The 125756-nt window shown below is 40.7% G+C and overlaps 4 protein-coding genes across 14 annotated transcripts; 1 reads left to right on the top strand and 3 right to left on the bottom strand.

Annotated features, from left to right (window-relative positions):
* The first annotated feature begins 2991 nt into the window (after positions 1-2991).
* abhd8b (abhydrolase domain containing 8b) lies at positions 2992-6615 on the top strand. Its single transcript, XM_068319047.1, has 4 exons — positions 2992-3788; positions 3927-4097; positions 4483-4699; positions 5491-6615. The coding sequence occupies exons 1-4, from the start codon at positions 2992-2994 to the stop codon at positions 5743-5745; spliced, it is 1440 nt and encodes a 479-aa protein (XP_068175148.1). The 3' UTR covers positions 5746-6615.
* A 1843-nt stretch (positions 6616-8458) lies between these two features.
* Positions 8459-23046, bottom strand: ptprc (protein tyrosine phosphatase receptor type C). Of its 7 annotated transcripts, XM_068319044.1 has the most exons (31): positions 22978-22996; positions 22755-22849; positions 19743-19775; positions 18642-18782; positions 18358-18390; positions 17986-18249; positions 17649-17885; positions 17439-17552; positions 17011-17145; positions 16748-16915; positions 16265-16411; positions 15697-15905; positions 15544-15604; positions 15299-15407; positions 15111-15148; positions 14771-14880; positions 14534-14624; positions 14254-14330; positions 14117-14153; positions 13938-14035; positions 13484-13609; positions 13117-13274; positions 12514-12649; positions 12102-12248; positions 11832-11922; positions 11564-11694; positions 11203-11337; positions 10980-11090; positions 10744-10904; positions 9854-9989; positions 8459-8865 (listed from the first exon to the last, which is right to left on the bottom strand). In XM_068319044.1, exons 2-31 carry the CDS (start codon positions 22816-22818, stop codon positions 8599-8601), a joined length of 3765 nt encoding a protein of 1254 aa, XP_068175145.1. In that variant the 5' UTR covers positions 22819-22849; positions 22978-22996; the 3' UTR covers positions 8459-8598. The 7 variants fall into 7 exon arrangements, 3 of the variants coding, with proteins under 3 accessions (XP_068175145.1, XP_068175144.1, XP_068175146.1); XM_068319043.1 differs by having other exon boundaries at positions 22755-23046; XM_068319045.1 differs by having other exon boundaries at positions 19761-19775; positions 22755-23046.
* Positions 23047-43371: 20325 nt separating this feature from the next.
* On the bottom strand, positions 43372-103482 carry nek7 (NIMA-related kinase 7). The gene is made up of 10 exons (XM_068320166.1): positions 103167-103482; positions 78499-78586; positions 72608-72748; positions 71876-71938; positions 66820-66930; positions 63527-63635; positions 62401-62508; positions 56164-56258; positions 48057-48170; positions 43372-45497 (listed from the first exon to the last, which is right to left on the bottom strand). The coding sequence occupies exons 2-10, from the start codon at positions 78556-78558 to the stop codon at positions 45387-45389; spliced, it is 912 nt and encodes a 303-aa protein (XP_068176267.1). The 5' UTR covers positions 78559-78586; positions 103167-103482; the 3' UTR covers positions 43372-45386.
* A 5817-nt stretch (positions 103483-109299) lies between these two features.
* Positions 109300-123813, bottom strand: lhx9 (LIM homeobox 9). Of its 5 annotated transcripts, XM_068320303.1 has the most exons (6): positions 123082-123813; positions 119568-119806; positions 118457-118659; positions 117132-117490; positions 113551-113753; positions 112585-112935 (listed from the first exon to the last, which is right to left on the bottom strand). In XM_068320303.1, the coding sequence occupies exons 2-6, from the start codon at positions 119745-119747 to the stop codon at positions 112681-112683; spliced, it is 1200 nt and encodes a 399-aa protein (XP_068176404.1). In that variant the 5' UTR covers positions 119748-119806; positions 123082-123813; the 3' UTR covers positions 112585-112680. The 5 variants fall into 5 exon arrangements, with proteins under 5 accessions (XP_068176406.1, XP_068176407.1, XP_068176404.1 ...); XM_068320305.1 differs by lacking the exons at positions 112585-112935; positions 123082-123813 and adding an exon at positions 109300-110356 and having other exon boundaries at positions 119568-120229; XM_068320306.1 differs by lacking the exons at positions 112585-112935; positions 123082-123813 and adding an exon at positions 110772-112578 and having other exon boundaries at positions 119568-120230.
* Positions 123814-125756: the final 1943 nt, after the last annotated feature.

Below are 125756 nucleotides of genomic sequence, written 5' to 3'. Positions count from 1 at the left end.
GTCTCGTAAGAAAATCACAACAATTTGATCATATCTCGAGAGGAATTTTCATATAAAGGTAACATCTATTTACTTTTTTAAATTTGTCTTGCTGTTATTTATGATGCTTTTTAGTGTTAACACACAAGAAAATGATTGATCCCTGTAAATATCTTAACAGTTGTCGTAACTGATCAGGCTGCTGAATGTTTTGAAATTAAATAAATGTCATTAGGAACAGATTAGACTACAGAGGGGAAAGTTTCGCTTGACGACCTATTCATTTAGGTTTACTGTAAAGTCTGTTATGATCAGTGAACACAACAGCAGGTAAAACACGAGTTAAACCAACATCAGAAACAAATTCATTTCAGTACGGAATCAGCAGTAAATGTTCCGTGTATGAAAAAAAAATCTTATATTTTATTTTGTCGTCGCTCAAACTGATCAAATGATGGGACATGTCAACAAGCTTGTCTCTGGTCCCACAGGCCAGCCGTCCAATTTAAAAACGGAATCTAAGTTATTGATGTCTGAATAACTTTCATACGGCTCTGAACTCTTTAAAACGACACGTTGCTTCTAATAAATTAATTGGAAATGTTGTTTAATTGGTTTATGTCATTAAAAGTTATTTCTCATTCACTCCATGCTGATGTCCATATTTCATCATACCAAGCGCTATTGAAATAAATCATGAAATTCAATAAGTGATTGGATCAGGATTCATTGTTCGGTGACGTATTTTATCAGGAGAGGTTCGGGTTTTAATCCCCATCACAGTCTCTGCTCTTTTCTTGTCGTGGTCCCGCTTTGATTGTGTCTGACCTGCGTGGATTGTTATATAACAGCCTCCTGGAGTGTCTGCAACAATAGAGGCCACTTATAGCAGTGACTACAAGAGGAATCCACACCACCCTGTGCATCTTCATGCTCTAAAATGTCCAAATGGAGGACGTTAAGGACAAGGAGGCAGAGTTGTAAAACAAGGCACCAGAATTTCATTGACGTACTTTCTCTGCATGAGATCTGGTTTGATTTGAACCATCACATTAAACAGTCCTGGGACCGTTGGGTGATTGTTTCAGTCTTGGAATCGGCTTCATAATTGTGGTGCATATAGTGGAAAAGCAGCCCTCACTGCATTCATTATTTGCTCAATATCATGGTGATTACCTTTGGGTGCTTCTGGTGACTGACAGAGGAACCAGTGGTGGCACTGATGAAATTCTGAAGTTCTTTTCATTTTCCTAAGGGTCTGGTGAGAACAGCAGCAGTGATATCAGGATGTATAAATAGAACTGAAATAGCTCAGGTAACATCCTGTCTGAGGCGTCCCCAGTGCATCACCACATACTTTTCCTAATGCTGAGGCCTAACCACCACCATCAACATGAGATAACAGTTGTGCTTTACAGTAAACTGAAATAATTACGATATAGAAGTGACACTGAATCTGATTCTAAATACCCTACCTTGATTATAAAGCTGTCCTACAGCCTCAGAGACAGGTGAAAACATTTCATTACTATTCTTGATCATCTTTTTCTCTGTCAGAAAAAGGTAGGACATGTGAATTGCTTTACTCCAGAGAAGTTAATTACATATCTACACTTTTGTGATGGCACTTTCTTACAAATACACACTTAGAAAAAGAATGGCACCAAACGGACAATGGACAAAAACAATAGCATCTCACAGCTCACACCTGGAGCCAAGATTATATGTGCTTTTTGATGCTGGAATGGTATAAGGGGTAATTAAATTGCCCTTGGTGATATAAAAATGGCCTGCTCAGCCTTCTCCAGTCAGATCACACACACAGCAAATCACTAGTGTTCAGGTAAAGCATGTGGAAGTGTAAGCCAAAGGGCATTAGAATACCCAGCAGCACAGGAATGCTGCACCTCATTGGGTCTTTGTCACCAGATGAGCAGCAGTAACCATTGGGTCGGAAGTGCTGCTTAGAAAATGATGCAAAAAAAAACTCAACAGAGAGCAAAACTGCTGCCGTACAGCGACTCGGTGTTAGTCCAGGGACTAGATGGACAGATTGTGTTGTGTAATCCCCTTTAGCTGGGAGGGGAGCAACAGGAAAGTAGGATCATGTCACCAACAGAGAGACATGTAAACCTTACTTGGCTGCGGTCACCAAGGTTGGTAATCAACTAAAACCTCACAACATAAACTGTAGCTGTCGTGCATTTGAAACCAATGTAACTCATTCATTCTCCTCTGATGGTAAGTTGTTGACAGATTAACAAAATCAGCAGGAGAAATCATTTGGTTTCAGGCGGTCGTAAAGTAAATATTTTCTTTACCTTTTGTTGTTAACATTTACCATTGCTACACATTATCAGTGTCTGAATTCCATGGATTATATTTTGCTGAATCTTGGTATGTCAAAGTGTTTGTTATTATACCAAGACAATAATCTAACTCCTTTATTCTTTCATATCACATATGAAGTATAGTAACTCAACCACACGTCATACATGTGCCATTTTAGAGCTGCTAGTTGTTCTGTTGTTTTGACTGGAGGTATGGCTGGTTGTGCTGCAGCAGAGTGATCACATGGTGGGCAGCTTTAACCCAGGGAGCTATTACCGTACCCGTCTATTAATACCCCCAAAGTCTGTGCTTGAAGGAAGACGTTGCTCAATAAAGTCTGACAGAAAATCCCAAGGGTTTGAGTTTGATGCTTGTAAATGCACAATATCATGTTTACCTGCATGCAGTAGTGGGCTGAACTGTCCGTTCGACATACAGATTTAAAGTCGCTTTGAAGTTAAAATAAGAATTGAATGTCATGTTTCTTAAAAATGATAAAGTAATCCAGGGATGGAGGCTCATAACTCATGTTCATATAAGTTATTATTTTTTAGGAACACAAAAACCTACATCTTTGTTAGCAAACTGGATATAAAATCTCACCAGTTTACTTATAGAGGAATTAAAATGAAGATATAATGTCTTAACAAGTACGAATGTATTCCCTGCAGACTGGCGGCCATGCTGACCACCTTTATGGAGGGTCTCCTGTGCTGCCTGTGCTCAAGGTCTACAAACATCGTGGTTCCTGTGGAGACATCAGAATCAGCCGATGGCTACGAGTTTGTGGAGGTGAAGCCGGGTCGTGTCCTGCGGGTTCGACATATCATTCCTGACCGGCCCATGGTGGAGGAACCCACCGGGGTGGGCGGGAGTGTCAGCTGCAAACGAAAGATCACCGTGTATCGTAATGGACAGCTTTTTATTGAGAACTTGGGCGAAAGGGCGAGTGCTGAGCTGAAAAGCTGCCAAAATGGGAACACAGAACCAAACAGTACTGTGGAGGTTGAAATGACAGACTGTGGAAACTCCTCACCGCCCGTCAGCCTACCTGAGACCAAGTCAGAGTATCCTACAGCTGGAAAAGATGGGACACGTGAAAGAGGAGCAGGAGGAGATGCTGCTGCGGCTCCTCAAGCCGATCAGGTGCAGCAAGCCAGGAAGCACAAGTGGAAACCAAAGCGCACTGTGGTGATCGACTGCGAGAGGAAGATATCAGCCTGTAAAGGGACGCATCCAGACGTGGCGCTTTTCTTCATCCACGGAGTGGGAGGCTCGCTGGATATCTGGGGAAGCCAGTTGGATTTCTTTTCCAAGCAGGGCTATGAGGTGATCGCTGCAGACCTGGCAGGTCACGGTTCCAGCTCCGCGCCACAGATCGCTGCTGCGTACACGTTTTACGCCTTGGCTGAGGATATGAGACTCATCTTTAAGAGATACGCACGCAAGAGGAACATCCTCATTGGACATTCTTATGGGTAAATTTAAGATCAATTATAGCATCTCAGTTGTCAATATAGTAAAATAGTTCTCTAATAAATGGCCAATTTCCACTCTAAAACACATTCCTGTTTTGAGCATGCCTTGCAGTACGTCGTCTGCTCTGTCTTGTCCAGCGTGTCGTTCTGTACCTTCCTGGCCCACGAATACCCGGAACAGATCCACAAGATGGTGATGATCAACGGAGGGGGTCCCACGGCTCTGGAGCCCAGCCTCTGCTCCATCTTCAACCTGCCTACCTGTGTGCTGCACTGCCTCTCCCCGCTGCTGACATGGAGCTTTCTCAAGTAAGGCGGGTGGCGACACAACGATAGCATAAACGAAACATAACACTGAAACAGATATTATATATCATGTATGCTTTAATTTATTGCACTACATTATTTTGTCTTATGTATAAATGTATGGGGTACCACAGGGCTGAGTGCTTGGTTCCTTCATTTTTTTTACTGTGCCTGCTTTTATTGTGCCGCATAAAATATAAAATTAAACTTGAACCAGACAAATCCATTGCTTCAAAAGACTAACCAGCTGTCTGACCTGTGGAAAACGAAATGGAAGAAGGTTGACACGCTGTGGCGACCCCCAACAGGACAAAAAGAAAGGAAGTTTTAAAAGCATTTTGAAGCCATTTGTCATTCAGGTATATCTGCCCTGATTTGCCCCATACAGGGCTGGATTTGCCCACCAGAGCTCCAAGGAGAAGCAGCTGCTCAAAGACAGCAATGCCTTCAACGTTTCGTCCTTCGTACTCCGCGCCATGATGAGCGGGCAGTACTGGCCTGAGGGGGACGAGGTCTACCATGCTGAGCTCACAGTGCCCATCCTGTTGGTTCACGGCATGCACGACAGGTTTGTCCCCATTGAAGAAGACCAGCGAATGGCAGAGGTAAGTGGGCTTCTTCGATCTCCCCTGTGTTTGTTGTGGACAACTTTAACAAAGTTGTATTCAGGTGCAGCAGGCAGCCGTTTTCTGCAAAAAAGCTGTGATGATTCTGTTGTTCACTGTGTTGCTTGACACCAAACAAAAAAACAGATAAAGTTAGAGGCAGTGTGGTGAACACAGTGGAGCATTTAGCTGCTCAAAAAACAGACGTTGTCCCTCAGGAGCTTTTGAGCTAAAAGAGGAGCAAGCAATCAAACAATCTCTCTTTCTTTGTGATGCTGAGGTAGAAATAGCAAATATTTGCTCACAAGTTCCCTCGTCTGACAATATAAAAGAGTAATTTGTAAGTTTTGTGTAAGTTTTGTAAGTTTTTGTGTTAGCAGTTTTGTAGTCACTAATTGTCCCCCAAGAAATCTAAATTTTTGATGCCATTGAAATTCCATTAGTTACAAAGATGACGTTTCAAATACTTCTATTAACTTGTATTTTTGGGAGTTATAAATAAAGGATCAGCTCCACTCTGAATTATTCATAAAACAAAATTTCAAAGAAAAGCCAACAATTCCACGTTTACCTTTTCACTGCTTGACATTTGATTGTGTGGCGGTTAATTGTCAAGACATTTGCTCCATTTTTGAAGACTAATTGCAAATTTTAACAAGACAAGATTGATAGTATTGAATATCAAATTTCTTTCATTATTCAACCAAAATTTCTTGTTTTTAAGTACGTTGGTCATAATTCAGAAATTTCTATCGCTATGTAATTTCTATAATCTTTTTCCAACTTGTTAGATCCTCCTAATGGCGTTCTTGAAGGTCCTGGAGGACGGTAGTCACATGGTGATGATGGAGTGTCCTGAGGCAGTCAACACACTCCTGCATGAGTTCTTCCTCTGGGAACCAGCCACCCCTCCGCAGCCAAAGAAAGAGTCCAAAACACGTCCAGAGACCGCCAAAGCCAGACCCGACAAGACCACTGCTGCGTCTGAGCCTTACAAGGTCCGACCTGCGACCGCTAACCAGTCAGCAAGGACGAGAAATGACTGAATGTGAAAACTGATTGTTCCAGCAGTTGTCGGTGTTATCATGGGTGGCCACGATCTTTGTGAGTCCTGATAACATGAGTGTGTTTGGCTGTTGGGCCTGGAATGAGGAGTCAGTTTACTGGAAATAGACAAGGTAATGGTTTGGCAAATAGAGAAATGGTTTTAAAAAAGTTTTGCTGTTATATTGGTGATTGTGATGAAGAACAGATGACATCATGCTCCACTATCAATGCTGCAAGTCTATTCTTCAGCTTACAGCTCCAGTTTCTCAACATATGGCAGGAAAAATAAAGCTGTGCCTTGAAGTGGTGGAAATGTCGATGCCAGGCTGATGTAGAGCCACGATTCTGTTGGACAAATCAAAATGTGTGGCCTGCCATACTGACTGCTCAATATGGGAGAGGATAATACATGATTGCCTAGTCTGATTTTTTTGTCATTCCTAAAATGTGATCATGAAAGTTGCAATGGCGACTCATGTACCCTGCTTGTTGCCCGTAGCCAGCTGGGACAGGCTCCAGCATGAGCAGCTGAAGACGAGACGATTGCAATCATCTCGTCTTCAAGACGATGAATGAATTAATGAATGAATTAATGAGTGAATGAATTAATGAGTGAGTGAATTACTCTTCAGATTTCCATAAATAAAGCAGCACCAGAGATGAAACATTCTCAAAACTCTCCAGGGTCATCTATTGGTCATCAAAACTTGACACAGTAGTGTGAAATGTCTATATTTGTTTGTGTTGGGGGAAATTTTGTATCGAGATTATTTCATTGCAGTTGCTTAAATAACAGGTGCAGGCAAATAGAAGGTAGCTTTTGCTTTAGAACTGGATATTTACCATGAGGGCCATTCTGTGTTTTTTTTGTAAGTCCTTATGAGGAGAAACAGTTTTTTATTTTTTCACAGAATTCATAGAATATCATAGAATTAGCCTCACGCTATTGCTGTTTGTTGTGTTCAACTGCAAACAAATGTTTTTGCATAAATTTGCATTTACTCAAGTGAGTCCTGCTCAATCCAGTAATACTGGAAGCGAAGAAAAAGTGCAAAAAAACAGTCAACAGAAATATGTTTTAATATCATCTCAATATATTCCTTTTTACACTGTAGCCCTGTACTGCAGCATTTTTGATGACTAAAAAAAAGTATTTCATGCAGCTTTAGAAAGCTATTGCTTTACTGGTTCCTGAGGTTCCCTTGAAAAAGCAGTTTCTTTGCAGCTTTTTAATACAAAACATTTCAGAAATGCATTTTACAATTTTGGCCCCATGATGCATTGGAGATGCAGCCAGGATGTACCCTGCCTCTTGCCCGTAGCAGCTGGGATAGGGTCCAGCGTAAACTGGGATAAGCGGGTAAGCATCTGAAGACGAGACAATTACGGTCATCTCATCTTCAACAAGATGAATGTATGAATTTATTTTTGATTTGTACCCGTCTGTGCTTAGAATGTTTACATGAATGTTCTTACGTTATTATAAGGTATTTATTTGTTTTTAAACCTATGCTATTTTGCAATGTGTTTTTATTTTATTTTATTTATTTTTTACCCAGAGAAACAATGTTAAATTTACTAGTATTTGTACAAAACATGTTTTTACTCATTGTTATGCATATTGTTAAGTTTGATGTTTAGACAATTTAACATCACTCATATGTGGTAAAAATGAAGTCCACAGTCTAGACAGTGAGTATTAAGCTATTAATACTCACTTGAATAAAGACCACAACCAAAATGTGTCTCTTTACATTAGATGACATGTTTAAATGACATATTTATAGACACATGTCTACTGCAGCAGTAGACATGTGTCTATAAATATGAAAAGAATTTCTTTTCCAAAGATAACCCTTTCATAGAGTGTACTTTTTTCTGTAAAAGAAGTTTAAAGATGCAACAGAAACTGTAAGACAGTGGTCACTGAGTCCTTTAAAGATGCAGTTATGATCAGAGAAACAGTCTGCATTGAGACTCATTAATTGTTGGTTCATTCGATCGTCTTGAATGAGTGGAAATTGTTCATCTTACATCTTGTGTGTCTTAATTTATTTACTGTTTGTGACTGCCTTTAACCAGAATCCCATAAACTGTTGATTTAAAATGTTCAGAAGTCAATTATACTTGCTTTTCAGCAGCTTGACATCTGTTTTTCTGCGTTACTGTATATGTATTTATTTAGAAAGGATGGGTTTCCTGATCTTGAACGCTGCTTTTCAGAGACTGCTTCCCTGATATTCATTTATTGCTCCGCAAAAATACCTGGAATTATTAAGTAATTTGGTGCTGAAGGGAACTCTAGTGGTGGCTGTTTAGGAGTTCACACCACTGATAAAAACTTACATTTATTTCATGTTTATTTTAGTGAAATGTCACCGTGTCGCATAAATTTGGAAATTAATGACTAAATTATTTAGACTACAGTATACATAAATGTAGAATAGCGCATCTATTAATTTAGTGAGAAAGTTAATATATAAACTATGTATAAAGGGTTATGAAACAACATTGTGTTGTATTAAAATTACAATTAAGTTCATAGACATCTCTTACTGTACAGTCAATCAAACGAGCTTAAGTTTGATAACAGCATTTAGTAAACTTTGATAACAGTGGTAAAATATTTAAATAGAAGTATTTTATTATTTCCTTAGTTATTTTCATAGTTTTCATTTTGGAAATGGACTTAAAAAATTTTTAAAATCTTTTTTTAAATAAACAAATCGAAACTGTTTTATAACTTTAAAATGTTCATACATTCAGGAAGTATTTTAAAAGAACGCATTTAGCTGAAGCATTTCTCTTCCAAATTAAAACACCCATCCATCCATCCACCACCACCACCACCCTCAGTCCTCCGCAGTGGGACCAGTGCTGTCCTCTGGTGATGTAGTCTCAGAGTCTTCTTCTGGCTCCTTATTTTCTGCCTTCCCTCCAGCTTCACGGGGAGCTGCCTCCTGCTGGTCGTTGCTGGTAGTGCTAGCTGGCTGGTCTGCTACTGCGGTTTCATCGACAATGTGGAGCGAGTCTTCTGCAGAAGCAGGCACTGCTTTCACTTCCCCATTCTGCAGAGGGTAGACGCCCTCCAGTGCATCATACAAGAACTGGTATTGCTCCTGATGGAGGAACAACACAGAGGAACAACACTTAAAATGATGAATTAGGTTGAATGCGCCATAGAGCAGACAAACACAACTGTTGTACACTAACACACTGTATAAATATCTGATCTTCATCAACTATCTGAATGGTAGAGGTTTCCTATAGCAGTGTTGGTGATGGAAGTACCTTAGCACACAATTTTAAATTATATGTCTGTGAAAATGACAACAGCAGACATAGAAGCACATGCTTGATAGTACGTGCAGAAAACATGACCGCTATGACTGATTGAGAATTATGTTTATGCTACTGGGTGTTAATGTTCTGAATTCCTAGGGTGCAATTTGTCAAAAAAACTGAGGGCTGAGGGGGGGTTACACATGAAAAAACAAGCAATGAAAGAGCCTAACTCCTTTTTAGGTTAGTGGTAGGTCCTATGATTGTATATTCAGAACAGTTGAACATTCATATTTAACACAAACTTAAAAAGGCACGAAACATTTAATTTTCTGTTCCAGGCGCGATGTGGAAGATGAAGATAATGAAGCTGCCCTAATTAAGCTTCTGAACCATGGATAAAGGCCGATCATGAAAACATGGCAAGAGGATTTAGCGTAATGCAAACGGTCTGTAAAACGTAACATTAACACCTCATATATTAAAATTTCACACGTCGTGTCAAAATAACTATAAATAATAAAATAATAAAAATAATAAAAATTCAAGAACAAGTGAATAGTTTACTCTGGTGTCGGACTTCATGTGGCCTTTTTGGCTCACCTGTTGGCCCGTTATTAGCAGCGTTTTGGGAAACAATACAACTTTGTCACAGCTTTCATGTTATTTCATATTTCTTTAATTATTGATGGGTTGTCTCCCAGTACGAGACAAATGATGTACAGGAATGGGTGTACTGGGATAGCTGGTGCTCAGGGATGTAAAAAACGGAGCGGGGGGGTTGATCCCCCCCAACAAATCACACCCTGCAGATTCCTTTCTTACCAGGCTGGAGATCATGCCATGTCTCTCCTTGCGTAGAGTTTTGGCCACTTGGAAGACATCCACCAGCTTCTCAGTGTCGGCGCTGTCCAGCAGGTTCCACAGAGCACAGAAAACCCCCGAACGGGACGAGCCGTCACTGAGGAAGTGGAGAACACACAAATAAAATGGATACGGTTACACAAATTCACTTTTGCCATAAAAACAACATATCCTAGTATGTAAAGTTTATTTCTACTGACTTTTGAGTTTCTGCATTACAAATAGAAGAATTTAATAGCAGCTTCATTTTGGTTTTCTTTTTATTTCCATCAAAAAAAAAAAAAAAGAACCACACGGTTCACATGGTTCCATTCCACCTTTTTTAAACTAGTACCGGTATATTATTCTTTCATATACTGTACATGTGATCTCTGGAGAGCAGCTCATAAATGTTTTTCTTAACATTCACATTTTATACCTTTGTCAAACTCAGGCAAGACATTTTCAATTTCCTTTCCATTGGCTCTTCAGACCAGTCCTGGTGTAATATATACATGCTTGAGAAATATGGGCCCAATAATGTTTAAACTAACAGATTATTGGAAGTGTCCTCAGGGTCCTATGCTCTCCTGTTCACTTTTTTCTGGAGGCACATCACACTCGTATTGGATTTGAGTTTTATAAACACAACTCGAGTAGAAACAGCAGATCCTGTGGGAATGGGACACTTTGTCATGTTCCAATTATGAGACAAATAAATCAGGAGAATCCATCAGGAAGCATAGAAATAACATCAGACGATTTTTCCTTGCCTGAGATTCAGCCTTTGACTTTTCCTTGTGAAATAAATGGAAGCACTGTGGTCATATGCAACACGACCCCCATGAGACATTTTCGGTGGGTTGCCTTACTTGCAGTGGACCACGACGGACTCGCCGCTCCATGATTTGCCGCTTCCAAAGCTGTGCTTGATGACCTTAATCATGTCTGTCAGATCTTGAGGTTTCTCTGGGACCTCCCTGTTCTCCCACTTCAAGAACTGGAAGTGCGTTACTGGCCGACTCTCTTTCCTCTGTTGAGGTAAATATACTTGTGAGGTTGAAATGAGGGGGGGGGGTTGATACAGAATGGGTTACTATTGTCTTACCTTTACATGACGGATCAGCATGTTGCGTCTGATGAAGGTCGGGGTGGTATCCGTGCTCGACACCTCCACCTGAAAGTCCTCCAGGGTCTTCTCATCCCAGTAGACAGACCCCTGGGAAAACACGGCAAAGGTAAGTGTGTTTAAAAAATATCACATACAGAGAACACATATCAGGGATCTTCTATGCACACACAACTACATACACACTCCGTATTTAAGATACCTTATCCTCCTCCTTGTAATCGGAGAGCATGACGATAGCAGATGGTCTCTTCTGGTACACCATCGACCAGAAATCAGCCACAGTGTCTGGAAGTGGAGTCTGTGCTGTGATGAAGGTGCACGGGCCCCAGTAACCCTGTGTGGGCAGGAAAACACATCCTTGTATTGTTGTACACAGTCCAAACAAATTGAATGAGATGAATGTAATTACACTTGTGTTGCATAAAAGATGTGCATTCATTCAGAGTTAATGAGACGACGACTACTACAACAGGAGAAACACAGTTCATCGTGTTTCATTTACAATAAACGCTGTCCCTGTTCTGGTTTCCGGGGGGGGGGGGGTCAGTAAAATAACATACATTTATGTATGAAGCATTGATGTACTTGGTGGGCTCCTCATCCTCCTCATCCGATGACTCTTCCTCACCCTCCTCATTGCTGTCACGACTGTGTCCTTCACCCATCTTCAGCATCACTCGGTTGTAGTCATCTGAGGATGAAAATTGCTTACATGTACTCGGACATAGATGAATATGCACAGTGTGCATGCTGCACACACCCTGATATGCTATGGTTCGAGACTTTAGGGTAAAGTGCGACCTGACCCTATGTTGAGCTGCTACTCACATGGAACGACTGACGGAGTGCGATTCTTTTTCTCGTTTTCTTCTCTGGTTCCAGTTTTGCAAGTCCTCCAGTTTTTAAAGGTGGGGAGTCTCTGAATGGAAATATCGATAGATGATATATGTATAAGATCATTTATATCGACATTAAGATCTGTCACAAAATTGTTACGATTTCTATAGTAATCTCCTTTAATATTTGTGGGTTTCTTTGCCACATATTGCACGCTGCAGTCATTTTATTATAAACAGAGACATAATGTTCTGTGCGTACCTCAAACTCATCCTCTAATAAGGTGGGTTCATTGCCAGAGTTCTCTCTGAGCATGTTCAATGTACTGTGGAGCTCCGGCAAAGCGATCTCGGTCTCTCCAAACTGATTGTGCTCCAGCAGCGCCTGGTGAATCAGGATGTACTGGGACTGTGTGAAGAAAAACGTTTCCACGCTAAGAAACTCATAAAATAGAGTTTGGGAATGCAACAAAAAATTTCAATGAAGCCATAAATCCATACCAGAGTCATTCATGAGAGCACAGCTTGTGTAAACTGAACTGCATCAAAACTGATGACTACAGAGAATAAAACTTTAGGTCTAATCTCTTGTGATGAGTCGACATTGAGTGATCATCTCACACTGGGTTTCTATACGTACATTCTGTTGAGTCGGATCTAAATGAATATTTTACCTCCACTTGAACCATGAGAGATCTCTGTCTGCGGAGTCTGACCACGTAGCCGTAGATGTCGACTTTGCCCTCTGCCTCCAGACCCTCCATCATGGCATCGATGCCAATGTAGGTCCCTGTTCGGCCGACTCCGGCGCTACGTCAGATCATAACACTATGTCAGTACAGACGTCAGGTGATGTGAGGGAGTCGCTTCATACCCACTGATATCATTTGATCTGTTTTTATTTATCCTTTTATTAATTATAGACACCATAAAAAATTTGAGTTGGTATGATATTCATGTGTGTTTATGGTGCACGGTTAAACCAATTCAACAGTGTATGTCTACGTCCATCAGTGATAAACAAATTGTGTTGTAGGGGGTGATATTTAGAGTAGAATTAAGATTATGATAGTTCAAACTTTGTAGTCATTACAATGCGTAGGTATTCAGTATGGAATCAGTACAAAATATGCAGTACATGTTTAGTCTGCAGTGCACTAAATACTCAGGAAATTAGCAGGCAATGTATTTTTAGGTTTTGCATGCCTGGATGAAGACTGGAAAAAGGTATGGAAACAATGCGAAATCAGTTTTTTTGTGTGAATGGATGTAATAACCTGCAGTGAATGACGATGGGGCCACTGAAGAAATTCTTGAACGCATTGACGCGCCGCCTCAGTTTCAGGAGGAGATGTGCCTCCTCTGGGATGCCATGATCTGGCCAGCTCATGAACTGGATGTGGGTCACCTCCCGCTCCGAGTTCTTCTCCCTCTTCTGTAGACACACATAAAAAACAAAACAAAAACCCCCCCAACAAAACACATACACAGAGTAGTATCAGTGGCAAAGTAAAACAATGAAAAATTTTCCACCAGTTTCATCGTACAGTAATGAAATAGCTATTTACTAAAATAGAAGAGTTGGAGGTTAAAAACCAAGACTCTGTGGATGCCATATACTGTATTATCATATTTTATTCTCACATTATTCAGACTGAGATGGCGAATGGTGTAATCCGGACAGTGGTCCTCTGAGGTCAGCTTCACTATAAACTCCTCAAAGTTCTTTGTATCTTTGACCTCTTCCGGCCAGTACTGCACACACTTGACCTGTGACACAACAGAGATTTGAGAAAGAGCAACCGGCAAATTCTGCAAATGGGCAACAAAGCAGCAGCATTAGACTAAGCACAGTATCCCAAATGCTAGATATGCATATGATACATGTGATAATCGACCTGCTAACCCACCAGGAAGAGTGAGGGCTAGGAGAAAATATATTTTATGGAGACAATACGAAGATCCAAGTGTGTGATTAATGGTCTGGTTGATATCTGATACTGTGCAGTATTTATATGAGTGGCTATGATGCAGATGTTTTACTGTTAATGTCTCTTTATCAGTGTCACCATCAAAAAGTTCAAGCTGCTGTTCTCACCCTGTTTCCCTCTTCAAGGCGTGTTACCATGACGATGATAGAAGACTGTTGCTCCCAGATCATCCTCCAGAAGTCACTCACCGTCTCTTCTTTAGGCCCTACAACACACACCATATAGTACATACACTGTACAAACACCCACACACACCTAGTGGTAACCACACAGAAAATTAGCTTACCTTGAGTTGCAATGTACTTCTTGGATTCCTTATAACCCTGTAGCAGGAAATGAAATTCTGTTCACCAAGATGTGTCAGAAAAAGTTCACATGTTGGTTTATTCTGATAGCTGCAGTACAAACAAGCGTTTTGCATACGTCAATGAAGCTGGCATTGATGTAGTCGCATCCTGTGTCTCCATTTCCAGTTGTCAGCAGCACGCGGTTATAATCAACTGGCTCAAGACAGAAGAAGTAATAAGATACAAGTGTAATAGACATAGAAATTAAAAATCTCACGTTGATTTGAAAGTGATTTGAATTTTGAATTCAGACACTCCTGTTCAAAAAGTATTTTATAAACTCAGCGGAAGAAAATGGATGGATGGATGATAAAAAAATTGAGTAAAATCCACTCAGCGTTGTTGGACAGACTCACATGGCAGGATGTCCATGTAGCGGTTCTTGGGGGCGTTGCAGGGCTTTTTGGCTTCTTTCATGCTGTACCTGAAGAATATTTTTGGGATGCTCTGAAAACAGAAGAAAAAATGTAAATGGAAAAGACCAATAAAGAGAAATTGTTTTGAGACCACAATACGCACATCCAACCTACTTGGTCCAACTTCAAAAAGAACTACACCAAAGGAACATTCCTGAAAAAAGATATTAAAATGACCTGAAACTCATCCAAGAAAAGTCGTCCTTCATCAGCGAGCTTCCTCTTGTATGTTTCCAGCAGGACTTCTGCTGCAATCGGCTCAAGAGTCAACAGGTTGTTTTCGTTGGCTGCAACAGCAAACAGAACGATTCAGTAGGAGAGCAGAGGGAATATTTGTATTGGAGTTGTTGAGTGATTTCTCCTCAGATATGCCTCATGATAGGAAACAAAAGGAATAGATCCTGTGAATCTGACTGTCACTCATCGGAAATCAGTAGCTGCTACATGTGAATGAATTACTTAAATGTTCTTATTGATAGCGAACCCAGGAAAAAACTTAAAATCTAATTCTACTCACTTGTTCCTGGAATCAGCATCATATGTTCATTCATGCCACTGCAAGAAAAGATCATTTTGGCTTCAAATCACGTGAAATTTATGTTGAGAAAAATAAAATCATAAAGTATGTTTGCACATACTAAAACAATCACACAAATAAAGCAATTGAGTCAAAATGAGGATGAAAATATGTTGAATGATCTTTACTGGGTCATTCTGCGCTTTAGGACGTAAATCCTGTAGGTGACGAACAGCAGAGCCACACATGTGAGGATGATGAGGAAGACCAGAACCCCAATCAGAGCTTTATCGTTGTCTGTAAAATCACAGAGAAATTATTTCAAAGTTGCAGCCTTCCCATTAACCATCACATGCAGAGAAATGAGCGTGTGTGTGTGTGTGTGTGTGTGTGTGTGTGTGTGTGTGTGTGTGTGTGTGTGTGCTGTACGTACATGAAGTGGTAGCGTTTGTCATCGTGGCCATGCTTAGACGCTTCCCATTAAAAGTTTTCACCTGGAAAAACAGAATATCGGTTTGCATTTGTGTGAAGATGCTAAATAAAATCAGAATAATCTTGTGAGACCAAAAATTAGGAGGATACGTACAGTCACAGTGTAGGATGTTGAATAACTCAGATCGTCGAATTCAAAATGACATGATGTGTTGTTTTTTTTGCTAATTTCAGCACCATCATAGGAAAGATGGGCGATGTACAGCTGCTTAGGTCCGTTGAAATTCCTGATAGGCTCACAATAGACCTTAATCACATTATTACCCAGATGAGTCACCTTCAGCTCTGGAGGTTTATCCGGTTCTGCAACAGATCGAAAAGAAGAACCAGTGTCATCAGCGAACAGAGTCACAGGGATGATGTTGTGCGGTCTAACACTAATTTGTGTGTCCTTGCGTTGGTTGTGCTTGTCGTGAATTTTGATACAAACTGGCCGAGGCAAAAATTTATGATTTTTAATTTCTATCTAAATTCATTCATTCATTCATTCATTCATTCATTCATTCATTCATTCATTCATTCATTCATTCATTTCTCTTCTTGACTGCTTAGTCCGCTTTTGTAAGTCACGGTGGTTGCTGGAGCAACAGGCCATAAAATATTAGAAAGGTGTTATTAGTTGAGATTAATTACTGACTTATTAGTCCATTTGTGACATTTACCTCCAGCATCAGTCTTCAGACGCACAGTACCCAACCTGCCGACATCCTGGTTGTTGTAGGTTGGTTGGACTTTACAGGTATAATCGGTGAAGGACTTCAGACCAGAGACACAACACAAGCCTCCCTCCGGCCATCGGGTAGCTCTACCTGTAATATAGATTCAGCTTTTGTTATTGCTGACAATTAGGCACCAGCATAAAATGTTTGAATGAATCAATGACAGAGACGAAAGTTTGAACATTTTATGGCATCGTGATTTAGTCAAGATACCATCAAGTGTTTAGTGAAAACGTCTCTTTGAAATAGATTCAGCTCAGTGTTGATGGCACAGAAAATGTTTAATCTGATCTTTACATAACAATAATGTGAATCTGCTTCCCCAATATTATTTCTTTATAATGTCATGTCACATCTTCACCCAAGTCAGGGTATTCACATTCCTAAAGTGAATCAAATAGATTTAATCCCTGTCATTTTACTTACCGTCATTTGTATTTTTGTGGTCAGAGGAACACATGCAGTTATAAGAAAGATTATGAAGGTTGGAAAGCATGTCTCCACAGTTCTCACTGACGGTCCTCCAACTAAAACAAAAGGAGTTTTCTGTTGTGTTTGTCTTCTTGGTTTGAACGGTCTGCCTTATTTCAGGATCTGTCGGAACACAGAATAGATATAGAACATTGATGTTAATCTTTTATACACACACATATTATCAATGCAAAAATGACAAATGAACATCGACATACTGCAGTCAATCTTGACGTTGACCGCAGTCATGTTTGTGATGCTTTTGTTTTTGTAGACAACGTCACCGATACAGCTGTAGTCTATAAAGGGCTCCAACATGGAAACGTCCTTTGGTTTGCTGAGATTTCCTTTCTCTGAGGAGACATAAAGATGATAATATGTCCTCAACAAGTAAAACTCATTACATTACATTACATTTTTGTTTTGAGATAAGATTCAAATTCAAAAAGAAAACTTCATTAAATCTGTGCCTTTATTTCCTCTTCAACCAAAACACAATTCAGATCTGTCCACTTTACTTTATAACTGATTTTCATTATTTCTGATTTCTTATATTTCTTACGAAGGTGTGCATTTAATCATTCAAAATTTATCTGACCATTACATAAAACAATTCTTAATGTTCATGATTAATCTCTCCACCTACCCCAACAAGTGTAGGTGACGTTGAGATCTGCACAATTTTTGGGTAAGTTTGGTTCTATTTTTGCAGGAATTTTAGTTTGAGGGTTCTGCGCTATGTCTTCTGGACGTAAAAATTCTGCAGACAAAAGTGAACAGCATGTAGGTTAAACATAATGATGTACTGTTTACAACAGATGCTGGTCAAAATACAGGGGAAATCTGCTAAACGTACCAACATCGATGTGTCTGGTAATTGTAAAGGAAGAATTCACACAGGCTTCTGAAGTGAAGGTTAGATTTAAATTGGTGCAAATGTCATTGTATTCAGGTTTGATGCAAAATATTTTTCTGTCTTTACTGCATGGTTGAGCCTTAATATAGTTAGTTGTTAATGAAGAGCTGATGTCCCAGTCGCTGCGGTAACAAACAAGACCATCTGAGCACTTGCTTTCTGTAATCTCATCTTCTCCTGAAACAGACAAATGATGCACAAAAATTTTACAAAGTCTGATTTTTGAAGTGGACTGAAACTTAGATGCAATAAAGTTGGTTGAATTATTTTTACTCACTAAGTTGTCTTGTTTGGAGTTTATTCATGGTGGCACTGCAATCTACTATTTTGCCAGAATTGGTAATAATCTCCACTTGATGATAATATTCTGTACAGGGCTGTAGGTGTTTAATTTCTTTTGTTGCGGTCGGTCCTGAGATGACACCTGATTCCGATCGCACAAGTTGTCCATCCTTCTGAATATATATGGTGTAATTTCCAGGGATAGATCTTGTAATGGTGATCGAAAAACCAAACGTAATGGGTTCGACACGATAAGAGCCTGCATACAAATCAACAAGATTATGAAACATCAGAGTGAATTCAAATCATTAGAGAAAATCCAGAGAGAAAGATTAAAAATGGACCCACTGGTGGTCTGACTACTCACACTCTGAAGTTGGGGGGGGTGCTTTTGTGGTGGCTGCAAAATGCATTTAAAGAAATTAGAAAAGGATATTTAATGGTGATAACCTTAATCTTATTATAGTCTCACACAACTAGGACAACTGGGTAAGTGTCAGATTTTGGTAGAAGGTTACTCAGTGTCTGTAAGATGTAGAACATGCTGCAGGTCATCCTTGAGGAGTAATACTTCCCTGCCTAACCCTGACACTTTCAGGATATCATACTGAAAACAACACTTAATAATACCAAGGAGGATCAATACGTTACCAGATGAGACAGATGGTTTGGGAGAGGAGGTTATGGTGGTGGTTGGTGTGGTGAGTGTAGGTTTGAGGCCGGTTATCGAAGGCGAGACAGAAGTTTCTGTCTTAGTGGGTGAAGGTAGAGAAGTGATGGACTGACTGGTCGCTGGAAGAAAAGTGTAATTTGCTTTGGTGTGTGGACGCAAGAGGCCTGAAACATCTGCCGTCCAGGCAAAGAGACATCCGTCCATACAGTACTCATCACCACAAAGCTCGATCCTACATCACTAATAGATGTGGGGTCATCACTGCTGCATTGATGGCAGCTAAGATCAGAAAGTGACTGTAGCTTCACTTTAGAACAAAATCTTAAAAAGGCTGCCCGATGATTTACAGCTAGCTTCATTTTGTCAAAAGCAAATTTGAATAAAGGTATAAAATATTTTTTAATTGAATGCCAAACAATATTCATTACATTGACACAGTTCATATACTGTATATATGTGTGTATATACACACACACACACACACACACACACACACACACACACACACACACACACACACACACACACACACACACACACACACACACATATATTTATATATTAAATGGAAGAAATACATGTTATGCAGCTACTTATTGTTCAATTTAAAAGCAAGCAAATCAGAAATGACAGGTCTTGACTTTATGCACTGAACGTTTAATGTGAATTAAAACTATCTACAGTACATCTATGCACACTATATAACACAAGTAATCTACAGTGCTCAGAAATTTTCTGAAATGAGCAATAACACAAATAGTTTCACACTTTTATGTGTGTAACTGTGAACTAACTTTTCTACTCTGACGGGTCGTCAGCAAGCAACAAGTAGTTTACCTTCAGAGGCCCATGTCAAGCAAACTTCACATGCTCTACGTCAGTCAAACTAAGGATCTACTCATTTCAGGAAATTTTGTAGACATTTGTTCCATTAAGTTCACGAGGAGACGGGACAGCTTAAAGAAAGGGCGAGCTAGTGGGAGGCTGAGGTGAAACTATCACACCTCCAGTGGCATACAAAGAGTAAAAGCAATTTAACATTTATGTTCTGTCTTTTAGATCATTTGTGTGTTGCTCACTTGTTGTGTTCTGCTTACTTGTTGGCGTTTGACCTGGAATTTAAAAATAAGACAAAAAAAATGTAAGTCAAAGCAGCTTGTTGTGAAAATCACACTGTATATAATAATTAGCAACAACAAAAAGTCATTAACAAAAGCATATGAAGTTATATTGAAGTGTCCAACGTCATTTGACTGATAAAATCCTTCCTGCACGGTCGAGGCCTTATCGGGTCAGAAGGAGGAAAACGTGGCTTTTAATCTTAAAGTCACTGAGAAACAGCGCTGTACAACCTGGTTGCTATGGCAATTGAGCAAAGAGCCACATTTGCTATTCCAGCAGGCAACCGCTACTTCCTGCCCTGCACGAGAAGCGAACACCTCGCCATAGTTCACAACACAAGTTTTAGCTTGGGCTAATCGCTAACGTGTACGGGACGGGTTCTCCATCATTATATCTGTGTTCTTAGTCAGTGGAAATAACATACAGTTTTATATTATATATGATTCTTTATGTTGTACTCATCCAACGTAAGAATAATTTGACCAAATTCTAGATTTCAACATGACTTCTGTTAGCATATTACGGCATGGAATAAAATACTTGCAAACATGTCTTAGCAGTTTTTCCATTGTTTCTTTATAACTATGGCAATAAGAGAAATGAGGGTGGGGGTGGGGGGTGCATTCATGTCAAACAACAGGTCTCAGGATGTGGTTTAGCACATTCTCGTTACACTACATCGAGCAGCGATGCATGTTCTCATGCTCCTTGCAGTGGCGTTACACTTCTTCATCGTCAGAAGACACGACTTGATTTATTTCAGGTAATAAAAAAAAAACCCAAACAAACTGAAAGCTATCGCTCCCTACTGAGGATAAAAGCTTATAAAAAAATCCTATTTTCATCATAATTTAACTCATTCCAAGCACATTTTTTAGGTTTTAAGTTGTTAAAATGTACAGGTGAAGCTTTTCCTTTCGGTTCACAAATGTATAGAAGAGATTTGAAGGTGCAGCATCAGCAGTAGTTATAACAGTGACAACCAGAGGTCAAACTCATGTGTCTGAACCACTTTTAGGTCCAGTAAAATGTGTTGGTCTTTATTTCTACCCATGCTTACTATCATCTTGTACTTTTCCCACCTGCTCCTTCATGATGAGCCCACCATTGAAAGCTTTAATTGTGGTGTATTTTTAACATTTTTTTGACCTCACTTCTTCAATTTAAACACTTCCTGTGCTTCCCCTTTTTCATGACTTCTCATGTCGTATACTTTTGCTCCGTCTCTCTCGGCTCACAAGCTGAGCTATGTCAGGAAATGAAGGCAACACGGAATGGAACACGGAAGTAATCCACTCTAAAGTGTTAACTGCTGAAGGCACCATGGAAATCTGCATCCTCATGTACAGCTGCTCTAACACAGATGGTGAAACTGAGTGAAAGAGGGGCACAGATGAGCTCCGGCCTTTAGGACTGATCTGACTGATGAGGAGAAAACTAGTAATGCATGTTCCAACGATGTAGAATGTACGCAAATATTCATAAGTAAAAATAACAAACAAGATTCTCTCTCTTTGTTGGATCCAAAAAATATTATGAATAAAACAAGATTTTAAAGTCACTGCTTCTTAATCAGAACCAATTACAGACATGGGATATTCTTAAAGAATAAACTGGATTATAATATAGATAATTATTACTGATGTATTTAGATCTGGGGATTGGTGGAATTGTTTTCTGAATTTTATTTGTTTCTTATAAATTTTTATAAATTTTCTTGACAGTGAAATGGAAGATGTCAACAGAAAGGTACGATGAAAGCAATTTGATTCAATTTGTAAAAAATTATTTCAAACGTAGCCTAAATACTATCAAATACATTCTGATAAATATATTATTTTTGATGAAGATGCTCCATTGCTGGGAAAGTAAAATCCTATGAGTGATTCACCTGAAAGACCCTCTGTTAGAACCAAATGACAAACTCTGGCCCCGACTGACATTTAAGACGAGACAGTCGAGTAAACAGACTTTAGAAATTATTTAGGCTTGTGAGTTCAGATGCCTCAGCTGACAACAGCAGAAATTATTCAGTGTGCTGAACTGTAGCAGAACTCTGAGTGATGCAAGAGGCGGTAAGGTGGTCCGACTTCTGACGCGCATGCATGCAGCATGCAAACACTCAGATGTGCATCACACACACAGCCATTTGGGCCCGAGTGAAGCTCTATCAGGGACACACCCCGAACATTGTCTCACACACACACACACACACACACACACACACATACACACACACACACACACACACACACACACACACACACACACACACACACACACACACACACACACACACACTTATCATCATACAGACAATATCAAAGCAGAACAGGAAACATGATTGCAAAAATTCCCATAGCTTTGTATGAAATAAAGGAACACGTTTAAAAGAGACTTCTTATTAAAAGCAGTCTTTGATTGAGCGTAACTTTATTCTTTTGCCAAAGGGGCTCACAAACCTGTCAGCTTTTTTTACATTCTCACATCACAAGTGTGCGCTGTATTGTCTTGTGTTCTTAGGTTTATAAAAGTTTAAGAAACATGAAGTAGCACAGAAACACAGGCACACAACTCAAAGACACGTATACTGTACTGGAGCCTTGTCATCTCTGCCCTCAGTTGTTGTTTTTTTTTACTTTAAATTATTACATTTTGGATGTTGATGTTTTTCAGTTTTTAAAAAAAAAAAAAAAAAGAAAAGGAAAAATTGTCAAGCGCCCTGACAGATTAATGTCTCCATCTCAGGCATGGAAAGCATTTCACCTTTCTCTCATAAACACGATCACATAAGCAACAAAAATATGCTAAAACTTCAAACACGGCTAAGTTGAGAGTTTATTATAAGACATTTCACGCCTCGCTGTCCTGGAAGACCTTCAGATGACAAACACAAGGACACAACTTCATAACAGAACATTTCCTTTCTATACTGTCTCTTCCCTGAGAGTTGGCACTCGGTTACTTACAGTTGGTTAAGCTGATGATTCCAGCCCAGAGCAGAAGAAGCTTCAGGCCACAGGGACTTGCCATTTCCACAAGTTAGGGTGTGTTCAGCCACACACTGTCCAACACAGTCCCGACGTGAACCAACAGGCAGAAAAACACAATCCAAATAGAAACTGTATCTCCAATTCTTAACTTAATCCTAAATAAAAAAGTATGTGATAATGTCTTATTTAAGCTACACACATTTTCTGTCTTATCGGTCGACGCAGCTTCCTGGACTTGTTCCCCAAACACTAAAACCTCGTCTGTGGTTTCAAGTCAAGCAAGATGGGTGATGTCACACCAACAGAGCCAGCCTGTACCTTAATATTGGTGACAGGAAGCTTCAATTCAGCTATGACACCAAGAACAAGATGTCTTCTCAGATCTGATCTTTATCTGTCGTCACTGTGTTCGAACATTTCATTTAAAAAATGTGTTTTCTTAATTTTCGTGGTTTATCTCCATAATAATTAGAGAAAATGAAAGAAAATAATGACATGAACACACATGGAGACTTCCAGGTAATGGCCTTCTGTCTAGTAGGCCTCTGTTGAATGTTTGAAATCAGATTAGGACTGCATATAATCTGCTGATGTCTGTTAGAGCTCCTCTGATCTCATCGTGTCTTCCCTGCTCAAAAGCTTTCGGGCACTTGTCGCACAATCACAAACGTATGAGGGTGCTCCATCGAAATGCAAAGGAAAAACCATGCAGCTTTTTCCCTTTTCCAACTTTGTTTGTTGTATTTCTTCTCCAGCCTAAAGAGACAACATGTGGCCGTTGGCTCCAGAAGTGAATTTCTTCATTTCTGCTGTCCTTTCTGTGTGATATACAGGATGTTAGATCTCTTCAAAGTTATTAATCTTACACGGCGTTTGATCATCGCTCTCTGACTAGGAGTCCAAAAATGCTTTAACTGCTGTTTACGTACACAAGAAAATGGGGAATAAAAGAGGAAGGAGAGGAGTGGAGGCTCTCTGGGGAGACGGAGACTCACATGCTGGATGGATCTGAATCTGGATGAAACACTCACAGTATTTCATGCAGTTAAATAAACATAATACGAGCAACAAAGCTGGCCCGTTTTTGGGGAGCTGTTCGAGCTTCATCCACTTTATTACAGCAATAGCATTGAGTAAAAACATCCGAGTCTATATGGTAAAATATATTGTAGTCTATCTACAAAGACACACCACAGAAACACACATCTACATCACGCAGTAATTGGTGAAAATCTCAAATTTGCAGGATGTAGATGGGATTACTTGTTCGTATACCAGTGAAACACACAGCATTTGGTTGTTTCCACTTTAAGTTTAAGTTCTTGTAATCAGGAAGTGGTTCTTAAGCAAGCAGCATCAACTTAATGCAATCAAAACGAAACCTTTTTTTTTTTTTTTTGGCTGGGCTGCAAAAACCACATTCCTGAACCATAGACAGTCAAGCTAAAAGTACACCTTCCTCAGTATTGAGATGATACCAGAAGTTATTTAGGGTTAGTTGAAAAGACGAGGAGCGGAAATGGGAGGATGCAACATGCAACACCTTCAGGTGGTTCTGTTTGGCTGCACCTGGCCTTAAAAACTAGGTTGACCTCAAAAAGTTGAAAGAATTAAAATAAATTCCACAAAAACAAAATAAATATAAGCATACAGCAGATTGAGAAATTCCCTTGTGACTGATAGGGAATAAATATTTTATTTAATGTTTTTGTTAACATGACATTTTTGTCATTATCAATGTAAAATCAATGACTGTCCTTCTTAACTGCACAATAACAACAACAACAACAACATGTTTTCATTTGGTCTGAATGGCGTGAACTGAAATGACACACTGTCACACACCATTTGAGCTTTTCCTGGTTTTCCATACAAAAAACAGAATGAAAACAGAAGTCACATGACTCAGGCAGCAGTCATATTAACTGAGGGCGGTCACACTATTTGGGTTCTGTTGGTGGAACAAAGAGGCAGGGGGGTATCCTCGTGGACTTTTAGCTGCTGCATGATGGGAATGAAAATAATTGGTGCATTGACAGTAAAAGTGTCTGGTTTGAGTTTATGTCAGCGTTGGAGTGGGGGGCTTAGATAAGAAACTGTGTCAAATGTTCCCCAATTTCCTCTTTGGTTTCAACAAACTTGGATTCTTGCTCAAAGGGTTTATCTTACTTCCTCAATCGTCTCCTTTACTAGTCTCCTTTCCTTCTCTTTCATGTCCTTATCCCTCATCTCATCGCTCCATCATTTAAAACGCCTGGCAGTGGCAGTGAGGAGAGGAGCCCACTGAGTGGTATTTAAAGTTGATGCTGTTAGTTCCACATTTCAGAATGTCACATCTGTTACCACCGTTAGGTGTGGTGATCTCTATATTTTTGCAGTAAATGAGGATGTGTGCAGTTTTTTTCTCCAAATCATGCATCTATCTACGTGTGATGTGTGGGTTAAGAGTTTCATGTATTATCGTTTTTTTAAAATAAATCCTTTTCAATGATTGTTTAAACACGTTAAAAAGGATGACAGCCATGATGCAAGTGTAGACAAAATACTTATAATTCAGGCTTTTATGACGGAACTTTTGATTTAACAAATCTAAGACAAAGAAAATGTCATAAAAATATTCATTTAATAGGGTCAGAATGAAATCTTGTTTGAGGTTGCATGATATGTTGATAATAGCTTCATCAGAATATCTGTCACTGAGCCAAAAACACACAAAACATTTAATAGGCTTTTTAATTAAATAATTAAATAATTTTCATATTATCAGTCTTCCTTCTTACAAAGGGAAAAATAATAGTAAAAAAAATATTTTAAGATATTTACAAAGAAATTAAATACTGAAAAAGGTAAATGAATAATAAGACTGAACCAATGATCAACCATTGAACAGTTTAAAATATACAGGTCATCTTTAGTTACACCTTTAGTTAGAGGAAGTTCTTAAATAAATACATGACAATCAAAAGTATTCGTTGTGATATACATCTAGAAAAACAAATATCACAGACTGGTGAACTCTGCTGTATCAGGATTTAAGTTGAGCTCAAAGAAGAGTTGAGTCATAACAATGATTTCTATGCTTCCTCTTTTTCCTTCCTGTCTTTACGTGCTGTAGCCCGATTTATTTATACATCCTTCTTTTAGACATGAAACCATACCCCTGGGAAAAGTCCAAGAAAAATGTTTTATCTTTCATCCAATTCTCAAATCTCCTGGGTGAACTAGAAGGCCTCATGTTTAACCAACAACCTCCACCTTCATTAACGTGTGGTTCTGTGCCGTGATACCACCGGCAGCCACTGGAGGGCAGTGTGGCTTCAAGTTACACACCACAGCTGCTGCTCTCATCATACAGCTCTGCCCTTGTTTTGTTTTTTGGGAATAGCCAAGTGGCTGAATGCATCTTATGAACACACAAACACGTGTACACACACAAACACACACACATGTGCTCAGTGTTGCAATTTGGACTTCTCTTGGTTCCTCTCCGCCAGTGACTGACAGGTTCTTAACGAGAGAAGCCTAGAGCGTTTGCCCTCCAGGCCTGCACATCAACCCTCAACATACAATGCACGCACACACCCACTCCTATATTTATACACACACACACACACACACACACACACACACACACACACACACACACACACACCATCATCATCATCATCATCATCATCAACACACACATATACTCTCTCTCTCTCTCTCTCTGTGCTGACATTTTCTGCCCCGTTTCTTAGATTCCATCAATTTGTCCATTGCTGGGGGACGTGTTCGACAGTCACTAAGAGACGGTTTAGGTTTAGCATTATCATTATGTTTCCACGAGACAGTCTCATCCGACACAGACGGAATGTCAGCTGCGCCGTTGTTAACTAAGGTTCAATACAAACACATTACAGCGCCCCGCATAATAGCTCCAAAGGCTATCTGAAGTGCATGTGCATGGATGTGTGTGTTGCTGAGTTGTCATTGTGAGGGCCACAATGGTGAGATGGCATAGCTGGGAGGTGAAGATGGAAACCCAGAGCAGCACGCGCACTCCTCCCTCCACCCCTTAGTGATTCATTCCTCCTCTCACCTCTGTTCACTCTCCTTTTTTTTATGTGAGGGAGAGAGAGCCCAATTAAAATACTATGTGGATGGATACGATGAAGAAAGACATACCTCCTCCATGACATTCTCTCTACCCCCCATGCAGTGACAGATCTGGTGCATTCAGAGAGGTGAAAATAAATGCTGTGGCCCCCTCCATCGCACTGCCATTATATACAGTACATATATCTATATCTATATCTGTATCTACACACACACACATATATGTATAACATATATATATATAGATATGAGAATCGATTGTGAATTTACCTTCCATACATGTACTGACTTTTTGTACGTGGCTTTGAGACTGATTCTCATATGGAAAACAAATACCTTATGCAGCAGGAGGTGAGAGATGCGGAGGATGCTTCCGTTTTTCTTTTTACATTTCACACTCACACACACACACACACACACACACACACACACACACACACATAGACAGATTCATGTCTTCCATGTATATCTTTCTCTCCCATCCCTCTTCTCTTCCTCCGCTCTTGCTTGTTTTCCTCTCTTCATGACCCAACATCCAGCCTTCCCAGGGGATCCAACTTTATGCTGCCAGACTAGGCCTGTATAGCACATGCACACACACACACACACACACACACACACACACACACACACACACACACACACACACACACACACACGGCTCTGTCTCTCTGCGGACACATGAACTGCCAGTCAATCCAGCAGCAGCAGATCAGTACAGACCTCACTGCTTCTCTATTGTGGGGGTCAGAAGCTGGGTGCGTGTGTGTGTGTGTGTGTTTTTGTGTACACGTGTGTGTGTGTGTGTGTGTGTGTGTGTGTGTGTGTGTGTGTGTGTGTGTGTGTGTGTGTGTGTGTGTGTGTGTGTGTGTGTGTGTGTACAAAGACACACGTAAGGTCAAGGGGCTGGAAGAGTGGGAGGTCTCCCCTATTCAGGCCCACTGAATACTGTATGCCAAAGATATTTACCTGCTTCAATAATACAACAGAACCCTCAGGAGTTTGTGTTTGTGTGCGTGTGTGTGTGTGTGTGTGTGTGTGTGTGTGTGTGTGTGTGTGTGTGTGTGTGTGTGTGTGTCAATCCCCAGCAGAAGGTGAATAAACTCAGCAGCTCGCCTGTAATCTCAAGTTGGCAACAACACAAGCATAAAAACATTCCTATTAAACATTTCCCTCCTGTGAAGACGCACCGAGGGGACGTGGTTCAGTGAGAAAGTCCAGAAAGACAGCAGTACCGCTGCTCTCTCTCTCTCACTCACACACACACACACACACACACACACACACACACACACACACACACACACCCAGCTCTGGTTTTTGAGTTTCCATTTAGAAATCTGGACGGCAGTTCACTGACCCAGCACTAACAAGGCATCTCGGCCGGCCTTCGAGGAGCAGCGCCTCTTATCTAGCGACCACACAGCGCCGGCTATCTCCTGACCGGGTTTGACCACTTGTTTAAACTGATTAGCCAATCACCCAGTCAAGTTCCCGTAAGCAGAGATACACTGATGAACACGCAGTACTTTTTTTTTTTTTTTTTTGCCTCTGAATCGGATTTTTGACTAATTACCAAACGCAAGGTATGTTTCTCTGCCTCCTTAAAAGTAGATCCCTGTTCTCCGGCGTGAGACGAGAGGACTGAAGGAACACTCGCATCCTGAGAGGCCAACAACAGCTCAGTCTCTCCACGTATATCTGTCCGAACGGATTGGACAAATGGTCAGCGGTGGAGCGATGGCAGAGTGGACATGTGATGGCCCGAGTGTCAGAGGCTGGAGATTCACCCGTTTAATGAGAATCTATGACCAGGACTGATAAAGGGCCTGACTGAGAGGCTATGACAAGTCCTAATGCTCACATGTATAAATGATGTGGGTGGGTGGTGCAGGGGAGGTGTCCTGGTAGGATGTGCGGCCCTGTGGAATCAATCTTCAGAGGGCATGGATAGCGTTTAAGAGCAGGCTTGACGAATGTAAAAATGGAGGCCAGAAATCCACGCTGTGACAATTTGGAATATTTTTCATGCAGAAACAAAACAAGAAATTTGAAATCACTCCTGAACGTGTCTGTTAGCTTTCATTAGTACATCAACAGGACAGACGGAGAAACACGTCAGGTCCAGCCAAGATGTTTAATCTGATTTCTTTACAGTTAAAAATGTTCCCCCAATAAAACCAAAACAGTAAAAAAAAAAGATAACCTGCAAGGCTATCCCTCAGTGAAGAACAGTTTTAAAAACCAGGAAGTGAAGGAACTTCCCACATTTCCATTCATTCTGCTACGCTAAGCTAACCAGCTTCTATTCAACGGATAGTTATCAATCTGCTCATGAAACATTTAATCTTAAACGTATTTATAATAATACAGGAACATTTTTAAAAAAAAAGTAGATTACAGTTTTATTTTGATTTAAACTGACATAAGTGGCACATTTGTAGTCCCCTGTGAGACGGCTATTCAAAGGACTACACGTCTGAAACAACAATCAAAAAACACACACACACACACACACACACACACACACACAGCCTTTGTTATGTTGAGCGTTTGTCTCTGTGCGGCTCCAGCAGAGAGGGGTTAAAATCCGATTGAGGCGATATCACTGGAGAATAACACATTCAACATGCCGTCTGACTGTGTGTGCAGCTGTGTGCTTGTGTTTGCGGGTGTATGTGTGTTTGTGTGTGAGCAACATGGAGCCCTGGGACTTCCTCCCTCTCTCCGTCTGCAGCCCTCAGTTGGAATAGAATTGAGTAGTCTGAATCCTCCATGGTAAATGTTCACAAAGTCAATACCAACTGTTAAGTCTTCCCTGCATTGGGGTTAAGGGCATTACCATTTCTGAGACTTCAGGAAAACACACACACACACACACACACACACACACACACACACACAAACAAAGGCTCACACACAGACTGTAAAGCGTAACTCTCCAGCTGCCCCATGAGATGATAAAATATTTTTGAGTCTTTTGCAAAATGCTTACTATACATTCCCTTTTACTCTAACATATTCATTGAAGACTTCTTTTCATTATTTTTTTTTTTTTTTTGCCCGCTAATCTCTGAACAATGATCCTCTGAAGCGTGTGGTGTTGTCTTAAAGTGACATCAGCGCCTGAGGGACTGCACTGTCACTGATCTGACAAGAATCAAATTCAGTTCGGTTGAAGAATGTTTAAGCAAAAAAAAAAAAAAAGACACACAAACAAATAAAAAAAGATTTGCATTGATAACTGTTTGGAGTATATATTAATAAACCAGAGTTATGGCTTAATTCAGAAAACTGGGATAAAACTGAAAACCTTTCACTCGTCCAAAAGTTCTTCCTGAGGAATAAAAGCTTGTAATCCGTCATTGATTGTTTTAATGAAGTGTTTTAGTGGTAGTTATTGACCAAAATTAATATTAAATTCATTGAGAAGACAATACCACTACATGTACTTTTATTTCTAAGAAAAAGACACAACATTCTAAAGAAGCAGGGCAGGACAGGTTGAGCTTTATTCAAAGGGGTACACTTTGCATTATTTGGGGACTATTTTCAGCAGTGGATAAACACACATTTGGCTTTTAGTTATTTCCTGGTGTTTGTTGGATCAACTTTTTAAAAAAAAAACAAAAAACAAAGGGCTGATGTTAATTGCAACGGGAGAAGATGTTTTTTTTTCCTCTGGCCCTCATCTTAAGAACTAAACATATTGAAACTAGACTTATTCTTTCATTCTAACTGTTCCATAAAGTTCCAGTGAGAATCATGGAAACACACAAACATATCTCCAATTAGCTTGAGCGCTCCAATAAGTGAAAACCGCAAGCATGAAAGGACCTTTTGCATTTTTCTTGCAAAATATCCAGTTGCTCTTAATCTCAGGTTGTGGCGAGGCCAGTAAAGTGTGTGTTAGTCCTCACACGGCGCTCCTGTGCGGAAACCACCATAACTAAGTTTGGGCAAATTTGCTCCTCAGCGAGGCAGCCGGCTTCACTAGCCGCGCAGCCGCTAATGCGTCCTGCCGGTCATTAAGAGTGGGCCGGTGCGACCCTTTTATCACAGCGAGTCTCTCATTTGAAGAGCGAGCCATAAAACCCCAGGCTCTGTCACTCAGTGTCATTTAAACCAGGACGGATAGCAACTATCTCTGGCCTTTTCTTTCCCACCTTCCTCCCCGCTTGTGTTCTTTCCTGGTCGCTTCATGAATAATGAATGAGGATATATGCAGGCTGGTGCTCAGATATTAATGGGGCTGAAAAACAGAAGGAGAACCATTCTTTGTGCTGCCAGCCATTACTTAACTACCCTGCCAAAGCTGCCCCTGCTCCGCTACCCCTTTACCGTTTCCTTCCCTTTCCTTCTGCTGCCGGTGGAACTGATATTAGGCTCTCTCACGGCTGTCACAGCGAGGGCAAAGGTCAGCGCCGTGACTTTGGAATGAGAAATGCTAACTTTCAAATTATAAAAAAAATAATAAAAAAATGGGGAGTTTGAACATAAAGCGGACTTCGCCGATGGATATCGTATGTCTGTTGGAACAGCTATCATTCAAGGGCACGGTTTGCAGCGTCCACCTTTATTTGCCCCCTGTGCCATCTTTCCTCCAGCCCTTCTATGATGTGATGACTCGCCAGATAAGCCGCTGGCCAAACTGTGGCAGTCAAGGATGAGAGGTACACACTGGAGTCCCATCCTCATGTTTCACGTTAAACGTTTTCTGGTTAATATAACAATAATGAACAAATGTAGTCGTACGCTTCTGTCGCAAAAAGGCTGAATTATTTTGCATTTGATCGGAGGGCTCTGTTGAGATTGACCAACAAAAGCTTGCTGACATTGTACATGTGGCACGAGGAGGCTGGCAGTCAGAAAAGTGTCGCCCCAGGCTGGCAGAGATGCTGTCCAGCCTTGGATGACTCACCCAGCCAGGCCGGAGGGCAGAGATAATGGGCAGAGGCTTCTAACCCTTTATTTGTGCCACAATGTCGCCACATTCAGCGCTGATTCTGTCAAATGAACTGCGACCTGTCCGCTGACGGACAGGCGTGGTCGGCAGGACGCTCCTAACATCTGACCCCCCAGAGCTTCAGCATCTCTTTTGTCTCCTGCGGACCGCCTCTTGTCCTTCACTCGTCTCCTCCGAGCTTTTTCATGAAAGCTTTCCTTGTTATTGGTCAGCTGATGGAAGCTCCAACAACCTCAACGACATTCAAGCAACATCAGCCTTTTTTTCATAATAGTTTGCATGGGAAAATTTACTGCTGAACCCTAAATTAAACAATATTCCTCCTAAAGCCTTCATGTGACCCCAATACAGACAGACGTGAGCGTAACGGTTCAGCGGAGTCACAGAACTTCTCTCTGAAACAGTCCAAACAGAAAATGTAATAAATGATGTGCAGGACAGGCTTACAAAATTTTAAAACATCGGTCAGTGGATCCAATTACTCCATCTGTCATTCCGTTAACATTTCATCAATATATTCATATATTCTCCGAGTCGTGACTTTTTTTCTTCATGCACGGGCTATGCACAATTTTAAGTTTGCACAACTTGTTAATGGGACTTGCAAGTTGGCAGTGCTGTTTTGCTGTCCATGTACTCCAAAGGCTCAAATAAAGTATATTTCTACCATGAAGCAAGGTTTTGATCTTAGAAGTGAAGCAGAGTGTCAGTGAAATACCGCTAAAAAGGAGTATAGTTCAAAAAGTTGAAAATTTAACTTTTTGTGCTCGCTTGGGTGAGCGTTTCAGCTAATTACGCACAAATCCCTCACGCTTACAGCTCCAATCCACCGGCACTGCTGTCTCAGCCGAGGACAAAGAAAACAAAGGAGACTGACAAACAAACAGTGAGTGAAAAAAATATATAAAAGAGAGGAAGCTTTCTTTCCATATAGCAGCTGAGCTGAGGCGACAGTGGCGTTTAATCAGTTGGTTTTTCCAGCGCTGTCAGCGTGAGCAGCCTCGGTAGAGCAGCCCTCTGATCAGCGCTGGGAGAGGAGCTCCCCACCGAGCTGTTGCCGCCCCTGAACCACAGGTCAGTCCTTGGTGAGTAGGTTTCATTCTGCTGTCGCCTTCATAGCACCATCTCCTTCTCTCATTAAGATGCTACGTGTGTCTACGCCGGCGCATATGCATTTATTTGGGCTTGTGTTTGTTTCTGCGTGTGTGTGTCTATGTGTGTGTGTGTGTGTGTGTAGAGTAAATGCACCCCAGGACTAGCCTAAAGGAGATGTGGATTCCCGGCCTCCGCTGAGATCCGGCAGCACAACCAGGATTTATACCAGTGGGGGGTGTGGGTGTATATGTGTGTGTGTGTGTGTGTCTGTGTGTGTCTGTGTGTGTGTGTTTGTGTGTGTGCGCCTTACGGAAAGAGATGCAAGATGCATCAAGTGACTCTGCGCCTCAGGGTCAGACACACACACACACACACACACACACACACAGATGCAGATACGGAGCCGGTGCTGCGGCGGGGTAAACAAGATCAGACTGTTAGATCTCATCAGCCTCATCACAGGCTTTATTATGCCGGTTTGGGAGTATACTGTAAGCTAATCAGGAATCCAGGAGTCACACGGGGGGACGCGGCTTAAAGGTTAGGTGTACAGAGATGGGAAAAGTTGCTCTGCCTCGCCGTTCTTAACTTTTCTTACCGTCTTCTTACCCTTTTTTTGTGCTCGGTGAGGCCCTTTCGCCGCCAAGGCGCAGGAAGACGTGCAGTCTGAAAGGTCGCGACCTCTCACCCACGTTAGAACGGAATACTCCAAATGATCCTCAGAAGATTTTAGAGGTGTGGATTGACTCATTCTGATTGACTGGCGATGGAGCAGGGATTTTGAATGGAAGTCAGGATTCCTGTTTGTCGCTATACTATGCTAATATTGGCCTTTAAACAAATTCACCAAACACTTCCAGCCTCATGTTTGTTCACTTGCATAAATGCATATAATTCTTATTCTGTGCCAAACATCTACTCTGACTTACACAACAATGCGACAGAGCAATGCTATAAAGTTCACAGCGTCTATTAATTTTGAGGCATCTGAATAACATCTCAGTATTTATTAGACCTGGCAGCACTCTTGATAAATAATGAATTAAAAAAAAAAGTCCCATCTCACTTCACTTCACGAACATGACTTTCTAAACATGGCTGTCTCTAACTTTCTCTGATGAAAACGTCACTCCATTCCACCTTTTCTAAACCAGGCTGTGACAGGAGATGAGCACAATTTTAATTTGGCTTTCTGTCCATTTGTGTTGACAACTCCTGAGCGACAGCGCATTTAACAAGCACACGGAACAAATAAACAGCAGCACATCCACTGTGGGTTTCCTACCATCACACGCAGGAATGTGGAAGATGAGCAAGTTTGAGAACAAGCAGCAAACAAGCAGGCAGACCGGTGAGAAAAGGCTGGTGACGGGTGGAAGAGTTATCTGTTCTGGTGACGTGAAGGAGCTGAGACGGGTTTTAATTACCGCAAGTCATGAAAACACAGTGAACTAACTCAGTGAAGGGAAATCTAGAGGTAAGACTTCTTGGACTTGATGTTTTGTACGTTGTACCTCGAGAGGAAGATGTGCTTCTTTTGACTCATTTGAGAGCTGGATTGATGTACAGAAAAATATTGTGATATCAGAAGTTTTCAAAGCTGTGTAGTTATTAGAGAATCTGTTATTGTCTATTATTAACTTCCTAAAGTCTAATCTGGTCTGGCCACCCCAGATATGAAAGGAATTCCTAAAAAGCATCAGTATTGGGTGGCACAGAGTGTGAACATAGCCCACGTCAAGTTGTTCGTCAAGATCATTATTTCAAGACTCCAATCTCACCCAGATATTTGTTATATCAGTCATCCCATCATTATAAATGGTGGTCCACACCCCAGCGGAGGGGGTTTCAGGGTTACCCCAGGCGCTGATTGCAATTACAGGTACAGAAACCAGGAAATCCCAGGAACATCTACCAATTTCTCCAATGTGGCTCTCGGTCCCAGGATGGAGAAGCAAGCCATGATTTGTTTGTCTGAATTGTTACCTTCTCCCTACAAGAGAAGGGATCCAAGCTGATTAAGTCTCCTGCAGAAAGGGAACAGCATTTGATAAAAGCCACGTCAGCGTTTCGTTCACAGCTGACAGGGCTTGAATTTCAGGGCTTGACATGCCTTTTATTGACTGGGCCTCTTCATGGACAATTGAATCAGTTCTTATGCAAAGCAATTGTGATCATTTGAGCTGATAATACTTTGGTACTTTTGAATGCAGACCTTTCGGTTCTTAAGGGTTGTATTTAATCTCTTGTATTGAGATTGCATTGAAATTTACAAAATGCACGGTTCATCGTTGAAGATAAAAAGTTTTTCCCTGCTCCTCACCTCGAGACGAACATCGTCAGCAGACATTAATGATTCAATTTGCATCAAAGAAAGCAAATATGCTTTTCTCTGCAAAGATGCACCTGTGGCCAATGAACATCAGATTCGATTTGCACCTGTGTGCAAAGAACTCTTTCGTGTATTGAGCTCATCGTAAGTGTGTTTATGTGGGCTGTCATTGTAGGAATGTGTTTGCGTTCAAACCTAAGCAGATCCTCCACTTCTCACCTCTGATGCTGGAGGCTCCAGCAGGGCTGCCTGTCGTTTAAGACTCCTAAACAAGGAGCGTGTCGAGAGTTGAAGGGTCCTGCTGCTTTGGTTGTCTCCTGTGAGATGTCAGAGAATACACAACACAACAGAGCTACAGAGAAAACATGAAGACAGAAGAGGATGGGAAGGAAGAGATAAGGAAGAAGGAGACACCCCAGAAGAGGAAAGGACAGTAGAGAGTGAAATGGATGGAGGCCTGACGGAAACCACTGAGGAGAAAACAGGAAAGAAGATGGTGTAAAGACCGGATTATAAATCACAGAAACAGATGAAACATCAGGACTACAAATGACAAAAATTTAAAAATGTAGGATAAGCAATAGCTGGAGTTACTTAGCTGGTACTTCAAACTTCTCAGAACCATAAATTAATTTGACTTTTCTCGGTTAAATTACTTTAACACCAGTACAAATATAGTTTCCAGTATCCAAGCCTAATAGTGAGATACACACTTTTAGCGTTTGTCATCAAAATCACCAAAAAGTACCTAAAAATGCAGAATTAAGAAAACTGAAGAAGATACTTGAGATTCAAATCTTCTTCACATCCACTGCAAATGATTTGTGATGTTTTTTTGAGTAGACGCGTGAAGAACTTCATGTATAGAGTTATAGATGCACGGGAAGACAAGGGTAACCCTATTTATACCCTTTAAGTGGGAGCACAAACAGGACAGAAATGATAGGACGACAAGATGACAAGGAAGAAGACAAGCAGGAGGACACAAGAACAGAAAAAGGGGTGAGTAAAAATAAAGAGGAACACTCAAGACAGAAACAGAACAAAAATATGTTCAGTAAAAAAGAAGAGAATTCCTAAAAGATTAAAAAAGGGAACGAGGACCAAAAAATGAAACAAGTAAAAGGAGAAATTTGGAGAGAACAGAAAAGATAAAACTATAATGGACTTAAAATGAATGAGGAGAAAAACAGGAGCAAACAGGGTGGAGGACAAGAAGAACATGACAGGACAGAAAAAGATGGAGGAGGAAGCGACAGGAAACAAGTGATGATGTTGGTGAAGGAAGATAGAACACAAACCTCAAAAGGACAAAAGAAAATAAGACAGGAGGACATGACAGAAAAAAAGACGCAAGACAGAGGAGAACAAAATGAGAGGAATCCAGCAGAACACGAGACACAAAATAAACTAAATATAATCAGCACCTCCTGAACCTGACAGCAACAAGAACACAAGACATCCTGGAACAGGTAGTAACATAATACAACCACAACCAGGAGCACAAGCTCCTGTCAGCGATGAACGAGCCCACCTGTCTCACCGGGCCTGGATCCCACCAAAGACCGTAAAACAAGCCATCCTCATCCAAATGTAGTTCAAACTGCAGGAGACGATTCCAAACACCATCATCTCAGCTGGAGGTCACATCTTTCAAGCCACATTTGTTACCATATGGCAGCTAAATAAAGATCGCCGTCTGCAAAGGAACGATGTTGATCCACACTATACTCCCTGATTGACATAAAGAGACACACGTGTGATGGAGAACATCGTGATTTACAGGTTAGTTCCTGAGACACAATAGAGAAAAGTCTGGATCCACTCCTGAATGGTACGGATTCTCGTCTGAGAGCACGCCGTGTGATTCCAAAGTTTGTGGAAACTGTTTCAGTTCTTTTCATATAATTTGAAATGTTGGAAGAAAAAAAAAAAAGAAACAAAAGCTAAAATCGAGTGAATTCCTCCCTGGAGCCATTAAATTTTACAAAAATTTGTTTTCTAATTTTCTGAGTAATCCTGCTGACGAACAAAGAAAGCAACAAAACAACGGACACGGGTAAAAAAAAAACATGACCTCTTTGGCACAGCCAGTGACCCGCCAGATGGCAACGCAACCGCATAGCCTCCCGCTCTGATTCCTATGAAAAGTGCTTTTGTTTTATGTGTGTGTGTGTGTGTGTGTGTGTGTGTGCGTGTGTGTGTGTGAGTGTGTGTGTGTGTATTTCTGCAAAAAAAAAATTTTGGTGAGCCTATTCTCTCACTCACACACACACTGCTCACCTGGAGGTGGTGGGTGGGAGTGGGAGGATGGGGTCTGTGTTTAGCTGTGGGCCCTGCAGACAGGGCGATCAAAGGCTCCTCAGTCTTTGTCTGCTAACGTTGAATAGACAATAGTAAAGAGGGCCCGCTTTGATTCCAACTCACTTTTATTGATCACAGAGGAGCAGGGATTGAAATATGAGAGACAACCCTGAACTTGATTCTTCTTTAGCTATTGATTATATCCAGAACAGACGGCATTTCACGATGATCCAAGTTTTTATTTTATCTTCTTTTTTTTCCCTTTTTTTTTTGAAGCATGAAAAAGTGTGTCTGGCTTCTCGCCCGCCTTTCAGGTGCAGCTAGCGATACACTCACTGCCGTTATTCTACCAGACGATGTCTCATCTTTAGCCTCCTTTTTTTAAGCTTCTTTTTTAAGATGACGTCCAAAAGTTATCTAGGATACGCAGACAGGAGCCCCAGCTCCCTGTGAGCTCTTACATCCACCCCCACCCCCACTTGGCATAATTTAAAGAGTGGCTTCAGGAGGACATCTTGCCTCTATAATTTCAGAGGAGGTGCAGTCGATGCACTCTGGGGGGCAGGGGTTTGGATGCAGGAGGTGGAGGGGTTGGCTGCGGCACAGAGAGGACCGTGGGAACGAGAAAACACAGCATGGCCAGGTACAACAACACCCCCCTCCTTTTCTTTCACAAAACACACACACACACACCTACATAATGCTTTTATCCCCTGTGTAAAGGGTCTCAACTCATCTCACTGCAGCTCTGTTTAAATCACTCTGGAGATTCAAACTGCGTGGCCTAAATTTTAAGTCAGCAATCACTTTATTGTCCTGAGTTTTACTGTTATGAGGTGAGATGTAGAACCGCCTGCGAGCTATAGCTGTGCGCAAAGTGTGCGATGGTTTAAATTTAACTTGACTGGTCATAAAAGCCAAGTCTCTTGTCATACCGAGGTAATTATAGAGAAACTGCATAGCTCATGTAACTGAAGGTTATATAACCTCAGTAAAAAGTACTATTGATCGATTTAGGATGCAAACTTTTGCTTTTCTAAAATCCATTTTTTCATAGCATCTTTTATTTTAAAGAATCAATGCCCCGAACTTGTTCCACAGTACTTGCTTTGCTGAGCAGCACAGATAGCTCCTTCAATGTGTAGCTGGTGAGTCCCTTCATCTTTAAATGTGACTCTTTAGGGCCTGTTTAAGTTGAGATGACAGATGTGGTTATTTGGGGACAGCTCATTGGCAAGTTTATGGCCAGAGTGCTTATTTTACTAGAGTTGAGCACATGTGCTCGTGACAGTGAGGGAAATCCTTTCGGAAGTCTGGCATACGGTTGAAATATAGGAGACTTAAGAGGCCATAAACCCCCAAATGTTTATCACCCAAAGAACTTTTGATGATAAAGTTTGACTGAAACGGTGCTCCGGTTTAAAATAAACTTTTTTTCCAGCACGTTGTTGACTGCATTGAGTGATTTAATTCTCACTTGAATCTTCATCTGATCAAATAATTTGCTTTAAGCAAATGAAATGCTTGAGCACAGGATTCACGTGTTGACGATGTTGAAGTTGTAAATTGATGTCTTGAGGTGTTTAAAGGCTGTTTTTTGACAGTTGAGTATCATTAATGATGTATTTAGACTTCTATTTATATGTAGTTGTTAATGTTTACATCATCGTACTTGTGTACCAGTGAGGACACACTGGTAATGCTTGGACAACATGTCCCTCCCTGTGCGCACAAATACTGTACTTTCTATGTTCACAGGCAGCAATTTGGTCAAAAAGGAGAGGTGGGGAGGACGCAAAAACAAGCAGTGTGTGTGTGTGTGTGTGTGTGTGCGTGCGTGTGTGTGTGTGTGTGTGTGTCGGGCTGTCTACATCTGACACACCCCCGGCCACCTGTAAAGTGTCTCTGGGGATCAGGTTTCTTTTGAACACGTTTAAGACAGTATTTGTCTCCAACAGTTTACAGTCTGTTAAAGCGTCGGTTCCGGAAGGCTGTACTGATGCTTCCAAGTTGAGTTTTGTGGGTTGGTGTTTTATAAACCTCCTGTAGGGCTGCTGGACGGACGAGGAAGAAGAAGTCCGTGCCTTTCAAGAGCCCCTGATGGTTTTAGTGCGCCACTTGGCTTTTTATTTTGGCTCGGCGCACCGCAGGCCGCTTGTATTTTACTGCGCTCCCCCTGCGCCACTCCCGGCGGTTGCGCATTGAGGACACGCAGAGCAACAACCACTCATTGCATCACCACGCACACGCTCGTTGCGTGCGGTGTTTGTTGTGTGCGCGCTTTCCATCAACATATGTTTGCGCGTCAGGAGCGCCGCTGACGAGCGACGCCAGTTGCGGCCCGCTGGGCGCAGCTTCCAGCTGATGAATGACTGCAGGAAACGTCTTTCTTTACCCGAACGCTTTTCCCTGGAGAGCAGCTGCTGACAAATATTGTAACCTGGAAAACCAAGCGGGCCTACAAGACAAACGCTTCATTCTAAATATGAGCTTAACCTGTTTTAAGTTGCTCAAGTTCAGACAATGGAGGCTTTCAAATGATGGAACAGGACCGCGCTGCTGTTCGGAGAGCGTCCCTGGTGGTTCGGGATTCTTCTCTCCACAGTAAACTAATATGTTTGAAGCTCAGGGTGCCATTGCCAAACGCGCCACAAGCTATTTCAAATGTAGAGAAATAAAAAAATAAGTAGATCCTGATATTTCAGGTTTCTAAAAACAAAAAACAAAACATGAAAACAAAAATCCACTGTCCTCTGGATTGGCCCCATTTTTTTCCCTGCCTCAGAATGTTCACGGATCACCTGGGACAAATGAGGAGCTGAGAGATTATGATGTCTTTTTTTTTTTTTTTGGTACATTCTATTTCTTAACTAAAACATACACGTATTTAAAAATCATCTTTCAACTCAAACCCTATTTAAAGAATGAGAGTTTTTTTTTTTTCCTGGTCTCTGCAGATTCTCAGACAGGAACTTCCAGCTGCAGAAATATTTGAACATAACAGAATATCACCTAGTTCGCCAAATTATCTCCTTTATACATCATGTTTCATCTTTGAGTTTATTGCATTGATGTATTTTTTTTAAAATAGACCAGAAGGAAAAAAACTGGATGAATCTGAAAATGTTTTTTTTCTATCAGATCTCTCACTGAGGTGTGTTTAAATACAGCTAAATAATTCTAGAATTCGTTTAACAAAGCTCTTGTTAATAATGACATGGACTCACCAGTAACACCAAACTGCAGTGAAGACTTTCCACCACAAGATGGACTTAGGGATGCATGGATTTGGATGTATGGCAAATGGAGGGGGGGGGGAACTGAGTGATCCCAAAATTAAAAAAAATGTTTTTCATCATTAAACCCAAAATGTAGACCCAGTTTCTAGCAATGTATAAATATCTCTATACTCTGAAGCGGAGCAGACCGTGAAGGTGGGGCCACAGCAAAACAACTTGAGTATTAATTCCAGATATTTACTTTTGTTTGTTTTCACTGTGTTCAGGGCTCCATGGGAGCAATTTTGCCGTGATGAAACTGAACAGCGGTCCCTGTGGAGTTCATTATACGGGCCGATCCAGGCCCACCCCCACTGCTCCTTGTCCAAGAGGGATTTGGAGGACCCAGAGGGATGGGATGGTTTGTTGGGTTGAGGGGAGCGAACCTAGAGAACGGAGGGAGGATGTGGCGGGAGGGGCTACACAGGGGAAGCAAGGAGGAAAGAGCCCATAAACACTCAGCTAATGACCTCAAACACCAACAACACAGCAGAAATTAATGAAACGCCGCAAATGGAGACGTTCACTCCTGCAGCAAATAGAAGAAAGTTTTCTTTCTCAAAGAGAACAGCTTTCTGGTGCTTTAACGTTAAAAAAAAAAGTTCTTTGTGTTTTTCAGTAAATGCCAGGCTGTGATTCTGGTCCATGCAGGAAGGCGTCTGTAGATCTACTCCAAGTTCAAGCCATTCAAGCTAACAGCAAACTTTAAGTACAGGAGGCCCATCACCAAAACTGTGGATTGCCTCTTGTATTGGGGTTAAAAAGTGTTTTTAGATGAAGTCACATCATCATATCCGATGGCGAAGGTTTCCTCTTTCTCTCCTTGTCATCACTTGTTTATTCCAGGCGCAGATGAAGGTGAAGATGTCAGCTGGATGTTCGTAACCATGGCGATTGAGACGTCAGCAACTCCGTATCATGAACCATGCAAAGAAGATAATCACGTTGCATTAAATTAGTTATCATTTGGATCAAAGTTTCCAGAAAACTGTTTTGTTTTGGGGTTTTTTGACCTCACCAGAAGAATCAGTTTTGCTTCGCACAGAGGAGTTTTCCTGTATTTTGAACTGCATGTGGTGGAGACATTACTTCATCCCGCATAATGTAGGTGCTGTTTTTGTTCTTCCACAGATTTTTTACGGGCATGGGAAGCACTGAAACTGGAGGTTAGGGTTCTGGGAAAATCTTTAACTGAGTAGATGTCATTTCCTGCATCCTGGTGCCTTTTATCAGGTGATTTGATATTTTATCTGGTATCAGCTTTTGTCAGAGGAGGCAGTTTGGCATCAAATCGCATTTTTAAAGACACACAAGTGGATTTGTTTATACACACATACTGTAGCAGTGGCACCGAGAAACTCTCCACATAAAAAGGTACCCATATTACAACCATCTGCCTTCCTACATGAAAGGAAATAGTCTTAAATTCATACGTGGCATAGGTTTGAGGAGCGCCTGTCATTAAAATCAATCGATGCTAACCAGTTAGCTTTGTAGCACAGCTCTGATAACTGTTATTGACTAAACATGCATATTAATAAAGACATAAGGTAAATAGCTGGAGATGAAGAGATGAACGGCAAAACTGAACAGTTATGCCAACTAAATAAAAAATTATTTTACATTTAACTAAAGCATGTTCCAAAAAAAATAAGACGAGATGTGAAACCTTCATATCTGTTCAAGGCTCCAAACACTCACACTAATGTAAAATCAATTTGAAAACTTTATTGCGTTTAGTTAGCATACAGGGAGTTTTGGGAAGAGGGATTTAATCTGACATGAAATGTTCATAAAACAACCAAACAATAAATATTAATCCAATATTTATAGAAGCCCCTGAACTCTTCAATGCCGACTCGACACAGGAGAGCACTGTCACGTTATATAAAGACAGGAAATGCTCCCCCTGCCAAGAAATGGCCCAAATCCTTAAAGTGACTAAGCACTGTGTCTTCTAAACAACCCCCTAGTGGAAAAAACAAAAAAACAAAAACAAAACCTGGATCTCAGATTCTGCAGATAAAAAGGAAAACATCACAACTACAGCACAGATATGTTCTAAGGCAACGCAACCTCACTCCTTACAAGTTCCCAACTAACAAGGTGACACAAAAACAAGCGTCACGTAATTCTAACGGAAGACAAGACATTAAAAAGCGTGGCGGTACAACAGCCATTCAATGCCTGGTCCTTTCTCTTATGACCATCTAAATCTGTTTTTAAAATTTGGCTGTTAAAGTTTCTTGAAATCTTTAAAGTGTTCTGTGTAGCATCAAAACTGAAGCTTTCCTTGATGACGATGGCTGATGAACAGCATTGAAGGTGGACATGATGGTGGAAGAGTAAGGTCACGTGACAGAACAACAACCAAAAAAAGCACACAAAAAAGACAATGTGTACAGCTGAAAACGGAAACTGAAAACACTGCATTTGCAAGTCTTAGACAGGTAAGTATGAACACACACATCAAAATACTCTGTTGAGAACAACAAAATAACTTACATTTTCTTGAACCTATAAGATTTGATGTCGTATAAGACACATTAACATTGTTTATTCAAAAAAAAAAAAAAAAAGCACATGAGCAAAAGGGCATGTCGAACAATGAAAGCAAATAGCAAGAGACCTTTTGATATCCTGAAGAGAATTCATGAAATGAAGAATTAAAGGCACAGCAATACATGTGTTATAATGAGCAGTATGTAAACCAGTGGTGGTCAGTTCTGGTCCTGTGTGACCCACTGGTGTAAACCTATTCACTGTAAAGCAAATGACAACAAATACATATACATACACCACCATTTCTTTCGTCCAAACGAATAAATGAACATTAAACCCCTCGGTGCACCAGACAGATACAGTAGGAGCGTCTTCACTTTGTACAGTAAACCAGAATGACTCCTATCTGTGCTCGTTTTCAGTACAATTTTTTGTTAAAAATCTCATAAACAGGTATGTTAACACACATACGGTGTGTGTTTATATAGGTAAACTTGTGTATGTGACTTGTCCCTTAAAGTACGTACTGATTACCTTGTGATTTACAGCCACACCAGGTGAGGATCTGCTGTGTCTTTAAACATTCGTGTTACTTATCGCGACGACACTGCAAACTCACACAGCAACACCAGCAAACATCACAACAAAATTGTCCACATGAATGAAGGCATCCACTTGACCGCCATGAGAACTTTGCGTGGTTTTTTTTCTTCATTGTGATTTTAAAAACACAAAAATTCTCACAACGCACATTAGCGCTACGCGGCTATGTCGAGTCAAGTCGGAAAATGTTTTTTTGGTGTCAGATAAACAACAGAGACAAAACCGCCTCGGTTCAGCTTCTACGACTCCTTCTAGGCTGTCAAAAAGAGACACTCTGAAGTTTTCAAACAAAATACATAGGTGTCAAAATGACTTACATTCAAAGTGTTTGGGAGACATCTGCCCATGTTCTGCCCCCAGCATCTCTAGTCTACCGTTTAAATGATCCTTTCTTTCCTAAAACATTCATTTACATGATCACCCTGCCGGCCTTCCAGTACCAGGATAAAAAGTGCAACACAACAACGCTTCAACCATCAATAATACTCTATGACATCTTTTGGTTATGCTGCCAGTGAGTGACACTCTCTTCACTCCTGTATTACTATTGTTCGTTGTACTGTTGTAACTTTTCATGGTAGTTTTTGTTCACTGATCAACAGCCTTACGAGATCCGCAAAGCCTATAAATCTCATTCTTTTAGGACGCTGAGACAAACTGTTTTACGTTAAACTTGCAGTGCGGAATTTCTGTTTGAGATTAAATAAATACTGTTCACTTTATCCTAAAACGCAATATTCTTAATTACTATAATGTATTTTACTGTATTGTTACAGCTGCTCCTCTGTTCAGATCCAGAGAATCGAGATTCGCTGACGGAGGTGAAACAAAATTTATCACAATTCAGAACATCGGTATGAGATACTTAACTGGTGGTGATAAGCGTCATTGGAATACAGTGAATTTAGTTTTCTTGACAAGCGCCTGAACGGAATGAATGTTCATTTCTGTGTTTAGGACAGCACTGCAGGTTTAACGTTGTCTTTGGAGAAATTTTAGGTGTATCTGCGTTAAGCAGCATCTGCTCACAGCAGAAAAGTGACTTCACTGGATGAAAATTCAGAGGACAAGCATTTTTAAGTCATACAAACACATCAGTGAGTTACAACAATGATTTTCAGTACTGTAGTATGACTGAAGTTAAGGTACGGGGAAGTCCATCTCACAAAAATTTATAATCACTATCATCTTTATGTTGGAGCTAAAAAAAAAAGAAGACGTTTTGTTGTAAGTCATTGTCATCACCTTGAGAATGCAAATGTGTTACTTGAACGACTTTATCACAAGGAGCTAAACTCTGGAGTTGGTTATTGTATGAGAGCTGATAGATGTGCATGAAGAGCAAGACATGGGGTGTGGAGGAGTTCTGCAAGCTAAGGTGTGTGTGCGTGTGTGTGTGTATGTGTGTGTGTGTGTGTGTGTCTCTGGGCTTAGCTGCCCTGCGTCATGCTCTGCATGTGTTTGGCAATGTCGTACACGTAGGTAATGTCCGGCCTCTTCTCCGGGTCAGGATTGATGCACATGTCTACCAGGTTCCTCAGCTGGTGAGAAGGACAGGACAGGGGGGAGTTGGTTGAGAGGTAGACAGAGAAATAACGGTCATTGATAATGTATTGATACCAGATGTGAACGCACCCCAACTGACAGATCTGTTTGTCATTAATGAGCTCCTTACTCAACAATAATAACCAAGTAAATGACTTGAAACAAAGACTGGCTCGGCTGGGTTAGCTTAATAATCGCTTATTGATCTGCCGGATCCACTTTTACCCCCCGTCCCCCGACAAACCACGGACAAACATAAACAAAACACACACGTTGATGCCACTGGTTTGCCATCCGGAGACGGCGCTCGCATTTGAAGACGAGCCAAGCTGCTGATTGGCGCACAGACTAGCTCGCAGGCGGAACAGTCAACGCCATCATTAAAAAAAAAAAAAAAACGAATAAAAGATGGAGAGGAAAGAAAAAATATCTACGTAAGGTCGCTATGGTAACAGCCTGCTGACTTCCTGGCCGCTGTTGCGTGGCATGGGCTTGGACGAGTTCTCGTCAGCCACTGTGTTTGTATGTGTTTGAGTGTGTGTGTGTGTGTGTGTGTGTGTGTGTGTGTGTGTGTGCGTGCATGTGTGTGTGTGTGTGTCTCTCTCTCTGAGTGAGAAAGTGAGAAAGATGCAAATTCAGACAGGCTGAGAATTAGTCCCACAGAATGGAGATGGAGCGAGAAAGAGAAGAGATGCAGATATGTAAAATATTCATGCGCTTCTTTGCATGGCGAGCAGGGTGGGGGGAGTGTGGGGGGAGGTGTCAGGTGGAGAGAGGGGGGGGTGGGAGTTAGTGGAGGGAGGCGTGGGGAAGAAGCATAGACGGAGATGGTTAAATGACACAACAAAGATGAGCAGCTGACAGTTTGCTGCCGATCCTTCAGGAGCATTGTTTACATCCCGACAGCCGCTGCAGGCACCCCCCTCATCTCCATCTCTCCATCGCCCTGTCTCTCGCTCTATCATTCCCTCTCTCTTTCGCTTTGTCTCCCTTTCTCCCGGATGCGGGTGACATGTGGAGCGACTCGGCTCGGGGTGGTTTATGTGTGTGGAGAGGGAGCTCGTGTAACAAAATATACACTTGCACGATTGCCGCTCATGAAAATCACACGCAGACACTACAGAAGCTCACAACGCATCACAATTAGCCCTCATCCACCTAACGAAGCAAAGACTCCCGCAGAATGAAAAGCTGTTTCTCTCCTCTCTCTCTCTATCCCACCAAAGAGATGGAAATTAAGACAAAAATCTGATAAAACTAGATAGAATATATAGATTGAGTACTTTTTAGCTTCACGGCCAAAGCTGACCATTACATTTACAGGTTTTATATTCACACAAATATATTCTATAAAATGTGTTTGCTTTGCATTTTTATAGAACAACCTCAAAAGCACATTGAAATATAGTATGTAAACACATTAACTGTGATCTGAAGTATTTGAAGTCCATTAATAGGATGATTTCATCATGATTTCCTAGTTGACATTAAAAAAAATGCTAAACATCTTATATTTCTGGTTATCCAGTGTGAGAGAAGAAGAAGAAATCAACTTTATTAAGTGGTGAGTGGTGTTTATTTCAGATTTATATAAATCTAAATGGAATATCTTGGACAAGAGAAAAAAAACCCCAGTATATATATGAAGGCTAGAAAATGAACATTTCAGTTTTTTCTGACATGTCCTAGACTGAACAACTTGTCAGCGAGTATATACGTCTATTAATTAGTACGTTCATTAAAGCAGAACACATAGGAACGGTCGACTCCGTCTTTTAACTGTCAAACTTTCTGCTCTGCAGGGAACTTTTTTTCGACTATCAAACAAATGCAATTAGTGACAAAAAGTTAACATGTCCCATGTTCTTTTTTATGGACCTGATCGGGCTAACATGCGTGTAAGTCAGAGTTTGCGTGTACATTTAACTTGATATATTTAAGAGAAAAGAGACATAAATGCTAGAAAAAAATGCCACCCACAAAAGACGGCATGCAAACACAAAACCGTTCACATTCATACCCATGTCATCGGCAATCAGCAACAAGGCGATCTTTTACCACAGCCTGACTAAATTACATTTTTGTACACGGGTAAGTCTATGCAGAATTACAGCAGATGACTTAGCATTTCTATAAGGAAACATGACACTCCAGCCCATTTAGTTTCACCCCACTTTGCAGCACGGCCAGATGCTTTTGATATGTGCATTTAATTTTCAAACGGTTAAAAATCATAGCCAGTCTTTTGATCACAGAGCAAAATCATACTGTACATTAGCTCAGACAGTTGGGTGGATTTCACTTACATGTATTTAAAAAAAAAAAAAAAAGTACTTCAATGGTCAACACAAGTCAAAATCAGCAAAACTGGCACAGAGAATGAAAAACGGGTCATGGCTGCTTAAAACAATAGTTCCCTTAAAAGACAAGAAGAACTTTCTTTCAAGTGTCAGGGTGTTTTTCCAGGAGCCAAGACTATCAGGAGTCCTTTAAAACACCGAGTAGGTCCATACCAGCTTCCCATAGCAGTAAAACGTTACTGGCACAGGACTTACCTCCTCTGAGTAGTGATCTGAGGGAAGAGGGGGGTAGTCACACTGTTCTATCTTCTTACAAAGGGAGTAAAGGTTCATCTTATCCCCATAGAATGGACTCTGAAGGGCTGCCATCTGAAATACAGATATGAGGAAACGAGAGTAAATTTAGAGAGGAAGAGGTAAAAAGATGAGAGAAAAGGATGTGAGAGGGCAAAGAAATACCTTGAAACACAACTTCGACAGATGCTGCTGTGTGTTAAAAATAGACCCTGCACAGTTAACTGCTGTCGAGGTAAAATGATCCACCACAAAATTAAAACCACTGGTGGTTGAGGTGATCTCGTAACAATGCAATGCTCTGCTGAGGGACGCCGGGTCCAAGGTATTCCTGGCAGACCAGAGCCCCATCTTACATCAACGGGACAAATGCAGTCTGCTGCAGGTCTGACGACCGTGACAAAGAGTTCAAATCACTGCAAATCTCAACAACATCCCAATCTGTTCAAGCATCTGCAGATGGATCTGAATCAGACGGAGACGGAGATCCCACCCCACAACCCACAGAACCCGAAGGATCTTCTGATTGTCATCCTGGCGCCAGACACCGCAGGACACTCTTGATGTGTTTTAGAAGCACGGAGGAGTCCCACACAACTCAAGGCAGGTGGTTTTAATGCTGTGGCTGATCGGCGTATATGATTTATTGATTAAAGGAAGGAGTGGTTGGCAGTGAGAATAAATAAATACAGACAATTTGATAAGTCTTAAGTTTTGCGTAAATATCAAATGCTGAAACGTATTTATAATGTTTATAGCGGAATGAGCGATGGGCCAAAAATCAAGGAATGAAAACAACAACAAAAAAATCCATAAAAGACTCTCTCATGTGGTTTCCCTTAGTTTGCTTTCTGCAGCACGGTTTTGAAAACTTAGTGATGAGAATGAGACAAAATATAAAGCTGAGAACAGAATAACAGAAAGTGAGGAGATGAGGAGCGTCGGGATGTTGGACGAGAACATTTTTCAGTTTATTGCAAGAGCAAGAAAACGGCATCCTGTGGGAATAAAACGCAAGCAAGCAGAGCGGAAGTAAGGTAGAATGAAAGAATAGAAAAGGTGTATGTGGAGGGAAGTGGGCCTTCTTAAGAATAGAGTAAATACTGGGCCATTTTTTGTGCTTTCAGAACCAAAACTACTGTAGGCTTGTGTTGGGCCTACATGGTAGACATAATAATAAATAAACATAATTGGAACAGCTGTCAGAATTAATGATGATGAGCTGCTGGAAGATGTTGGAGCTTTATTCCTTTACCCACGTAGGAGTTGCGTTGCAGTAAGCATATAACTTACATGATGTATAACTAGCATGGTTCTCTGGCAGAAAAGGGTCTCATCTTTAAAAAAAAAAGAGTGTTTCACAGTCAAATATGAATATGTATGTAAGTTTATAGGTGAAACCCAGAGACGGGAGGAGAGGACATTTTGAAACAACTTCAAATCTTGATGCAGAAGAAGTTGTGACCTCTTCTCACGTTGTTGTTTCAGGACTGAAGCCTTTCCATTTTTAATAAAACCCTGACAAGTTTTAAACTGTGAATGTGGAAAGTGAGAAGAAATAAAACAAAAGGTGATGAGTTGGAACAAACACATCTTTTTTATTAAGTTAATCTTAGCGCGTGCATACATGGTGCTGCTCATCATTATTTTGATTGTCTGTCAGGCACCCCTACATTATAATCAGAGAACAAACACTATGCTATTAACAGTCTGTTAATTGGTGGATGAAACAAAACTATTAGAATGCCTCTACATAGGGATCCAAATGGAATGGTTACAGACAGGAAAAAAGCAGGTTGCTGTGAATGAGCCACTGTCTATAATATTAGACATAATTCCAGCAAAAAAATGTGTTTAAACACACCCACAAATGAAATAAAAGCAGCAAACTGGACAATATTTACAGATAGTTTTTACAGCATCCAAAAACTAAACTCATAGTGAAATTCATGTAAGCTGCAACGTCTAAAAAGACTGAAAATTGCCTCATATTGTTATGCGGAGCAACAAAAGCAACCCTGTAAGGTTACCTAAACCCACCAAGCACATCACCAATGAGTAAACGGCTACCTCACTGCCATTTTTACAGAAAGATATTTCAAATACTGATGGCCCAAAGAGAAATGTTCTCATTCCCCCATTGGTCAGATTTTGACAGATTCCCTGTCACAGCTTCCAGTGGGGAGTCAAGATGACAGCAGCAGAAACTCAGCAGGTGATCTCTCCTCTGGACATCATTTACCATCACGCATTAATCCACACTCTTAATCAAACATCCATATTAATAGAGTATATCCTCACTAAAACAAATGTGAAGGCAAAGTAAAGAGGATCTCCCTCTCTCCGTCGCTCCTCGGACACCTTTCTCCTCTGCGCCAACAATTACTGAAACTGGCGCAGCAGGAGGTTGACAGCGATGAGACGTGTGAGGAAACGTGTATCCCTGTGTGTGTCGGCGAGAAAACACTTCCATTAGCAACAAAGTCTCATATCTATAACCTAAGATTTCAGATTTCATTTTGCGGTGATTAAGAGAGAAAAATCGACAGTAGCACGCGCAGATGCGCATAAAGCACAAGTACATCCTGGAAAATTTAGAAACAGATTTAACAAGGCAGGCACTTGCAGAGGAATGTCGGACGTGGCTATGTTATGAAATACATACAAGTTGGCGATTCTTCCATGTAAAGATATTCACTCTTTAAAGCATCACTTGCACAGGTCAATAGGTCATACCTGAGATGTGACGCCAAATATCCACCATCAGTCAAAGGTTGTATATCTTTAGATATTAACTTTTACTTTACAAAATAAACCATTTTCCAACTAACAAACTCAGGGTTCAACAAGCAAAGAAAAAAAAAAAAACAGAGGCCAGTGTCAGGCTGACTCTGTGCTTTTCTTTCAGAAGGGTGTGAATTGGTCTGGACTGCCTATGTGTGAAGAAAAACTGCTGACTACTTGCAGTAAAACTTTACTTTGAAGGGGCCATTTGGGAAAACACTCCTAACTGCTTTATAACAAGAAATATGTACAAAAAAATATGTACACCACATAGTAACAGCCATTGTGGATGTGGGTGGGCTCCCTGAAAATATTCATTTCTCAGAAAATGGGAGGGGAAAAAATGAGACTAAGACAAAAACCTGCAAAGAAAAAGAAGGAAATCATCCAGCTCCAGTCACCGGGAGGCAAAGGGTTAAATAAGACCCCGTCGTATTTTCATGCATCTTCTGCTTTTGACAGATGAAAAATGTCAACTGTCCTGTTTGTATTTGGGAGTTTTTGCACTATTCATCTGCTTCATTAGTGCCTGCTGCTCCTCGCCCCTGACAGCTGCCGGCCCCCTGCTCTCAGCCCACACAAACACACACACACACAAACACACACTCCTTTTTTCAAACTGTGTCGTCGCAATGGTTTAGATGATTGACTCACTCTCTGACCTCTCAGGCCCTGGCGTGCACGTGTGTATGTGTGTGTGCATGTGTGTGCACATGCATGCATGTATGTGTGTGTTTCTGTATGGTTCATTGATATTCGAGAGACATACAATGCACACGCATGCCTGCTGTCTGTCTAAGGGGTATGAGTTGCTTATGACAGAACACACACACACACACACACACACACACACATACACACACACACTCCTTTGTTCCTCGGCTCTTCTTCAGCTGGCCAGGCTGTGCTCTCCCCTGCCCTAGCATGTAAAGCCAGCTTCCCTGTCTGTGTAAAAGGTCTGGATGGGACCTTCCAGCTTAATTAACACTGATCCTGATCTCTCTCTCTCCAGCTTCTCCTCCCTGTACGCCAATTAAAAGGAGCTGCGAGAGGCTCCCGTCTTCACCCTTCACCTCCCCCCCCCATCATCCCTGGAGCCCTTACAGCCTGGGACTGAAGGGCTTCTCGCAGGTTCTCACTTACTCATTTATAAACACATTTACAATTACAGGCTCATAATTCATCAAAATAAATACCTAAAAGTTAACACGTATTCCACATGCATGTCACTCTGACACACACACACACACACACACACACACACACACACACACACACACACACGCACACAAACACACACAGAAAGTACCAGTGAGGAAAGTATGACTTTTTTATGTCATCGTTGGTCCTTTAATGTAGTTTTATGATGATATATTAATCAAGGTAATAAGACACAGTGTAGGGACAATCATTAAAAATAAACCTACACTCGGTGGATTCATCTCTTCTATATTTTAACAAAAAAGATGGAAAGAAGAAAGATAAGAAGCAGGAGAATGGACAGATGAGTTAGAAGTGCCAGACTGTTCTGATGAGTTGATCTTTTGAAGGAAGTTGATAAAAAGACGTGTCCTTAAGTCCACATCTCGCTGCAACTCAACAAAGTTTTAGGCTTTCAATTGGGGTATTTCAAATAAACCACTGAGCGCGTCGCATCAGTAAATATAGTGTTTACCATCAAACTGGTGACTTTGTTTAGCACAAAAAAAAAAAAAAGCTAAAGCTAACCTGGTTAAATATAAAGGTAACAGATGTAGGAGTGGTCATGTTCTCCATCTCTCGGCAAGAAAGTGCATTTCCCAAAGCGTCAATCTATAACTTAAAGGTTTGAGAACAAGGCTAATTTCAGCTGATTGAGGGTTATGCTTCCAAAGGTTAGAAAGGTTTAAGCCAAAGACCAAGTTTGTGCAAGGCATGCAGGAAGGCTCCACACAGGTTAAATATTAAGAAGTGGTTTGAGAACGACTGAAAATATGAAGTACTGTACAGAGGTATTTAAATACATTGCTAGATTTGGCACCAACTAATACTGGCACTGATCAAACATGCATCAAACACAACAAAACTGTATAAAATAGGGTTACCAAGGCTTTCCACACTTAGTAGACTTTGTCTGCAAAAACAAAAACAAAAAAAATAGACTTAGCCACAGGGCTAACTCATCACATGCAAACACCAGCTGCCGAGAACCCAGAATTTTTGGGCCTCATAAAACCAACAGCAAAACAAGCTGGGAGGGAGCGGAATAAAGCGGGAGGCATGAGACATGGGCACAGTCAGAGGTATGGGCGGCTGAGCTCCTACAGGAAGGAGACACATTCCAGTAAACCTTTTCAAGATATTCCCCCACTCTGCTAAACTTTTTACAAAACATAGCAACCGCAAAACATCCGTGCAGGCTGGAGACGTACAGCGTGTGTTAAATGCATCTCTTTTACGCAGAGCGAACTGGGCAAGAGGGAGAGAGTTTCTGGTGCCAAATATGAGGTGGTTCTGAGAGCAGCAGGAGAGAGCGCAAGGAGACCACAGTTTCATTGACTGGCTTGTGACCAAACCCCCTCCTGTCCTCCCCCCTCCTGGTCGGCCTGAGAAGCCAACCTCAGCGAACAGCCATGTGGCAGAGGTTTGGGTGAGGGGGACACAGGGCGGGGGTCAGGTGATGTAATGAGGTTGGACACGTGGAGAGACGGATCAAAGAGAATGGAAGATAAAGATAGACGCGGATACAATGACCAGGTATTGACTGGCGGACCCTTCGGACCCGAACGCAACCCCCAGGCATAACAAAATGTGGAGCTGTTTCACACATAAAACACCAAAATCCCTGGGATATACTCACACACACACACACACACACACACACACACACACACACACACACACACACACACACACACACACACACACACACACACACACACACACACACACACACACACACACACAAACAAACATATACCAGCACCATCCTCCTGTATGTTCACAACGCAATCAATGAGAACCAGGGGGATCAGGATGGATTTCTATGCGAATTCCTTTTGCCTGAAGGTTAAGTGAGGAAAGAGGGGAAAGCATGCGGAGGGGAACACAGCCGAGGAGAGGAGGAGAAGAATGGAGGAAAGTTTTCAGAGAAAGAGATGAGTTTCCTGATATTGAATGCACAGTAGAGCCCCTCCTACCAAGAAGAGTGGAAAGCCAGCGTCTGGTCTTCAAAGAGAATATGCATGGCGTGGTGAGAAGCGCTCTGGTAACTATCAGGCTGTAAAATCTTTATCTCCACAGGATCCTTACGTGGCTCACCTTGGCCTGATGGCTGGATGGAGTCCTGCCACTGCTCTTCTTACTACAGACGTTCTTTCTGAATGAAAACTTCCATCTTTCCCTTCATGGAAACAATCTATAACCCTTCTCTTGCTATTTGTTATGTTCAACTTTTACTTCTTCCCTCTGTTCTTCTGCTCCGTCTAACCTTCTGTCTCCTCTTTCCTTTTATTCTCTCTGAAGAGCTCTACGGCCTTCTCTAGATTCCTATATTGTTCCTATATAGATTCCTAGATGTTTTCACCCTACAACTTTATTCCTCACCTCCTGGCCTCCTAGGGGAGCAACAAGTCTCACTCACACTATTTTTTTTTTCAGTCTTCCTCTCTGGCTCTCGCCCTTTCCTCTCCTCATCACTGGTCTCATCTTGCTTTCTCAGCGTTTAGTCCAGGCTGCAACCCCTGGCTGCTCGCCTAAGGGTGCAAGTCATAAAAGATCAATGGACTGCGCTCCATCTGAAACGAAGAAACAATCAATGCTCTGGCTGGTCATGCGCCAGCCACCATGACAATTTCAACATGAGTGGTTTATTTGACAAAATTTGGAAAGGTGCAGAAGTTACTCCAATGATGGAATCTTCAAACACAAACACGCTGAAACAAAAACAGATTTTTGGCGGGAAAGTATTGAGGGTGTCAGTGGGATCTGTTTAATATTATCCCTCTTTCCTGGCGCTTCCTGTTTGCAAATCCATGATGCCATCAAACAAAAATGGCTCCTCAAAAATCTCTGACATAGTGTTTAAATGTATACATAAGGGTGTAAAAATAAGTTTAAACAAACGTAAATTTAGAGAAATAAAAAAACAAAAACAAATTCAACCTGTCAAAATTAAACAACAAAAATGCGCTTATTTGAAATGGGCCATTCTGGCAGGGCAACACAACCATGACACCTGCAGAAACTACGCTACAGGAGTAATACAAACGAGAGCAATCTGGTTTTTATTAACAGTGAAAGAAGCATCCTCCATCTACAAAAAAAAAAAAACCACACATATAAAAGTACAAAAACAGAATGTGACCTACAGCATCCACCGCTTTTAGCCAACCACAGCCGAGCGCTACCGCAGTGCATTGTGGGGATCTAATTAGCATGAAGGACTGTGGTCTCTGAGCAACCATGACCTGCAAGCTGAGCTAAAACTTCTTCCTCGCGCGTTCTCCACCTCTATGCCTGAGGCGCTGCAGAGAAGGTGTAGTCACTGGTGCGTTGAAATGCAGCCCAAGTGATCAGCAACTCAGGGGAGTTGAGAGAACGAGGGGAGGGGGCATGTGGGTGTTTTCTTGGCCGACAGTGTGTCTCTCAAAATGTGTATGTGTGTGTGTGTGCATTCAGTGCATGTAGAGGTTGGCAAGATGAAACGTCAGATTGACTGCTATCATCCACGTCTATCATTGTTGTGTTCCTCGCTCCTTCCTCTTTGTTCCCTCCTCCAGGGCTTGTTTCCACTCCGTGTGGTCCGCAGCAGAGCCCTGTGGTGTGTTGATCCTGACTAATCAAACTAGTCAGTGTCACTCGGCCGTCTTATCTCAAACACATGGTCATGTCAGATCCCTTCACCGCCCGGCTTTTCAGCGTTCAGAAGGTTCTCAGGCTGTGGAGTTTCGACTAAAAGAGTCTTCAGGTCTCAGCTCAGCCGGGCAAAAGCTCAAGAAGGAAGCAACAGGAAGTGAAGCCACGCAACACATTCGAATATATCACCGCTACAAATGTGGGCGTTTTCTATATTTTGCACAGTGATAGTTTGGAGCAAAGTTGGATGTTAATACAGCATAACTGTGTGTAAAAAGAGCAGGTGTGGTTTACATTTATTTATTTTATCCAAGCACTATACGCTGATAACATGTGTGGATTTGGGGACGTTAGCTTGTTAATGTGAGCGTCTGAGACAATGTGTTCTCATGTCACTCCTCCAGTTGAATGTGAGGTGACAGTGTGTGCACACATTCCCATAGTTTACCTCGTACAGCAGGCATCCTAGCGACCAGATGTCAGATTTGAAGTTGTATCCGTTTTCATGTATTCTCTCTGGTGACATGTAGTAAGGAGTACCCACTGGAACAGAGGGGGAGAGTGGGGAGAGAGAAAGAGGAAAGGGAGGGAGGGAGCAAGGACAGAATGAGATAAACAGAGTTAGAGAAGGAGAACAGGACAAAGAGAGTGAGCTTCAACATTTTGCATTTAGAAACCCAATTCTCCCCGCTTCATCAACAGGTCAAAAAATGTTTCACATTTAAGAGTTGGGATACTCACCATCTTTAAATCAAGGGAGATTTTAAAGTGCATTGACTTTGTAAAGCTTGAATTAAAAAGGGTTACTTATCATCATGCACATCCACCCAATCTATGCAATTGTACAAGTGCCACAAAGCTTCACTTGCAGCAGACGTACACGCACAAAATACACATGAATCAGTTTTGATTACTGGGACTCTGTAATGATCTGAAACAGTAGTCAGAGAATATGCCCAGGGAGCAGCACTGGAGCCTTAAACGTTGGCCCATTTCTGGTTCTGGTTTGGAAACTCAAGAATCCCAAACTGCCATTGCGACTGGCAGAGCTCCAGAAAATCAGACTCTCACCCAAGTGGACACGAAAAGCAACCACAGCTCAACATCTCATCCGTAACATACTGCAGGGAAATTTGCTGCGTCTTTAGCTGAATATAACCGGCTGCTTTTTTCATTTGCTTTCTGTTTGCTATGATTTCCCATGTAAAAGTCTATCAAGCACATCCAGCAGAGGTTTTATATGAATCACATATGGTTAAAGGAGGGAAATTTTACCAGACTTCTAACCAGGAGTGAGCAGCACTCAGACTTTGCTTGAATTGCTAAAACAAATACGTGAAAAGAGGCTTACATAGGCCTGCTTATATTTAGATGACAGCTACACACATTATGCATCATCCATGAAACAACTGACTTAACACTGAATTGTTTTATTTGTGCCCCACCATTTACAACTTTTTTTCCTACTTGTTTAAAATGCAATGTTCCCACTGTCTAATCAGCCAAGACAGTAAATCAATAAATTCCTCTGAGCTGGTCGATTTGAATCTTTAACAATATTAAACGACATTAGCTGAGAGGGAAAAATTATGGCTGAGGTTGCATATATAATGAGTTCACCTGTAGAACTAGAAAATGAGGGCCCAAGGACACAGATGCCCCCGCAAAAGGAAAAACCTCATTTTGCCAGATGCGTTTTTGTTACAAACTACAGCATAGAGGCTGCACTCCCACCATAATTTAAGCCCAAATAACAGGTCAGAGAAAACTAGTGTATTTGCAATTAATAGAAGTGATCATGGAGGGGGCAACAGCATTTAGAAAGTGAATTGAAGGGTAGCACGTTTCATTTTGACGCTAAGAGAAAAACACACTTTATCTTAAGTGTGTGATTCTGAATAATTAAGTGTTACCTGTCATTCCAAAAACAATCAGCAAAGCAAAAGCAAGTGAGAAGAAGTGGATAAATATACCGGAGAATGGGGATTCCAGCTTTAATTGGTCATCGGGTTGTTATTGTGGATTTTGTGAGTGTGTGTAACTTGTGAGGTCTCATGGTGCACACTGAACAAGCTCCCCATTAGTTGATTAAAAAGACTGCCTCTTTTGTGCTAAAAACTGAATTTAAAAAAAAAAAGACAGCAGCATGAGGCTCAAGCTCCTTCAACTCGCTAAATTTAGGCCACAGTGTTCATTCATGCAAATAAATTGAACATAATGTTGGGATTGATTTCCATTATTGTGAAAAGATGTGAAAACACTGCACGCTCTGCAAAACAGGGTAATTGTAGTCGTAGGAGAGGATAAGAGGTGAAATATTACCCAGTGTAAAGAAGCCCAGAGTTTTGACTCGTTCTTAAAACACAATTATTGATTTGATCAGACGGTGTGTTTTCTTCTTCTTTTTTTACCTGAACTTTAAACAAATCACACAATGTGGATTTATTGTGGGTTCCAATAGAAATGGATTCCAATTGTAAAAATTCACGAGTGACTCAAAATTGTTACATATTTTTTCTAAGAAACTTTCTATGTGACAAACAAAACACTGAAGTGGTGTATTTTAATACTTATGAACTTTTTTTTTTTTCTTTTTTTTTTTAAATTTCCATGGCTTTGAGTTGAATTCTGTCAGTGGGATTTGTTTCAAATCAGTGTTTCCAGCGCACATCTCCAAAAGTGTTCAATACTCTCTCACAAAAAACTGAAGCACACATCTCCGATGCACTTGAAAGCTGCCTTTTGATATTTTAGAAAAGCATTTTAAGCCTTTTATTTATTTATTTACTTTTGAAATAGGTATGCAATTACTATGAATTGTAATTAACAGGGCCAACTTCAATAACTTCTGTTTTTCTTCAAAAAGACGCGCTTGTGGCGAGGGATCCCGTGGTGTGCTGAGCTCTCGGCCCTCGTTTGGCTCTCAGCCTAACCCTCTCTTCCTTTATGACTCGCTCGCTAACAAGACAGTATATATGATAACCGTCTTAACATACATGTTGAAATTGTCATAATTATTTCCAGCATCAGTCTCCCTGATGTCAGCCTGTTTCTTATTCACTCCCTCATCATTTCTTCTCTTTTCCCCCCTTTTCCATTGCTGACACCTCTCTCATATTACAGGTGTTAATTGCAGGTATATTAAACTACTAATTTCTGCCAATTGGCCCTTCTCTCATTCATCTAATTATTGCATTAAAATTAGTAACTAAAAACTGTTTTGTTCATTTTTCTGAAATCCAACACTTACCCTGCTTATCCATCCTCACCACTGTCAAGGGTGTAGCGTGTATTTTCTGGCTGCATGCATGTATTGTGTCAGTCACACAAAGTGGATTAATATGTGTGACTGAGTGTGTGTCTGTGGTTGTGCATATATACTGCAAATTCATCTGAATGTGCATTAACTGTCTGCCTGTGAATGTGTGTGTGTGTGTGTGTGTGTGTGTGCGTGCGTGCGTGCGTGCGTGCGTGCGTGTGTGTGTGTGTGTGTGCACGCATTCAAGCCTGTATGGATATGCACATATGCACATACATACATGTGTATAGGAAACAAAGAGCTTGAGTGTCTCCATGTGTGCAAGAGTGTGTCAAAATTCTGTGTGTGTGAGTGTAAGTTACTGAGTGGCTGAGTTGAAAGCCTGGATGCTGACAGGCTGTGTGCCTGGACCTCCATCTCATCTCCGCCACCCTGTTCAACAATTCAGCTGGGTGGCTGAGCTCATTACAGACCCACGCTGGCACACAATCACATGCACGCACACACACACACACACACACACACACACACACACACACACACACGCACATGTTCACACACACTCACATCTATTGTCATATTCTTTCTATCCATCTTTCTCACTTCGGATTTCTTTTTTCTTTAAGTTTTCTCTGTCACACTGTCATATTCTCTTGTTCTATCTAACTTTTTTCATTTCTCTCTGCTTTCTCTTTTCTTCGATTTTTCAGTGTCACTGTCACGTTCTCTTCTCTCATACCTGACACATTCTACCTTTTTTTGTTTCTTCTCTTTCTCATTCTCTCTTCCATCTTCCACTACCTTGCTTCCATTCTGTCTCTCTCTCTTGCTGTTAAGTCGAGGTGCCAAAAAGGGCAGAGTGGAAAGTAAGACTGAAAACAACTTAAGATAGAAAACAGCAGCAGGGGGATTTAAACAAATTGAAACAAACCACAGAAATGTCATGGGGAGAACCGGGGTGGGGGGAGGATGCAGTCTGGGTCCCTTGTGTCAACAGGCCATGGTATCATCTGCTTCTACATCATTTAGTGTGGATTCCACCAGCAGCCACACATACTTAAAGTGTTCTTGAAAAGATACAAAGCAGTTTTTTAACCACACTGATTATTAAATATGACATAAAATATATCACTCAAGTCTCCGCAGCACACAACAAGTGTTTATTTATGGTGAAGGTATAATCTGTGGCACCAATGGAAAAATATGATTTTTGATTTGAGTGGTTTTATGGAGATGAACAAAGCAGCATCGCTTGGCTCGGATAAAGGATGAGGGTATTCCAGTTGACCTCTCTGACTGTGGGGGCTGAAATTTCCCTCTCCGCCTAAAGAGGGTGCTGTGGACTCAACATTTAATGAGCAATCACAGACTCCATCAGGCGCCTCTGTTGGCACAGCAGGTTGCTTAGTTGATAGGGTTTCTGGTGAGTTGATCATGTGATTAACACTTTGTCAAAGGATGGGCTGCTGCTGCACTGGGGCTGAGAATAGCACGCTGTTTGTGGTAATAACAGTTTGACATAAGGAAGTGAGATGGTGTGAATGACAGCATTTATATTTGTCTTTGGAATTTAATTTTGTAAATTTTCCATCATGAAGTTGCCAAAATAGCAGAAGGGATGAAAATAATGTTCTACGTTTTGCTGTGCAATATTGGACATTTGTTCATTCATTTGTTCGAACATATTTCAGATGAGATCAAGACATTTAATTCAATGCTACTGGACATTCATCTGCTAATACGTATGACTAGTGGCACAAAAAAATGAAATGGATATGGTATGGATAGGAGAAAATATCAAACAATTTCTTGACTATTTTAATGTTTAGAAACATTGTTTTATAAAATGTATGAGATCAATGCAGAAGAAACCTGCTCGTGACATATTTCCATTGATGATCTTGAGGGTGTTTAAGGACTAAAATGAAGTCTTTTTCAACCACTAGTGGACGAGTTTTCTTCTTTAAAGCTGGTGCAGGGAAGGAACATATTACTTAAAATGAATGCATTTTTTTTACTATTTAAAAAAAAAAAAATCTGTTTTAATTTATAGCTGTATAATAACTGGGGTCACCATACTGTTTTATTATAACACCTTTGCAAAATAATATCACCCCCTCAGCAACATTGAAGATTACCAGGACAACAGATTTAAACAAAAGCAATTTGTTGTTCTTGAGTGTTAAAACCACTCCATCACAGAGAGCCTCCTGTGTATCATTTGACTTCCTGTCAGCAGTGACCAAAGCAGCTCTGAGCATGGTGCTAACGCTTTGTGTCAGTCATGTAGGTCATGTAGGCGGCCATTGCTGTAGCCCTGAAAGTCTAAGTTTAGCCCAATCTGATCCCATGCAGTGTAACCAGACTAAATGCAGAGTATGGGGGGTGGGGGGTGCTGCGGTTTATTTGGTTTTTAATTTGCATGAAAGAGGGCGGTGACTGAACATGACATTATATTTAAATTAGAGAAGCTACTTTACTGGCAGGACAAAGCTGCAAAATGTCAAATGGTAGAATCTAAGTCAAGATCTTTGTGAAGCAGGAATCACATAAATCCCGTTTTATTCATTTATTCCTTCATTCATTCCTCATCCAAACCACGTCATCAGCCATAGCGGGTCACGGGGAGCTAGAGTCTATCCCAGCTGTCTAAGGGCATGAGGTGGGGCAAACTCCGGGCGCAACGCCAGTAGGCCGCGGAGCCACACAAAGACAAGACAACCACACAGGCTCACACTAACACACTATAGACAATTTGGAATAACCAATTAACCTGAAGCGCATGCTTTTGGAGGTAGGAGGAAGCCGAAGAACCTGGAGAGAACCCACGCAGACACGGGGAGAATATGCAAACTCCACACACAGCAGGACTCAAACCCGGAACCGCCTTGCTGCGCGGCGACAGCGCTACCCACTGCTACCCACAGTCTGAGGTTTAGTGTACTGACTGAATCTTAAATTAAACCACATAAACACGAGTGAACTGGGTTACAATCCTTACTTGTTTGTACAAGAAGATGTGATATGATTTTATTTCCTCCACGTGATAAACACAGCAATGAACGCCTAACATGATTGTATGAATTGTAGAATTGATCGGATTGTTAGAAGGCAAATACACACAGTAAGAGCTGTGTGTCGAGGGCCCAGTCTTATTCTGTGTAAAGTTTAAAGGTCAAGGCAACAGGAAATGGCTAACTGGCCAATGAAGGAGCTGGACTATGACACATGGCTCTGGGCTCGCCATGCCTAATGAAACACATCCAAAACTGGGTGATTACTGGGGGCCGTGTGTGTGTGTGTGTGTGTGTGTGTGTGTGTGTGTGTGTGTGTGTGTGTGTGTGCGTGTGCGTGCGCGTGTGCGTGTGTTCAAACATGAAATTGTGTGTTTAACTATGTACATCCACATATACTGTTGCAAATTACCTAGTGAGTGAGCAGCCGTTGTTTTGGAGCTGAAGAATCGTCCCAGTCCCAGGTCTCCTAGTTTCACTACTCCTGTAGCTGTGATAAAAACATTGGCTGGCTTGATATCTGCAGAGGAGACGAAGGGGGGGCAGTGGGGGGTGGGGAGAGATTGATTTGGGGATGTTTCAGAAAATTTCATTGCACATAGTGTAAGACTTGATTTATGAATTTCTGCCAATGTTAAAGTGCTAAAGTGACACATCAGCCTTTGATTTTAATATTCTGGTGTAATTGTGAGTGGCTTCTGAATATTCCCCGCTTAGCGGCCATTAAAGCCAACAGCTCAAGGTTTTTTGTTAGCGTCCCTGCACCTTAATCAGAGTCCATGGGAAGTACACCACCTGTAACTGTATGCGCGTGTGTGTGTGTGTGTGTGTGTGTGTGTGTGTGTGTGTGTGTGTGTGTGTGTGTGTGTATGCGTGCATGCATGACTGATTTGACTGGTCCCGGTAAAAGAATGTGTGTCCATAAACACTGTGTTTTCTGGTTTCTGTCTAGTTTAAAAGCTACATTCAAGCCTCTATCATAAGTAACAAGATCAGTCTAGGTTTTTATCTATTTTCATTTAAACACCAGGTTTATTCTGTTTACAATTAAATACAAGGCAAAAAAGAGGAAACAAGCAGCAATTTCTAAAGACCATTTTCCTACTTTCCAGACATCTACTGGTAACAAATTTATTTAGTAGGGTATTAGAACTAAGTAGGAGAGTCTTGAAATGTGTTTGCAGCAGTTTAAAGGTAACACTAATAACAAAAATCATCCAAGTAATTCTCCTTATTTTTGGTACGTTCAGGATTACATAGGTTTAAGAGTATTTTTTGAAGACAAAGCATTCTTTGAAAATTTTGTCATTTAATTAATCATATCTCTGTTTGATTCTTGTTAATGTGTCACAATATCAAAAGGTGAACAAAGACATGCTGGAAGATACCACATTGGTGAAGAATTGTCGCAGAGCTTCCATTAGAGAGCTTCCAAAACATCCATGGTGGCTCAATGTGTACATTCATATTTGTGTGTGATTCTTTGTGTGCACATGCATGTGTGTGTAAGTGTGTGTGAATGTGTACTTTTGCACTACCTCTGTGCATGACTCTCCGGGAGTGCATGTGTTCGAGTGCACTGCAGAGCTGGACAAAGTATTTCCACACAGTTCTCTCTGGAATAAGTCTCCTCTGCTTCTTAAAGTGCTGCAAAGTTAAAGCCAACACCCAAACAAACATGCACAAACGTACACACACACAGACACACCATTTCAAATGAAAACATTTAAACATGACATATATAATATATAGGGTACATAAACATACAGGCACAGCCCAGTTTTCAGTGGTTCCAGTTTACCTACCGACTATTAACAGTGGCCGGGCACAGCTCTAACACTGACAACAACTTCTTGCTACACAGGGAATAAGATTATCAGGCTGTGGACCGTTCCAACAGGAGAAGTCCTCAGTTTTCAAATACAGTATACCTCATTAAATGCATTACAGACAGAGTGAAGTTTTGATCACTCAGATCACAGAACACATTCTTTTGACGGCGAGTGCTTAAATGTCTTGGGAAACAATAAAATGCCTCCTAGTCACCTGATCCCCTCCAAAAAAGCTTCAGCACTATTATAATAGATTTCATGCCATCCAATTCACATATATGAAATGAACTAGTAAGCAAAATATTCTCCCCGATTCAACTCTGAGAGCCGAGGAGTCAAGTAAAGTTTAAACTTTGCAACAGAGAGAAAGAAAAATTCAAAATTATCCACCTTGTAACACCTACATTTAATTGCAACAAATGAACTTGTTTCTTTCCTTGCAAGGGGTGTCGGGTTATCACTAAATTACTGCATTAGCATCTCTGCCACTCAATTAATTCCTTTACCTGCAACATCTAACGACTGTTTGAAGACATCATTTCAACTTATCACACTGTATAGACTCAATTTCTGAAAGTGAAAGACAGGTATGCATTTCATAAATGTAATAAACAGTAACGACTATAGGATTCTTTGTTGCCAGTAGGAAATGTCTCCAGACTCCCTTAAAGAAAATGTCAATTTTTTAAGCTGTTGAGCTGGGAGAAACTTTAAAAACTTTATGAGACGCCATCTATAACAAATTCTTAAATATTTGTGCCTTCATGTTAGAAAAGAGAAAAGGCGATAGAGAGAAGATCTTTGCTGCATTCAGCCTTGTCTTTGTCCTCAAGTCCAGACAATTCTGCAGATTAATTGCATGGAGTTAACAGTTTTCAGATGGAGTCTGAACTATCTACTGAGGGCAAGGGTCAAAGAGTAGAGCGAACATAATTGTTCGAATTGGTCCACAGACCTACTAAACAATGATAGGTAGAAGGAAAGACACAGAAGGAGATGAATGGGGAGAGAGCAAATAGTGGAACAATGGAAGAAATGAAGGATAGGTTATAGGTGCTGTAAAAGAAATACGGGGAAAAAATTGTGAGAGAAAGAACAGGATGAAGAAAGATGAAGAAATGGATGGATAGACCTTGGCCTACATCCAAACAACGCCTGAATGAGAAGCAATTGTTCCCTTGCCCTCCATTTCCATATCAGAGGACTGTTTGATGTCAATGGGGGAGCACATAGACGCCCACCAACACCACCACCCGCTTCTGCTAATAGCAAACACTGCACATGCAATATTCTGTAAGTGAATGCAAATCAAAGACCATTTGATTTCATTTGAATTCTGAGATGGTCAGAGAGAAAGAGGACGAGAGAGAGAGAATGAGAAAGGAAGAGGAAGAAGGAGAGAGAGTGCATGAAGGACAAGAAATCAAAAAGAATGAAAAATGTGAAATTCATGCATGGAGAGAGGATTCTGCTTTACATATGGAACACTGTACAAATGTGTTTAATTTACATTACACACTGGAGGGGTAATCCACGAAACGCACCTCTGGACTGTCACTGTTACATTCAGTCTGGAATCAATTAGATCAGTGCAGGAGAGGAAAGTATTCATCGGTAAGCCTGAACGTCATCAGCAGTCAAATGGAGATGACACTTTTTGAATCTTCCCAGCATCTTTTAGCAGCTTAGTTAAGATAGCAACACTCAGTTTGCTTCCATACCTCTACAAACTGCCACGATGTGTCTTTTTAAGTGCGCCTCTGCTTCTATGGATGTGTCTGCATATTCTTTGCTTACACAGTATCCCACATGGATGCTTTCAGTGTGTGTGTGTGTGTCTGTGAGTGTGTATGTGTGCATGCATGCGTGTTGAGCCTGGGCCTGCCATGTTCACTCTCTTGTACCACTAATCCTCGCCTCTCCTAATTTGCTGTGTTGAATTTGCACGGATGTGGAGCTGCTGAGTATGACTGCAAACAGCTTGTCGAGCTGTGCTGATACAACGCTGCAGCATCATTTATGCATGGGAGTAGACTAGGCTTTATACATGCACACCTCTCATTTGCTACACTGGCAGGTTTTTATGATAACCAGGGGTTTGATCTGGTTGAAAGACCAATAAAAATATGTTTCTTCTGCTTCCATTTCAACAACACCCTCATTGCAGAAAACCTTGCTTATCCAGGTTAAAGACATGGTCAACCCTACATATCTGTGCGCTCTGGTCACACACTATGCACTGGATTCGAATAGAAATTTGCAAATTGCGGTTGGTTGGATATTACAGGTTAAAAATGACCACAAATATTATGTCTGAGGGGAATTTAGCCAAAATCTAACCGTTGGCAGACTTCTTAATGATGTACGGCCAGAAATGAGTCACGGGGGGGGGGGGGGGGGGGCAAGTGTCCATTCATCATCAAGATTTTATTACAAAGCTTTTGGTGTTGGTTCTTTTAACATGTATGTAAGATAAAAGGCCTTGTTCAAATACCCCTAACATACAACACGTGCTGGAACATCATAGCATTAATGGACGTGTGATTTTTAACAACGTCCTTTTTAGTCAGGGTAAATGTCCACACATATCACCCAGATTAAAGGGGGTTGTGGGAGGTGTTTTAGGTGTCACTCTGTCAGACTGTGTGATTCAGATTCAGTCATTGTCAACGTAGTTAAAAACTTTGGCACAACCACAAACCTCAGACCTCCTGCCACCATTCCTTCAGTCATAAAGGGCCACGTCAGCGGTTAGTCGCTTCCTGTTAGCCAATCATTTTGGCACCAAACGTGAGATACTGCGGTGGACTTGCTGGTTCTCTTTTCCAGATTTTAGACGAATAAAAATTTCCATTTAAAAGGGTGAATTTCAGTCAATCCAGACTTTTATTTCAGGGTCTATCTCCTTTTTCAAGTCGACATTAACAAGTAAGCCACACTGAACAGTCTGGGTAGTCTTTGGGTGATCACAATTTGTGCTGTTGTGGAGACTTCCTCACCTTGATCATACGTGAGAGGTCCCCTGCATCTGCTAGCTCCAGGACTATGTTCAGCTCGTTGTCCTCAATAAAAGACGCATGGTATTTTATCACATTGGGATGGTTCAGTTGCTGTTGGAAAAAAGAAGTCAATGAAACATGTAGAAAAACCAAAGGAGAGAACTTGTCAAATTAAGGGCTTCCAATCATAACATTACCGACTTCAACAGTGAAAATCAGCCCTTGAAGAATTTAACGGAACTACAGGACCAAACTTATACAAAAACACCAGCTGATAAATAACAGCCTTGTGTCATGAGCAGTGCAATCCCTTGTACTTTCATAAGCAATTAAAACAAAATAACTGAATCCATATTTGGTATCATATTGGGATAAGAATGGACCTAATGAGATGGTTTTGTTCGCCAGTGTGACAAAGCTGGGTGACATGTCACAACAACTCATCTGTCTGTGATGACAACAACCCATGTGTGAGACACACATACACACACATACACACACAGGCCTGACAGGCTGATATGGCTGGCAGTCAGAAAAACAAGCATCCCAGGCTCATCTCTGGCTGAGATTCCTTCCCGTTGGTTGGTCAATAAGGCAGGATCAGCGTTCCCCCCGTAGTAAACAGAAAGTCTCTATCCATCCAGAGCAAGACAAAAAGGGGGTGGGGGTGGGGGGTGGGGGTGCAATGAAAGGAAAGAAACAAATGACATAGTGACACAGACAAGCATAAAGAATGATGGAGACAGGACAGGGTGAGGAGATGGGGGAAAGAGAACAAAGGTGAGGAAGAGGAAAAAGCCAGAGAAGGAAAAGGTGAGCCGTACGAGGGGAAGGGGCAGGGGGAAAGAGAGAGACAGTGATATGTGGTAGAGAGACATGGAGCAGTGTGGCATGGCAATGTTGGGGGGTGGGGGGGTGGGTATGATGCGAGCAGACGGAACAGTGTGACATGCGTCCTCCACTTGGCTCCGCTCTGCTTTCTCTGCTGTGATTAAAGAAATGTTCATGCTCCGGATGATGCAGAGAAAAGGAGAAAGGAGAGCAGAGTACAGTACTCTCCGCAACACTACACTCTCCACTCCTTCTCTGCATCTCTCAACAATCCTCATTCTAATTCGTTTTCTCCTTCTCCTCCTCATGTCTCCATCTTTCTTTCTCTTTCTCTCGTCCTCTCTTGCCAGATGTATTTTTGGCTCGGAGTGGCAGTTCGGCTCGGCTCCACACTGTAGCACAGCCAGGGAGTGATGACAAGTCCCCCCACCACCACCACCACCACCACCACCCCAACCCACTCCTCTTCCACAAATTGAACCTCAGGCGGAGGATACCGAGAAATAAAGAGATATGTTCACTTGCAGATGTTTATATAAATGATGGATGGGAGCATGCAGCAATACAACAAGCGTTCATTGGGAAACATCACAAAGAGTCTGGCATGATCATGTAATTACTTAATCATGCATGACACTCCTCTACAGATAACTATTTTGGTGAGCTGATTGTGTGTTTCAAAGAAGAACAAGATACTGACAAAAGCTTTCTGATTGCAAATTAATGATGATGATACATAAAATGTGTTTCTAAGGGGAATTGGATGCTTACTGGTTGGCAGCTGGTGGAAATATAATCAACAATCATAAAAAAGAAAGCTTTTGGGTGTCTCTGTAGCTCACCTGGTAAATAATGGACATCAACTGTAATAGTAAGGTTTTACTGCGTAAGACTGGCCTTAATTATAACCCAAACCTCGAACATAAAGTAACTAAATGATTGGACAGGATTTCAGATGATAAAGATTAGGAAAGGGAAGCCTATATCAGCAGCCCCAATGAATGAATGCCTTTGTGAAGAATGAAATATTGATGTGTTTCCATTCATTGAATGAGAAAAGTATAACTGTCCATTTCTGGTTATGTACTCAACCTGGCAAAAAACATACCTTTATATATACCAAAAGACTGAAATGAATTTATAGTGCATCAAGTTAAATAAAGCTGGATGTTGCCAGTTCTTTACAGAAGCCAGGCATTCCTGAATAGTCACACACACACTCACACACACAAACACAAATACACAATACAGACATTAATACAACTTCTGACTGCTGATTAGGGCAGATCATCAGCCTCCAGAATACAATTCAGGCTCCAGAGTAACCACAAGTAATAGAAATACAAAGCTGGGGAACTTCAAGAATGGTGAAATTACCCGATTGGCACAGAGCAGGCTATTTCTGCAAACCAACATTCCTAGCAGCGAGGATTTAGACAAAAGAAGCGAGAGAGAGAGAGAAGTGAGATTTTCAAGTTGAAATCTTCATGCCAGAACAGGAAAATACAGATGAATGAGCAGACACAAACAAACAAACAGGCAGACCGTTAAAAGGCCATGACTGTGTGTGTGTGTGTGTGTGTGTGTGTGTGTGTGTGTGTGTGTGTGTGTGTGTGTGTGTGTGTGTGTGTGTGTGTGTGTGTGTGTGTGTGTGTGTGTGTGTGTGTGTGTGTGTGTGTGATCACACGCCAGTATGTGTGTCATTCCAGTCGGTCCATGCCAGTGTGCCTCTCATTATTCTGATTTGGCCCTGTCTCCTGTTGGCTGTCTAGAGGGGGATAAGGCAGAAGGACTGTCTCTCTCGCACTCAGCCATTTATTATCATGCTGGATGGGCAGCACAGGGCCGGGCATAACTTCCGTGTTCACTAGCAGTCAGTTTTCAGGATGAAAAGAAGGGAAGAAAAAGGGTCTTTGGGGCGGTGTTGATGGTGGTGGGATGTATGTGTGTTTGTTTTTTTGGGGGGAGGGAGTTTGGCCTATTGGGAGAATTGCTATGAGCTGTTATGCAGAATTCCACAAACAACTTATATGACAGCTTGTAATGTTGCCATCATACTTCTTAATTTTCTTGTAGAGCAGGGAGGTGACTTCTCCACAAAAAAAAGAGTTCAATCAGGAATCAACATGTATTTATTCAAACGTGGGTGCAAAAGGAGAGACGAGGTGTCGCACTGTAAGTTCACCATACATCAAATAAAAATCTGAGCTCAATTATTAAACCTGTCGGACAGGTTGGAGTCTCAGTCATTAGTCCTGCTTTAACATGTTCTCAACACTCTTTACAGGGAAGTCACTGAATTTTCTTTTATGTAAGCACGTTGACTTAAAGTCATCATCTCCCGAGAGCATCTCACCATGAAACAGGAATGACAATCAGAAAGGTTTATTATTGGTGAGAGTGAATGTGAGAAACACTGAGAATTATTTAATCACATTCCATCGGAAATTTAAAATCTATGTTATTTCTGTATTAATAAAAGTAGGGGGGTCCAGTATATAAATCGATGTATTCTGAAGCAACCAATTGGAAAGCTTCTGGTAGACGTTAACTGTCAAATACAGTCAGACACCCTGTTCACATTATCATCTCGAGGAGGGACTACGCGCCTTTATCCGACCTGATGCAATAAACACTGTGATGTAATGAGGGTGTGTTTCGTTCTACCTACGCATATATGAGTGAATGTGACGTAGAAAGGCAGGGTGGAGTTGTGAATTACTGCTTTGATTAATTGATGTGTTAAATTTAAAATTCCTTCCCCTCCTGTTCCATGACAGAAACAACCGTCACCTACCCATTGTGGTTAACTGATCAACTCATGTTCTTCACCTATGTGTGTGACATCACATTGCTGGCAACACTTTATCACTTGTCTTTTTCTCGATGAACCTAAGCATGTTGTTTAAAATCACACACCAGGGTGGTGCTGTGTAGATATTGCTATGTTCAGCGTAAACAAATGGCATCGTTGTAGAGAGAGGTTTGCATTACATTGCTATGTGGCGACGTTTCTGAAAAATCAATTGTAATCAGTTTGCAATCAAATGAATGCTGGCAGATGATTAATCGTGTTTCGGTTTCAATATCTCACATTATCTCATTAATTTATGAGAAAAAGAATAAGCAAAATAAAGGAATGTATGAGATCTAACCATGAAAAGAGGATTTAAGTCACCTGGCAGGTTGTGACATTTAACCCTGTACCCCCCTACCCAGGCAGCCAGATAGATCCAGATCCAGACGAGCCTGGTTGTCTTCTGCTGTCAAGTTAATAATGTGCTTCTCAGATTACAGCCTCTCTACAGGGTCTCGCCTACATGTGAGTATCGTTGTCTTTGATTGGCCCTAAGAGCCCCAAGGGCATCACTGATGTGTTTGAAACAAACTAATTGGTTTTGTTTTCTTTCCTTAATGTGTATGGGTGAGTGTGTATTTGTGTGCACAAACTGCCTGCAGTGCAAACACATGCACAGACAGAACTCATATATGGAGGGAAACACAACCAGGAATGCATGAAATCACACATACACACAGTCAAACCACAAATACACACAATTCTGACACACATCTAGGATCATGCAGACAAGCGGGGGTGTGGATGTGTGTGAGTGTGTGTGTGTGTGTGGGGGGGGGGGGAGATATTGAAGCTGTCATTAGTTTGTTCATTAGTATTTGAGAGCAACCCAGCTGACAAATGTTTATGGCAGTTTGATAAATCTAACCACTGTGTTGGGAAAAAGAAATGCAAAATTGTAATGAGGAAAAGGAGGAGGTAAAACATCAAGGGAGACGGCTAAATTTCCATCCTGATGCACTGTTGCCCAGCTCTGAACATTATAAAAAGATTTTTTTTTAAAACCCCAAAACTATATTTTTGGCATTTAAAAAAAAGAGTCAATGTGAGCCTGGAGGTATGCAACACTGCACCCCTGCACGCACACATACACACACTATCTGACAAAAGAACACAGTAACACACATGTACTGTACAATCACACAGATATAATCATTCATATTCTCACTTGTGTGCACAAACACCCCCCTGCATTCTTATCCATGTAAAGAAATGCAAACCCCGTGCATGTGCCCACACAACTACTAGCAAATCCAAGCCGCCTGCTACAGATCAATTGTTTTCCTGTGGTGGAAGGTCTCAGCTGAGGCACCTTAAGAGAAAAGAGCTCAGCGCATGACGCCGTCTCCCTCTTCTCTGGTTCTTTACCTTAAGGAGATCTATCTCTTTGATGCAATCTTGCCGAGCTTTGGCATCCATCAAGTCGAATATCTATCAAGAGATCAAAAGGGGAGAGAGAAAGAGAGAGGGAGAAAGAAAGGACAGAGAAGGATGTTATGACATATTGAAGAAACAGTAAGATGGAGAGGTGTAGACAAAAGTAGCAGAAAAAATACTAAACAGAAAACACGGTTGCTGTTATCTCAACATTACAGCTGTTCCGCATCTGAGTAACACATGTATAAGGTATGTGTGAGGTTTGTATACCTGCTCAGCTAGAGCAACATATCCTCCAGCTGTGGTATGAATATGCAAGAGGCTTGAGTCAAAGTGTGAAGGTAGCTAGGACTCCAATCACATTTCACTTCACCATGACAAAAATAGAAATAATTCATGTTTAAGTGTGTCACGGTGGTCGTGGTTACTCGAAAAACTAAAATGACACAATTTAGTAATTAATAAACTTAAAGGACAAGGAATAAATATGTTGATATGCCTTCATCAAAATACTGAAGAGTAATTAATTCCATATATATGATGACGTTGACAATACCAGCATGCATGGCTCAATACAGAAATTCTGTAGATTGTTCTATATAAGTGAGGTGAAGCCACAGGGCTAAATTGCCACAAGGTGTAAATGTATCTCCTTTATAGACACTGCAATAAAACAAAATTTCACTGAATGTAATGCACTCTCCAAAGTGATATTACTCTTACCTGCACTTTCTTCAGGGCCACTGATGTGTTATCTAACAGGTATCTGGCTCGGTACACCTCGCTAAACTGGCCGCGTCCAATCTTCTTCTCAATTTGGAAGTTCGCCAGTGAATTGTGACCCATATCTGGCTGTAATGGTTTCTGAAAGAAGAAAAAAATCCATTAACGTTTACATACACATACATAGGGTGCACACACACATATATAAAGCAAAAGTTATTTGCCTTGAGGCATTAATGGAGTTGTTACATCAATACCTGTCAGGCTGATATAAATTACAGAATGACTGACAGAGAAGTTTGTCACATTGTGTAGCAAGAATCACTTGAAGCTCATCATAAATCCAACCAATTCGCTTGTGGCTGATTACTGCACAAGGCTTCAATCTATGGATATGTCTTCAAATTCCAAACAAGATGCTTCACATATTTTACATCTTCAAACAGGCAGCCCTCATAACCTTTACAATATCCACGGTTTCATGGTAGGAACCCAAGGGAAGTGCACCAACTTAGTTTCCAACCTAAAAGTGATTTATGTTTACATTCTCTTCCGTACCTGAGCTATGATGTTGAATAATGGTCAGTAAAGTGTTTTGGCAGAGCACTATGATAATGCTATAAAACTAACCTTTGCACTCTTGGACATAGAATCCCATCATTCACCTTTATTTTATCAGATGGCTTTTGAGATGAGACGAAATGACATGTTCAGTCCTGAGATATTTGTACAGTAAATACGCACATATAGTATTGCAATATTCCTATAATAATAGTAATGAATCTTTGTAATTATACCCTATACTGTACAAGCACACCTTATATAAGCACTCTAGCCCTCCTGAAGAAGGTTAGCATCCGCCACCGTTTTTATCAATGTGAACATGCAAAAGCATCACAGATGAGGTTCATTGTTGTGGTGCTGTTACACAAATCTATGTGTAAATACTACTTTTGTGTACCAAGTTATATCACTGACAGTTTGGCATTGGCCCACAGGCTACAGGACTCCTTGGCTATCCTTGCCACATGATTGGCTGAGTCGGCTGAGACGCTCACCTTCCACGGAATGAGCCCTTTGGATATGATGTGTGAAGAAAAGCACAGAGCAAGCTGCTTGACCTTTCAAGCCTTTTGGTTAACTTGTACAAGGCATCAGTGGGAGCCAACAGAAGGTGACAGATATCAGAATGCCACATGTCAAAAGTGCTTCTGCCAATGTGGCGGGGGGGGTGGGGCAGCACAAGGGCAAAGCAGCTAAGGACAGAGGGAGGAAGGAGGTCAAAAATAATCTCCTACACACTAACACACTGAAGAAGAAAGTGTCATCATACTCGTGGTCAGTCAAACCGCTTCACTCCATTTTCCCCCGGCTAATGAGTCGCTTCAATGGTTGAGGGTGAAGTTCAGTTAGAAGTTAACAATTAAACTACACCAAAGCACAAAAATCCAATTGACTGACACAGGTTTAACAGAGTACACAGTAGGCATGCAAATAGAGATTATTTTAATTTAAAAACCATCTGATGAAATCAGATGATTCTTTTTTTAACTAATCCACAAATTATCTAGTCTTTAAAATTAGATTATGCAATTCCCTGCTACACATTCAATCAGCCAGGCTGGAAACTCCAGTTTTTCTTTCATCTACTGCAGTTGTAAAACAATAAAATTTGTAATCAAATGGCGGTCACTCACAATTTCAAAATTAAATTGAACACAATGATGAGGGAAACTCTCAGAAACATTGGCTCCAATCAACTAATCAATATTTAAAAAGACAACAAAAATTTGCTAGTGAAGGACCAGTACCATATTTATTTAATTGTTTGAATCAGAAATGAATCAGACTGTATAAGGTCTAATGAAAATCAGCCATTACATTATTAATATATACAATAACAGGCACACAGACTGAGAGAGGAAGCACAATCCTGTTCATCCTGGTGGGGGTAGGGGTGGGGGTGGATTCATTGTTTCCTAAATTTGACAACCAAAAGAAGAGGCGTGAGCCAATTAGATGCCCTGTCCAATTAACATTCAACACTGCTGAGGTGTGTGCATTTTTCAAGATGACACCAACATCGTCCCTGGCTGTCAAAGACCGACTCTGAGAGAGTGCATGACACACTGGCGAATGTTTGAACAATTATAACACATTGTTCTAGAAAAATAGAAGAGAAGGACAATACAAATGTTTCCCCTGTGTATCACAGAGAATGTAATGCTCTATTGTGCAGCGATTTGTCTTAATGCCAACAAACAATTTATGAGGCTGCACGATGGATGGACAGTTAGTGGTGTATTTATGAGACAGAGGCAGAGGGGAGGGGATAAGAAGGCATTGCTTTCAATTGCTGCGTGGTAGCTTGACAAATGTTAGCATGAGCCTCTAAAGCGCTGTGACAACCGCCTGCTGAGAGCACGGTCTCGCTAATGTGTCCTGGCATGCCAGCCCCGTAATCACACATTTACATATGCAATGACCTACATTTGCATGTCAGATCGCACACTGTCCAGCATGATTAACAGTGGGCACCTCCCCATGTGGAGTCGCCCTGGGTGGCAGCAGAGGCCGTGCGAGGGCAGAAGAGAAGGCTGGAGGGAGGCCGGCTTTTTTGGCAGCCAAGGGGCTGGGCTGCCAGGCAGGATTATGTCAGCCAGTGGCCCCTACATTAGACACTTCATTAGAGCTAATCTGTTTAGCAGTGGGCAGTGTATGTAAACTTCACAGGCCATTTGCGGCACCTCTTCGCCCCCTGGCCTGGCCTTCAAAGGGCAGCCAGGCCAAAGCTGACTGACAGACCGTCTTCCTGCCGCACACGAGTGTCACACACTCAGGAGTTGCTTCCTAAAATAAAAGCCACAACAAGAACACACACATATGTGTAGAAAGAAGTCACAGAGTAATGACCCTGAATGACAGAGGGGTCGGTTTTTGAACAATACTGAGAGGAGGTTACATAGATGACTGCTTGAGAGAGTTGGATCTTCATTGGTCATGTGTATGATGGTAGTGAAGAGATAACGTCATATAGTGGGTCTTTCAAGTTACCAGGCCCTCTTGTCAATTATTTATGTTAAATATCTGGCATGATCATGGACTTAGAGCCTAAAATCAAAATAAAATCGAAGCCAAAGAACTCTCATTTCTATGCTGCACCATGCAGTGTACTTACTTCTCCCAATCACATCATTCTGGTGTCTGATGGGGACAACCTGCAGGGGATGGAGATTAAGTGGCAGCCATGCAAGGTATTATGGGTAACATCAGTGAGGGACAGGGTGTCCTGGGTATAAAGGTGACATACAACTGCCATGGGCAACTCGCTAGCCAGAGGATTGAAGGAGAGAGAGAGAGCGCAGTGAGAAGCAAAGGGAGAGCAGATAGACAGCTCACTGGAGGAAGTGTGATTTAGGCTGCCCAATAATGACACCATTGCCAAACACAACTGACAAGACACATGGAGAGTGGAAGAGGAAAGGCAGAAGACAGGGAGCAGGAGAAATAGTGAGAGGGGTGAGAAGACATGCAGCAGAGGGCAGAGAGTGTGATGTGACAGCCCAGCAATGCCAATGGCTGCCAGGGGAAGGCCAGTGGCGTCGGAGAGGTGCTGAAACTGAGTGAAAGAAGCAAGCACATAAAGCAGACTAAATTCAAAATCATATTTTTTCCATTTTGACACACTGAACCAGAATTTTGCACATGTGAAATCTCAAGTTTTAAACCTCTCAAGACTGCAGCTGTAAATTTTAGTCAAGGAGGGGGAAATTGCATAAAAGCAATTAAATCCATAATTTAAAAAAGTAACAATGGAAAATCATATGCAAAAATATGAGAGCACTAATTCTCAACCAATATTAAGTAACTCAGAAAGCACTATTCAAAGTGTTAATTTTATTTTTTGGTGTTCATGAATTGTGCAATGAATGGAGATCCTAAGGGGGAAAAAAACTCTTAACTCCCCTGTGGACACAGATTGTTTTCACATGTGAGCAAAATTAGTTGAATAACTGATGACGCAGTCTCCAACAGAGACAGACGGGGATGCAAAGAGAGGCAGACAGCAACTAAATGAAGCGGGGCCATAATCCCATCCTCACCAGTCATCTGGCCCCCTGAGCATGGAACCGTGCTGTATTCATCCTGAGACGGGGAGGTAGCCAGGTAGTCACACAAACAGGATTTACGGGAAAAGGTGCTTCTCGTTCTTCCTCCCTCAATCTGCTCCACAATCGAACCTTCATGTCTCAGCACTTACAGAGAGATCCATGTCTGTCAAACTCTGCAGTGACTATCAAAATCTGATCTAAAGGGGCCTCCTCAACAACCCTCCCACTCACTCCAGGAGCAAATGCTCCATTAAAAATGCACATCTTAGCGGCTCATCTCGTTTACCTAATGCATATGCATCATACCTCCGGGACCAAGGGAAATGATATCACAAGTGATACGGAATATTCTCCATCAGATATACAATTCAGATTTCTTCAGGAGGAGGCTGCCCCCCCCCCCCACCCCTCCCCTGCTTCCATGCAGACTGACTGAACCTTAGAAGAACAGATACAGGACTTGTTGAAAGACACCCATCTGGAGGCTGGTTAGTCAGCCATCTACATACTCCCTCCATCTCCTAAATCTAAAATCAGTTAAGCTGCGCTCTGTGAGGGTGACAAAACATGATGCAACATGGAAAGTTCACTGTGCTACCAGTAACCTACGCACACAAATTGGGCCTGGAAATGATACTGATGAAAACTACTAGAAATAGACTGAGAGAGAAATCATTAAGCTGCACAATAACAACTTATCAGCGGAAGATTTAGTTTTTGTGTGCATGCGTTCGGGGGCGCTGCCTAAGTGAAATTAATCATTAGAGCTTTTATCAGACTTTCTTCTGTGTGCAACCCAATTTAGCCTTAATTTTGCAATTATGCATCTTAGAATAAATTAAACCCCTTGGCAATTCCAGTGTTAATGTTGCAGTGCATTGCACATGCAAGAAAAACAATTGAGAGAAGAAGCCTTTTTTTAGGGTTGTTCATTTTTTTAAAAATCCACATTTACGGTACTCTGGGCTATATGGATGATCCTCTTTGTTTAAAGTCTATTCAATAGTTATGGAGGAAAAAACATCCTTCTGGAAAGAAATCGATGGGCCTGATGTTGACAGGGGGTATTAAAATCCAACAATCACCACATCTGCACTGAGCAAACCTGAGTTATATCGAACCAAGAGGTATGCAGGGAGGCCAGGCTCTAGCAGCCTCCAGAGTTCTGATCAATAGAAAGAAATCAACATTCATCCACCGCTGTCTATCTCACACACAGGCTACAGTGGTCTGAAGGATGCTCAAACTGAAAGCAAAACTTGATTGACAGAGGAAAAAAAGGCTAATACAGAATATTTGCTCTTCAAAATCCAAAAGAGGTGGGATACTATGTTTGCAGTGCATGTAGGAATGGGATACAGCATCATGTGTTATTAAATTAATCTGCAGAGGAACAATTTGTGATGACACAACTTCAACAAAATCACTCACTATGTGACAGGATAAAATGTGACTGGCTGTAAATAACGACAACTCTCAGCACAAGGGTGGAAAAATGTGGCGAAAATTCTTTACCATGGTGCTTGTATTTTTAAATGTTGTACCCAAATGGAAAAGGACTGGGAATTTACCTGATTTTTAAGAAAAGAACATCCTTTATTTGTCCCACAGTGTGGAAATTTGCATTTTTTTGTGTAAAAACCTGTATAAAAGCTACAACAATTATCTGGCAAGTAAGTATAGCCATCATCTCACTTTATGTGACATCATACTTCACAACCTTACTTTGCAGTCAGCAGTGCTTGTGCCGATGTGTGTGTGTTCGTATCTGGACTTTACCTGGGGCTGAAAGACCGGCACAGCCGCTTGCTGTCCTTGTGGCTGCGTGTCCATATCCATGGTGTTAGGAGCTGGATCCTTTGCACCTCTGTGAATGAAGCATACAAAACAAAACCTCTGATTAGTCAAGTACACACTGACCAAAACAAACCAAAAAAATTAACCTCAAGCTGGCTGTTCTGTGTTCTTCAGCAAGCACTATTGAATGCTGATTGTTTCCAGAGTGTCATGTATCAACAGAACTGGATACTACAGTAGGTCGTGCCTGTGGATTGGACACTCTTAGCCCTGCTCCCTCTCAAGTTGCACCAAGCAGCAGGTAATAATATTATTCTGAACACGGTGGGAGACAATGCCACTCTATGTTTGACTGGCATTCATCCAAGACCCTTTCATGACTAGTTCTATCTGTACTGAAGCGGTTCCCCTTCACTTTGTGTTTTCTGAGAAAACACAGATGACACAGAGGTAAGTGTGTCAGGTATAGGTGTTCATCATGGTGGTGTTGATTTGCATGTTCTGGCTGGAAGCCTGGAAGCACACTAATTGCGTTAGATACTCCACCACCGGTTGCTTGGCGTATCGCCACACTTAAAATTAGAGAGTGCCAAACTGTGAAATGCTACCTGCAGGAATAACTTAAACAAATCATAAAGAGAATATGATTCTAGATTTTTAATCACACAATTATGATTCTACCATCTCCAATCCACAAGTGAGACGATTTCAACAGATGCTTTGCGATCATTTGCAGTGCATACTAATGCATGTAGTGGGTTGATTATAATATTTTCAGATACTTAACAATAATTTAAATTACCCATAAGAGAAATGCATGAGTAGCATCAAACATGTTAATAGTGGGATTTTGTACGAATTCAGGCTTAGGAAAAGTGACCACATAAATTGCTGAGATCCTACAGTGTGTGAGTACATATGGGTATACACATACAACTGCACACACACTGGGTACTTGTGGAGAAAAAGAAAATAACTAATACTGAAAAGCATTACGAGGAGAAACTATTGACAAAGGCAGATCTTTAAAAAAAAGTCCAGACTTTGTACTATATTCTGTAGTCAGGAGGATTGTTTTCACTTTGCGGTGTCTTATTCATATGAACACACATGTGTGCAAACACAAATGGACATCTACACAATAAGGATTCAGACAAAAAGAAACGGGACAAAACATACTTCACAGCAAGACATTTGCATGTTTCCACTTGAGTGAAAGCCATGTGGCTGCAGATACATATATTTGTGCACTGTTAACTGTCTCTCTATCTCTGCTGCTTCAAACCTCCCCAGCCAATTAAAAGTCCCCTGGTACAATGGAGACAACAACGGCACAGAGGAGCTGTCTGTCTGCTGATACCATCGGTCCAATTCAATAAACTCTAATGAGACTAATTAGACATCTGCCAAATACATACATGTAAGTGCACAACATTAAGTGCATGTTTGTGTGTGTTGCCAAACAATCCTACTGAGTCACTGACTTTATTATATTAACATTTGATCCTTACAAATTGTTTTATTTCCAATCCACAACGTGGCACTAACCTACAATCCCAAACAATGCACATATAATAATGACATGTCTGAATTTATGTGTGAGAGAGTATACAGAATTTCAAGACATATCGTTTATGTTCAGGTTTATATGTTGTTCATTTTCATCCCATGGTTCATCTATATTTTACATTTTTGCCTAGTCTGTCAATGAAGAAATTAATTATTTATTGTCCACAGGTGGGAAATATATCAAGAGAGTGTAATATTGAGGGAAACTGTTCTGCGTTGAGGATTTTTGTTTTGAAATAATCAGAACTAATGCAATACTGAATATCCCAGGTGCGCATAGAAGGCAATCTTAGGTGTAAATAGTAAATTAGTGAACAGTGGCATTAGAAGTCATTCATTAAGAAAGAGAATAACTTTTGTCTTGAATGTCCTTAAAGAGCTGGTATCACTACAACCCATGGTGCTTTCTAAAATACTGGTGAGGAGTGTGTAACGTTTGGCGTGAAATAAATGAAAATAGAAATTATGTCAAATGAAATGTTAGATTTTTTTTGTTTAGTCAAAGGGCAGATATGTCTTCATGTTTTACAGCTCTGCATGCACTAGTAATCAATGTTTTGATTTAAACTACTATACAGTATTGTGGGTAATATTCAATAATTTAGATCAGCTGACTGATGGCTCCGTTTAGTGGCAGATGGCAAAAAAGTCAGGACTCTATAGTAAAAAGTTTTCTACGAGTTGGATAACATTCGGATCCCCTTGATCGGCTACTTTTACACAAGCTGAGTAATCCATATCGTTGAGGAAACAGTTGCTATTACTGTATACGTCTTGTGGCGTATAAATGTGTATGCATGTGGGTGAAGCATGTAATTTGCAAATATTGTACTTGTTTATTTTAGATTAGTTCAGCTTCTTTTCTGGGGGTTCACTGGCCTTCTTGTGAGCTTTGAAGATCATGAAAACAAGTGTTTGCACAACACGATTTCTCTTGGGATTGCATTAACTATATTGGGAATATTATTTTCCAAAATTTACATTAAAACCTTGTTCTAAGCAAGTTAAATAAATTCAAATGTTTTTAAAAAAGCACCGCTAGAGGCAAAAAGGCAAACTAGAGGAGCATTATAAAATAGCCAATCTTCAGTCCTTTGGTTCTCCTTTTAATGAAATAAACCGAGTGAACAACTGTCATGAATTGTTTAAGTCTAACACCTTAGATGTTCATTAATGTCTGATTGTATTCAGAATGCCAAACAATGAATATTCTACCAAGGAACTATGCTGCTTTGTTGGATAAACCTTGATGAATGGTTTAAAAATGGAAAAATAGAGAACTATTTAAGACTATATAGATATGTGACATAAAAGTAAGAGAATGCGAAAACAGGAAAGAAAGAATAATCCAGGTCAAGTGAAAATTCATCACTTCACTTAAAGTTTTAAAGATAAAATCGTTTTGTTAAATTTGATCGTTAATTTCAGTATACTGTATCTCCACAGTGTTACGCGATTGGATGACACTTTGATGTACTGAGTAGGACATTGCATTTCCTGATCATCTGTTTTACTTATGCATATGCAGATCTAAGCCACATTTTACAGTTTCATTAGATCGTTTCATGGTGAAGATTCATCTTGTGTTCTTGAATTAGTTTGTACAAAAAACCGACTGAACTGACAGCTCTGCTCCAACAGCCTATACAAAGGTAATGGATAAACTATAAACTGCAGCTGCGTGTGTTTTTATATTTAATGTTAAGAAATACATTCAATTAGCCATAAAGATCAAGTTTTAATGGTAAAAATTTGTTTATTTTTTGACCAACCTTCAGAGGCTACACAAAGTTATCCTTCCGAAGGGGACAAAAATGTATTTATTGAAAATTCTGAATATTTAATGGCACAAATGTATTTTTGGGTTATGTGTGAAAGGTAATGAAGCTAGAATGTATATTTTTCAACATACATTTTGCATTAAATGAACACTCGATAACATGTTTCCATGGAAACCGTACAAAATTGTGATACCAGGTGAATTCAGGGCTTATTAAACAGACACTGAATGGGTGGCTGGCTATGTGGCTACAGTGGCATTTATATTTCAATGTCACAGGAGACCTTACAAGTCATCCATCCAAGTGCTTTCCTGTCTCTCGGTGTGATACTTTGCACTTCAGCCTTGTGCGTTGTAAGATTGGCGCTGGCAATGATAGTTCTCTTTCCATCCGTGCAATCTTTCTGTCTGTATGCATAAAATAATGAGCAGGGTATATCTGAGCTCCCTGATGTTCTTTTGCCTCCCACATCCCACTTTAAAGAGATCAATTAAGACTGCCATGTTAGATTAACAAACATCAGGAAACAGTAATTAAAACAGCAGATTCACTCAAACATAGTAAGGTCATAGCTCTGGGCTCCCACTCACACAATTCACAAACTGTATAATCTGTCAAAAAGAAAGCACGTTTTTGTACCCGATGAAGTGAAATGCATAGACAGATTCAAATTTTCATTGTGTGGACATTACACTCACTACTATGCACCTCAGTTGACATCGTTTTTCTCATTGTCTCTGAGGCACAAGAGAAGTAATGGGATAGCAGTTAAAACGCAAATAAAGTCTTACTCAAAGTCAAATTGGGCACCAAGGCAATCAGTGCAGGTTTTTGCTGTGTTGTGGTACGACACAAACTGCAGAGTACCAACAACTGATCTGTAAATCACTCCAAGATGGCACTCATTTGGCATCTGGGTCATGACATGAAGTCTTCCAGGAAGACATTGTCCATCTGCGAGCCAAACAACATAATAGAATCTCAGAGCTGTTGAGAAGCCGGTCTGATCACCCAATTATGTAATTAGTCATTGCACTAATCATATAGCTATGAGGATACATTGCTCCAAATAAGGCTTATTATTTATAGATGACAGACTTGGTCATGTTTGCAGGATAAATACAGTATGCATGTATCTAAAATCATACATCAAAATTATACGCATTTAGAATCTCACGTTTTACTATTTAATATGTATTTTAGTTTTTCTGGTGTATCTTGCCACAGTAAAGCAACAGTTGTTGACTCTCAATTTCTACACAATTTCTGCCCAGGGAAACCGTAACCCTAATTGTTGAAAGTGGATTTCAAAAATTCCTTTATATAAAATCTGACCAGATTTCCAATTCCTTATTAAGTGGCTTACAGCAGCAGAAGAACCACTCATTTCTTTGACAAACTGATGGTTGTTTTTCTGTTGAAGGAAGGGGGAAAAACTCTCCCAGACCACCAACCACTCTGCATAAACAAACAAGGATTTCTGACTGTGTTCCATCTAATGTGAGACTGCAGTCTGACATTCTCACAGTAGGCCCAATCACACGTAGGTAATTACGTGATAGACGAGAGGAGGAAGAAACACACTCACACTGGCAGAACAAGAGGAGGAAGAAAAGGGATAGCATATTAACTATTCAGCATATTTTTTGGAGATCACTTATTTTTTCCTTATTCTCTGTCTTGTTAATTTGCCTTTTTTTGGACACGACTATTTCCCTGTTTCTCATGCAATTGTGCTCATTAGAATCAATGCAGTTTTGTTTCATGTTCCTGTGACACAGTCAATCAACCATTGTATTTTGCAAAACTTCATATTTCTTCCTCTCAACTTCCTCAGATGTCCCCTCTATTCTTCTGATCTCTACAACCAAATTTTTAAGAGTATAGTTATTCCAGCACAAACATGCATTTATTTTAACTCCACTCAAAAGTACAAGTAACAGGCATTTTAAACTTGAAATGTATCATGAATAATTATATATTATTGTGAATACCTGAAATAAATGACAGTTTAATCATAGCATTCCGTGGTTTTTGCAGCTGCACAGCAGAAAAGAAAGGATGAGGAATAAAATAGAAAAACTCAGTGGATCCCAGTTAAACCATTAGGTGCTTCAATCTCTTTCAAATATTAAAGCTGCAGATAATTTTAAAGCATTGCTTGATGGTGAACTGGGGCAAACCTGCGCAGGAAAAGGCAAGAGTGAGTGGGTTGCAGCAGATAAGGTGTGTAAGAGTGTGGGACAGACCCGTGAAAGGAAAAAAGGCTTGTTAGTTCTGATGTGTTCGTGGTCCTGTGAGGGACAGCGTGGAGCTCTACGCCACAGACGTTGGCACTGGCTTTAGCTCCTCTTTAATCCCCGCTTCCTCCCTTTTGCATTATTCATTTAAAGCAATAGAAGAGAAAAACAAAGAGAGCAAGCTGATTATAAAAACTGGATCAAGGCAAACTTGGAAGGAGGGGGGGACCAATGAGGAAGTGAAGGTAGTGAAGGGAAAAGGTCCTGGAATTTAGCGGTCCCAAAGAGAAGGGTGCTAAATCAGCGGGAGACAATAAATATGAACATAGACTGATGAGCTTGAGTCGAAGAAGAGAGGGGAAAAAAGACGAGGACAGGAAAAGAGGTGTGGGGGGGTGTTGAAAACAGGAAAAGGAAAAAATATGATGTGACACTATCCAGACTGGGTGTAGGATGTGAAGGAATCAAAGGCACCTTTGAGGAGCTAGAAGACGACAGTGAAAATACTACAAGAGTACTGTCCATGATTACAAGAAGTGGAGAAATCTTTGAGTCTCTGCTCATAAAAGCCCACCCCGGGCCTTGTCTGAAACCCCGGCTTGACTAACACTGATGACACACAAAGACTAAAAAAAGGAAGAGAGAAGAAGAGAACCGCTAATGATGGAGGGGTCCTTATAGTACAAAAGAAGCATGCTCTCCAATTCATTTTAATCACTATTCAAAATCATTAGTTTAAATGTGCGAGCACACATGTTCGTTGGAGTGTGTGTCGAGAGAGAGGAACGAGTACACCTCAGCATCTAAGCCAGTCTTTGTGAAAGATGGCCCAAGACTTGATGGAATAAAAAATGAAGAGAAGGAACTATAATTGTCTTTCAATCTAAGAGAAAAAGCAGGACAAGGAGATGAAGGCAGGAATCTTTGAAAATAAGGAATGCAAAGGCGGGCCGATCCTCGATCTTCTTCACTCTGTACACGGCGGACTTCTGCTACAACTCAGAACTGTGTTAAATTCAGAAGTTCGCAGATGACACAGCGATCGTGGGATGTATCAGAGACAATGAGGAAGAGGAATATAGATGCTTGGTGCGGGACTTTGTCAACTGGTGTCACAGCAACAGCCTGCAGCTCAACACCTCCAAAACTAAAGAGCTGGTCATTGACTTCGGGAGGGGCAGACCCCAACCTAGACCAGTTCTGATGGGAATGGAGGAGGTTGAGGCTGTGCAGACCTATAAATATCTTGGGTTGTGGCTGGACAACAAGCTGGACAGGTCAAGCAACAGGAGGCAGCTGTACAAGAAGGCACAGAGAAGAATATACTTTCTGAAGAGGCTAATTGCATTCAACATCTGCAGAAAGCTCCTGTGGATGTTCTACCAGACCTCCCAACATGCAGGACCAACAGACTTAAGAAGTCCTCATCCCCCGAGCCACACTCTAAAAAATGATTGAAGGACCTAGTAAATGTGACAGTAATATATAGTTATGCATGCTCAATAAAAATTCTGAATATCATCATGATGAGTATTTGATTTGACTACATCAAAATTAATTTGTAAAACTCCAACAGGAATATTTGTTTGAAATAGACACATGTAAATTAAGTTTACTTAGTTAAAATAAAGTATTATTTGACTTACAGATGACATGGTTTAAATATTTGTAATAATAAGTGTATGTTTCACCAACCTTTTTGAGAATATATTAACAAATATCAGTTAGTTTTAATAAGTGCAATTATTAAACAAGTCAACTCAATTGTATTGGAGACGTAACTAACAACTTAAAAACATCAAGTAAACAGAAAGGAACTGATTCCGCCTTTTTAGGATTTTTGGGCGCTGGTCACTCACTCTGGCAGTGGCTCAGCAGTAGAGCAGATGTCTTGAAGACGGATCGCCCAGCCATCGGGGGTTCGAATCCAGCTCCTGCCAGGACATCCCTCAGAGTGTAAGCTGACGGTGGGAGGTGTCAGCTCACCTCCCAGCCACTGCCAAGGTGCCCTTGAGCAAAGTGCCGTCCCCCCTCATTTTGGGGTGCGACCCCCCCAAATTCAGTTACATTTACTCAATTTGTGTAGGTAATTGAACCAAATCAATTCGTTCAGATGTACTAGAAAATATTACTTAGATTTTACTCATGACTCAGGTTTTGTTTTAACACATTTGAGAGCTTTCATATCTACTCAATACTTGTAAGTGTAAAAATGTTTCACTGATTGAATTAAGTAACATGCAGTATTATTTTTTAGAGTGCATTTAACTGCTCTCTCCTCTCGACGAAGACGCGAGTCCACACAAGAGCTGAGGGATGATATGCACAATAACCATAAACACTGCAAACACTAGAAAGATTTTAACTTTCCTATACCTATTTATGCCTTTTTATTTGTATATTATTGGTGGGTTATTTTTATTCTTCTAGGTGTTAGTACTACTTTCTGTGTGCTTTTTCTGTGTGCTTTTGTGTGCTCACTGTGCTGTGTGTAGTGTGACGGAGAAGTTAATTTCCCTGACGGAACCTCCTGAAGGGATCAATAAAGTTCTACTCTAATCTCTACCTAATAAAGGCAAATCATTTAGACTCTCCCCTTCTCTAGATCCAGCTACAAAAGCACAAAGTTAATAAGGGAGCAATTGAGTGTGAAAATATTACAGTCAAACAGTCAGAGGACCCAAACAACAACACTGACATCAATCAGGATTTATTTTGAAACAGGCAAAACAAGACTGGATTAATGACAAGGGGTCCTCGAGACTGTAAAAAGTCTGCATGTCCCATGTCCGAGTGTATTGGAGGTTGGATGTAAAAATCAATTTATCTGAATTGGGCATGTTCCTTTAGTTTTTCCTGTTCAATACCAATTCTGATAGTGGGTTCAAAATTTTATGTATTGGCTGATAGTGACCACCAATGTGACAACACTGTGCTTACATAAAAATGACCTAGCTTGGTGTGTTTGGAAAAGTAAGACTGTGCAAAGCATGTTTCTTCAAAAGTTGTCTTGTCACCAACAAAGGTTGAATGGTGCAGAAAAAATAAAGTTAAAAAACTGACTGGGGCCCAAACTTTTTACTCACCGTGTGTGTGTGTGTGTGTGTGTGTGTGTGTGTGTGTGTGTGTGTGTGTGTGTGTCTGTTTACTTTTTTTTTTACACACACACACACAGACACACACACACACGCACACACATACGCACACACACACACACACACACACACACACACACACACACACACACACACACACACACACACACACACACACACACACACACACATATACAGTACATTTACATACAGGCCCAAGACCCAGTGGACCCTCAGAGTAATTACTTCTGCTGTTTATGTCATCCCATAGACCGACACCTAAAATGATGCATCAACGTCGAGTCCAGCATGCCATTATTTAGTCAGATAAGATGTTGTTGGATACAACTAAGTGTCTTGAATGATGTTAAGCTAGGAATGGTACAAGAGCAATTCAACTATCAGCCTCAAGACACGGCCAACTACCGGCTCTGATTGGGAACCTTCACCAGATATTGGTTAAACATTGGTTAAACCGATCCTGACATCTGTGAGGAGTCATATTGGTTAAACACTTATATCTCAATATATTATGGCGTGTGCATGATAATGAGTTGAATTTTTACGTATAGCTGCATTTCTGCTGTGTGCGTGTGAATGTTTGATTGTGGTATTGCATTCATCTTAGACCTTCACACTCTCCCAAGTGGAGGGAGAACAACAAAATGATTTTTAAAAAAAGTAAATTAAGACAAAGAAAAGCGCTGATGTCCACTGGGACCCCACAAGGCCAGTGATCCATAATGCTGCTTTCTAACTATTTATAAGCCTGCTTTACATTTTTAACTTTCATATTTTTATAGGCTAATGATTATTTCATCGCAGAAGTAAATAGCACGGCACAAATAGCCTGGGCTTCATGTGAGGCCTAAATGATATATTCATCAACAGTCCACAAAAACTAGCACAGTGCTCTGCTCCATTTCACCTGCGGCAGCCTTTATAAAACAGACCTGAACCATCTCTGAGGTCACATGAACCAGTTATCCCATAAACAACACTAGACTCTCCTAGACTTTGACCCATTAATTGGCGCTGATAGGATATTTATAAAATAAATTAGTGTTGATGGAACTTATGCTCTGATAGCTGCTAAAGGTCTTACAACCTAACAGTGACACATCATTGTCATTTTCTTTTGCATTTCTTTTGCAAAGAAAAAAAATGTAATTTAAAAAACATTTTTACATAATTTTTACGCTGATTCTGGTATATCATAGCTTGCATAGAGCAGTACAGCCTCAAATGGACCAGATTGTTCTTGTTGACTGCTGTCCACTGTGCATTGCTTAGCCGGGGAAAGAGATAGCAACATGAAGAAAAGAGGTAAAACAGCGGAGGGAGTATAACGCTTTGGCCACCGCTCTGATAGCAAACCTTGGTCGTGGCATTGACATGGGCGCTACTTTTACACCTACCATCTACCTAAACATGATTGCAGAGCAATTACACCTCTTCATGGAAACATATTCCCTAATTGTAGAAGTCTCATCTAGCAGGATCTCTTTCACAGTCATACTGCAAAAAAAATTCTGCAATGCAGTGAAGATGTTTACTTGCATTCTAACATTCCAAATGTCAATCCAATCCATTAACCGTGTCCTGGACAAACAAATTTGATCCATGGACACTTTGCTTAGCAAGAAGGCCTGTACAGGATCTGCTGCTATCTAGGTGCGAGATACCACACCTTCAGAGGTCTTGTGGGGACTATGCTTCAACAAATCAAAGCTGTTTCGGTGGCAAAAGAGGTAATTAAAATGCTGTGTCTAGTGAATGCATATTCCCATATTTTTATATGCTAGTTCTTACAAAGGACAGAAATTTATCAAATCAGGCTAGAACATAGTAGAATCATAAAAAGACGCAAGAACAATGAAATGTAGTGAGAAAGGAGTGAGCCACTTGTTTCATCACCTAGATAATCTTAATGTTGTTGTTTGACAACTTGCAAAGGATCCCAACATATTCCCTCTATCTTTAGACTGCTATTTTTCCATTGTGTATCTTTTACCTAACACAGCTGTTATGACCTTTTGTCCTTGTATTTTACTTATTTTTGTGAAAGAGCTAGGGCGCAATTTCATTTTGTTGTATACTTGTCTGATGGATAGTCCATATGACAATAAAGTTAAACTTAATCTGTGGCCATTTATGTTAAGAACTGTAAACAAACTGTAGAAACTGCAGCATGTTCATGTGGTGGACATCGCAGTGACTGACAGACACCAAAATATCATTCAACTTAAATAAAACCGCTAAGCGACAGCACCATGGCAGCTTCTATGTCACTTTGTCCACTTCATCAAAGTCGGCAAACACTGAACTCTTTCTGTGCATCCAAAACACCTGCACAATTCTATCCCTTTTCTGTTTTTCTTTTGCGTTCCAGTCACTATGTATAGCAAAGACGTCCGCCATTGAGAAAAGAACTTAAGCACATGCAGGTGTCATCCCCGTTTCTCTCCTTTCTCCTCCTCCCTCGCTCTTGTCATCCCCACCTCCTCCCTTTTATGCTCCTCACTCCTGCTTGTTGTCAACACGAGCTGGCACGTGACTAAAAGCCCAGGCCACCTCTCTGCTCTATTGTCCTGCCCACTCACCACAGCAGCACTGATGACTCTCTTGTGGTGAGGGACCTTTTGTTGCCAGCCTGTCACTTCAGCAGGTGCCTTACAGCAAAAGGCAGGAGCCAGCCAGCCAGCCCACACCGTTTTGTTAGCGTAGCGCACCGTTTGATGTTCTCATTTCATCAGCCGGAGATGGCAGCCAAAGAGGATGCTAATAATCACTTGAAAAACAAAAACATTCCACTCACGCTTGTAAAAGATAAACTCCAATTTCAATGATAAAAGAAGAGTGACAGACAGCCTTGGTACCAGTCAAAAAAAGACTGTCAGCCAAACTATCCCTCTTTATTTTATTCCTAACCACCCTCCTTTCCTAGGTGAGACCAATTCATACTGTCAATCACTGAGAATAAACAAGGAATATTGACAAATTGCTGACTGTGTAAGGAAAGACAAAATCATGTGGGCAAAGTATGCAAAAACAGAGCAGCATTTAAGGAGGCTGTGTGATGCCTCAGAAACCAGGTTAGTGTGAGGAGAAGCAGGCTGTGTGAAGAAGAGAACCCCCTAGGCGTTCAAGAAAGGGTACCCTAGGGGTTTGAGCTTCGCTTATATACACACACACATACAGCCTCACAGCCCTTCAAAATGCCATATCACAATCACACCTCAGTTAAAACGAAACTGAATACATAATACAGGAAAGATGATGCAGAAGGCTTAATTTAGACTGATTGATCTAAGAGCAAGTGGGGTATTAGGGTATTCAAGGGACTTTAATAATGGATTTAGTTTCAAATCCATATTGTACTGATCTGACAGAAGAATTACATCTTTGTGTGTCATGATATGGGGCATTTTTTACCAAAGAGCAGAGAAAATGCAAGAATTTGGAGCTGTGACAAAGTAATAGCCCCAAGGTCATGTCATGTTCATCAGTGGGTTAACAAAGAAAAACTGTAGCCCACAACTAAAATGTAACTATCTAGAAGGTGGTACCATGGGTAAGGGAAAACCACCTTACATGTTGGATGGATCCGAACAATGCTTTGGATTGGTATCAATGACTTAGTTAGAGGACAGCCCATACTCCTTCTCTCAAGAGACTGCTACAATAGCAACATCAAAGCAGCTAGTTTTGCAATTGTTAAGTCCTACAGCACAAATCAATATGTCCACAGCGCTGCAAAAAACTGCAAGAAGGTGCCACACTGCTGGAATTCAGAGGATGCACACATCTGCAGCTCCTCACACATCTAAGATGGAGCAAAGAAGGCCAACGCTGATGTACCCCAGTCATAGCCCCAGTGGAATTTCATCCATAATGGGTTCTAACGACAGATGTTAGTCATGAAATGCATTGTCATTTATCACATGTAATTTAAGTAGTTGTTAAATCAACTATTAAGTGTATTTTAAGGAGCATACCTTTCAGTTCATTTTGACTTTAGAATCAAACATCCAGACCTGGATTTGCGTACAACAGCAGGATGTAAATCCAGAGGCTCTAGGTTGCGTTAGTGCCCCGCAGCAACACACCGTGGTCTCTCACAATGCAAAACAGAACAGTGTACAGCAGTGTGGAGCTTCTAATGCTCTAGGACCAATAAGGGTTTTGTTTGTTAGCCATGTCACTTACTGACCACCAAATTAGCTTCATCACCTCTGGCACCAGGATATTGAATGTGACATTCTGTACCACAGGGCTGGGGCTCTGTTTGTCTGCAAGGCTAGAGGGTTTTTAGTTGTAAAAAAAACCAACATAAAATAGGGACAAATGAGGGAATTGCATAAAACATGAAATAAGGAATTGCCACGCTCACTTTTTGTTGTTTTTTATTAAAAAAAGGATTGTATTACATAGTGTTTCCATCAAGAGACTGGTCTTGATCATGCAGTTGTGTTCTGAAGACTAGCCTCGTGATCAGTGTAACACTAATCAACAGATAAAAGCTGTGGCATCATCATCGAGGCAGCTTTCAGATCCTGGAATCACATTAACCTTCGTCTGTTAACTTCTGATCACCACTGAATCGCTCTAAACGTCTGTTGTTTCTGTTTCCCTTTCCCACAAGCTACCAAGCTCTGTGCCTCTCTCTATCTCTATCTCTCTTCTCAGGCGTCTCTCTGCAGGACCATCGACCACCATGGTATGTTTCATTACTTGTCAGAGCAACATCCACACATTGAGACCAGAATCATCATCTCCCTGGAGATTGTGCCTCTTATCTCAGTTTCTCTCTGTTTTGCATGCTATTATCTATCTATCTTTCTCTCTCTCTCTTTCTCTCTCTCTCTCTTTTTTTAATACACTGAAACATGTATGCACAATTCATCTGAGTCACAAACAACCAAAAACATATTTGTGAGACCACTTATTATACTCAAATGAAGGGAACCTGCAAGTACTGAAAGCATGAATGACATTTTGCTCTCATGGACGATACATTTTTTTAGCCCAGCTGCCAGTGCTGGCTGATGATGACAGTACTCGCTATATGCATGTATTCATATACATGGCTGAGAATCAGATGTGTAACTAGTCTGGGTCCACATATGAAAGAGACTCAAAAATGACTTGAAAGGATGGTATTTTTGTACTCAGTCAAGAAAAAAGCAATTTGTGTCACATTATGACAAAAACCAGAATTGTCATTTCAGCTTGAGCCTAGCCACTTTCATAGTATACATCTATCTTAAATTTCCATCATTAAAATGTATGTGTGTATGTATGTGTAAATGTGAATGTATTGTTCTTTGTTTTGTTTTTGATAAATCAGTGAAGCAGAACCAAAGACCAATCACTGTATTGTTTCGAGGCGATGCAGCCTGTCATTCAAGTTTCTCATCAATGAGACAAACATTAAAGAAACATCTTTTGATGTTGTCTAACTTTCTTGCACACAAAACTACCAATTTATCAAACTGTCGTAGGGGCCCCCAACTTGTTTCTGGACAGTTTGAAGTATTTACCCTGTGTCAGAATTAAAATTAGTCTAAGAGGAAAAAACAATAGCTGAATTCTAACGTGAGGTCTAAAGATATATTTGTTGGGGCATTTCCATACTCTAGCCTTCTCATATGCTCTGTGAGGTACAAACATGTGGGGATGCAGAAGGTAACTCTTTAGCGTACCCACAGTTGGTCAATGGAAACATGCAACACCCTGAAACCAAAACAACTTTAGATTAAGCAGAATACTCAACATGGAAAAGAAGATACAAACATATGAAGAGTGGTCCACACATCACTTTGAGGTACAGAAATATTCACAGAATGAGACGCAGGTCAAAAGGGAAATGGATTTCAAACTGGATGCACATGCCATAGTAAGATTTAAGAATTCTATTTATTCTTCGTGCAAAGTTCTGAAGAAAGAAATTGACATAATTCTATGCTTTTACTTATATTGAAAACAAAAGGTCTAGTTTGAGGGAAAACACCTCAAAAAATGTACATTTGATCAGAAATTATTACAAAAACATGTATTTATCCACGACCTGGGCATACGCAGAAAAAATCTAAGAAGTTTGATGCTTATTTTTATTCCTCAGGCACTCATCCTTTTTTGCATGAGTGCATCATCCAGCACACCGACAGAGAATCACAGTTTGTGTGCGAGTGTGTGTGTAAGGAGTTGACGATCGGAGAATAGCATTTGCCCTGAGGGGTCACAACTCTCTCCCTTTCTCACCCTCCTCCCTTATGCCTCATCTTGAGTCTGTGTCTGCAGGGATTTCACTTTTCAGTTCAGGAGAGATGTCAAACCTGTTCCACCATCCCTCACACAGAGACTGGACTCTGCCCTCCTTTCTCCATACATCTGTAAAACTCAACATCTCTAGATCTCAGGGTCAAGTGTAGCTCAAGAGACTAAATCAGAAAATCTTAAACTTCACTTAAAACACATTGTTTGAATATAATTTCCAGTTGGAAAACGGTATCTCCTGGACACCAAGGGTGTGATGAACAGCATCATAGTAAGAAAATACAAGTGGTTTAATGGCTGGTTTTGTACTGAGGTTTAGTGTTGTACAATGCTCAGCGTATGTCATTGTTTAAGTTTTATTTCGACTAAAAATGTTTGCTTCCAATGCAGGAATATACTACTGTACTTCATTATCACTTATGATAGTAAATAAAGAGGCCATGGAATATTAATTTGATCTAATAAATCACTCTGAAAGCTCATGATGAAAAGAAGATGTTGGGTTACTGCAAGTCTTAGAAAATGATTTGACAACAAATAATTGAGACATAGAGAGACAGAAAGATAGAAAGAAAAAGAAAGCTTGCACTACTGGGGTTGAAAGCAAGAAAACCCGATCGGTCTTCTCCGCCACCTTCACATATTAGAATATTAATATTAATGAATTTCCCTGCCCTCCCCCTTTCCCCATTTTCCCCCTTAGACGATTTGAACATGAAAAACTTAAAAAGGGCAAATTCCAGGAGTTGCGTATCACAGTTTGACCCGGAGCCACACAGCAGACACCAACCATGACAGACTCGGTGTTCAAAGCAAGCTGGAGCCGCTTTCATCAGGGGATCCTAGTGTTTTTTTACAGCGCGACACCACCAGCCAATGCCATCTGCCTTTTTCTAAAATCAGAACTTCAAGATTTGCTTCCTGCTTATACAATGTTTTTATGTGGGTTTCACAACCAGAGTCATGCAGGCGTTTGCTGCAATGCTGCTTGCTGACTGCTGTTTACAGCCAAACCCCGCAGTGTGGCGCAATGTTAAATATTCACTGTTAAACTGTCAAGCCAGAAATGGTTGGGAACCCTGCCAGGTACTCACAGCACAGAAGCATTAAATGTGCCCTTTCTTCAAACAAAACCCACCCAAATCAATCACTTTTCCTCAAACCAATCCAGAATCAGACCAGACTACTTCCCTCCTCCTACCACACCCTAATTTCCTGAAATGATCAAGCTCAATTTTCATCTATATTTCAGTGATTCCCCTCATTAGGAAGACGAAAGACAAATACATGAACATGCAAATTTTTTAAACACATCTCTGCTCTAACACTGAGTAAGCTATTGCTGACTCCTGATGCCTGCCTTCAGACATCTGTAAAATATTTTTATTCTTTGCCCCAATACCACACTGGCAAAGGCCTCTCATCCTTGGCTTGGCAGGACTTCTGACAAAGCCAGCCAGCAGCGCCATACAGGCCTAACCCCTGCTGCTGCAGCTTCCTGCTGCTCCGAAGGAGTCAGGTTGCTTGCCTACCATTGACTGTAGGCCAGGCAGGGCAGGGTGGAAGAGAGTAAGGCTGGGCGGGGGGGTAGGCTGCAGCGGACCCTTGGAGACAAGAGCGAGGACAGAAAGAGAGGGGACAGATTGAGCCCTTTTGTACAGAAGGTACTTTCAGAAAAGCATTCAGGGCCAAAACACATTCCCTTCTCTATGAATCCTTTGGGTTTGTAAAATCTTAACCAACACACTCGGGGGTGCGATCACACTACAGCTGAAGCATCACATCCACGGAGGTGGAACAAACTGATACCTCATCCCGCCATCATTGACACGCCATCAACGCTCAGTTTGTTGAAAACAACATGCAACATAATAATAATAATTAAGTGCTGGAGGTTTGTAGGGTCTTCTTAACATGCTATTGTGTGATCTCTGTGTAAAAAGGGGTCCTGAGTTATAGAGGTATGGAAAATGGAAGAATACATGGATAAACTTAACAGGGAAGAGGGGGGGGGGGTTGGGGGGTGGAAAGCAGGAACACAAATTTTTAAGATCAGAAGCAGCAATAAGGGACGAAGAGAAGACATAGGTGGCATGGAAGTGGAAAGAGAGCAAAACAAAGGGGCTTGAGGGCAGGTTAGGCAGCGAGAGTTGAGGAGAGCTTCTCATCATGACTCCTCTCCTTTCTTCATGCCCTCAGGCTTTGACCACAACCTCAAAGCCCAAGGCCAAACCCACAGATGAGGGAGACCAGGAAAATCTGCCGTGACTCACGGCAGAAACAGACGGTCAAGGAGAAGGGGGAAGAAAGATGTCCCCAGCAAACAAACAAGACACATGAAGTAAAAATATAAAATTAATTCATATGAACATAAATTTCATCACTTAGGTTTAATGCCTGTAATGTAAGTTTTTGACCAATATATACATAATAATGTAAATGACCAGTGCAAGTTAGTCTGTCTAAAAATTCACAAACTGAGCCCGAATTACAAATCATGCACTTTACAGCTAAATAGCATCACATTCAGAAAATTCATATCACTATCGTTCATAAAATAGCTTCCAAAGATGTTTTCTATTATGTTCATAATATTTTGAACATGAACTTCAGATTGATTCATATAACACCAGCATGCGCATCATAAGTGTGTGACCAAAAAACTAATGATAAAATGGACATTCACTGTCAATCTGAAATGTGACATTAGATGGTTATAAATTAACTGAGAAATACCTTCAACTTGATCTGTTTGGCAGTTCAGCTGCTGGAAGCACTGTTTGTAACATACAGCATGTTTACAGAGTGTTGACTACATTAAATAATACAATAAATAAGCATGAAATATGCAGGATATTCACCATATGCGCAGGTCAATGAAGTAGGACTAAAATCCACTACTGAACTGATAATGAGGAATGATCCTGGGACCAGATACAGACAGTAATTAAGATGTTTACCAGCATTTAGGAACACTGTCGAGTATTATCATGACAAACCAAAATCAAAAGACGATGTAAGAAGCGCACTGAAATGTCCCTGTCTTGGGGAAGGGGAAGTCAGTCAAAATACAAAGCTCTACAACAAATTTGCACTGTTGTAAATCAAATCCCATGTGAAAATTAAGATTCATTTGTGATGAAGCTGGAACAAGTGCTCATAACACAGTCAGTAAACAACACGCAAAAGGAAAACTCTCATCACTCATTCCGTTCATGGGTGCAAATTCATTCTGCTTTTGTACCATCTCATGACAAATGTATGCTGTCACTGATGTGGTCTTTACGGTGGCATATAGCATCTTGCAATTATTCTGTGAAAGTGAATTTGTATCCTGAGGGATTTGTATGTTTGTGGATAATCAAAACAGATAGAGAGGGAGAGAGGGATTGGAGTCATCTTCGATAAGAAAGGAAGATGCTAGTTTCAAGCAAAGTTCACAACATGCCAGCATGTATCTGGTAGTTTTGTTCAGATGCAACCATAGAGACCCAAAACATGTGGTCTGTACTATTTACAGTGTGTGTGTGTGTGTGTGTGTGTGTGTGTGTGTGTGTGTGTGTGTGTGTGTGTGTGTGTGTGTGTGTGTGTGTGTGTGTGTGTGTGTGTGTGTGTGCGTGCGTGTTGGCGTGCGTGCGTGCGTGCGTGTGTGTGTGTGCGTGCATATGCAACAAATGCATTTTGGTAATGGAATAAGTGAACTCATGACAATGATAATATCTTAATTCAACAGAACTAGCTCAGTAAAAAGTTGACAGGAGAGCTTACCACAAAGTGATCATGCTAATGGTACAGTGATCATTCTATCACCATACCTGCATGCTGTGTTTTCTTGCCTCTAATATTTAGTGGAGATTAGGATTGCTAAATTATGCTTCTGCTGTTTCAGCAATAACTTCAGTGGGTCAAGAGTTGAATTCCAATGCCTGAGTATATCTTGGATGAGTGACTTCTTAAGCGCGAGAGGCTTTCTGAACACTGAACTCTGCTTGTTCGCAGGGCTTTCTTTGAAAGGCCTTACTATTTTAATGTTTTTGGCTCATGTACCATCAATAACTGTGTGGTATTGGCTACACATAACGTTTGTTCCAACTACTTGTTGCCACGGCCATACAGTAATCTTTTTCAAAGATGATACATCAGACTTCAGTGCAGTAAGTGCACACAGCTTTGGCTATATCTTAACTTAAACCTGGAAACTTGCCACTCAACACAGAAAGGGATGACTGCGTGGTCATGCATGCTGGATTAATGGACGCTCCAATCTCATCATTAAAATTTCAGCGGAGACAGCAAGAATCAAGACATCACAGTTAAATCTAAGAAAAGAAACCACTACTGTGGGAGTCCAATAGGAGGAAGAGAATTGCTAGAGTCAAAAAACACCAGGATTGGACAGGAGACCAATGGAAGTATTTGGTCTCTTGAGCCTAAATTTGACATTTTTAACTCCAACCATCACGTTTTTGTGAGACACAGAAAAGAAGAGGGCTGGAATCTGATTTTCGGGTGATGCTGCTGGCATTCTTTTTTCTTTAAACTGAAGGCACACTTAACCAGCATCATTACCAAAGCATTCTGTAGCAACAGGCTGCCCATCGCGGTTTGTGCTTGATAGGAAAATGAACACGAAAAAGTCCAAAACTTCACCTCCAGTTTAAATTTTTAATTTCCCAGTTTGGGATAAATAAAGTATATCTTATCTTATAAAGGCTGTTCAACCAAGTAGCAGTGTTGAATCAGCTGATCTAACTTGACTATTATCACACCGAAATCCAACTCCATGGTATGGGATTGAGATTTTGGTTGGACCACAGACTGAAAGAAAAGCAGCCAACAAGTGCTTAACACATGTGAGGCCTCCTTCAAGACTATTGGCAACTCATTCCAGCAGATACGACGCTGTTTGAAGGAATGGAAAGTGTGATCAATGTTATGTTTTTTTGATTAATAACTAGAATCTACATATATTTCATTCAAATTTTGCATTTCCAGTTCAACAGCATTAGTTTTAGTGAAATATTTACCTATTTTCTATGCATGTCAACATTTTTAAACCTTCTTTAACAACTCCCTCGTACAATTTGGAAAGGCAGACATGTAGAAGCTGTTTATTCCTTCATCTTTGTTTCATAATTTTTTATGCTTCGAGGATCTTCACTCTGACAAAATACATGTATGCTATTGCTTTAATTATCCATTACCTTAATAGGTTCATAACTCCAAAGCATATACATGGAACTGTATCAAAGAAAGGAGTATTTCAATGCCAAAGATAACAACATGGTTGTGAAGAATTTACAGTGAAATAAACTACAGATATTGTGTGGTCACGGCTTGAGTTGACCCACTGTAAGCATTTCATAAACTTTAAACAGGGTCGAAGGTCAGTAATTTTTGTGTTTGCATGTCTTTGTAGTGTGTTACCCCCCCAGAGCACTACAGAACCCCCCAAGGAAAGGCATCAATGTAACAGTGAAAATGAGAACTTTCACATGACATTGGGAGCCGCGAGGCATCCTCCAAGGATATTTGAATGCTTGAAACATCAGTGACCCTTCATAAGATAGAAAGGAAATGGATATGAAAATTATTGACTGGCTGGCTGTTGGAGGGGAGGATAAAAAAGCTGCTTAGACAGCCCACTCTCAATGCCAAAGACCTTATTCTAAACTCTAACCAAACTGCAAAAGGAAAGACTCAATTCTAAATTCTTCTGGGGAAGGCATCAAGCTTGTATTTTCTTTTTCTTACTTTGTATAGTTAATATAACAACTGAAAACAGAAAAAGTAGACAAAACGATCTGTGTCCTAAGCAGTGATCTGCTACATTTGCCAGCATCTGTTCTGTACAATGCTTGGCCAAGGTCTTTGACATCATGAAAAAGACAGTACTTAATGTAGCTCAAAAATGGCCTCAGGAAGCATCTTTCTTCAAATATGCGTTGCAGTAACACAAAAAAAGCAATTTTTTTTTTTTTGCTCTCTGTGAAACCCAAAGGGAAGATGACTGTTAAAGTGGTCAGATGACAAATGTCTCATCTGATCTTTAATCCAGTAAAGGGGCCAGCTCCAGGGCTAAAAAAGGAAACTCTCACAGGATACAGCGATTTGGTAAATTCCACTGCCCTAAGTCACAGCCTAGGGTGCAGCAGATGTCTCCACATCAATGAGTGGCATTTTAGGTCTCACCCTGAATGTTTTAGCCGTAGAAATCCAGCTGCCTTTAAAGGAGGATATAAGTATGGTCCATGTGATCCCAAACTAAATCACAGAGAAAGCACTATGGGTATACATTCCTGTGAAAAATGCTAATATTCTACACAGTTGTTTTATTAAACAAAATCCAACATATGACAATAAAATACAGAATACATGATAAAAAAAACATGTAATGTGTCTGGATAAGCGTGTTTAAAATTTGTCTTTTTTGGGGAGGTTAAAAATTGTTTTAAAATTAAGTCAATTCTGCCTTTATTTTTAGCACTCTTTATCAGCTAATGCATATAACTGCTGTAAATCTGGCTTTTATTTGACCTTAATGGATGATCCTATGTGTATACACGAAGATATGAAGGAGTAGCACAATATTTCAAAAAAAGTTGTTTCCAGGCCTGAATAGGTTGTGCAGTGGTAACAAAAGTAAGACCATTTTTCAAAACACTCCAGCATCATGGCAAACACAACAAAGTCTGGATTTGAACAGCATTTTCTGTCAGTTATGCTTTGGCCTGGTCATTCACTAGATCCTAACCAAATAAAGAACATACTGCAGAAAATCTGGGAGCATAGTTGGTTGTGGGGAAGCAGACAGAGATTAATCTAACAACATGGATGAAGCACATTAGACAGCTAGCCCAAATGGCTATATTCTCTGAACTGAAACACAGACAAAGTTAGCCAATGCTGAAAACTATTCTACATTGATAGCAATACAACACTGCTGCTTACTTCCATTTTAATTGTTAAAAACAAAAGATATTAAAAACATAAAATGTTTTGTTTTTTGCCCAGGTATTACTGGTACCTCAACAAATAATCTAGAAAAAATATCAATTGAATATTTTTATGATTCCTTAATATTCTTATATTTTCATAAAATTGTGACTTGACTTTCAGTTTTTTCTAGTATTATCCTACTTTAACAATAAAAAAAGACAAAATATGTATTTTGCCAATGCCAGTCAAAAGCAGTGCACCTCTTATCATCTTAAATTAAAGTAGGATAAACTGGCAGAAATCTCCCACCAGAGACTGATGCAAATATTTGGCAGCGTTTGCTGATCATACGGTTCATGGCACATTCCTTGATAGTCAACTTCAGAGAGCCAGCTGGTGTTCATCTCCATCACCTGATGACGCTGGCAGACTCAAGCCTGTTGTCTTTGACACTGATAGAATGTGGCAACAGAGAAGTGAGTAATAATTGGGTCAACAAGGTATGTCAGCTCCCACTAACTTTTGTCTGAATCATCCCTCTGCAGCTTAGCCAAATGTGATAGTATGACTCCTGAATTACTTGACTGTGATAAGCAATGACATGCAACATGGCGTAAAATAACCTATGTGACACCCAGAGTGGTTAGACATCCCAGACGGAAGACACTAATTATACACCTGTGTGGTTAATCCTTTTTTTTAATGTTTATTTCGTTTTTATTTTTTCTCTTTTTTTCTCAATTACTTTATGTTTCTAAAGAGGAAACTAGTCTGCTCAAGTCCAAACAGAACTGACGATACAATCGTAAATGGTTTTGCAATAACCGCTTTGACGTAATGAAAAAAAGCAGTGAGTCACTCCAGGAAAGGATTGTCTTCCTTCCTTTCTGATTTATTTTCATTCAAATAAAACTTTCTTTACAGCTACCAGTCGCTCCTTTCAAATTAACTGTATTCCAGTCTATAGTAGTGTGAAACAGACAGGCAGGGTAAGAACTTGGACCAAGCTTTATCCAGATGGAAATAATTGGGAACAATACACAATATAAGAGCAAGAACACTAACACTATATCCACAATATGAAAAAAACTACTTAAAGACTGAAAAGACTTACTTGATAGTCAGACTGAAACTAAACAAGGTCCAGGGATTTTGGCGAAATACAGAGGTGGCCTTGTGTCATGAATTGGTAAGAGCCTGTATTCCGGGCTCTAACCAATTCATGACAAAAACATTTAAATGGACAAATCACTCATTTTTATTGATTAGCCGATCATACTTTATTTGGAAACAGTCAGAACAGATACCACCCCCTTGAATCAGACTGAACCAACAGGCCCAGAGCCTCCCCCCTCTAAAGCATCACCACCTGAGCACACAAAGGCACACCACCTGGGACATGAGGCAGAAGGGACCGGAAGGCACCCTCCACCACCACTATCACCACCAGTCTGTGAGAATGCTAATTAAGGTGGCTATGCTACTACATAGTTCTTACACTATGTTCAGCAAACAGAGTGACAGAGCTAAACAGCATGCATAAAGATGGCATTACCAAAAGTCAGACCAAAAGTTGACAGTGAAACCACATCCTTTGAGATAACTGGGCAGGAAAACAAACATTTATACTTCTTGCAATGAGCTTTATAAGACTGCTGTGCCTCACTTTTGCATGTTTAACATGTTTATGAAAGGTTAAATCAACTTTTTCCCACCAAAATATGAAAGGAGAGGCAATGCTGTTGTAAAGTTTTTAATACTTTTTAAAGAAAAGTTAATGTGCACTAAAAAAAGCATATTTCTACGGGAAGTTTACTTAACTGGACCACATTTTAATTGAAGATCTTGATTTAGTGAAGATGTCAATTTAACTTCATCCAAGTAGATACCACATGGATGTGTATACTGCCATGAACTTATGTACACTCCCAACTTGCGATAGTTGAATATTTATAGTTAACAACTCCTATACTGGTCGAGCTTGTTTATGAGATGTATTTATTACATTCAATGTTGAGGACTAACAAAGCAAAGCATGAGGTAAAAAAGCCATAAATGAGTTCATCTAGGGTCTAAGGAGTTATAATGGCATTACCTTTTGATGTTTGTTGTATTTGTTTGCATCACTATGTCTACCTCTGACGTAAACCATATATTACATGTTAATAAACCACACAGAAACTAATAAACCACACAGACACATGTCAACACTGTAAAGACCTGACCAGGGACTGTTTAATTTCGTTCCTAAACCTAACTCACAACAGTAATTACAATGATGTACTTACAGGATCTATAAATTCCTTATAACAGCACTGCAGCAATGCAGCATGTCAGTGAGTTATCCAAAATCAATTAATTTCATTTGCGCATTGTACTGTTAAACCAACAGAGTTGGCAAATATATGGCTTTTGTTGCGATGATAAGAAGTCTGTCCATTTGATTGAGTAATCATCATAGTACAATGTCACTGTCAACTTTCAAGTGTAGTTCCTATGTACTACAAGTAGCATAAAGCATGCTAGTTGGCTAACAGGCTAGCTGAGGTTCGTTGACGAACTTCGTATAAACTTTTTGTCGAGCTTGTCAAGAGTGTCAATCACGCGTTTGGACTCAGAATTATGACTACTTGTGAGACTAATAAGACTGTCAATTTCAAGAATGCTAAGTAAAACCAGCATTAAAAAGAGTTATTCATTAAGATAGGACAAGTTGTGTTGTCAACTAACGGTGTCTCAGCTCTTACCAGGAAGTGGGACTCTGTTGCTAAGCTATTCCTTCTTCACGCTGGAAGTTTCTACTTGATGGTTATGGCGGTTGTCTCTGTTTTGACTTTCTTCTTTCTTTCCAAGGTCGCTCCCAAAAGTCGACTCGGTGGGCCTCTCTCTTCCTGCGTGGCACTGTTTGACTGAGAGCTACAAATTCTTTTCGTAGACGGAGCCAGTCAGGACGTGGACGCGTTTCCAGACAGCCTCTCCGCTAGGCCCCTCGCAGCACCGCACTCCTGACCCGTGTGCCAGCAATGTAAACAACCCAGCATTCCCGGAGCGGAGCGGAGGGGAGGGGAGGGGAGGGGAGGGGAGGGGGAAGTGTCAAACTGTGGGGACAAGTTGTCAAGTATCGCGAGATTATCGTGACGGTATCCAACGAGAAAACGAGTCCTTTTCCAAACCTTCCTGTAAACATTGAGTTTCCGTAGTTATTAAGCTCATGTGGGAAAATTCTAATCTATTTATTGATGTTTTTAGTCTTGGTCTTGGAAACAGTTAAGAAAACATTTCAACTCAAGGTGTACTTACTTTGCTTTTCCATTGCTATCAGCCACCCCCCCCCCCCCATCCTGACACATTCAGGGCCTCCTAGAAAATATGACCGCGACTCAGCTGAATTGACTAGAGGTTAAGAGTCATTTAATTTTATCTGAATAGCATGTTTATGATACAGAGCAGTGCTGCACAGTACAAGAAAAGTAAAACAAAGAGACCCCACTTTAAAAAAAATAAACAAAAAAATAAATAAATCTTCTTAAATAAATCAATCCTTTCATAATCGCCTTAGGGAAATTACCTTTTTTTCCACTCCAAATATCCATACACGTGTGTATATGTGTGTGTGTGTGTGTGTGTGTGTGTGTGTGTGTGTGTGCGTGCGTGCGTGCGTGTGTGTGTGTGTGTGCGCGCGCACACATATATTTATTTGTATATATGTATGTACAGGCCCATACACACACACACACACACACACACACACACACACACAGGGCCTGTAGGCATACAGATAATAGGAGGTAGAGCGGCGGGCAGCTCTCACATGGGGCGCACTGTGGAAGTATAACAAAAATTGAGAATACTGTACATTAAAACAACTTCTGCACTTTTAACACAGATTTAGATCAAGTAAGACTACGGTATTGCATCAAAGTGGACTATTTTTAAATGGTGGCAAATATTTGTACAAAGAAAAGATAAAAATTTGAGTCTCAACAGGAAAAGCCAGAGAGAAAACATACTTGAACCGCATTGAGCACTGGTGCTGATGTTGACGACCTCTTCTGGAGGGGGAGACCTTTCCAAAGTTGAGGGGCTGCCACAGGGGGGGGCCTGGTCATTCGTTGGTGCCAGTCTAGTTTGAGGCACAACTGAAAGCTGCTGGTCCAGTGACCCAAGCAGTCAACAAGGAACGTGAGGATGCAACATTCCTGACTGATAGGATGGGGCTAGTTCAGATTCACTGATGAGATTTGCTATTGCTTGAACAAAAAATAATTTACATTGAACTTTGACTTTTTAGGGCTGCACCAAGAGGTGCTGGGAACTTGCCAGCTTTTGTAGCTGGTTGAGATCAAGTCACTTTTAAGTACTTGATACAAGAAATGCAATATCTTTCAATTAAGTGTAGTGGGATAGAAGAAAATTCGGCTTGTAACTGGTAGCATGTGCAAATAAAGTCCAACGTAATGAGAAGATATACTTAGTTAAGATCAATCACTGCCTGATAGATGGAGAAAGCCAGCCAACACACCCTTCACACACATTGCTTGCTGTAATTCCACACATGCATCCAAAATACACACCAATTGACACACAATCAGTTGGGAATATCATGAGACTTTATTGATGAAAATGGTATTGCAGAATGGCTGGCATGGACAGCCAGAGCATTGGGAATTGATCAGCTTACTTTGCTTTGATAAAAGCTTCAGTGCTTATTTCAGATTGACAATTCAAACGCTACTGATGCATAGGAAACATATCTGTCTTCTTCTCTTCCCTATTGTTAATAATCAACAAGTTAGGTGGGGTTGGTGGGTTTTTTTCCCTCCATACTTCAGTAGCTTTTTTTGTTAACCTCACTGCAAATATGGAAAGAGGGAGAGTGTATGCCTGGAGTGTAGGATTTTCCCCCCTTTTTCTTCAACAACAGTTGAAGATTAAAAGAAACGTCTCACGGAAATCTGTCAATTCTGTATGTGAATAATGCTGCGTGGAATTTAATGGCATGAGTTATATTGGGTTTCCTCTACACCCACATTTTCTTTCAATAAGATCAATGGAGCTCAGTGACAGATAGGGATGGTCTTTTGTATCTTCAAATTTCAGGTTTCTGAGGGAATAATTAGATGGATGGATGAAAAGTAATGCATCAGTCTGCGAGGGGAGCTGCACCCAGAGATCCTCTAGTTCAACATGCATGCCTCCACATCTGTTTGGTAGAAAATTGTTTAGTAATCGTGTTGAATTTTCATTGTTCTAAAAGTGGCTCTCTGCACTGATCTGGTGCTTTAAACCAATAGAAAACTTTTTGTGTTCTTTTTGCTGATATTGTTTATTTAACAGCAAGGATGTCCTTTTGATTCAGGGATATTTTTTCACATGAAACAGTATTGTCATCTATTTCTCTCTCTTCCCCTTCAAACTTTCTGCTGTTGCTCACAGGTAACTGGGATAGCAAAGGGCTTTCCCTCCAGGGGAAATGAAAAAGGTTGAATAGCTGGATTTATAGACATGCTTAAGACATTTTTCTGTAAATGTGACATTTAACTCTGATGTGTTAAATATCTCTTGTGTCGAGTGTAAATTCAAATGAGAATTTAGTGGAATTTTCAATATTTTGGCCACTTATGCTTATGCATGTGACCACAGCCACAGGGACTTTAGACTGGGATATGTTTGTACTGTCTATGGAGAAAAAACACAGTTTTATGCCTCATTTTCTGCAACCATTTGTCCTTTGCAGAGTCACAGGGGGATGGAACCTCTCCCAGTTAATATTAGGCTAAGAAACTATAGTTTTATAAAGACCTGTGGTATTCATACAACACATCCACACAGGTTCACTTTTGTTTTCTTCAAGATACAATTTTCAATGCAATTCTAACTTAGGCTTCATTGCTAAATATGCAGACATATTGCACCCAGCGGCTGAAAGCACATTTTAAGCACTTAAAAAGAAGAAAATGTTGATGTTTTCACTCATGTCTTTTTTATTTCCCTCTGTGTTGTTGATCTGGCTCAGGGGTTAGGCATGACTGCAGTGTGGTAGAGACAGAAGCTACAGTCAAAGCTCCTGTGATCGGGTGCAGACTTCATAGAGACCAGCAGATGGAAGAGAGAGGAGCTACGTGCCACCTGAAGGTTTAGCAAGAACTGAGAGGTTACACTCTACCAGTACAAAGATGACCTGTCAGACAGGGAAACATGCCAAATCAATGCACATGAGCTTCCAGCTGATGTACCGCTCAGAGGAAAAGCGTAAAAAGAGAAAAGGATTACAGCTATATGTATGAAATGTCATCTCGCTCTTCATGAGCTCTGGAAAATTTAGTGGTAGTGTGCATTTCTGCATTTCAATTTTGAGGCTAATTATTGTTGTTTTGTCTTCAAAGTGCAATTGTGATTGGTAGTTATCAGCCTTGATCACAGTATTTTCAAGGTTGTTTAGATGTGAAATACCTGTAAATATAGAATAACAGCACAACAAAGGATTTATGGTGAGTGGAGAGTGCAAATGAGGCACAGGAGAGATAGAATGTGGGAATGTGAAGGACAAAACTGACAAAACCGAATATTATTTCTGTCTAAATCACTCCATAAACTCTGTTCTTGAATGACTGTGTTGTATTTTAGCGTGTGTGTGTGTGTGTGTGTGTGTGTGTGTGTGTGTGTGTGTGTGTGTGTGTGTGTGTGTGTGTGAGTGCGTGCGTGCGTGCGTGCGTATGTGTGTTAATGTTTGTGTATTCCTTCTCTTGGCAAAAGCTCAGCACAGAGGATCTGTCTACCTGCACTACATCAACCAGCGGGGCAGGGCTCAGTTACACACACACACACACACACACACACACACACACACACACACACACACACACACACACACACACACACAGTTTAGCTCTATCTCATTCACATGGTCACCACTCTGACACGTACCGGTGTGTCAGTGTCCATGTTTGTGTGCGTCCTGCTGCGAGCGTGCATTCGTGTTTGCGTGGTTGTTGGTGTGTGAGTGTGAGCTGAGGTTAAATAGGTGCCTTGCCATGAAAGGTGGGAAGCGAGGCGGAACTGGCAGAATATCACACACTCAAGCAGTGACTAAGGAAACAACACCATCGGAGAAACATGTAAGCTGCAGGCCTGAGCTCCACCTCAGTGATCATTCCATACTTTGTTTTGACCTTATTGCCTGTCACCGTGTGTGTGTGTGTGTGTGTGTGTGTGTGTGTGTGTGTGTGTGTGTGTGTGTGTATGTGCTTATGTGTGACCGCAGATGTGTGCACAGCTGCAGGGACACACTGTTCTTGTGTTCTCTGATCGCTCGATCGATAAATTAATGCGAATTACAGGTTTTGCCAACCACACTGACTGGAGGTATCCACACACATTTGTCTTTACGCCCAGATTCATCTGCAACCATGTGCAAACTGTGACTAACTTCAAAATCTGACAAGATGTTGGCGACTGCAGAATGTAACTGTGAAATTAATTTGGTTAAATATAGCTGGTCTGATATTTCTGCAGTGACAGGAAGAGTAAAGTGCTTATCTTTCAGGCTGGTTTCTCATTTGACATTTTAAGAGAACACAGTTTTTCCTAGAAGACTTGACCAATTAGGTTTCAATTTCAAGTGGCACAACTTTCAACTGATAACCTTATATGTTTTGCATCTTCAAATCTTTTAACTGCACAAAGATGACTGGTCTGTGTGACCTTGAATGTGGTCCAACTCTGTTGAGCATAATTCTCTCCCCCTGTGAGTTTACATTGTCCTTGTTGATACTGTGAAAATACTGAAAATATCTCAGCCAGCTGTCTGAGAATGTATTGGTGGAGCCACAAGTATCAGAATCACAGAGAACATGCAGAACTATCAGCCTTGTTTCTGAAGTCATGTTGCACAGATGCTGTTATTGAGCAAGAGGAGGAGATGATAGAGGTGAAACAGGATGTCAGACACCCTCCTTTCTCACCTGTTGAGGTATCTGCACAGACAGTCATGCTCTCATCTTTTTATATTGACATTAATGCAATGGTAAGGACTTCCGGTTGGAATCAGATTTATCTAACTGCAATATTAGCCACACGAATGCAATAAAGTTACAAGGGAACATCATTTATCTGTATTTTTCATCCATCCTCTGTATTTTTGAATGGAAAAGCAGCAACAGGCTGATGCAATCCCTTTGGCAAGACACAGTCTGATCAGGCATTTCAAATACAAACAGCGATAAGATGCATTCCAGTCACCAGCAGCCAGGCAGCAAACCCCTCAAATTCTTGTCAACACAGGGCTCAGACATTGTCCAGAATTTCCATCCTGCAGCTCCAACCTGAGCAGGGCAGGCAGTGCTTGTTTTGTGTTTCTGCTCCCCATAGCTCTGCGGTGTCAACCCATCCGCCATCCTCCCCTCAGATCCAGGGAGCATAGCCACAGCGCTCAGCCACCGCAGCAGCTGAGGTTTCCTCTTGGACCAACTGAAGTGTTTGCTTTCCCACATTGTTGGAATTCAACACCAGCCTGTTTACTAGTCCCCGTGTGGCTTCGGTCTTATCTATCTCTCTTTTCTCTCTCCACAGAGAACCTCCTTTACACGCCATACATACCCAGCGTTCATAGCGAGTAATGAGACACTGTTCTGCCAAAAACAAAAAAACCCTAAATGAAATAACCTTATATTTATACTTCATGCTCTACGTGTTTATAAAGGCTCATTAATTTATAATCCCATTAATATAATGTTGCAGTTCAGTTTTCTGGGTGAAAAAGTGATTTAAGTGTGAGTTGAATGGAGCTGAAAATGTATGCTGTATACATTTCTTGACATTGGTAAATAATCTATAGGAGCATTTTTCCCACTGTGTTTCTACTGTATATGGGCATCAGGGTTGTCATTTCCATATGCTTTATTTTGCAGCTGACAACAAATCATACAATGAATCAAAGGAAATAATATACAGCTCAAGGAAACTGTTAACAAGATGATGTGGCGCATGCAAAATGAGAATCTCTTCTTTATCTGCTTTGTGGGTTTTTTTTTTCCACTTCCTTCCCTCGGTGCAGCCAGATGGCAAAGCTCCAGCTCCGCAGTCCTCTTCATACACTCATCATGTTTGATGGGCATCCTGCTGCCGAGTTTCAAGGAGGCCATGTGTTTTACGAAATGACACTTGTGACAAAAGAAAACTTCTATTTAGCAAAGGTGATCCTTGGGTGGGGGGGCGTGGGCTTGGGGGGTGGGAGTGGGGGACTCGAGGGCAGCAGCGTGTTTGCATTTGTGTTTGTGTGCAACTGTGTGGATAGAGTAAAAGAGAGATTGCGGGAATGTATATACTGTGGTTACATGGGAGAAATACAGTGGGAATGTGTGTGTGTGTGTGTGTGTGTGTGTGTGTGTGTGTGTGTGTGTGTGTGTGTGTGTGTGTGTGTGTGTGTGTGCGTGCGTGTGCGTGCGCGTGCGTGTGTGTACCAGTAGCATCCATATCATCAATGCTTCACATTGTAGCCGTGATGGATGCCTGCTGTCTTTTCATCACATCCTCTGCATCTCTGTGAGTTTTTTTCTTTTCTTTTCTTTTTTTTTTTTTACTATGTTACAACACATTTTATTGTCATTTTTTGTGCATTTACCATTCCAGTACAGAAAGATTTTCTTTCACATTGGTATCATAAATATCATACATTGTGGGGTCTCCTCCGATGATGGGTTCAAACACTCAGGACAAACTTTGTAAAAACACTCATCTGTTGTACATTTGCAACTACAACAGTGTTTTATGTTGCTTAGTATGCTTATTTGTTCTCAGTATGCTATCATCTTATCCTAATAATGTCTTTGTCTTCAATGGTGAGGAATTCCCATCAAAGTTTTCCCCTTCTGTTAATACTTTAGGGAATTTTCAAACGTCGGGATGTATGGCTGTAATGCCCCAAGATTTGTTCTCCCTGAAAGAAATGATAGAGTAAGAATATATTAACTACAGAGCAACCTGGCTTTAAGGGGTCTGCATTTACTCTTACTTCATTTTAGGTTTACCAATATGTTATGCATAAATATATACTTTATTATAAATCAATATATGCTTTGCAGCATTCCTTTGTTTGAAATTTTAAAGCCATGTTCATGCATTAAAAAGCAAATTCATATTTTTGACTGCAGGGTTTAGATGCAAATCCATGGGGCATTACATTGCAAACCATAAACATTGTAAAATAGGAAATTGAAATTAAAAATGGAAGTAAAAATGAGGACGTTTAGCTGGTTATTAATAACTGAATGCGTTCTCATTCGTTGATGTGATAAACAAAAATTGTATTCAAGATAGAACACAAAAAATGGCAAGTGTAATGAGAAAACCCATTTAAAACAAAGTATTTTTATTCACACAAATTTAATAAGATATATAACAACCGTTTGGTCCATAAATATTTAAGGGGAAATAGTTTCTATACACCATCTTTATCAAGAAACAGGGAAACATGGACAATCTTGATAGAACACTTACTGTACTCAACTATTAACACGAAGATCAATATATAAGGTTCTTGGATTACCCAACTATATCTGAAAGAGTGCATAAATGCTTTCTATGACATCGCTGCCCCCTTTTTAACAGGATACACCATTAAAAAGATCTTCGGAAATAAGATGCAAAACAGTACAAAACTAGTGAGGCGTCAAAAGGATGTGAATCAGTTAACAAAGAACACATATATCCTGAATTTCACAAACTTTCTCCCAAGTTATAGCATAAGGCACATAGTAGAACTGAGTTAGGCATCTACTTCATTAAGTAGATTTTGAGTGTCACGTTGTTCTACAATAGAACAAATGATGACGCTCACAATGAAATGTGTCACTCCATTGAAGATTTGCTGTCTTTCTTTTCTGTCTATCCTTCAGCCAGAAGAAACATGTTTTTGGTCTGTTCAGTGGCAAGTGTCGTTAAAGAAAGCATAAATGGCCAAAATAGAGAACACATGGATGATGATTTCCCACTGGCTGCCTCGTAAGACTCCACCTATCTGAGGTCATTTGAATGTTTCTGTCAGCTCTACAAATCTATTCTGCAACATCGCGACCACCTAATTTCTCCCCAACCCCTGTCCTATTCCGTTTTTTGTTTTTTTCTTAATCACATCGTTACCCTGAGCAACATGATAAAAACAATAATGCACTTTTCACTGGGCAGTATATTGTCACTGTGCAATTAAGTTTAACTGTGGATCTATGGATATGTTTGCTAGGATTTCTGCATTTGACCGAGGTTAATCTATGAGGCCAACGAATCTGAGAAAGTGCTCTGTCGTGAAAACAATTGATTACAACAGGGTCCACAACTGCTCTCCAATCCCAATTTCTCTCTCTGATTTCTAATTATATGACTACATCACATGTTGAACAGTCACTACTGCACAGTTGGCAAGATTTCTTCCTTTTCTGTATCACAGTAGAGTTGTGAATGAATGTGTGGGTTTCAGCGTCTATACCTGCCATACAAGCTGCAATGGTTGGATAATCGTAATGCAATTTAGACGTTTTACATGTAGCTCTGTGAGATATTTCAGTGTCTGATTCCATCCAACTCAGTCTCAATGACTGAAACATTCAGAAATAATTAAAGTCTGTTTTCTGGGGTTATCCATATACAGAACATTCTACAAGTTTATTTCCCAAATTATTCCAAAACAGAAAAAGAAATATTTAAATTGGATAGTGCGAACACAGTGCATACATATACAAGTTTCTGAGGGCAAAATATTCATATTACTTTAATTTTTTTTTTTACCAATTAACCATAAATTAAAGACTTGTTTTATCAGAATTCAATACAAATGTACAAATAAAGTCAAATCAATTAAAAAAACAAATTGTTTTCCATTTCAAGTTTAGGTTGCTTTTTTTTTTTTTTTCCAATGATTTGTGGGATCCATGACAAATTTGTAATGCCTTTAACTTCAAAAATGTCCCATCCAAAATCAATCTCTGTATCCTGTAAGTCAACTACACACAGGGCTGCAATGCGGGTTCAGATGCTACACATTAAAATGATTTCCTCGTGTTTTAATGTGGTCGCTGCTGTTCTTGCTCTTGTTGTTCTTGTTTGTGTACACAGTACAGCACTTTCTGTTCCAAGGAGCTGTCTCTGGTAGATTTAAAGGTGTTACTTAAAAAAATAAAATGTAAATTGAATAAAAGAAAAAGAAAAGAAAAGAAAAAACAAACAAAAAAATTCAGATAAAAAAATCAGTCTTCTAGAGATAGCCTGTTAGAAAAGGTTTGTCAAAGTAGTTTGCGAAGGACTCCCCGAATCATGGCTGTCCAAACTAGAGGTGACGGAGGTCACTACAGTGATAGAGGGGTTTGTCAGGTCTGTTAGTGTGGCCGTGCTGGAGGGGGGGGTCAGGGCCCCACTGTCAGATGAGGGTGGAGGGAGTGAGGTGCCATCAGCCTTATCAACACCTCCATTCTCCTGTCGCAAAACGTTCCTTCTGAATTTGGCTCTTGCGTTTTGGAACCAAACCTGCAAACCAATCCCAGTGTGGCTTTTACTTTTTGATTTTATGATTAATTTTAAAAGAAAGTATCAAATCATTCGTACAGTAGATTACATATCAAGTGATCATAGTTCTTATACGAAATCAAGGTCCCCTTGCCTTGTGCAAATAAATTTTTTATATGGCATTTTTCATACATTAATTTGAGCTTATGGGGCTGTAACATTGAAACAAGTTAGCTCTTCAACACTGAATGTAAGAATGTGGATTTTAAGAGCAAATAAAAACAAATACTCTTCTCCTTTTGATTAGTTTTATCCGTAAGAGTTAATTGCACCCTTTACTGCTCTACAAATAAAAATAAATGTGCACTCTCATTATTAATAATCAGCTACAGTTTGACACTATGCTGAAGACGATTTCCCTCCTTTCTTTACCAAAAATTAACATTTAAGAATCTATCAAATGTCAGATAAGAACCCCTGGGATATACATCTAATGATTAAATGGACCAAACCAACAAAACCAAAGGGATGACTTAAATGATAACATAGATGTGAAATGAGAGGGGGCAGTGGGGGGGGGTGCAGACACAGGCAATGGAGTGATCAGATCAGTAAAAGGAATGACTCTCTGCTTACCTGTAGAACTCTCTTAGTCAGGCCTGTTTTCTGGGCCAGCTGCTTTAAGTCCTTGGCATCTGGATTGTGGTTGATGGCAAAGTAGGATTTCATTGTCCGCAGCTGATGGTGCTTGAAGGAGGTCCGCATGCGTTTGGTCTTCTGTGTCGGAGCGTAGGACTGCTGGTCCCGGTCCAAGTGATCGGTGTCGTTCTCATTGCAGCCTGTGAGGGCAAAGAGCAGAACACAGGAGGTGGCTTAGAGACAACTGCAGGGCAAGTTCCACCCTGCACCGGAATGCATTCAGTAACAGCTATCATTCAGGTCTGAATTCATTTTTCGCTGCTCTGAATTTATTTTCTTGAAGCAGATCCCCAGAACCGTTATCCAGATAATGGCATTCAAAACAGGAAACTGCTTGAATGTAATTATTTGCAGCTGTCACTCATGATGTGTGGCTTTACATTTCAAGCTCAATATTTACTTGAACGTGGGATTGGAGAGGTGGAAAACATACAATTATGGCTTAGAATGAAATTATCGCTGTCGCACATGTTTGACCCTTCGTGGAAAAGTCATACCTTTCCACTGAATCACTTTTTTCTTATGAGCAATCATGATAAATAAATAAAGTCTGGTATATTTAAAGCACAAAATTGGAAAATAAATAGGCAACACTGAAGAAAGTCATTGACTGATAAACTGATTTAACCTCTTTATACTGTATATATTGTAATGCATTGGATGTGATTATCATGGTTTAGATAGAATCTATTATTAGGCTTCAAAAAGAGCTGAACAATCCATTTTAAGATGTGCTGGGACCGAGTTTAATAAACCTAATGGGCCTCATTTGTTTGTAGTTTAATCCTGTATGTTCAAAGTGATGCAATATGAAAACAGGTCCACTTAATGTAATTTGGATAAATTATGTGTTATATTATAGGGTAAATTTTTCAACACCTTTTTTCAATGTCATCTGGTTTTACAAATTCGATTTTTGAATAATTGCATTTCGATCTGAGACAATTTTTCTAGTGATAAATAAATACTCTCGAGATTAATGAGCACGTGGTTTGGATTTGATTTTCCTATGACATCCAGCACATGTCTAAGAACTCACATTTTTTCTTTACTGCTAGACAAGAGCAGATCCAGCCTGCAAAGGATACACATCCTATACCATATAGTGGGTTGTATTGATTTTTGGGTTCTTCCTGAAACACTGACCTGTTGTTTTTCTCACTGGCTGATAAAATATTGAATAAAGTCAGACAACAGATCATTGTAAGGATGTGGTGCAAACCCTTTAAAAAATACTATCGGGTTAAATTATGAATAGTTTTAAATAATGCAGCCACACGTCTGATACTATGGAACGTTTTCATTCTGCAACATCACGTTATGGTGTGTTTTATGGCTTAATTCATGTTTGCTTTCATCCAAAACTTCTTATTCATACACTTAAACGCACCATTAATACATTAATATTGCAGTCATAGACATCTTTACTCACTGTGTTCTAGCTTTCACTGATATGTTTCACTTGATATTACCCACTAGGGGTCTCTATAGCCAAGCAAGACCAAACTTTCCAGACTGGTGTGTAATACTCAGCAGACCCACACCTTTCCCTGGTGGGAACTAACATGAATGTGCTCGCTGAAGCTGAAAGAATACCCCAGACTCATTCTATTTGTCATGAATATGGTTCTCCTGATCCACAGAACAATATATAATCCCAGACAATCTGACATGACAAGAAAAAACGGAATAATCATTGTATTTGTGATATTTCAGGACAACACACGTGAGCGGTTTATAAAGGAGGAAGTAAGGAGAGCAAATCTTCCAGTTGTTTCCTAATTCAGAATTCAACTGAATTTTATTTTGAGTCATTTTTTATTGTGTTAGTTTATGGGCCAGTTTGAATATTGTAAGGCCTTAAAAGAATCATGAATTAGAAATTTTCACATTTTAAAAATCCCAATGGGGCATTAAAGAATCAAAAAAGGCATTGTGGCACTCAGATGGCAATTAATATATTTAAAGCAACTATCAGCAGTTTATTCCACTGACATCTATTATCTATGGTGCTTCTTAAATGACTACAAAGCAATAATCTGAATCCATTTTTCTATCTTTTTTGTGTGGATTTTCTTATATACGTTTTTTTAAATGTACATTGCGGCTGCAATGTACAAGAAAAAAACATTTAAAAATAATAATAATAATAAAGCTATCCTGAAGGATTGTAGCGTTTGCACTGGAATCGCGTTTTCAAACCCAGTCCCTTTGGCTTCAAGCGAAGCTCTGGCTGCCCTGCTTTACGCGCTGCGCCCCATCAGCCGCTCCCTGCAGCAGGCCTCTCTGCACGGCGCTGAGCCCCTGAGAGCTCCGCTGACCGCCTCCCGGGAGGCCAGGGATTCCAACGTCACCTTCAATTAACGAAGAACAATTAACGCGCAGATTACCCTTATTCCCCCCCATTCACCGGGAACAGAGGAAACTTGCGCACAATGACAAACTTTCTCAACCGCACACTAATGCGCAGAAAGCGACAACTAAATGGGGTCGCTGCAGGGGTGGTGGGTGGGGGTTGGGGTGCGTGTTGGGGGGGTTATAGGGTAATAATATTCAGCGATTCACTGAGAGATTTTGGATAAAAACCAACATTTAATAGACGCTTACTGTTCACTGTAATTACAGTTTTTCTGCCTTCTATCGAGAGTCAAAGACGCGCTGGACGTTTTACGCAACAATCCTTCACACACACGCACACACGCATGCACACACACACACGCACACACACACGCTTTTCATATTTATTTGGACATAATTTGATCTTAATCATAAAAGTCGATGACTAAATTGATAAAGAGGCCAGATTTCGATGATTCACGCAACACACAGTATAGTTTAATATATGAAACCAGTGCGTTCAAGGCGCGTGGACGATCAATTAGAACAAGACTGCGGGGGCCGTTAATATCCATCTCTATTTCCATTGCCTTCAGGACAGATGCGTTCATTTCAGACATGTATTGGACACAGTTATTACAGCTGGAAGACGGAGGAAAAACGTGGATAATGGAAATAAAATTTGCAATGAAAAGGAAAAAAAAAATTGCCCCCTATTTTATTTTACAAGATATTTGTCAGCTTGTGTTAGATCCTTCAAGAAGTCGTATTTCAATAACGAGAAAATTAAATAAAACACAACACGAAGAAAATTCGATTACCATGAAGATGTTAATTGAAGAATAGCCTGCATTAACCACAATGCATTAGGAGATTCTAAAAACCCGTGTTAAATAGGCCAACATGGGTCTTTTGAGCGGTTGACAGATTTGTAACCGACCAACATGAGGAATGCGTTAATGTCTAGTTTCATAGAGATGATCACAGTTGGGTAAACATCTTGGTTGTGTATTTGTTGTTCCAAATGTGGGGTTTTGTTTGCACAGTTATTGCAAACAGGCTTAAATAATCGGATGCAGCTTCTTTTGCACTACAGGAAAAGAAAAAAAAACAACCTGGTGTGGACAGTTGAGGTGTGACCTTCAAAGATGTCTTGTGCGCTCCTGGCTCTGCTCCCTCACCTGTGTTGTAGCTGGGTATATCGATCCCCATGGCCGGGCTCTTCCTCTTCCTCGGCCTTCCCTTCTGCGCGGTGCCGGTGCCGTTGAAGTAGGGCAGAGAGAGGCCGCCGCCCTTAGCGGCCAGCTCGGCGAAGTTGAGCTGCGGGTGATAGTCCGGTCCCTGCACCAGCGTCTCGAAGTGGAGCCGGCAGTACACCAGGCTGTCCTTCATGCCGAAGTGGTCGCCCGTGGTGAGGGTCTTGTTGCAGGTGGTGCAGGTGAAGCAGCTCAGGTGATACACGGAGTCGCGCGCACGCATCACCATCTCCGACGCTGATATCCCCAGGTGACAGCGCGCGCACCTCTGCACGGAGAACCTTCTGGAACAGATAGATCGTCAAGACTCCCCTATACGCAGAGGCCAAATGGGACAAGAACAACACGGTGGGGGCGGTTTGGTATACACCATCCCATATTAGAAAATTTAGAAAAAAAACAGGATGCTTAGGCTTTTTTTTTTTTTTTTTGCAAAACTGACGTTTCAACTATAAAGATATTTTCTATCCGGCGAATATTTTCTCGTTGAGATGCGTAAAACGCTCATCAGATAATCCCCACACATGTGTACACGCTGTTAAACAGGAAGTCTACATGTGGACAAAAGACGGAGCCACAATGACAGCGAACACATTCTGGATTTAACCGCATCTCTTGTCTTTCGTGGCATATTTTACTGTAGAATTCTAGTGCAGATATCGGTCTGGCCTGTGTGTGTCTTTACAGCCTAAATTCTGGACAGTAAATGTTTTTCATTATTTTAAACACCCTGCGCTGTTCACGATGACAGCCTGTATTTTAAATTTTTAAATCTGTAAAAATGTACAGTAGGCCCAACACTTTGCGTCCGAAGGGTGACACACACAGGGTATAAAGCCCTATAGTCAACACTTAGGGAAATTAGAAAAATGATTTATTTTCAACTGATGAATAAAAGCACTACCTCCAATCATAATTTATTTACAGCTGACACTACGCAGCCCCCTGAGACCCTGCAGTCATTTTATTCAAGCATAACTCCAGATGAACAGACACAGCCTGTTGAATCAGGCCCAACAATGGCTGCACAAATGTGTTGCTGTTGTTGTTGTTGTTGTTGTTTTTATTTTGTTAGTAATTATGCATTCAGTAAAAATGAATTGTCCTATAAAATCAATAGCATCACTTTGGTTGCACGGGTAAGTGGGTGTATAAGTGGGTGTACATGCGTGCACATGCCTGCGCGTCAAAGACTAAACGTTGGGCTTGAAAGCTGAAACTACGGATGTGATTAACCTTATTTTTCTTACCTGTAGTAATCCTCCTTGCAGTAGATACTTCCATCCTTGGCAAAACACGTTAGCTCCGACTCCAGCGCTAGTTTACATTCACAGCATTTGAGACAGCGCAGGTGCCACTGTTTGTCCACGGCCAGGAGGTAGTATCTATCCGAAATCTTGCCGCCACAGCCGGCACACAGAGCAGGCTTCTCCGGGCTCATAGAAGGCATGGTCTGGGTCAGAGGAAGAAGAAGAGGAGAGCTCATGGCATCTGATTGAAGAAACTAGTGCAAATCTCATGCGTAAAATTTATTATACGGAGAGAGAAACAACAAAGCCTCCTAACTGTCGTCATGGGCCTCAAAATAAAAGATTTTCCACTGAGGACTATACTTTGAACACACTGTTCAGCAAATATAGGCTCAGAGTGAATAAGAATTATATGTCAAACAATTATGTTTCTGGATTGAGAAGATGTTCGAATTCTATCAAATTATAGTTGTAAAGTTAAAATTTAGACTTGGCTAAATGTCTCTTTATCCAAATTTACTGGAACAATTGGGACAAGAAATATATATTGAAAATATGAATTAGAAAATAATATTTTTTTCATTTAAAGAAAAATAGTAACAACATCAATAATAATAATAATAATAATAATAATAATAATAATCATACTAATAATAATCATAATAATAAAAAATATTGGATTATTTATTAGCTATATTAATTTTTGGGCTGCATTTCAGGAAAGGAAACAATCCTTCTAATGTTTAATTTGATGTAGAAAATAATACGGTGCTTTTCAAATCTATATAACAATAAATATTATATTAGGCAACTGCCATAAGTGGCAGCCACTTTGTGTTTTCATGAATGTTAATGGATTTGGGTGAGATCCAATTGAAATAATAAGAAATGTAAACCTCACTTACAGTGAAAACAAATTTTGGACAAATATTAAAGATAAAATGTTTTCTTTTCTTTTTTTTTCCCACAAAAAAAGCTGCTGTCAAATCCTCTTCTCTGCTCTCCTATTTATCCGAACACGACTGTGGATTTCCTCTCACGTTAACGGGGGCCACAGTCGTCGTTACGCGCCGAGGAAAGCGTTTCGAACAGGGGTCGATCGGGCTCTTACCGATTCTCTCCCGTTGAGCTGCATACCCTTCGCCAGGCGCGACTCCGTTTTCGACCTTCTCTCCATTTCCTCCATGATCCCTTGGATGTGATCCCCGGAGATCCCGTGGAAAAGCATGGCTCCCGGTCCTGGACGCAACGTGCAACTGCCTGCCTCTGTCTTACAGCCCACAACTTCCATATACTGTACCGCAGCGCTGAGCCCGGCTCTCTCAGCGCATCCGAATGGGCTCTGAGGCTCTGAGAGTGGAACACAGAACAACACAACCCCAGAGATTCAGGTCTCTTCTTCTCCAGAATGCAAATGCAACTGCAAGAAGAAGGGGGGAAAAAAAAAATCGGAGAAACTACAACATGGGTGGGACAGTAGTGGGTGGTGTGGAACCAGCTTTTCCCTTCTTCCCGGGGGTGTCTCTCCTCCAGCAGAAAAAAAATGTATAGTCCAAATGATGCGACAACAACCCGGTGTGGAAGTGGAGGGGAGGGAGGATGGGAAGGGGGGGCTACAGTGGGAACACTCGCCAAAATACAATAAAACAAAGTTTGGGTTTTTTTGTTGTTGTTGGGTTTTTTTTTTCTTTCTGATGATTTTTCTCTCCCGATTTTCCTAGTCTGGGGTTCCTTGGTGCTTGGAGGTCAGGTTGGGACTGCCTGGGTTTGAGAACCGTGTCCTATTTGTGAAGAGCCCGTAAACCCAGCCCAGTCTGAATAATTTGGTAGGAGGAGTTCCCCTCTCCTCTCCCTCTCTCTCTCCCCTCTGTATCTCCACTCCTCTATCTCTCTCCATAGCCACTGATTTTTATTCACCAACAAAGAGCTGTCACCCTTCCCTCAAAAACTCCTGATTCTGGCTGCACGATGGACCTCTGTGTATGGTACTGACATTTTCATTACTTTTTATTCCAACATTTGAGGGAGAGGATGCTGGAGTTTAGTAAGAAGACGCACAAACTGAAAAGGGCTGAGAGCAAACTGAGTGTGAAGATTTTTAAACTAACATCTGTGTATCTGAAGCATAAAAGCCTCTGGAGTTTTTATATATATATATATATATAAAATTATTTTTTTTTAAAGACAACAGTTACATTTTGTGAATATCACGTGCTTACTTAATATTTTAAGAATGATGTTTTACATTTTTAAAAAATCTTTAGTTTCAAGTTAGAATTTTGTTCCTTGTGTGTGTGTGTGTGTGTGTGTGTGTGTGTTTGTGTGTTTGTGTGTGTGTGTGTGTGTCTGCGTGTGTGTGTGTGTGTGTGTGTGTGTGTGTGTGTGTGTGTGTGTGTGTGTGTGTGTGTGTGTGTGTGTGTGAGATACATGTATTGTTTGGGGCGGGGCAGTGATCACTGATAGGCTAGAGGGCGGGGACATATTGTAGGCCTATTAAACAATTTGAAAGACAAGATAGGTCTATTTTTTATCTATTTTTAAACACAAAAAAATGAGATTTTGTTCCAAAATAAAATTATCCTAATTTAAAATATTTTTTTTCTGTTTGCTTACTTTTCTGAACAAATGCTCTGTGATTTGATTTGATGAGGCAGAGCTTTAATACCATCAAGGTGATTTTTTTTTTCCACTAAACGCTCATTTGAAATAAATCACAGCCAAACGCAGCCTCGGTTTTCTTCTTTGTCTCTTGAATTATAGGACCAGACTTTTACTCACCTGGAGTTCTGAGCTGATGATATTAGAATTATAATTCATTTTTCAAATACATATAATAAGATTTATTCAGCTATTTTGAAAGGAAATCTCATTCTTCACGTATCATAACCTCCTTGGTGTAAAGCCATAAAGATCAGTGTCAGGTTTGTGGAAATTCTGTCAAGAAAAAAAAAAAAAAAAAAAAAGACAGGCGGATGGCTTTACTGTCCAGAACCCGGGCCAACAAAGCGAAGAGAGGCATCTCAAGGTCTTTTTTTTTTTTACACTAACCCAACACATGCCTTTACAGCTGAAATCCGGATAACGAGCTTCGGTCTCTGCAAGGTCGACGCCTGAACGTTTCGGCGACGCGCCGGCTGAAGCTGCGCCTTGGATCCGGTCCCATTAATAGATTTACCGAGGCTCAGGGGAGTTTGCAGGTGTGGATGCTTCATCTCAAGACGTGTTACATTATCATGTGTGCAACCCCCCCACCCCCCACCCCACCCCACCCCATCCCAACACCCCCCCCCTCCCCACCCCGCCCACCCCCCACAAAGTTGTGTTGATTTAATTGGAGGCCCCTTGATAACACCACCATACGATAAGACTTGAACCCTCCTGGACGGACCGGACCTGCAGCTGTTCTGAGAAGCGTGACGTTCATTTGCGTCCCAGCATCACCCACGGGTGGAAAGAAAAGGACACGTTTCACCTGGACCAACACACCCCGACAGGAGTGGACCCAGCTCTGACTGATATTTAATCTGACTGGGTTGTTTTTTTTTTCTTATATCATTGTCCGATAATTAAAAAGTGGGCTTCCAATCTTTACTTATTCAAACGTTAGACACAAATTTATTGCATTCAGACTATACATCCATCACCGCAGACACAGGATCGCCTTCTGTTTTGCCCCGTTTCCTCCAGCGGTGACATTTCATTTGGCTGAAGGTTTAACAATGTGTCACTGAGGAGCTGAGGGACTGAGCTCATGCTTTCATGTCGTTTCCGTTCTTTGTGTTTTAATAAACTAATCGGGGTGTCTAATAATGGTCCGTTTTTACTGGTTCAAATTTGGAGAAATTTAAAAAGATAAAACAAATCCAATACACCAAATCCTGCTTTTCACAAAAGCCTAAAAATTTACAATACATTTAAAATGCATACTGTATTAATTAACCAATCTAAATAAGTGTGTACCAGTTATATTCGATTATTGGCCATAAAGACGTTGAAGAAAATTCATATGGACCAGTCTGTATGATTATTCGGTTGCCTGCTTTTTAAGAATAAAGTGCCCTAATTCAATATTTCTGAATATTTTTGGACTAAATTTGCTTTTTTTTTTAAAGAAACACAGAACGATGCTTCTTAATTTTAAGCAATTGACGTTCACTGAAATCTATATATATAGATTTTTAAAAAATGTTAACTCTTTAAAAATATGAAAATTCAAGATGGCTCAAAGAACAATGAATCATAAAAATTAAAATAAATTTCACATCTCAGCGTCTAATGTAAATATAATTAGGCTATATTTAAAGAAAAGCGTAAAATAGCCTTTTTTATTTCCCATCAGCGTTCACCTCACGTTTTTGATAATAACTATGATAGCCTGTATTTGTTACATAATTAAAAATAATCCTAATAAAAATATTTGTTTACAGGCACATAAAAAACAGGCCTAGGTGGAGAGACTTTAAATGGATTTTACCTCCCTCCACATCCCCGTTTATCCCAAGATCTTATTTATCGCGCATCACTCCTGTCGGACATGCTTCACACCCTCTCCTCGCTCCTTTTGTGTTAAGAAAAGTCATCTTCGCGTTATTACTTGCCTAAATATCCAGTAAAAAAGGTCTTACCTGAGGCTGTGCCGTGCTGAGATCCCTGTGCAGCGCGCAGGCGGAGGCGCTCCGGACTGTGCGCACTGAGGAGACAGGAGACGCTGCCGGTAGATGGGGGCTGTTCCTCGTTCCTGAGCGTACAGTTGGAGCGTCAATTAAAACGCGAGACATTTAAATATTCCTCTCCCGTATGCAGGCAGCCCCCGACACAGAGCAGCACACAAACAACGCGCAAAAAATAGGAATCCAGCACCCAATGGCCTACTAGGATATAATGTGTGATGCAGTCAAGAATTAAAGGAGAATAAACCCTTTAAGATGAAGTCGGTGGTCACCACATGGTTAACAGCTAGATTTTTGGTACAACTCCCTGAAATCAGATGATGTTGCTATTCTTTTCATCATTAAATTTTACTAAAAAAAAAAAAAGACATAAACACAGTTAAAGTTCAAGGTTCCAATAATCGTCCTCAGAAATTCCAATCAGACAATGCAGAATCTCTAATTGTGAGGTGGTTCTGTGGGAAATTCAAGTTCAACGAGTGAATGAAGGGTGCGAATAATTATATAGGTCTGAAATCAAACTTGATCAATCAGTCTGAAGATGCTTATAGCTCAGAAACACAAAACCTGCTGAAGGAATGTTTGGTTTAGATGGTGTTGATACCAAAACGGAATCATTTGCTCCAAATGTCATCATGTGGACTAAATGCATCTATGAATAATCATAATAATTAAAACATATGTAATACCAGCATGCCAAAACTCTGATCTGTTTCTTCACTCGTTTGCTGATTTAACCCTAAAAAATATTAATGTTAAAAATAGTCTGTAAATAATTAATGTTTGGTTGAAGTTTAATTACCCCTGAACTGATTTAAGGCTCTCTGTCTTTGTCACCTTTAGAAAAGAGCTGACGAACGTCATAGAAATTCAAAGCAGTTGTGAAGCCTTCCACTCACACTGGTTATAACATCTAATGAATTATAAATATATATATATATATATATATATATATATATATATATATATATATATATATATATATATATATATATATATATATATATATATATATTTATTAGTGTCATATTTTACTAAATATCCATATTATTAAAGCTTTACCAATGGCTTTCTATTTAAAACAAATATTTTTTCACTTGCTTTTAACCTTGTTTTTTATTCATTAATGTAATTTTCTCACTAATTACAAGATGACTACTCATCTGACAGACTAAACAGTACTACCACAGTGCGTTAAATAATCATAAGCTTGCTAACAGAATATAAAACAGTTTAGAGTTCATAATATTTACTATTAACATGACAGAGACACAGGTCATCCAGAGGAGAGGATGTCCTAAACCTCCTCTCCCCCCAGCCACTTGGAGAAGAATATACTCAGGTATGGATTTCAAATGACAGAATAAGAATGGAACATTGTTTGAGTGAGCACTGGGGACGACAGCAAAGGGTGACAATTAATTACACCTCTCTACTGTTTGCATAAATGATCATGTGCCATACTGCTAACAGTCATTTTGCTTTGCTCCTTCCGCCTGGGCTGACATCACTATGTATCTCATCAATAATGCAACGGCACTGAGATCTATTTCGCTGTGAACCTCAGCTCACACCATGCACACAGCGTTTCCTGAGCGTGATACCCAGATAGACTTGCAGAGCACTCGGTTCAGCTGTGAAGCCACAGATAGAGCATCAGCCATGGGATGTCTGCCCGTGTCCGTGGCTCCACGGCTCCCAGGGCATGGTGGCTAGATTACCACACATGCAGGGTCCATCTACACTTATCATTTCTGGGTCACCTCAAGTGACACCCTTGCCTGGCGGAGAGGGAGCTCTCGGTTGCTCCGAAAATCCACGGCCAAGAAAAGTAGCAGAGGAGAAATGGAGGCAAGGAGTCGAAGGAGGGCAAAAGAAGAGGAGAGGAAGGAGGAGGCGGGAAAGGCTCTCCCAGGATCCGCTGTTGTGCAGGGAACCACAGGCTAAACGCTGACAGAATGAAGGAGAGGGGTGGGAAGGGAAGGGAGAGGAGGGTTTGAGGAGGAAGAACAGAGGTAGAAGTGAACGCTGAAGCCGGATCCCAGCAACATGAGCCAGGATGGGTGGGTGGGTGAATGGGTGAGAGAATGGCGAGACATCCTGGAAACATTTACATGCACACAGTGGACACAGCTTCAGAATCATTGGAAGGAAGGGAAGTTAAAATTGCAGGTAATATTTTGACAAATGTTCTGTTTTTATAGCCGATGAATGGCATTAAAATGCCTAACGGTGATTTAGACAAATACTGATGGACAAGAATGAGCCTATAAATAGATTTCTGAGGCGTCGTAATCCTCGGGTTTCGTGTTTTTCATTCGTCTTTTCACTTTTTCCCCTCTCCTCCTCCAAGTCCCCGCTTCTTCCACTCTCTCTTTTCTGTCTGCTCCAACCAATGCTCCACCAGCCTTCACCCCCCTGCACCACCCAACCCCCCCCACTCCCATCCCCTACCTCCCCTCCACCCCTCCTTCGATCTCCTCCCTGCTCTGCTCTGCTGGAGCTCAAATCACAACCCCGGTCCCTGGCAGATGGAGGATAGGAGAGAGAAGCTCTTAACTAGCCAGCCTGAGCCTCTGCTCTCTGCACACCAACTGCTGCCTGCCTCCCCTCCCTGCCTCCAGAACGGC

The sequence above is a fragment of the Antennarius striatus genome, chromosome 7, assembly GCF_040054535.1.
Source record: "Antennarius striatus isolate MH-2024 chromosome 7, ASM4005453v1, whole genome shotgun sequence".
NCBI lineage: Eukaryota > Metazoa > Chordata > Actinopteri > Lophiiformes > Antennariidae > Antennarius > Antennarius striatus.
Note: the sequence above shows the minus strand (reverse complement) of the source record. Positions and strands in the feature narration are given on the sequence as shown.

Coding starts and splice junctions, on each gene's coding strand:
- abhd8b (XM_068319047.1), top strand. CDS start 2,992: ATGCTGACCACCTTTATGGAGGGTCTCCTGTGCTGCCTGTGCTCAAGG. Junction 4,098..4,482: donor CTGACATGGAGCTTTCTCAA/GTAAGGCGGGTG, acceptor TGCCCCATACAG/GGCTGGATTTGCCCACCAGA. Junction 4,700..5,490: donor AAGACCAGCGAATGGCAGAG/GTAAGTGGGCTT, acceptor CCAACTTGTTAG/ATCCTCCTAATGGCGTTCTT.
- ptprc (XM_068319043.1), bottom strand. CDS start 22,818: ATGGCAAGTCCCTGTGGCCTGAAGCTTCTTCTGCTCTGGGCTGGAATC. Junction 18,783..19,742: donor AAGTAAGCAGAACACAACAA/GTGAGCAACACA, acceptor CTTTTCTTCCAG/CGACCAGTCAGTCCATCACT. Junction 14,625..14,770: donor TTTTCTTGGATGAGTTTCAG/GTCATTTTAATA, acceptor TTCTGTTTTCAG/AGCATCCCAAAAATATTCTT.
- nek7 (XM_068320166.1), bottom strand. CDS start 78,558: ATGGATATGGACACGCAGCCACAAGGACAGCAAGCGGCTGTGCCGGTC. Junction 72,749..78,498: donor TGCCGGTCTTTCAGCCCCAG/GTAAAGTCCAGA, acceptor TTCTTCTTTCAG/AAACCATTACAGCCAGATAT. Junction 48,171..56,163: donor TAGGATGCCTGCTGTACGAG/GTAAACTATGGG, acceptor TCTGTATTTCAG/ATGGCAGCCCTTCAGAGTCC.
- lhx9 (XM_068320303.1), bottom strand. CDS start 119,747: ATGGAAGTTGTGGGCTGTAAGACAGAGGCAGGCAGTTGCACGTTGCGT. Junction 117,491..118,456: donor TGCAAGGAGGATTACTACAG/GTAAGAAAAATA, acceptor TATCTGTTCCAG/AAGGTTCTCCGTGCAGAGGT. Junction 112,936..113,550: donor TGACTAAGAGAGTTCTACAG/GTAAGCAGAGAG, acceptor ATTGGTTTGCAG/GTTTGGTTCCAAAACGCAAG.